The 144,179-nt window shown below is 41.4% G+C and overlaps 4 protein-coding genes, 1 long non-coding RNA gene and 4 pseudogenes across 12 annotated transcripts in view; 5 read left to right on the top strand and 4 right to left on the bottom strand.

The window, feature by feature from the left end:
* Positions 1-18,092, bottom strand: part of OSBP (oxysterol binding protein) — a 47,840-nt gene extending 29,748 nt beyond the window's left edge. Inside the window, exons 1-7 of the mRNA XM_032283322.1 lie at positions 17,265-18,092; positions 12,385-12,593; positions 10,454-10,704; positions 3,387-3,585; positions 3,031-3,133; positions 2,604-2,658; positions 2,278-2,409 (exon numbers count right to left, since the gene is read on the bottom strand). Coding sequence (XP_032139213.1) covers positions 2,278-2,409; positions 2,604-2,658; positions 3,031-3,133; positions 3,387-3,585; positions 10,454-10,704; positions 12,385-12,593; positions 17,265-17,617 — 1,302 coding nt within the window. The 5' untranslated portion in view covers positions 17,618-18,092. The remainder of the gene's footprint in view (positions 1-2,277; positions 2,410-2,603; positions 2,659-3,030; positions 3,134-3,386; positions 3,586-10,453; positions 10,705-12,384; positions 12,594-17,264) is intronic.
* Positions 17,957-19,302, top strand: LOC116554995. Its single transcript, XR_004270339.1, has 2 exons — positions 17,957-18,432; positions 18,533-19,302. It is a non-coding gene; the product is annotated as an uncharacterized LOC116554995 (long non-coding RNA).
* A 25,644-nt stretch (positions 19,303-44,946) lies between these two features.
* Positions 44,947-78,326, bottom strand: PATL1 (PAT1 homolog 1, processing body mRNA decay factor). Its single transcript, XM_032283321.1, has 19 exons — positions 78,164-78,326; positions 76,145-76,256; positions 68,384-68,601; positions 68,001-68,081; positions 66,713-66,907; positions 65,680-65,781; positions 65,149-65,238; positions 64,719-64,936; positions 63,186-63,275; positions 61,750-61,930; positions 60,520-60,643; positions 59,816-59,913; positions 59,043-59,102; positions 57,410-57,558; positions 55,721-55,880; positions 50,858-51,013; positions 47,524-47,615; positions 47,282-47,431; positions 44,947-46,642 (listed from the first exon to the last, which is right to left on the bottom strand). The coding sequence occupies exons 1-19, from the start codon at positions 78,176-78,178 to the stop codon at positions 46,621-46,623; spliced, it is 2,313 nt and encodes a 770-aa protein (XP_032139212.1). The 5' UTR covers positions 78,179-78,326; the 3' UTR covers positions 44,947-46,620.
* A 13,107-nt stretch (positions 78,327-91,433) lies between these two features.
* On the top strand, positions 91,434-93,377 carry LOC116554385 (annotated as a pseudogene).
* A 5,892-nt stretch (positions 93,378-99,269) lies between these two features.
* On the bottom strand, positions 99,270-100,383 carry LOC116554991 (olfactory receptor 10V1). Its single transcript, XM_032283320.1, has one exon. The coding sequence runs from the start codon at positions 100,342-100,344 to the stop codon at positions 99,415-99,417; it is 930 nt and encodes a 309-aa protein (XP_032139211.1). The 5' UTR covers positions 100,345-100,383; the 3' UTR covers positions 99,270-99,414.
* Positions 100,384-113,336: 12,953 nt separating this feature from the next.
* Positions 113,337-114,912, top strand: LOC116554990 (annotated as a pseudogene). Its single transcript, XR_004270338.1, has 2 exons — positions 113,337-113,942; positions 114,001-114,912. The product of XR_004270338.1 is annotated as a ribosome biogenesis protein NOP53-like (transcript).
* A 4,052-nt stretch (positions 114,913-118,964) lies between these two features.
* On the bottom strand, positions 118,965-119,874 carry LOC116554989 (annotated as a pseudogene). Its single transcript, XR_004270337.1, has one exon. The product of XR_004270337.1 is annotated as a non-histone chromosomal protein HMG-17 pseudogene (transcript).
* A 13,180-nt stretch (positions 119,875-133,054) lies between these two features.
* LOC116554526 lies at positions 133,055-133,839 on the top strand (annotated as a pseudogene).
* A 5,966-nt stretch (positions 133,840-139,805) lies between these two features.
* STX3 (syntaxin 3) overlaps positions 139,806-144,179 on the top strand; it is a 50,181-nt gene continuing 45,807 nt past the window's right edge. For 2 of the 6 annotated variants that reach the window (XM_032283311.1, XM_032283313.1), the window contains exon 1: positions 139,806-140,027. In XM_032283311.1, the coding sequence (XP_032139202.1) occupies positions 139,821-140,027 (207 nt within the window). In that variant the 5' untranslated portion in view covers positions 139,806-139,820. Of the gene's footprint in view, positions 140,028-140,089; positions 141,120-144,179 lie in introns of those variants that run through there. The other 4 variants (XM_032283312.1, XM_032283310.1, XM_032283315.1 and 1 more) reach the window with 4 other exon arrangements.

The following is a 144,179-nucleotide window of genomic DNA, read 5'->3' as shown; positions in this document are numbered from 1 at the left end:
AAAGACCATCAAGACATAGTCCCTGATCACAAGAACATAGTCTATGAAGAAACCACACACTGGATCACAGCTTCAAGGGGGTAGGGAGAATGCTTTCTGTATTTCTGTATGCTAAGTAGCTGGCTGTGGACAAAACCTGTAGCGACTTGCCCATCCCCACTATCCACTCTTCCCTTCTTCTACAGCTGACAGAACTCGTAATTTTTCACAAGATCATGCCATCCAGAACAGAAGTCTTCATTTCTAGCCTTTTTTCCAGCTAGCTGTGGCCATATAGCTAAGTTTTAGCCACACAGATTTAAGTGATAGTGATCTATACCACTTCCAGGAAGCATCTTTTTGGTTTTGTATTTTTTTTTTTTTTTTTTTTTTTTTGAGACAGAGTGTAGCTCTGTCACCCACTCCCAGGCTGGAGTGCAGTGGTGCCTTCTCAGCTCACTGCAACCTCTGCCTCCTGAGTTGAAGCGATTCTCCTGCGTCACCCTCCCAAGCACATGGAACTACAGGCGTGCAAAACACCATGCCCAGTTAATTTTTGTATTTTTAGTAGAGACAGGGTTTCACCATTTTTCCCAGGCTCGTCTTGAACTCCTGACCTCAAGTTATCCCCTGCCTCTGCCTCCCAAAGTGCTAGGATTACAAGCATGATCCACTGCACCCAGCCAGGAAGCACCCTTAAAAGGTAGAGCCCTTCCTCTTTTTCCATTTTCCAACTGGCTGGAATGAGGCTCTGATGACTCAAGCTGGGGCAACCACTTTGGACTGGTGGACTGAGGCCACAGGCAGCAGAGCACCAGGACAGAAAGAAGCCTGGTCCTGACACCACAGAGTATGGTACTATCCCTGCACCACCTACTTCTGGGCTTGAACATAATAATGAATTAAGCCAACATTTGTTTAAGGCAGAGGTTGACAGCTTTTTCTGCAAAGGGCTGGATAGTAAATATTTAGGCTTTGAGGGCCATATGGTCTCTGTCACAACCACTCAACACTGCTGCTGTAGGATGAAAGCAGCCGCAGATGATATGTAAGTGAAAGAGTATCGCCACTGTTCCTATAAAACTTCATGGATGTTAACATTTGAATTTCATCTAATTTTCACATCACAAACTATTATGCTTCTTAGATGGTAGCCAGAGTCGGCCTGAGGGCCTTAGTGTGTGGATCCCTGGCTTAAACTAACATGTTTTGAATTTGATTTTTATTTTTGCCCTCCCTACCCCAGAGCTGGCCCCATGAATTTGTTTCTTTAATAAATTAAACCTATTATCTTCTATACCTAACTGAAAACTAGTGCAACACCAGCCAAACAGTGGCACCCAGAAAATGCCTGTGAAATGAACAAGCAGTGATACACACTGTCCATGCCCAGACATAAACAGTGGAACTTGTTGGTACACAAAGGAGAGACATTTCATCCTGACAGGATACACTGGAAGAAGTTTGTTGAAAAAGACACATGATAGCTACATCCTGAAGAAAAGGGTATTAGCCATAGCAGAAAAAAAGTGGCACGCATTGACAGGGAACTGACGAAAGTCCAGGCAGTAAGAGCAGTGTGTACAAATGTCCTGAAGAAAAAGACAGGATGCCTGAAGGTAATCCTTATACTAGAACTCAGGATGTGTACAGGTGTAGCCTTGCCCATGGGGAGGAAGTATCAAGCCCTCTAAGGAATCTGGACTATGCTCAAAGCAGTGAAGATCCAGTAAAGGATTTTAAGCTGAGGACTGACATGTCTACATTTGCCATTTTTCAAAGATTACTTTCACAACAGTGTGGACAGATTGGAGGAAGACATGACTCGGGGTGGAGAGGTCAGCCCAAACACCATCTTTGCCATAGAGATGGTCCTCATCTTTCGGTTTGAATGAACGGTTTTTGCTTCTGTGATCCCTAAGCCTTTGTCTGTGTAGTATTTTCTATAACACTGTCACAGAAAATAATGTTTTCTACCTGTTTTCATGTCTGTCTCTTTTAAACTACATGCTTCTTGAAAACAAAAACTATGATGTATTTATCATCCCAGTGCATCTAGCATAGGATTTGCTCACAGATAACTGTTACTGAATATGTACATCTGATTCTAGGTGATCTGGGAGTGTATCAGATCCAGAGCCAAAATTAAAGCAGCTACATTTAAGGAACATTTTATGACTATAAAGGTAAAAAAGACACAAAATGCCACACAAGTGGGTGGGGCTGTCATATCAGCACTTGTCCCACTGAGGCTTGAGAGGAACTTCTGGCAGCAGCCCCAGTATGCAAGAACCTTACCGGCATGGGGATCTTAGAGAGTTCTTTTCCAATGCAGTTCTTCATGATGCTCCATAAATTGAGGCTATAGTTTGGCTTGTATGGTATTCTGGTTCTCTTTTCCTTTTTGGTCTCCTCCAGCTGATGCTTGTACTGAAAGCAAAAACAAAGCCATTCAACCACCCACAAAGAACAGAAAACCTGGTATTTATAACCTTCCCTTCCCCCGTGCTAAAAAAAGAAAAAAAAAATCAGTTTCTCTTAGCACTTCACAAAAAAAAAAAAAAAAATCCTTGGGAATCATAACCCACGTCCCTCACCTCTGATAACTCCCATATAAGAGTTACCTGTTCATCAAGGCTAATGTCACTGCTGGCTCCGCTGATATTGCTGCCAGTACGTCTGTACGGATGAGAAACACAGGAGAATTAGAACAAACGCCAGAACTAGAGTTTGGTTCTGGACATTTCTTTACAAAGCAGAATGCCAAGTACATTGTATAAACTTATTGATGGGTGATCAAATGACCATGTTTAGAATATGAATGAATTTAAATATTCTGGAGAATTTGTTCATGTAAAAAAGCTGACACTTGTTCACTTACTTAAGAAAAAGGGCCCATTCTACAAACAGATCTTGAGATAAAAAAGAAAAAAAAAAAAGGAGAAAAGGGCCCAGATTGAGTACTGACAATAATAATACTCTCACTGAAATGTTTCTAACCTTTTGATGGCCAGGTATGTTTATTTTCTTCAATAATCAAGGATAACTTACTTGTGGCCCAAATTTTCAGGCATGGTGATGATCTCAGGTGCATCAAAAAATTCATTCTCATCATCTTCATCACTCATGTCTCCTTTGCCAGAGCAGCACTGATCTACAAGAAGAAAAGCCCCATTTGTTGGCTTTGGTTATCTTTACCAAATGTCTAATATAGCAAGTTCTTTTAAATACTAACCATAAACACAGCAAAAACTGGCAAAAAAGCAGTGGAAATCTGGAATAAATCAATGGTTCCAATTCCATTTCACACGAGTCACTGACTGTGGAGAGTTTCAAGTTCTTCTATCAACTGCAGAAAACCATTTGGCTCACCTCAAACCAGGCTACCTGAGAACTAGGCATCTTACCTTTACCAGAACCCACGCTGCCAGGAGTGTTTGCCGGCAGCACCGTGGCTCCTCGGAAGGCCCTTTCCAGGTGATTATGCTGCTTCGCCAGCTGCTCAAGGGTCTCTTCCAGTCGGATACGCTGGTCTCTTTCATACTGTAGTGACTTTTGCCATTTTTTACTATGGGTCTGGGCTAACATGAGGAAATCTCTGCAGGCCTGTATGGAGAAAGCGTTGACTGTGTCACCTCAACTAGTCAGAGTTTCCCCTCAGGTTTCTGCAAGCCCATTGAGTAACTTTATTCTGGGAACTTTTAATCAGCCAATTAAAATGAAAGATTTTCCCTTTTATACCAAGGTATCAGGGACAGCTAGCTCCATGCTGAAATCAAGGTCAAACCCAGAGAAAAAGTAAACATGGTTGTCATGGTTCTTTTAAACCTTCCTGGTCATGAGAACCAAACAAATGCCAAGTGAGCAGTAAACCTAGACAAAGTATTTGTGGCAATATCAAAAAGAGCAGGTAAGTGAACTTCACCAAAGAAAGAGAACTGCTGACTGAAGGAAGGAGGAGAACACACACAGGGTAACTGCTTTCAACAAATTCTTGTCTAAACTGAGAACAGAGTATCTACACTGAAGTAGACCAAGTATGGGGAAACTTATTTTGTTTTTATTTTGGTCACTAAGAGAAACAACTGACCTTAAAAATTAGAAGCCTTCAGTGTGCAGGAAGAAGGGTTAAAAAGAAAACAATTAGAAGCCTACTTGAAAAATCAAAGAAGGGATTTAGAGAAAAATTACGAATATGATTATATCAAGTCCCTCCACTGGCTCCCCACTAACATTAGGATCAAATACTAACTACTGGTTATGAACATATAGGACCCTTCACAATACAACCAACACCTGCTTTGTATTCTCCTCGTCAGGCAGGTGTACTTAGCACTGTACCCATCTACCCATCCCTGCCCCATCCCCCCTGGCAGCTGGGACTACAGGTATATACCACCATGCCTGGCTAATTTTTGTATTTTTTGTAGAGATGGTGTTTTGCCATGTTACCCAGGCTGGCAACAAACTCATGGACTCAAGTGATCCACCTGCCTCGGCCTACCAAAGTGTTGAGATTATAGGCATGAGCCACTGTGCCCGGCCCTGGACACAGAGTTCTTTCAGGCCTGCCTACCTCAGCATATGCTATTGACTCTACCTAGAATGCCCATCCCTATCCTGTTTCTAAGAAAGGGGAAATCTTTCTTTAAGATCTATGGCAAATGTTACTACTTTGTCTGTGACACCTCCCCATCAGTCTCATAAGCAGCCAGTCTCTTCTCTACATTTCCATTGCACTTTGCACAAACTTCCATTTTTCACATGCACAGCAGTATCGTGACTGATTTTCTATCTCTCCAGATGGATCACATGCATTTTAAAAACACATTTTACAGCTTATTCATATATAGATCTCCAGCTCCAAATTTAGTTGCTCTGTACATAACAGGAACCTGATAAAGTTTGCTTAATAAATAAATAAAGGAAGGAAGCAAGCAATGTAAGCTTAAAAGTATATTTCCTGTTATAAAGAAGCTAAAAAGTAAACAGTGTCTAAAAAGTAAAAAGTATCTACTCCTGTGGTTTCAACCATTGCCTATAGGCTAATGGCTACTCAATCAGTAATTCTAGCCCAGCACTCAATGAGATTCAGAATAGAATATCCACCTTCCTATTCGATGGCTCAAAATAAGTTCAAAATTAATGAATCCTAAAGTGAACTCATCACTTTCTGTTTGTTTGTTTGTTTTTAGACATGGTCTTGCTCTGTCACCAAGGCTGGAGTGCAGTGGCATGATCATGGCTCACTGCAGCCTCAACCTCCCAAGTTCAAGTGATCCTCCTACCTAAGCCTCCCATGTAGCTGGGACTACAGGCATGAGCCATGATGCCCAGCTAATTTTTGTAGTTTCTGCAGAAATGGGATTTTGCCACGTTGCTCAGGCTAGTCTTTCAACTCCCAGGCTCAAGTGATCCACACCAGGGATGACAGGTATAAGGCACCACACCCAGCCTCATCACTTTCCTGTGCTTTTCCCTTTGATGTTCCCCAACCCGTTTCAGGGCCCTCCCAGTTGTCCAAGCCAGAAAATTAAGAGGCATCCTTCTCTTACTTTTGCTTCCTTCCTCACATCCAGTTATCAAGTCCTATTGATTGTTAACAATATTAAAAAGAAATAGGTACATGTCTTTCCATCCTTTCATCCTCAGAAACAGTAGAGTACACACTCTGGAGCTGGACTGGTGGAGCTCAAATCACTGATCCATCCCACTATCTAGCTGTACAAATATAGACAGGTTATTTAATCTCTCTGTGCCTCATCTTCCTTTTCCATAAGCAATTATAATAATAGAATAACTACCTCAAAGAGTTGTTGTTTTACATATATGCACTTAGAACCATATTAGGCTCACACTAAACATTAAATAAGGTGTTAGTTATTATAATTATAAGCTGGGCATAGTAGTTCACGTATGTAATCCTAACACTTTGGAAGACCAAGACAGGAGTGCCTAAGGCCAAGAGTTTGAGACCAGCTTGACCAACATACAAGACCCCATCTCTGTATAAAAATTAAAAACAAAAAAATAGCCTGAATAAAGTGGCTCACGCCTTTAATCCCAGCACTTTGGGAGGCTGAGGTAGGCAGATCACCTTAGGTCAGGTGTTCAAGACCAGCCTGGACAACACAGTGAAACCCTGACTCTACTAAAAATACAAAAATTAGCCAGGCATAGTGGTGCACGCCTATAGTCCCAGCTACTTGGAGGATGAGGCAGGAGAATCGCTTGAACCCAGGAGGCACAGGGTACAGTGAGCTGAGATTGCTCACTGTACTCTAGCCTGGGCGACAGAGCGAGACTCTGTCTCAAAAATAAAAATAATAATAATAAAAAAAAAAGTTGAGTGTGGTGGCACATGCCTGTAATCCCAGCTACTCAGGAGGCTGAGCAGGAGAACTGCTTGAACCTGGGAAACAGGCGTTGCAGTGAGCTGAGACTGCGCCACTGCATACCAGCCTGGGCAACAGAGCGAGACTCCATCTTAAAAAAAGGGGTGGGGGGGCTGGGTGTGGTGGCTCAAATCTGTAATCTCAGCACTCTGGGAGGCTGAGGCAGGTGGATCATGAGGTCACGAGTTCAAGACCAGCTTGGCCAAGATGGTGAAACTCCATCTCTACTAAAAATACAAAAATTAGCTGGGTGTGGTGGCACGTGCATGTAATCCCAGCTACTTGGGAGGATGAGGCAGGAGAATTGCTTGCACCCGGGAGGTAGAGGCTGCAGTGAGCTGAGATCCCCCACTGCACTCCAGCCTGGATGACAAAGCAAGACTCCATCTCAGAAAAAAAGAAAAGACAAAAATTATGACTGCATCAAAATTGGTCTCATCTTCTAATCTACTACTACTAAGCCTATTTAGTATGATCTGAACCCACTCCTCTATCCCACAATTAACTCCTCCCAAGCCTCATGCTAGCTATATCCCAGCTCGACTAACAGTCAATTACCAGCAGCTCCCAGACTTTAGGGAGAAGGATGGATCTGAATATGCCACACCACTACCTGAATCAAAGTTTCTCCCTCATTCCCTTTTATTATTATTTTTTAAATATTTATTTATTTATTTATTTTTGAGACAAGAGTCTCACTTTGTTGCCCAGGCTATAGAGTACAATGGCATGATCTTGGTTCACTGTAACCTCCGCCTCCTGGGTTCAAGGGATTCTTGTGCCTCAGTCACCATGTCTGGCTGATTTTTGTATTTCTTTTAGTAGAGATGGGGTTTCACCATGTTGGCCAGGCTGGTCTTGAACTCCTGACCTCAGGTGATCCACCTGACTTGGCCTCACAAAGTGCTGGGATTACAGGTGTGAGCCACTGGGCCTGGCCTCATTCCCTTTTAGTAATACTCACTATAATTAAAATTTGCCAGAGACAATCATATGTCAGGCACTTTGCTAAGCACTTTACATCAATTATCTGACAAAAGCCTTTCAACAAGCCTTTGAAGTATCTACTACTATCATTACCATTTACAGATAAGGAATTGAGGTCACAGAGGATGCAGGTTGCCCCAAGTTATACAGATAGGTCATGGAGGCTGTTGGACAGGATGCAGATTGCCCCAAGTTATATAGACAGGTCGCGGAGGCAGCTGGACTCCAGGCCCCAAGCTCTAGCTTGCCTTTCTTCACAGGAAGACTCTCACTGCTCCTTCAGAATTTAGTTGAGGAAATTAGAGAAATGTCCTACTCTGAGCCAAATACTTCCAATGTGCTACACCACAGTGGCCTGTGCTCATTTCTATCAAGTCACTTAATGTAGTCAATAATGATCCCTTTAATTCTCCACCCCTCACTAAATAGCGATCTCCCTAAGGACAGGGGCCATATCTGTCTTCAGGGATATCCACTAGCACAGTTCCTAGAACACAGCTCATGTTCAACAGATGGCAGATGAATATCCTAAAAGTGTCAAATTTACTTCCCTGGTTACATTCTCTTTGATAGTTAGAAAAGCTGTATCCTAAGCAGTCAAGAAACTGAAGCGGCCACAAAAAAAGAACAATATCACATCCTTTGCAGCAACATGAATGTAGCTGGAGGCCAATATCCTAAGTGAATTAATGCAGACACAGAAAAAAAATGTGTTTTCGCTTATAAGTGGGAGCTAAATATTGGGTACACACCAATGCAAAGACAGAAATAATAAACACCGAGGATTCCAAGAGTGGGGAGGAAGAGCACCAAAGGCTGAAAAACTACTTTGGGTACTACATTCACTACTTGGGCAATGGGATCATTAGAAGCCAAACCTCAGCATCACACAATATACTCATGCAATAAACGTGCACACGTGCCCCTTGAATCAAAAATTAAATTAATTTTTAAAAAATTGAGAGAAATATATTCTTCCCTTGATATAACTTTGCCCATTCAGAGCTGTGATGCTCTAGCATGTTAATTTTTAACATGCGTATTATACTTAAGGCCTTGCTAGTATCATCTGATGGGTATAAAGGAAACAACACAGGGATAAAAACAGTATTTTAAGCAACAACTGGCTAGGAAAAGGGCATAGGCAGTGCAGCAAGAGAGTAAAGAATGAAAACAGGACTCACCTCTGACTTCCAAGAGATCATTCCCTTTAACACAAACTCTGGACACTTAGAACTTAGGGAAGAATTTCCCCAAGGAACAAAGATGAGTACATTTTCAAGAGAAAAATTGAAACTAAAGTTTTACTTTTATAAAGGGGTGTTTTACTTGGCAAAATTTTTATATCAGAGTAGAAAAAAAATTATGAAGTGGGGTGTTCACCTGATTTGCATAAAAGGTGGCATTCACTCTCAGGAGACCATTGTGCTGATTTGTTTTAAAACATATACGTATTTACAGGCCAGTTATGGTGGCTCACACCTGTAATCCCAGCACCTTGGGAGGCGAAGGCAGCCAGATCATGAGGTCAGGAGATTGAGATCATCCTGGCTAACGCAGTGAAATCCTGTCTCTACTAAAAATACAAAAAATTAGTTGGGCGTAATGGCAAGCGTCTATAGTCCCAGCCACTCGGGAGGCTGAGGCAAGAGAATTGCTTGAACCCGGGAGGCAGAAACTGCAGTGAGCCAAGATCGCAACACAGTACTCCAGCCTGGGTGACAGAGCACGACTTCATCTCAAGAAGAAAAAAAAAAAGTATACTTATTTTCTATTTAATTGACTGTATGGCTTATGAGGTTTTCCTGATCACAAGGGGACTGGAAAACCAGGCACACAGTTGCTAGGAACACATGACCAGACATCAGAAAAGCAAGCATTAATACTGATTGGCTGACTGGTCTGTCCCAGGAGATAATCTTCCTCCAGTCCCTAAGTGGAGAATATAATTTTTCTTTTTACTTTCTGTGAATCAGAGCACTGAACAAAGTGTTAAACACATTAGAAAAATGATGACGTTAAAATAAAGGTTATCAAAACTTTCTATTAAGTAAGAAAGGGGTTAAATGAGAAAAACAATATTTTCCCGTGGTCATGGGAAAACATCTTTGACGTTTAGAGGTGACATGACCTACACTATTTCAAAGCAGAAGACATGTCTTACTATAGCACCCTAAACAAAACAAAATCTGGCACTAGAGAGGTAATTTCATCCCATTTAATTAGGAAAAAAAAAACTTCTCACAGAGTATTCTTCACAGTTATGAAATGCCTTTGAGTGTTTTTATGCAAAAGGTAACTAAACCTGCCAGGCAAGAATCATTTACCAGTAGATGAAAAGCAGCACTATATAAACCATGTATTCATTTCATACCTATCAATACATCAGTAATGCCATGGGTGCTCTGTTTACTCAGAGTCTTGCACCCAAGCAGCTAAAATATTCTGCAAACCAACAACGGCCACCCAAGTTAGGAGTCATAAGGAGGCTGAAGTGTTGCCACTCTTTTTAAAGAAAGGTGCCCAAAGTTGAATATTTTGTCTTATCAGCAAAATCATCCTTGAATTCAAGGACTATAGATGGAAATAACTAGTATTATAAGGTTCTTACTAGTACCTGATCTAGCCTCCACTTAACCACCCTTTATGCCTGAATGCATTAGTAAAGGGATGACTCCAACATAAAGCTCAAATAACATGAGAGTAGAAGGGACTCAGGGAGGTCTTTTAGTTCCAACAGATGAAGTGAGACAAAAATAAATAAATAAAATCACAACCGAGAGAAATTAAGGGACTTGGCTAATATTGATTAGCTGTCCTGGTAGTTACAGAATAGTTGGTGCAGGAACCTTGGACTCCAGATTCCAGCTGAAGCAAAGACCTCCTGATCACTTGAGCAGAGCATGAAAGTCATTCAATCTGTGCAGCCTGTTCTATTTCATGCAGTAAACAATGTAACTTAAAGCCCTTGAGCAGTGAAGCAGGCCTTAATGTTCTGTGCTTTACCAATGACAACTTTTAGGCATTTGGGGAGAATTACATTTCAAAGAAGGAATGAATCAAAAAGCAACACAGACACCATCTGCACTCACATTGATCATGGCATTGGATGTTATCCTAAAGAGTGTGGCTCGTTCGTTGACTTGTTTGATCTTTTCATTGCTCTCAGCAGGCAACTTCAGGGACTCCAGCTCACTGAGTGAACGCTGCAGAGCTGTGCCGTGCTTAGCTATCAAGTCATTGCACGTGCTCAAGTCCTCTACTTTGCTGGAGAGGGTACGAAGGGTATTCTGCAGCTCAGTCTTGTCAGTTTGTGAGACAGACTCTTCATCTCCTGACTCATCTGTAGGAATGGAAAGAAATGTTATATGATTCCAGCACCAGGAGTGAGATTTGGAACCCTACCTACACTGTCCAGAAACAAACCAACACTTCTCATGCTGTGTGCATTCTGACTGACTGAAAACTTGCCATTACCAGATGGTTTCTCTACAGTGTGGTCCACAGATCACCTGTACAACAAACACCTCAGGTGCTTCTTAAAGGGGCAGAGTCTTTAGGCCCACCCGTAAATATTTTTATTAAACTGGTGTGAGGCAAATCCCAGGAACTTGCCTTTCTAGTAAGCTGCCCAGGTAACTGAAACACACTGAAGTTTGAAAACTACTGACTACAGGACAGGATGGAAAAGCTGAAAGGCTCTTGGAATTGGTAATTAATTACTGAGCTCTTTAACTCTGGCCTGAGGATTCCTATCTAGTCCAAGCCAACTATTATTGCAAATCCACTGTCATCTGATAGGTGACTGATGGGATCTGTACTAAATGAGTTGAGAATCACAGTCTTTGTAGACAAAGTCCACATCACAAAAAAGTCCATTAATTTGTCTTCTGACGGACAGCATAGAAACTTCATGACTAAAGCCACCATGAAAACAATGCAAAAACTTACTTCAAACAGCTCTCCAATAATAAGTCAAGTAGAGAAGCTATGTTGTACATCTCACTATCATTTCTGTACTCAACACTTTGTAACTGCAAAGTGCTTTCCTAGCAGCGTCACTTCCTTTGGAGGAGCTAACATCAGCACTAAAATCAAAGCAAGAAAGAAAAAAAAAAAAAGAGGGAGAAAAGACCTGTGCTTTCTGCTAGACAGACAGACAGGGCCAAAGTCAAAATATAACTTACTACCAAAAAATTTACAAAGCAGTAAATTCTTCTTTCCCTGCTTAATGGACATTAAATACAGTACAGGAAATGGCAGGGGATAAGATAACAGACAAAGTCAGCAGGTGACCATCTCAGTCAGTTCTAGGTAAACAAGCTCAGTATGATTAAACTATCAACATATCAGGGGAAAATCCTACCATTTTCCTTGAAGCATAATAAAAACATAACTTGATTGCTTTTTTTAGTTAATTAGTACAGCAAAATGAAGATTTTTCATAGAAAATATCACATACACAGTTTTTAGCAGTCTACTAAAACTGTTTCAACTTAACTGAGAGTTAAGTAGGAAGATATCAGGAGAAAAAAGTATGAATAGATCCAAATTGTGAGATGTAATACTCCTAAGACTGACCCAGCAATAAAACAATTATGTCTCAAAATTTTAAGAGAGTCGATTGGCCTTAAAGGCAAAAGAACAACTGTTATGCCTCTAGTACAGAATTTTTCAACCTTGGCCAAATAATTATTTGTTTTGGCAGCTGTTGGGTATATTATATGAGGTTCAGCAGCATCCCAGGCCTCTACTCTCTAGATGCCATAGCACCTTCCTCCCTTCAGCTGTGACAGCCAAAAATGTCTCCAGACATTGCCAAATGTCCACTGGGGAGGCAGAATCAACCCCGGTTGAGAACCATCACTCCAGCAGAAAGACTGCATGATGACGAGACACTTGAGACATCTAGGAAATAGGTGATAATCAAATGACACAGCATAATGATGACAAAAAAAAAAAAATGTGTGCATAAAAGGGGTAAACAGAAAGGTCCCCAGGCATGGCGCTCTTTGCTCCTGACCTGATTCTGCCAGCATCTTCACAGCTTTGGCCTTGGCCAGTTCCAGGGCTGTCACCCAGCGCTGCCGCTCAACTTCTGAGCTAGCTTTCAGATGGTAGGTCTGAGCGCCCCCATTGGAAATGATGAAGTTGCAGGAGTCCTCTACGGTGATGTTGGCTGTGGCAAGGTTGATGGTACCACGGCAGGTATGTCTCATTTCTGCCTTTGATCTACAATAACAAAACAAAGACAAGTTAAACAGAAAGTTGATGGATGGTTTGTCCTTTATCACATTCCATTTCTTTTCATAACTCTGATCTCCCTGAAAATATAATAGTCTGAGGAATCAGCAAGTTCTAGTCCCTCAAACAGCTCCCTAAAATTCAAGAAACAATCAGTAGAGATTTCCTTTCAGAGCCTGTAAGTGCTGTTTCTGAGTCTTTTTTTTTTTTTTTTTTTTTTTTTTTTGCTTTGTTGTGCCTCTTACCATATGCTTTTTAGAAATAGGCTTTATAGGCCAGGCGCGGTGGTTCACGCCTGTAATCCCAGCACTTTGGGAGGCCAAGGTGGGCAGATCACCTGAGGTCAGGAGTTCCAGATCAGCCTGGCTAAAATGGTGAAACACCATTTCTACTAAAAATACAAAAAATTAACCGGGCACAGTGGCATGTGCCTGAAAGCCCAGCTACTTGGGAGGCTGAGGCAGGAGAATTGCTGGAACCCAGGAGACAGAGAGCCAAGATCATGCCATTGTACTCCAGCTTGGGCAACAAGAGTGAAGCTCTGTCTCAAAAAAAAAAAAAAAAAAAAGAAATAGGCTTTACTGAGGTATAACTACATGCAATGTTAATTCAGCAATTTTAAGCGTACAACTGAATTAGTTTTTACAAATATACCCAACTGTGTAACCACTACCACAATCCAGATGTAGAACATTTCTATCATCTCAGTAAGTTGCCTCATGCCCTTTGGCAGTCAGGAATTATCTTTTACTTAGCAAGTTATAAATTGCCCTATAACCTTGTACAACAGTCTCATTTCCTAAGAATAGCTCCATTTTATACATGCCAAGCCGTCTCGCTATAACTCAGCCCAAATGAGAACTGTTATATCATGCTTAGAATTATATTTCAGAAGTGTAAAGGAGCACATTTAAATGTTTCGAGTATGAAATATTGGCTATGGTTCAAACGATATGAAATAAGAATAGCAAGCTTTCTGGGGAGGTACAAAAGAATCACCAAGTGTTTTAATCTTTCAGGAATACGTTCATTCCTAACGTCCACCAAACTCTACTGGTGGGAACTCCTAAGCTGTCTATTAATAGCTAGGAAAGATTCAGCAGATCTGTTCTCAGAGGACTGGGTGTAAAAATTTTCCCGATCTCTAGTGACTGACAGTTCTATTAATAGACTAACTTTTGAACTTTACAGCATTACTTGGTGACAACAAGCTATAAGATACTTCACATAAAATACCAAGCTTCATATAAAATATCAAGATTCTAGCACTGTTGAGTGCCTAGCACAAACTGTGTCATTTCCCTACCACCCACTGGTTATGCCCAGGAACCTGCATGTTGAGACTGCAGTTTTCCCTGTCCAAATTGGAACACAGAGATCAAAGTCCTTTGCCAACTGCCACCGTACAAAGCAGAGCCATTTCCCTTTCAGTGGAGTCAAGCAGCCAACACACCTGGCACATCCAGAATTCCTGCATGCCAGAAATGGCACACACCCCATAAGATTTGGTATGTTTGAAAAAGTCTGTTTACTGCACTTAGGAAGACAGGTTTGCTGTTATTCAATTTCTCACATGAACTGTTCTTCCTTCCTCAAATGCACACATGAGTAGTATGAGAAGGCCAGAGGGGTCTCAATGGACTGGGCCATTTTCTATCTCCTGCACCTGCCACAATGTAACATGAGTGCCTGTTTTCTCTGTTCTTACCTCCCCACCCCCAAGCTTCAGTTACATTATGAATAATGCAGGCTGAATTACAGATGCACAGCTGACAGGCCTGCTCACCCATGTTTTCTACTCCAGGGGTACTACTTGGACCTTCTTCCACATTCCTCCTTACTGGAGCTTTTCACAAACCACTTCTCAGGAATCTCTTCTGCCTGGGTCATCATTGTAAACTAAGGAAGTTTCTCAAATTTCAAAAGGTCTGTAAGCAGTTTAAAAAATATCAAGGAACTCTGGGAGTAAGACAGGCTTGATCTCCGAGCTCTTGGGTTTGGGCAGATACACCTGTGATTATAAATGATTAGTGTAGAAGCTGGAAAGACATGAATCTCAGGGTACAAGATAGGCTCTTCAGGCACTACAATATTAGGTGGTATTTTCTGGCCAGAAAGTTTTTCCCTTAAAAGGCTAGCTGAAATAGTAATTCAATCTCTAGAATCTAGCCAGGAAAACCAATACTATGGCCTGTCACAATGTTTCTGGAAGAGCTATGATTCTATGTAAGATTTTAAGTAACGGGACATCTAAGTAGCTGGGTCGGTAAGGAAGCACAGGATAGGTAAAAAGAAGGAAGTGGTTTGCCAAGGCCTATTAGGATATCTCATCAGAGGATGGGTCTAGGAAGTACACAATCCCACTTAAAAGGAAAACAGTATTTTGGAAACAGCATACATAAGAAACTGCAGGTTTTAGAGCTACGAAAAGCTGGAGGAATGACAACTTCTCTAAATAGTTGTTTACACAGAAGATGAAAAGCAAAAGAACCCTGCAGGAAAAAATAAACTGCCAGTATACTTGATAGGAAGTATTTCAGTGCAATTTTGAGGGTAGCACACAGATTGATAACTCTCTGGATCCTGCTGCTTGGTTTGTTGTGGGTGGGACCAACCTAAGTTGTTTAGGGCAGGCCTATCGCATATTTCCCAATATGTAGTTGGTATGTTTTGGAAGGAGTTTTATCTCTAGTCAGACAGGTACCACCAGCTCTTGTAAGGGAGAAGTTAAAAGGGATAACAAATACTTGAAGACAACATATAAGTTATTAGTGTCTAAGATCACTACTGGTCAACACTAGTACTGATCAAAGAATCAATTGGCCTGGAAAGTGGATCTGGTAAGAACTTGGATGAGAAATGACCACATATGAAGGCCATGAAATGATACACAATTTTTGAAAATGCAAAATCAGTATTGACTTGAGACCCAAGTCAGGATATAAATCAATTAAACATTAAAATGATGGTGAATAATAACGGGAGAACACAAACTTGAATGAGAGAAAAATCTGGGGAAATTAAAATTTTAGATTTGTAATTTAAGTTTAAATTGATAGTCCTGGATAAGTAGTTTAAAAGGGTTATAATTAAAATCAGCTCTGAATACAGTAACGCAAATGAAATACACAATTATTCACAACTGTTGATTAAGCAGTGAGGCATTTTCCACTGTAAGAGGACAGGTGAGAATGTGTTCCTGCCAACAACCTCCAACTTCCACCTTCAATTTCCCCTCAAAATTCTCTAAGAGCCAACACAGTGGAGTTGATGGAAAGAAGACTTGTTTAGCCTAACTCTCCGGGTAGCAGAATGATTCCTGGCAAAGGAAAAGAAATATAGAGTGAGCTACTCCTCAGCATCAGTGTTTTTTTGGTCTCAAAGAGGATGCTCTTCAGAAAAAAAATATTTCAATTGGAATATCATTAGGCAAAATATCCCTTAAGGAAGACTTTTATACTTTTTGTATAAAATACACACAGTGAGCATGATCCATAAAATTACTTGCTATTGATAAGCAATTATCTCTGTAACCGACTGATTCATTTAACACTAACCTGAGTTTTAGGTTAGATTGGTGTGAACAGAAGTAATTTCAAATCCCAACTCCTCCAAAACCTTGAGAAAGTTGCCCATGCTAAGTCTGCTTTCCTCATCAGTAAGATGGGAATATTTCCCAACTCTTAGGGTTGTTGCTGGGAATCAACAAAATACTGTAATGAAATACTGTATATAAAACACCCAGACACATTGTCCAGCCCTCAGGAAACGTTTACCCCCATCCCCAAATCACCTATCTTTAACTCCTCTATCCTTTTTAGCCCAAAAGCATGCTATGTGATGGCCAGGTTACGAGTCACCATAAATACATATTAAACAGTCAAAAATAAACCTTGTTGAACAGAAGTAATCATACCAAAGACATGGATCCTTCTTTTAATAAAAGTTAATCCTAACTATCCGAAAATCACAGAAATATTGGACAAAACACTTAATCATTTCCACGGGAGGAGGTGAGACAAGAATAAAAGTAGCACTGGGGTGCACATCTCCATTCTGGGCTGTCCGGAGGCGAGGGCGTAGGCAAAGTCTTGGAAGAGACAAGGCAGAAAGGGGACAGAACACCAAAGCCAACGTGTGTGATGCCATTGTGTCTGAATGTGAAGGGAGCAAGGACGGGCACATCAAGAGCTACGAATAACCTTGAGTTTTGGAGACTGGGCACTGACAGGTACAACTTGGGACTTCCACTGTAAGTTCCTAGGGAGGAGTGTCTCGGGTTTGCTCTGCTTGTATGTGTTCCCTTAGTGCCTACACCAGTACCTTGCTTACAGAATTAATAATTGCACCCGTGTGCTGGTGGAAATACAATGGAAGAACAGACGCTCTCCAAACAAATGCTGATTGGAAAGGCCGGGAGCAAGGGGAAGATATGGCACCAAGGGTAGGTAACGCGAGAGGAGGGGAGGGCGGGTGTGCGTCCAGGGGCTTTTCACTTTCGTGACAGTGGGCTCCGGCCCCAGGGTCAATCTGCACATATGACGAAAAGGGGCCTGGGGCGACCCTGGCTGCGGTGCCAGCTGGCGGGAATGACGGCACCGGGACTGTCGGCAGCGATGGTGGAGGCAAGGTGAGCGACGGCGCCCCGGAAGCAGTTACCTGTAGTAGCTCAGGAGCCCGTTGCTCAGCACGAACCACCGCCGCTGGTAGCCTTTGATATAATTGGTCCATTTGAAGAGCCAGCCCTCTCGAGCCGAGCCCGAACCCCCAGCGCCCGAGCCCCCAGTCGGCGGCGCAGGGGCCGAGCCAGCCGCCGCCACTCCCCCGGCCCCGGGGCCCGGGCCTCCCGTCGCCGCCGCGGCTACCGTCCCTGACGCGGCCCCGGAGCCTGGCCCCGCGTCTCCGCGGCCGCCGCCTGCTCCCACCACTGGGGGACCGGCGCCGCCGCCGCCAAGTGCTGCAATGGCTGCCGGGCCTGGCCCCACCACTCCTCTCAGCTCCGTCGCCGCCATGAGCCGCCGCCGCCTGGAGATACAGGACCGGAACCGCCTACGAGACCCGCCGTCGCCGCCCGGAGCGCCCCACAAGGCTAGCGCATCAGCCACCGCTGCGCAGCGTCCCCGCCCCGCCAGGCCAGCCGGGGGGAGGAGGGCTCGGCCGCCGGGAAGGAGGACGTCGATTGGTGCTGCTGAATGTCACTTGCGGAAGACCCCGCGGACATTGGCATTTCTCTCGGGCCTGTCATTCTACAGCGCCCAGTGAGAGCCTGGGGTGGGACGCGTCCGCCAGTCCCACCGTTGATTGGTTCAGATAAAAGCCAATCAGATATATGAAGAAGCTCATTGGTGCTTTCCTGAAGTTTCCAGCGCTCAGGGAGGACGGGAGAATGCGGGGTGCCCGACCAGTCTGATTACCGATTGGCTGGTGTTTCCGCCACTCATTTCAGTTTATGCTTCTGTCACTGCCACGTCACCCCCTCCCATCACTTCTCATCATCCTTTTCCGCCCTTAAGGATTGGTGGTTTACGGTATCAGCTGCTCCACCTTTTCTACCATTTACTGAACGAGTTGAGGAAAAAGGGAAGGAATCTCGTCTTCGCATCCACATTTTCTTTTTTTTATTGGTAGGCACCTATGCCACTCTCGTGGTGGAGAGGCGGGGCAATAGTTGGAGATGATTGGTTCTGAGAATTGGCTGTGAAAGCGGCATTGCTGACCAATGAGAGAGAAGTAATATGAGAGGGGCAGGCCGGGGCAACCAATGAAATCCGAGAAGACCAGCTGGGGGCGTGTTCGCTGCTTCCAGCGTTTGGGAAGCTGGTGGGAGGTGAAAGTGACTCGGCCTCTTAAAAGCTTTTTTTTTGTGTGACGTGGGTGTGATGTCGTGTTCCCTTTTCTGAATTAAGACCTTCATAGTTTCTTTTTAGGAAGAGCCTGGCAGACAGAGTAACTCTCGATAATCAGCCCCCGCCTGAGGCTCCCTTGAAGGACCCCCCCTTCGAACTCAAAGCTGGAGACCGAGATTCCAGGGGTGTCCAGAAGTAGCTTCTCCAGTCCCTTCCTGGACACGTGGTCCCCTCGTTCCCTTCCCTGGTTTGCTCTTTGTCGCTCCACACCCCTTGTGTTTTGATTCTGGAATGTCATATGCCTCTACTAATTCTGTCCCCTTCAGAATGGGGACCTGACTTATGTGTCTCTTCTAGGCCAAAACGCCCTTGGCTCTAGCATCACAGATGCCCTGTATATGCTTAACTTTGGACAGAAAATTATTTTTTTGTATCTTGAAACTGATACAGTTGTACATATTTTCAGGGATCCATCTGATATTTTGATATATGTATTCAATGTATGATGATCAAATCAGTGTAATTGAGATATCCATCATCTCAAACATTATCTTTGTGTTAGGAACATTTTCTGCTATGAGTTCTCTTGTAGCAGAAAATTGTTATTTTTGATCAACTGACTATTCACACATTTGTGAAGATTACAAATCCAGTAACTAATGTAACATTTAAATGTAAGCTATTGTTGCAAATGTAGCCCAAAGCGCTGTACTTTGGGGAATCCAGCATCTGCTACATTTTTCTAGTTTGAACAGGCAATAGAAATAGCTGTTAGATACTGTAAAAGAAATTGAATTTCTTTGGCAATATGCTTCCCAGTGTCAATAAATTAAAGTATCTTTTTTTAGAAAGTGGTTTCAAAAGAAGAGAAGTATTTATTGAATTCTGGAGAGAGAATACTCTAAAAATCTGCCATTTTTAGGGCGAGGCGCAGTGGCTGATGCCTGTAATCCCAGCACTTTGGGAGGCTGAGGCAGGCGAATCACGAAGTCAACAATTGAGACCATCCTGGCCAACATGGTGAAACCCCGTCTCTACTAAAAATACAAAAATTAGCTGGGTGTGGTGGTGCCCACTGGTAGTCCCAGCTACTCTGGAGGCTGAGGCAGGAGAATCACTTGAACCTGGGAGGCAGATGTTGCAGTGAGCCAAGATAGTGCCACTGCACTTTAGCCTGGCAACACAGTGAGACTCTGTCTCAAAAAAAATAATAATAAAATAAAAATTAAACAATCTGCCATTTTTACTATCAGGGATCATTTCTATAGCTTATTACTAGTGAATTTCTCTGACTGTATAGAGCAAAATAAAATCTGTTAGATGTAGGTTATTTGGGATTAATTTTTTTTAAAACTAAACTAGAGTTAATCCATTTAGGCTTGAGTCCTGCTTTTGCTGTTTACTGGCTCTGTGACTTTTAGAAAATTGTTTAAGCACTCCCAGTCTCAGTTTTCACTTCTGTTAAACAGGAATAAAACCTCGCAGGAATGCGGTTGTGATTAAGTGTGTTTGAATGTGTTTGATAAACTGCAAATAGCTACAAACATGTGAGTTGTGCTGCCAAACACATCTCACAGGTTACTTGCCATCACAAAGGAGAAATGTACCTTTGCAACAGGGAGATCTGGCAGTCCCCACCTTAACTCAATTATCCAGTTTAATATCAGTAACCCTTAGACAACCAGCATTTTTATGAGATTCCCAGTGTGCTGCAGCATGAAATATACAGCATTACTTAATGGTGTTTTCTTGCCAAAAATACTGAAAATGAATCCAATCAAGGCTTTGGATCTAAGCTCCAGTTTACAAGGCCTGGAGGAACCAGTTAAACAATATCCCCAAGTAGATAATCGGATAAATCAAGAACTGGAAGCATTCTGTAAGACAACTACTTTATAGAAGATAAAATATAAAGATCAAAGAAAATCAATGCCATAAAAAATGGTCAGAGGTGATTGTTCTAAATTTGAAAAAACTTAGACACAATCAAATGCTTGACTGGATTCTGGTTCTAGAAAAGAAGCCTTTTAGACATTTTTGAGACAATTGGGGAAATTTAAAAATGGACTGGTATTAGATGTTAGTTATTACATTTGTTCATTGTAATAATGGTATGCTGTATGGGGGAAACATCTTTACAACTTGGAGAAACATAGGAATGAAGAGTTATGATATCTGCAACTCTCTTTAAAATGGTTCAGCAAAAAAGAAAGAGACCAATCTGAGCAACATAGGTAAACCTCTGTCTCTACCAAAAACAAAACAACAAAATTAGCTGGGCATGGTGGCATGAACCTGTAGTCCCAGGTACTTAGGAGACTGAGGTGGGAGGATTGATTGAGCCCAGGAGGTTGAGGCTGCAGTGAGCTGTGATCGCGCCACTGTACTCCGGCCTGGGTGACAGAGGGAGGCCCAATCTCACACACACACACAGCACCAAGGAAAGATACATACTTTGAAATGCAAACACATACATCTATCTGTCTGTCTGTCTGTCTACCCTCCAACCTACCTACCTATCAAGCAAACATGCCATGGCAAAATATTAATTGTTAAATCTATGTGGTAAGTGTATAGGTGTTTACTATTATTTTTAATTTTATTGTATTTTTTTCCCATTTATTTTATTGCACTTTCGGTTTTGGGGTACATGTGAAGAACATGCAAGATTGTTGCATAGGTAAACATGTGGCAGTGTGATTTGCTGCCTTCCTCCCCATCACCTACATCTGGCATCTCTCCCCTTGCTGTCTCTCCCCAGCTCCCCAACCCCCACCATCCCTCCCCTATTTCCCCCCAACTGACCCCAGTGTGTAGTGCTCCCTCCCTGTGTCCATGTGTTCTCATTGTTCAACACCCGCCTATGAGTGAGAACATGCGGTGTTTGATCTTCTGCTCTTCTGTCAGTTTGCTGAGAATGATGGTTTCCAGGTTCATCCATGTCCCTACAAAGGACACAAACTCATCGTTTTTGATGGCTGCATGATATTCCATGGTGTATATGTGCCACATTTTCCCTATCCAGTCTATTGTCGATGGGCATTTGGGTTGGTTCCAGGTCTTTGCTATTGTAAACAGTGCTGCAATGAACATTCGTGTGCACGTGTCCTTATAGTAAAACGATTTATAATCCTTTGGATATATACCCAGTAATGGGATTGCTGGGTCAAATGGAATTTCTATTTCTAGGTCCCTGAGGAATCGCCACACTGTCTTCCACAATGGTTGAACTAATTTACACTCCCACCAACAGTGTACAAGTGTTCCTATTTCTCCACATCCTCTTCAGCATCTGTTGTCTCCAGATTTTTTAATGATCGCCATTCTAACTAGCGTGAGATGGTATCTCAATGTTGTTTTGATTTGCATTTCTCTGATGACCAGTGATGATGAGCATTTTTTCATATGTTTGTTGGCCTCATGTATGTCTTCTTTTGTAAAGTATCTGTTCGTATCCTTTGCCCACTTTTGAATGGGCTTGTTAGTTTTTTTCTTGTAAATCTGTTTTAGTTCTTTGTAAATTCTGGATAACAGCCCTTTGTCAGATGGGTAAACTGCAAAAATTTTTTCCCATTCTGTTGGTTGCTGATTCACTCTAATGACTGTTTCTTTTGCTGTGCAGAAGCTGTGGAGTTTGATTAGGTCCCATTTGTCTATTTTGGCTTTTGTTGTCAATGCTTTTGGTGTTTTGGTCATGAAGCCCTTGCCTATGCCTATGTCCTGAATGGTTTTGCCTAGATTTTCTTCTAGGGTTTTTATGGTGTTAGGTCTTATGTTTAAGTCTTTAATCCATCTGGAGTTAATTTTACTGTAAGGTGTCAGGAAGGGGTCCAGGTTCTGCTTTCTGCACATGGCTAGCCAGTTTTCCCAACACCATTTATTAAACAGGGAATCCTTTCCCCATTGCTTGTTTTTGTCTGGTTTGTCAAAGATCAGATGGTTGTAGATATGTTGTGTTGCCTCCGAGACCTCTGTTCTGTTCCATTGGTCTATATCTCTGTTTTGGTACCAGTACCATACTGTTTTGATTACTGTAGCCTTGTAGTATAGTTTGAAGTCTGGTAGTGTGATGCCTCCCGCTTTGTTCTTTTTGCTTAGAATTGACTTGGCTATGCGGGCTCTCTTTTGGTTCCATATGAAGTTTAAGGTGGTATTTTCCAGTTCTGTGAAGAAGGTCATTGGTACCTTGATGGGGATAGCATTGAATCTGTAAATTACTTTAGGCAGTATGGCCATTTTCATGATATTGATTCTTCCTAACCTTGAACATGGAATGTTTCTCCATCTGTTTGTGTCCTCTCTTATTTCGTTGAGCAGTGGCTTGTAGTTCTTCTTGAAGAGGTCCTTTACATTCCTTGTTAGTTGTATTCCTAGGTATTTTATTCTCTTTGTGGCAATTGTGAATGGAAGTTTGTTCTTGATTTGGCTCTCTTTAAGTCTGTTATTGGTGTATAGGAATGCATGTGATTTTTGCACATTGATTTTATATCCTGAGACTTTGTTGAAGTTGCTTATCAGTTTCAGGAGATTTGGGACTGAGTCGATGGGGTCTTCTAGATATACAATCATGTCATCTGCAAATAGAGACAATTTGACTTCCTCCTTTCCTATTTGAATACCCTTTATTTCTTTTTCTTGCCTGATTTCTCTGGCTAGAACTTCTAGTACTATATTGAATAGGAGTGGTGAGAGAGGGCATCCTTGTCTAGTGCCAGATTTCAAGGGGAATGCTTCCAGCTTTTGCCCATTCAGTATGATATTGGCTGTTGGTTTGTCATAAATAGCTTTTATTATTTTGAGATACGTTCCATCGATACCTAGCTTATTGAGGGTTTTTAGCATAAAGGGCTATTGAATTTTGTCGAAGGCCTTCTCTGCATCAATTGAGATAATCATGTGGTTTTTGTCTTTGGTTCTGTTTATGTGGTGAATTATGTTTATAGACTTGCGTATGTTGAACCACCCTTGCATCCCGGGGATGGAGCCTACTCAATCATGGTGGATAAGCTTTTTGATGTGCTGTTGCAATCGGCTTGTCAGTAGTTTATTGAAGATTTTTGGATCTATGTTCATCATGGATATTGGCCTGAAGTTTTCTTTTCTTGTTGAGTCTCTGCCGGGTTTGGAATCAGGATGATGTTGGTGTCATAAAATGATTTGGGAAGAAGTCCCTCTTTTTGTATTGTTTGGAATAGTTTCAGAAGGAATGGTACCAGCTCCTCTTTGTATGTCTGGTAGAATTCGGCTGTGAACCCGTCTGGACCTGGGTTTTTTTTGGGGTGGTAAGCTCTTAATTGCTGCCTCAACTTCAGACCTTGTTATGGGTCTGTTCAGCGTTTCGGCTTCTTCCTAGTTTAGGCTTGGGAGGAGGCAAGTGTCCAGGAATTTATGCATTTCTTCCAGGTTTACTAGTTTATGTGCATAGAGTTGTTTGTAATAATCTCTGATGATGGTTTGAATTTCTGTGGAATCTGTGGTGATATCCCCTTTATCATTTTTTATTGCGTCAAATTGGTTATTCTCTCTTTTCTTTTTTATTAATCTGGCTAGTGGTCTGTCTATTTTGTTGATTTTTTCAAAAAACCAGCTCCTGGGTTTATTGATTTTTTGAAGGATTTTTTGTGTCTCTATCTCCTTCAGTTCTGCTCTGATCTTAGCTATTTCTTGTCTTCTGCTAGACTTTGAGTTTTTTTGATCTTGCTTCTCTAGCTCTTTTAATTTTGACGATAGGGTGTCAATTTTTGATCTCTTCTTGCTTCTCATGTGGGCACTTATTGCTATGTATTTTCCTCTAGAGACTGCTTTAAATGTGTCCCAGAGATTATGGTATGTTGTGTCTTCATTCTCATTGGTTTCGAAGAACATCTTTATTTCTGTCTTTATTTCATTGTTTATCCAGTCAACATTCAAGAGCAAGTTGTTCAGTTTCCATGAAGCTGTGTGGTTCTGGGTTAGTTTTTGAATTCTGAGTTCTAACTTGATTGCACTGTGGTCTGAGAGACTGTTTGTTATGATTTCCATTCTTTTGCATTTGCTGAGGAGTGATTTACTCCCAATTCTGTGGTCAGTTTTAGAGTAGGTGTGATGTGGTGCTGAGAAGAATGTATGTTCTGTGGATTTGGAGTGAAGAGTTCTGTAAATGTCTATTAGGTTTGCTTGGTCCAGGTCTGAGTTCAAGTCCTGGATATCCTTGTTAATTTTCTGTCTGGTTGATCTGTCTAATATTGACAATGGGGTGTTAAAGTCTCCCACTATTATTGTGTGGGAGTCTAAGTCTCTTTGTAAGTCATTAAGAACTTGCCTTATGTATCTGGGTGCTCCTGTATTGGGTGTGTATATATTTAGGATCGTTAGCTCTTCTTGTTGCATTGATCGTTTTACCATTATGTAATGTCCCTCTTTGTCTCTTATGATCTTTGTTGCTTTAAAGTCTAATTTATCGGAGACGAGAATTGCAACTCCTGCTTTTTTTTGCTCTCCATTTGCTTGGTAAATCTTCCTCCATCCCTTTATTTTGAGCCTTTGTGTATCCTTGCATGTGAGATGGGTTTCCTGGATACAGCACACCGATGGGTTTCGGCTTTTTATCTAATTTTCCAGTCTGTGTCTTTTGATTGGGGCATTTAGTCCATTTACATTTAGGGTTAATATTGTTATGTCTGAATTTGATACTGCCATTTTGGTGCTAGCTGGCTGTTTTGGCTGTTAGTTGATGCAGATTCTTCATTGTGTTGATTCTCTTCATCATTTGGCATGTTTTTGGAGTGGCTGGTACTGGTTGTTCCTTTATATGTGTAGAGCCTCTTTCAGGAGCTCTTGTAAAGCTGGCCTGGTAGTGATGAAATCTCTGAGTACTTGCATGTTCACAAAGGATTTTATTTTTCCTTCACTTATGAAGCTTAGTTTGGCTAGATAGGAGATTCTGGGTTGAAAGTTCTTTTCTTTAAGGATGTTGAATATTGGCCCCCACTCTCTTCTGGCTTGTAGGGTTTCTGCTGAGAGATCTGCTGTGAGTCTGATGGGCTTCCCTTTATGGGTAACCCGACCTTTCTCTCTGGCTGCCCTTAGTATTTTCTCCTTCATTTCAACCCTGGTGAATCTGACGATTATGTGCCTTGGGGTTGCTCTTCTTGACGAATATCTTTGTGGTGTTCTCTGTATTTCCTGGACTTGAATGTTTGCCTGCCTTTCTAGGTTGGGGAAGTTTTTCTGGATAATATCCTGAAGAGTATTTTCCAGCTTGGATACATTCTCTTCGTCGCATTCAGGTACGCCTATCAAACGTAGATCAGGTCTTTTCACATAGTCCCACATTTCTTGGAGACTTTTTTCATTCCTTTTTGCCCTTTTTTCTGTATTCTTGCCTTTCCGTTTTATTTCATTGAGTCGATCTTCGACCTCTGATATCCTTTCTTCTGGTTGGTCAATTCGGCTGTTGATACTTGTGCATGCTTCGTGAAGTTCTCGTGTTGTGTTTTTCAGCTCCATCAATTCACTTATATTCCTTTCTATTTTGTCCATTCTTGTTAGCATTTCCTCAAGTCTTTTTTCAAGGTTCTTAGTTTCTTTGCATTGGGTTAGAACATGTTCTTTTAGTTCACAGAAGTTTCTTACTACCCACCTTCTGAAGTCTGATTCTGTCATTTCATCACACTCATTCTCCATCTAACCTTGTTCCCTTGCTGGTGAGGAGTTGTGATCCCTTGTAGCAGGAGAGGTGTTCTGGTTTCAGGTGTTTTCATCCTTTTTGCGCTGGTTTCTTCCCATCTTTATGGATTTATCCACCTGTCGTCTTTGTAGTTGCTGGCTTTCAGATTGGGTCTCTGAGTGGACGTTCTGTTTGTTGATGATGAGGTTATTTCTGTTTCTTGGTTTTCCTTCTGACAGTCTGGCCCCTCTGCTGTAGGTCTGCTGAGGTCCAGTCCAGGCCCTGCTTGCCTGGGGATCACCTGCAGCAGCCTCTGAGCTTTCACTGGGAGCTGCAATCCTGAGCTGTTCCTAAACAGCCATCTTGGATCCAATCCTCTGTATTTTTTTAAAAAAGGTTTTGAAAGACTAGTTTGAGCTACTGTTGTTACCCAACACTGCCTCCAGAATACAGACCAGAATTTTTGGCCTGGCAAATGAGGCCCATGACAATCTGATGTCACCTCTCCTTTCCAGCCCTCTCTTTTTTTTTTTTTTTTTTTTTTTTTTGAGATGGAGTCTTGTTCTGTCACCTAGGCTGGAGTACAGTGGCACAATCTCAGCTCACTGCAACCTCTGCCTCCCAAGTTCCAGTTTCAAGCGATTCTCCTGCCTCAGGCTCCGGAGTAGCTGGGATTATAGGCGTGCAACACCACGCCTGGCTAATTTTTTTATTTTTAGTAGAGTTGGGGTTTCACCATATTGGCTGGGCTGGTCTCTGGTGGCTCACGCCTGGCGTCTCTGTTTTGCATTGGTGTACTCTGTGCTCCAGTTAAATTGACCCACACATCTTTTTCCACATTCTCAAACTGATGCCTTTGTGTATGCTTTCCCTCCATTAAATGCCCAGTGAACTCCCTACACAGAATTTCCTCTGATTTTTTTGGCTAAAAGTAATGCCCCATCCTCAGGACTTGCAGAGTTTCCTGTAATGTTAATTGTCTTGCCTGATAATTATGTATGTTTCAGTCATATCTCCCCTACTAGAGGGTCAATTTCTCTAATGTATAATCTGTATGTATTTCATCCATGGTTCCCCCATCACAGCACACAACCTAGCATACTCATCTATTTAACAAATATTTATCAAGTATCTATTATATATCTTCAGGCCTGAGCCAAGTCTTGGGGACAAAGTAGTGAATATACGAATAGGCTCTGGCTCCTTGTGAAATGTAAAGAATCTTAGGGATATACACAGTATTTGTAGTGAAAAAATATACACAGTAATTATTCACATATGTACAGCAATATGGAGGACAAGAAGGCTATGAAAGAATAACAGGTGTAACCTGTCAAAGAGAGATAAACTCTGTTTAAGCTGCCCTCTAGGGACTGGGAGGAGTAAGCAAAGGAAACAAATCAGTCATTCTTTTTCTTTTTCCTTTCTTTTCTTTTTTCCTCAGTCATTTTTGTGTGAAGGCCTGAGGAGGGAAAGAGAGGCAGTACCCGAGGTGGGTCCATAAGCCACAGAGAGTGAAAATCCCAAAGGGCCATCAGACCTCAAAAGGAGTTCAACTTTTATTCTCAGTGCAACAGGAAGCAACTGAAGGAATTAGAGTAAGTGACTCCAATTCATTCTTTTCCCCTTTCTTCCTTCCTTTTCCCTCTCTTTCTTTCTTTCTCTCTCTCTCTCTTTCTTTCTTGTCTCTCCCTTCCTTCCTTCCTTTCTCTCTCCCTGTCCGTCTTTTTTTTTTTTTGGGGGCAGGACCTTGCTCTGTCATCTAGGCTAGAGTATAATGATGTAATTATAGTTCACTGCAAACTCCTAGGCTTAAGTAATCCACTTGCCTCAGCCTCCCAAATAGTTAGGGCTACAGGCATGTATCACCATGCCTAGGTAATTTTAAATTTTTGTAGAGACAGGGTCTTGCTATGTTACCCAGGCTGCTCTCAAACTCTTGGCCTCAACTGATCCTCCCACCTCAGCCTCGCAAAGTGTTGGGAGTGGAGCCACCATGCCTGGCCTCAATTCTTGTTTAAAATTATCACCGGCTGATGTGTGGAATCACAGGAGTGGAGAGGGACAGCAATGAGAAAATTCCGACCATCTTTTTTTTTAAGATGGAGTCTCACACTGTCGCCTGGGCTGGAGTACAGTGGCACCATCTCAGCTCACTGCAATCTCCACCTCCCAGGTTCAAGTGATTCTCCTGCCTCAGCCTCCTGAGTAGCTGGGATTACAGATGCCCACCATTACACCTGGCTAATTTTTTTTGTATTTTTAGTCGAGGCAGGGTTTCACTATGTTGGTCAAGCTGGTCTTGAACTCCTGACCTTATGATCTGCCCGTCTCAGCCTCCCAAAGTGTTGGGATTAGAGGGATGAGCCTCCACACCCGGCCTTCTACCATCTTTTAAAAGAAAAATATTGATGACTTGGTTGAATGTGGTGGAAACAGGGATGGAAAGAAGTGAATGTATTCCAGATATATTTGGAGATATAACCGATAGGACCAGGCACAAGACAGTGATTCAGTTGATGCTTAATATGTGAAATAATTACAACAAATTGGCATTGTATTTTTCTCATGAAGTCACTGTCCTCATCCCTATACCCAGTCAGTAACAAAGACTGGGTGATCTTTTATGCACCCTTTCTTTACTGGCCTAGATTCTTGTGCTTTCTTCTCATTTTTAAACTCATTTATTTGCTTCTAGTCTGTCTTCCAGAATTCTCCTCACAACTGCCAGAGGGATCTTTTCTTTTTTTGTGTGAGACAGGGTCTCTCTCTGTTGCCCAGGCTGAAGTGCAGTGGCACAATCTTGCTCACTGCAACCTCTGCCTTTTGGGTTCAAGTGATTTATGAGCCTCATCCTTCCAAGTAGCTGAGACCACAGCTGCATGCCACCACGCCCCACTAATGTTTGTATTTTTTGTAGAGACGGGTTTTTGCCATGTTGCCCAGGCTGGTCTCGAACTCCTAAGCTCAAGCCCACCTCACCCTCCCAAAGTGCTGGCATTAAAAGCGTGAGCTACCAAGCCCGGCCAGAATCTTAATCTGTTCTTCACCTGAGTTTCTCGCTCTGTAATCCTCAATGGCCCCACTGTGGTCTATAAGATAGCATCCTGATAGTTCACTTTGCCATCTAAGGCCCTTCCCTATCAGGTCCTAATCTTGCTTTCCCATCTCACTTTTTACTGCTCTCTTTAGTCGATACTGTTTAACCTGCCAAACTCAATATATTGGACACTTTTGCTTTCATTTTTTATTTTTTTTTTACATAGACTATTTTTTTAGAGCAGCTGTAGATTCACAGAAAAATTGAGCTGAAATTACAGAGAGTTCCATGCACAGCCTCTCCTACCATCAACATCCAGAGTGGTACAACTGTTACAATTGATGAATCTACACTGACACATCATTATCCACCCAAAGCCCATAGTTTACATTAGCATTTATTTGGCTTTGTACATTCTATGGGTTTTGACAATGTATAATGACATTTATCCAGCATTATAGTATCATACAGGTTAGTTTTATTGTCCTAAAAAACCTCTCTGCTCCACCTATTCGTTCCTCCTTTTTCCTTACCTCTTGGCAACCAGTGATCTTTCTACTGTCTCCACAGTTATGCCTTTTCCAGAATGTCATAGTGTGAATCACACACATACAGTTGTCCTTCAGTATCCACGGGTAATTGATTCCAAGATCCTCTGCAAATATCAAAATTCACAGATGGTCAAGTCTGTTATACAAAATGGTATAGTATTTGCATATAATCTATATGCATCTTCTCTTACACTTTAAATTATCTCTAGCTTACATCTAATACCCAATGCAATGTAAATGCTGTGTAAAAGTTGTTATCCTGTATTGTTTAGGGAATGACAAGAAAAAAGTCTGTACATGTTCAGTACAGACACAGCATCTCTTTTTGGTAGAATATTTTTGATTGGTTGAATTTGTGGAGGCAGAACTCACAGATATGGAGGGCTGACTGCAGTTTGAAAAGCAGCCTTTTTAAAATTGGCTTCTTTCACTTAGTGGTATGCATTTAAGTTTCCTCTATGTATTTCATTATATAGATGTACCACAGATCTTGACCTGCTTCAGATCCTGTTTTGGCTAAGTGAAGCAATCTTGGGCTGTTGACTTAACCCTCACCAGTTTCCTATGACCATACCAACAGCATCTGTTTCTCAAGGTTTGGGGGAAGGAGTAAATAAAAATGCATGAAATGTGTCTGGCATATGGTAAATAATAAATGCTGACTGTAATTACTAATTATGCAAGACTATCTTTGCAGCACAACATAACTAACCCTAAAGGGACCCACATGTCTTTCTTGAGAGTATTAGACATATCACAGAAAAACCTGGAAATACTGGGACTTTATATGAGGTACAAATGGATTCATATCATGAAGGGATACCAGTTTTTTTTTGAGTGTTAAGCACTTTCACAAATATCATTGATTTTTTTTTAATCACAATCCCACTTGTTCTACCACCCCTTTTACAGGGAGGGAAACTGAGATTCCTGAATAAAATAATTTGCAAAGGTAAAGCTGATACTCAAAAACAGATATGAATAGGGCCATAGTTTCTGATATTACTTGTGCCTTGGAATCTTATTTAAAACAAAACAAAACAAAACAAAACAAAAAACAACAAACAATTTGAAGGGCCAGGTGCAATGTCTCACACCTATAATCCCAGAATTTTGGGAGGCTGAGGTAGGCAGATCACGTGAGCTCAGCCTGGGTAACATGGCAAAACTTCGTCTCTTCCAAATATACAAAAAATTAGCCGGGTGTGGTAGCTTCCGTCTGTGGTCCCAGCTACCCAGGAGGCTAGGGGAGGCTCTCTTGAGCCGGGGAGATGGAGGCTATAGTAAGCTGAGATCGCACCACTGCACTCTAGCCTGGGTGACAGGGTGAGACCTCCTCAAAACAAACAAACAAAACAATTCAAATAGTTAAGTTAGAAGTCAACATGTACTATATTTTCTGTCATCAAAATTAAACCAAATGTCACACAAAGGCTCCTGTTTCACAGCAGATAATCATGCTTTGCAATTCACAGAGAAAATGCTGGGACCACAGGCCTGAGCCACCGTGTCCGGCCAGACACAGACTTCTTTCTCCTCCTTTGTATATTATTTCTATTATTACCTCTTGCCCTAAGATGGCTGCTAGAGCATCTAGAATTCCCTAGAATTTGTAATAACTTAAAATTCAAGGCTGGGCCCAGTGTCTCACATTTGTAATTCCAGCACTTTAGGAAACTGAGGTGGGTAGATCACCTAAGGTCAGGAGTTCAAGACCAGCCCGGCCAATGTGGTGAAATCGTGTCTCTACTAAAAATACAAAAATTAGGCCAGGCATAGTGGCTCATACCTGTAATCCCAGCACTTTGGGAGACCGAGGCAGGCGGATCACCTGAGGTCAGGAGTTTGAGACCAGCCTGGCCAACATAGTGAAACCCCATCTCTAACATAGTGAAACCCCATCTCTACTAAAAATACAAAAATTATCATCCCATCTGAATTTGATCAACTTAAAAAAAAAGGAAAAAAAAATACAAAAATTAGCCGGGTACAGTGGCAGTCACCTGTAATCCCAGCTACCCAGGAGGCTGAGGCAGGAGAATCATTTGGACCCGGGAGGCGGAGGTTGTAGTGAGCTGAGATCATACCATTGCACTCCAGCCTGGGCAACAGAGTAAGACTCCATCTCAAAAAAAAAAAAAAAAAAATTAGCCCGTCATGGTGGCACATGCCTATGGTCCCAGCTACTTGGGATGGTGAGGTGAGTGGATGACTTGAATCCGGGAAGTGGAGGTTACAGTGAGCTGAGATCACGCCACTGTACTCCAGTCTGGGAGACAAAGTGAGATCCTGTCTCAAAATAAAATAAAATTCAAAAGAATGTGTCTGATAACACTTAATGAACTCTAATTCAGGTTGAATAGCCCTTATCCAAAATGCTTGGGACCAGAATAATTTCAGATTTTTATTTTTTGGATTTGGAAATATTTCTGTTATATATACAGTGCTTACTGGTTCAGCATCCCTAATCTGAAAATTCTAAACCTGAAATGCTCCAATGAGCAATTCTTTTGAGCATTACGTCAGCACTCAAAAAGTTTCCAATTTTGGAGGATTTTGGATTTCAGGTTTTCAGATTAGAGATGCTCAACCTGTACCAAATGATTGAAAAAGTCCTTCATAATAATTGGGATTAGGTTTATCTGCAAGTTGCAGAGGCCCGATTTACATTGATTTAAACACATAATAGCTTATTTTCACACATGAAAGAAATCCCAGGGGAAGCTCAAGGTTGGAATGGTGGCTCACTGAAGTCTTCAAAGACACACTATTATTTTTTTCTTTTTTTGAGACAGGTTCTCACTCTGTGGCTCAGGCTGGAGTGCAGTGTTTCGATCTTGGCTCACTGCAGTGTCAACCTCCCAGTCTCAAGGGATCCTCCCACCTCAGTCTCATGGCTATTTATTTTTATTTTTGTATTTTTAGTAGAGATGGGTCTTGCTATGTTACCCAGGCTTGTCCTGAACTCCTGGGCTCCAGTGATCTGCCTGCTTTGGATCACTGGAGCCCAGGTGCTGGGATCCACAGGCCTGAGCCACCATGCCTGGCCAGACAGAGACTTCTTTCTCCTCCATTGTATGTTATTTCTGTTATTACGTTTTGCCTCAAGGTGACCACTAGAGCTTCAGTCATTACAACTGCATCCTAAGTGGCAAGAAGAGGGAAGGAAAGAACACAAAAGTGTAGTGCCTTCCCCTTAGGGAGCATTTTTGGAAGTCACACACAACATGTCTACTTATTCTTTTTGGGATAGAGAAGTGATGGAAAGTGATTATAATCAGGTTTTCTTTGTTTGCCACTCACTCTCTGCAATCTTGGACAAGTCAAGTCCATGCTCTCTCTCTCTTCTTTTCTTACTTCCTGCAAACACAAACCTATTACATTTTAACTTAATTAGCTCTTTAAAGAACCTATTTTCAAATAGAGTGATATTCTGGGGTATGGGGGGTTAGGATGTCAACATAAGAGTTTTGGGGGTGGACACAATTTATCCTGTAACATACACGGGATACATATGATATGTGAAAGTTAAAAAGCATAATAGTCAAATGAATACTTCTCAATCCAATACTCAACATAAGAAATACAAAATGACCAGTTTTCTACATCCTATCCCAATCCCACTCCCCTAAACACTTCCAAAACTAACTGTTGTCTTAAATCTATTTTTTTCTAACTTCCATTTTGGATTCAGAGGGCACATATGCAGGTTTGTTACAGTGTATTGTGTGATGTTGAGGTCTGGGGTATAGATGATCCTGTCACCCAGGTAGTAAGCATAATATCCAATAGTTTTTTTGTTTTGTTTTGTTTTTTTTGAGATAGAGTTTTTTTGCTCTTGTTGCCCAGTCTGGAGTGCAATGGCGCAATCTTGGCTCACCACAACCTCCACTTCCTGGGTCAAAGTGATTCTCCTGCCTCAGCCTCCTGAGTAGGTGGGATTATAGGCACCTGCCATCAAGCCCAGATAATTTTTGTATCTTTAGTAGAGATGGTATTTCACCATGTTGGACAGGCTGATCTCAAACTCCTGAACTCAGGTGATCCGCCTGCCTTGGCCTCCCAAAGTGCTGGGATTACAGGTGTGAGTCATCATGCCCAGCCAAGCATAGTATCCAGTAGTTTATCAGCCGTCTCCCCACTTTTGGAAGTCCCCAATGTCTATTGTTCCCATTTTATATCCATGTGTACGCATTGTAGCTGCCACTTATAAGCGAGAACATGGAGTATTTGGTTTTCTCTTCCTTTATTAATTCACTTAGACAATGGCCTCTAGCTGCATCCATGTTCCTGCAAAGGATATCATATCGTTCTTTTTTATGGCTGTGTAGTATTCCATGGTGTATATGTAGCACATTTTCTTTATCCAATCCGTCATTGATGGGCACCTAGGTTGATTCCATGCCTTTGCTGTTGTGAATAGTGCTGAAATGAACATATGTGTGTATGTATCTTTTTGGTAGAATGATTTATATTACTTTGGATATATATCCAGTAATGGAATTGCTGGGTCAGATAGTAATTCTGTTTCAAGTTCTTTGAGAAATCTCCAAACTGTATTCCACAGTGGCTGAACTAATTCACACTCTTACCAGCAGATATAAGCATTCCCTTTTCTCCACAGCCTCACCAGCATCTGTAATTTTTCACTTTTTTATAATAGCCATTTTGACTGGTGTGAGATACTACATTATTGTGGTTTTGATTTGCATTTCTCTGATGATTAGTGATGATGAGCATTTTTTCATGTTTGTTGGCCATTTTTCTGTCTTCTTTTGAGAAGTGTCTGTTCATGTCCTTTGCCCATTTTTAAATTGGAATGTTTGTTTTTTGCTTGCTGCGAAATCTATGTTTAAGAAAATTATTCCCTCACTTTACCTTTTAAAGTCCCAGACTTATCCTGTGGACCAGTGATACTAATATGAAGCCCTCTGATAAGTGCTCCCTTCTTTTGTCTATTTCCATCTCCATACAGCAGAGTGATTTTTTTTTTTTTTTTGGAGACAGTGTCTCACTCTTGTTGCCCAGGCTAGAGTGCAGTGACGTAATCTCAGCTCACTGCAGCCTCTGCCTCCCAGGTTCACATGATTCTCCTGCCTCAGCCCCCTGAGTAGCTGAAACTACAGGGGCCCAACACCATGCCCAGCTAATTTTTGTACTTTTAGTAGAGACGAGTTTTTACCACGCTGGCTAGGCTGGTCTTGAACTCCTGACCTCAGGTGATCCACCCACCTCGGCCTTCCAAAGTGCTGGATTACAGGCGTGATGAGCCAGCATGCACAGCAGTGATTTTTAAAAGTTATAAGTCATATGATATTTTGTGTTTTTTACTTAAAACTCTGCAACAGTGTCCCATTGCAACAAGAATAAATCCCTTCAAGACCCTGTGTGGTCATTCTCTGCCCACTCCGTTCATTCTAGCAACGTTGACTTTCTGTGGTTCCTTAAACTCATTTTCATCTCAGGGGCTTGGCTACCTTCTTTATTTTGCTTGGGATGCTCTTCCTAGACCTTTGCATATCTGTCTCTTCTCATTATTCAGATGTCTGTTTGAATGTCACCTGCTTATTGAGGTCTTCCTTGCTACTCTGTCTACAGTACAAGTACACCTTCCCCACTTGAATCACTTTGTTCTTTTCTTAGCACTTATCAATAAGTATCCCCCTCAGAATGCAAACTGTACCAGAATAGGGGTTTAGTTTGTCTTTGTCACCACTGTATCTGGAGAATGTGGGTCATACAAGAGCTTAACTGACTTATATTATCAAATTGTTTCTGATGTAGGAGTTGATGTGATAAAATGAGTGACAATGTATTTTGAAATGAGTCTTGTACACACAGGCTAATTTATTACATTGAGCTCTATTCTCTGAATGATATCTTTAAGCTCTGTTTGTTTGTTTCTTTCTTTTTTCTCTCTCTCTCTTTTTTTTTTTTTTTTTTGAGACGAGGTCTCCCTCTGTCACCCAGGCTGGAGTGCAGTAGCATGATCTTGTCTCTCTGCAATGTCTGCCTCCCAGGCTCAAGTGATTCTCCTGCCTCAGCCTCCCGAGTAGCTGGGATTACAGGTGTTGCCACTGTGCCCAGCTAATTTTTATCTTTTTAGTAGAGACGGGTTTTCACCATGTTGGCAGGCTGGTCTCAAACTCCTAATCTCAGATGATCCACACGCCTCAGCCTCCCAAAGTGCTGGAATTACAGACTGGAGCCACCGTGCCCAGCATTCTTTCCTCCTCCCTCTCCTCTGCTCCCCTTCCCTTCCTCCCTCCCTTCCTTTGTTTTCGTAACATAGGGTCTCATTTGTCAGCTGGAGTGCAGTGAAGCAATCACAGCTCCCTGCAGCCTCAATCTCCTCGGCTCAAATGATCCTCCCACCTCAGCCTCCCAAGTAGTTGGGACTACAGGCATGCATCACCATGCTTGACTAATTTTAAAAGTTTTTTTGTAGAGATGGGGGGTCTCATTATGTTGACCAGGCTGGTCTTCAACTCCTGGGCTCAAGCGATCCTCCTGCCTCAACCTCCCAAACTGCTGGGATTACAGGGGTAAGCTATTGCACCCAGCTAAACTTTGTTTTCCTCTTCTTTTTATTTTTGAGATGGGGTCTTGCTCTGTCACCCAGGCTAGAGTGCAGTGGCGCGATCTCAGCTCACTGCTGCCTCTGCCTCTCAGATTCAAATAATTCTCCTGCCCCAGTCTTCCAGGTAGCTGGGACTACAGGTGTGAGCCACCACACCTGGCTAATTTTTGTATTTTTAGTAGAGACAGGGTTTCACCATATTTTCCAGGGCAGTCTGAAACTCCTGACCTCAAGTGATCTGCCCGCCTTGGCCTCCCAAAGTTCTTGGGATTACAGGTGTGAGCCACTGCACCTGGCCAGCTTTGTTTCTTAACAGCAAAACTACTTCATGACCATGTATTTGTTGGATGCCTGCTAGGTGTTGATTCTGTGCTGGGCTTTGTAGTACAGCTGTGAATAAGACAGACCATTTCCACATTTGTGAAGCTCCCATATTAATGCAGTGAATTTATGAAAAAAACCAATCACTGTGACAATGTATCTAATGTAAAAAAAAAAAAAAAAAAAAAAAAGCATTTCAAAATACTGGGAATGAGGAAGAGTGGAAGCAAGGAGTCTTTTTCTTTTTTCCCCTCCCTAGATGATGTTTACATCAAAAAGGCCATAGAAATTCCTGACAGCTGCATCGCTGTGACTCTGATCCTTGTATATTGCAGGTGATCCTGATAATTACAACCTGAATCGCTCCCTTTTTGACATTACTGAGAGACAATGCTTAACTTGTCTACTGAAAATGAAGGCACTGAAATCCAATCAGAAGAGTTTGTAGATGCAGTGTTAAAACCTTGCAGCCTTTCAGCTGCCCCTCTGAAGCATGGGTCCAGGAATAGGAGCCATCTTGCAGCCAAGACACTAGAAATGGAGCTCAAAACTTAAGGTTTAAATCCCAGTTTTAGACCTTACCAGCTGGAAGGTCTTGCTAATCTAGTTTTGGTACTGTACAATTATAGTCGCCCATCCTATTTCAAAAGGTTATAGAGAAGACTAAATTGGAATATGAATATGTTCTTTGTACACTATAAAATAGCTATAGAAATGTGACATTGTGAGTTTACCTTTGTCACTGTTGGATGAATGACAGTGATGATGAAAAGTATTCGAAGACCGAATTCTATTAATAGGAGAACAATTAGATAAATGATGGCACAATGGCACATCGTGGAATACTATACAACTATCAAAAAAGAACAGGGGGCCCGGTACAGTGGCTCATGCCTGTAATCCCAGCACTTTGGGAGGCCAAGATGGGAGGATTGAACAAGCCCAGGAGTTTGAGACCAGCCTGGCCAACAAGCAAGACCCTGTCTCTGCAAAAAATAAAATAATTAGCTAGGCATTGTAGAGTTGTCCCAGCTATTCAGGAGGCTGAGGTGGAGGATTCCTTGAGCCCAGGAGGTTGGGGCTCTAGTGAGACATAATCACATCACTGCACTCCAGCCTGGGCAACAGAGCAAGACCCTGCCTCAAAAAAAATAATAACAATAACAGGGTAGCTCTCCATATACTAACACAGAAAGATGCCCATGATGATATATTAAGAGAGAAAAAAAGTAAAACTATAATTCTATCTATGTATGCATTTGTATGCAGACATCACTTGGAGGACGATACACTAAACTGTTAGCTGTGGTTTTACTGGGGGGTCAAATTTGAGATTCTTCTTTTTGTTAGTTATATGCAGATTTGTTTCTCATTTGTTAGATTAGTGCAATCTAAGCAATTGAAGAAATTTTATATTCCTAACTGGCAAAGAACATGTGTCACTGATTACCTAGCTCCTTGCTAGATATTTCGTGTATCTCAAGCCTGATTTTGGTTAATATTGCTTTGAAGAATGAACTTGGTTAAATTGGGGACTTGGAGAGTCATGTTGAATAATAAACAAGCTCCTCAGAACAGCCTTACATGCAACATTTGCAAAATAAGAAGCAAAGCAGAGGCTGTCATGAGACGTGCAGTCTGTTCACAACTGTGCCTCTGATGCAAGAAGAAGGTCAAAATGCTATTAGGTGATTTTAAGATACTGAATTCCCAGACTAAGACTTGTTTCCTACTAAGTTCTCAGGGGCCACAATATTAAATATACTTAAGCATAGCTGGGAAAAGTGGAAAAGTATAAGGCCCCTTCAATTTCCCTACTTCTGTTTCTCACACAATGGACTTCACTGCCCCCCAAAAGTAGTTGGCTGTCAAATTCAGAAAGTTGGCCAGGTGCAGTGGGTCATGCCTGTAATCCTAGCATTTTGGGAGGCTGAGGCAGGAGGATCACTTGAGGTCAGGAGTTTGAAACCAGCCTGGCCAATATGGTGAAACCCCATCTTTACGAAAAATGCAAAAATTAGCTGGGCATGGTGGTAGGCACCTGTAATCCCAGTTACTCGAGAGGCTGAGGCAGGAGAATTGCTTGAGCCCAGGAAGCAGAGGCTGCAGTGAGCCAAGATTGTGCCATTGCACTCCATCCTGGGCAACAAAGCAAGACTCTGTCTCAAAAAAAAATCAGAAAGCCATGTCTTGTCCCTTGTAATGGTTAGCAGGGCAACTTGGGTGATTTAACAGCCATAGTTTGGGGATTTGTTAAAGTGGTTCTTTGATCCCACACTTGGTATATCATCTTAAATGTTTACAGTGGAATAACTGATTGCATCTCAAGATGATTGCCTTGCTTTCAGATGACTTTTCCAGACTTCCAGCACATTTATCTGCTATGCAGTCAAATTCATTGGCTCTGAAGTCAAGCACAACTAGATTAGACACTTTTGCCTTGGTAGAACTTATTTTATTTATTTTTTATTTTACTTTGAGTTCCAGGATACATGTGCAGAATGTGCAGGTTTGTTACACAAGTATACATGTGCCATGATGGTTTGCTGCACCCATCATCATAGGTTTTAAGCCCTGCATGCACTAGGTATTTGTCCTAATGCTCTCCCTCCCCTTGCCCCCGACCCCCCAACAGGCCCCAGTGTGTGTTGTTCCCCTCCCTGTGTCCATGAGTTCTCACTTTTTAACTCCGACTTATAAGTGAGAACATGTGGTGTTTAGTTTTCTGTTCCTGTGTCAGTTTGCTGAGAATGATGGCTTCTAGCTTCATCCATGTCCCTGCAAAGGACAGGATCTCATTCTTATTTATGGTTGCATAGTATTCCATGGTGTAAATGTGCCACATTTTCTTTATCCAGTCTATCATTGATGGGTATTTGGGTTGGTTCCAATTCTTTGCTATTGTAAATAGTGCTGCAGTAAACATATGTGTGCAGGTGTCTTTATAGTAGAATGATTTATAATCCTTTGGGTATATACCCAGTAACGGCATTGCTGGGTCAAATGGTATTTCCGATTCTAGATTCTTGAGGAGTTGCCCCACTGTCTTTCACAATGGTTGAACTAATTTATACTCCCACCAACAGTGTAAAAGCATTCCTATTTCTCCACAGCCTCACCAGCATCTATTGTTTCCTGACTTTTTCCTTATACTTTATACAAAAATTATTTCAAGATGGATTGAAGACTTAAATGTAAAACCCCAAACCATAAAAACTCTAGAAGAAAACTAGGCAATACCACTGAGGACATAGGAATGGGCAAAGACTGCATGATTAAAACAACCAAAGTAATGGCAAAAAAAAGCCAAAACTGACAAATGGAATCTAATTAAACTAAAGAGCTTCTGCACAGCAAAAAACAAAACCAAACAAACAAACAAATAAAAACTAGCATCAGAGTGATCAGGCAACCTACAGAATGGGAGAAAATTTTTGCAATCTACCCATCTGACAAAGATCTAAGATCCAGAATCTACAAGGAACTTAAACAAATTACAAGAAAAACAAACAACCCCATCAAAAAGTGGGGTGGGTTGTTTGTTTTGAAAAGGTGCTTCTCAAAAGAAGACACTTATGTGGCCAAACAAACTTGAAAAAAAGCTAATCATCACTGGTCATCAGAGAAATGCAAATAAAAACCGCAATGAGCTACCATCTCATGCCAGTCAGAATGGTGATCATTAAAAAGTAGAACTTAGTTTTTTCACTGGAAATAGCTACTATGTTTAGCAGTTTTAAGATAATATCTGCCTTTTAAGGTTATAATACATGCTCAGTGAAGACAAATTGGGAAAATTTAAAAATCAGGAACAATCACCTATACACAAAATCTTCCACAGCTCTTTCTCTTAAAGGCAACCACTATTTGGTCATCCTTGACTTCACTCTTTACACACACACACAGACACACACACACACACACACAAAGTAAAAAAAATGTGTGTGTATATATATATATATTTTTTTTTTTTCTTTTTTGAGATGGAGTATCACTCTTGCACTGCAACCTCCACCTCCTGGGTTCAAGCTATTATCCAGCCTCAGCCTCCTGAGTAGCTGTGATTAAAGATACACATCACCACGGCCAGCTAATTTTTGTATTTTTAGTAGAGACAAAGTTTTGCCATATTGGCTAGAATGGGCTTGAACTCCTCACCTCAAGTGATCTGCCCACCTCAGTCTCCCAAAGTGCTAAGATTGCAGGCATAAGCCACCATGCCCGGCCTCCCATATATTTTTTACTCCACAGAGATTGTCATGTACATATTACAGAACCTATTTTTTACTTAACATTATATTCTATTTTCCTATATAACTAAATTCTTCAAAAATGATTTTCTTTAAAAATATTTTTCTTCTAAAAACCTAAGCAATACATTTTCTCTGTAGAAAATTTGAAAATTACTGAAAAGCCAAAAGGAAAAGAAAGTTCTCCATAATCCCATTACCTACAAATAGACACCAGTAATCTTAACTTTCCAATATTCTTTTTTCATCATATATGCATTTTTCTTAAAAATTGGATTCAAAGCATATATGTTTTTCACCATACTATATAAAATATTTTCCATGATTAAATATTCTGCCTTTTTAAATTTTTTTAGGCATGGTCTTGCTCTCTCTCCCAGGCTGGATCTCATTACAGCCTTGTACTCCTGGGCTCAGGCAATCCTCCTGCCTCGGCCTCCTGAGTAGCTGGGAGTACAGGCACATGCTACCATGCCTGGCTAAGTTTTAAATTTTTTTGCAGAGATAAAGCCTTGCAAAGTCTTCCCTCCCAAAGTGCTGGGATTACAAGCATGAGCCACTGCACCTAGTCCAATATTCTGCCTTTCTAATTATCCACAACAAATGCATCATTGTTTACTTAACCATTATTGCAATGTTGAACATTTAGATTATTTCTAATTTTTCTATTATGAGTAAAGCTGGCTGGGTGAAATGGCTCATGCCTGTAATGAATCATTTGGAAGGCCAAGGCGGGAGACTCACCTGAGCCCAGGAGTTTGAGACCAGCCTGGGTAATAGAGCAAGACCCTGTGTCTACAAAAAATAACATAATTGGCTGGGCAAGGTGACCTGTGAGGCTGAGATGGGAGAGGATTGCTTGAGGCCAGGAGTTCAAGGCTGCAGTGAGCTATGATTGCACCACTACAGTAAAACTTGGGCAACAGAGCAAGAACTGGTCTTCAAAAAATAAAAATAAGTAAAGCTGTGGTAAGTACCATTGCTTTGTTATCTTTTCTTAGATATCTAAAGCCAAAGTAATTGTTCAAAGGCTAAGAACACTTTGAAGTGCTTCACATCGTGAAAGTACTTTCCAGAATGGTGGACATTTACCCCCACCAGTGAGTGGCAGCGCCAAATTCTAACATTATTTTTAAAGTTTTTATTAATTTGGTAGGTTAAAAACATTTACTTTTTACTTCTTTGATTACCAGTGGGGGGTAGGCTTCTTAATATTATTCACTTGCATTGCATTTTATTTTGTGAACTATTATTCACAAGGCTGTCACCTATTACCCATTAGGGTTGATTACCTATGTATTATTTATCAGGATCTTCTTTTTATTACAGAAGATTACATGCATTAATGTCAGTTTTCAGCTCTGCCATATTCCTGTAAATTATTTTAGTGCATCACCTAATTTTTTTTGAAGTTAATATTGTCCTCACTAGTTACTCTGAGGTTTACAAATGACGTTTTAAGAAATTTAAAAAAAAATTGTAGCTGGGATTTTACCATGTTGCCCAGGCTAGTCTTGAACTACTGGGTTCAAGTGATTCTCCCGCCTTGACTTCCCAAAGTGTTGGGATTACAGGCATGAGCCACTGTGCCTGGTCACAAATGACTTTTTTTTTTTGAGACAGGGTTTCTCCATGTTGGTCAGGCTGGTCTCAAACTCCTGACCTCAGGTGATCCACCCACCTTGGCCTCCCAAAGTGCTGGGATTACAGACGTGAGCCACTGCATTTGGCCAACTTTTTTTTTTTTTTTTTTTTTTTGTAGACAGAGTCTCACTCTGTCACCAGGCACCAGGCTGGAATGCAGTGGCGCGATCCTGGCTCACTGCAACCTCTGCCTCCTGGGTTCAAGCAATTCTCCTGCCTCAGCCTCCAGAGTAGCTGGGACTACAGGCTTGCACCACCATGTCCAGCTAAATTTTTATATCTTTAGTAGAGATGGGGTTTCACCATGTTGGGCAGGCTGTTCTCCAACTCTTGACCTCGTGCTCCGCCCACCTCGGCCTCCCAAAGTGCTGGGATTACAGGCATGAGCCACTGTGCCTGGCCCACAAATGACTTTTTAAAAAACCTAATACCTAAATTATCTGGACTAGGGCCAGTATTAAACTATGATGGAGAACTATAGTAAAGAGCAGCAGAGAGTAAACACACCTGAGTTTTTTTTTTTGTTTTGTTTTTTGAGACGGAGTTTTGCTTTTGTTGCCCAGGCTGCAGTGCAGTGGTGCAATCTCGGCTCACTGCAATCTCTGCCTCCTGGGTTCAAGCAATTCTCCTGCCTCAGCCTCCCAAGTAGCTGGGATTACAGGCGTGCACCACCACGCCCAGCTAATTTTGTATTTTTAGTAAAGATGGTTTTCACCGTGTTGGTCAGGCTGGTCTCAAACTCCTGACCCCAGGTGATCCACCTGCCTCAGCCTCCCAAAGTACCGGGATTACAAGTGGGAGCCACTGTGCCTGGCCTCATATCTGAGTTTTTTTTCTTGGCTTTACCACTAGCCAGCTGTGGCACCTTTGGCAAGTCACTGCTCTCTGAGATTTGGCTTCCTTAAATTGTGAGGGCTGGCCCACATGATCTCTAGGGATTTCTTCACTTCTGACATTTGGAATCTAGTCTTCTGTGAAGGTAGGGGCATCCTTGGGCCAGTTTAACAAAGCAGGGCTAATAACACCTTATGTTGTTTTGTGTTAAACGGTGTGAATAAATCTTTTACTGGAAGATAATTTTATTTCCTTACAGCAATTAATATCTGTATGAGTGTCTTGCTCTGCTGTCCATTAGCTGTGTCACCTCCACAAACTACTGAACCTCAAGGAACCCATGTCCTCATGAGGAAAAAAAAAAAAAGCTTTATGTAAGTAGGTACACATCTAATGTTAAATTATCTCCTGTCTCTTTATCATTTAAAACTTTGGTGGCTTATGCCTGTAATCCAGCACTTTGAGAAGCCAAGGCAGGAGAATCCCTTGAGCCCAGGGGTTCGAGCCCAGCCTGGGCAACATACCGAGACCTCATCTTTACTAAAAGTAAAAAAAAAAATTAGCTGGGCATGATGGCACCCACCTGTAGTCCCAACTACTTGGGAGGCTGAAGTGGGAGAATTGCTTGAGTCTGGGAGGTAGAGGCTGCAGTGAGCCGTGATTGTCACTGAACTATAACCTAGGTGACAGAGAAACTCGTCTCAAAACAAACAAACAAACAAATACTTTAAGCTTAGTGCAGTGATTCACACCTGTACTCTTAGCATTTTAGGGGGTCAAGGTAGGATTATCGCTTGAGTCTGGGAGTTCGAGACCAGCCTAGCAACACAGAGAAATCCCAACTCTACAAAAAGTATAAAAATTAGCTGGGCAAGGTGTGGTAGTGTACTCCTGTGGTCCCAGTTACTTGGGAGGCTGAGGCGGATCGCTTCAGCCTGGGAGGTCGAGGCTGCAGTGAGTTGTGATTGGGCTACTGTGCCACTTCACTCCAGCCTGAGCGACAGTGACCCTGTCTTGAAAACAAAATCCTACATTTTTTTTTGCTTTTCTCTACATGTTTGCTGAATCTTTTGTCTCAAGCATTTTAGAATTAAAATGATTTCAGACTCAAGTCTGAAATAATGAAAATAAATTCACTATAAAGAATGACCAAACTTTTCTCATCTCCTTTGAAGAGATTAATTTTGAAATACAATATGCTCAGAACTAAGCAAATACTGTCCAAGAAGGCAGCTGAATGCCTCACTGAACTATGTGAGTCACTTAAAGGCGCAGATTCCTCAATGCCTAGAGATGGGCGGGATGAAGACAAACTATAGTTTATCTATTACAATGAATAATTTTTGTCTACTACAAATTATAATTTTGTCTTACTACAATTTATAATTTTGTCTTACAGTTAAAATGGGGGGAAAGGAAAACTAAAAGAATCTTAGATTTTTAAAGAAAAGTTACTATATAAAAGTAAGATACTTATCTGTCTTCTTTGCAAAAAAATTAAAAAGGTAAAAATATAGGTAATAATATCTTTAATCCCCAACATCAAGAGGTTGCCAGTCTATCTAAATATGCTAGAAACACATAAAAATCATATTCCGAAGTAACAAAGTAGAAATGCAGGCACTCGTTTTTAAGTATACAATTTGTTTTTATTTACAATACCCTATAAAAATGTAAATTTAGAAACTTTTATTTTCATTAATTAGAACCAAACAAAAAAGATAAAGTACAGTAAGGAAGAGATAATAATCAAGTATTCACTTGACTGGCTGTGAAGGGAAGGTAGGAAAGGCGTGTAGTGGAAATGGTCAGTAGATAATGCTGGAGGGAAGCTAGGTAACGTCAGGGGAACAGCTGGTGGAGTCTGGGGCTACAGCATGGGAAGAAATGGAGATGGAGAACAAGGACAGCTGGTTTTAACAGAGGATCTTACTGTTGTACAATACATGTATGTGCAAAATGTTTATTCTCTTTAAATATCATAACCTATCCCCCCCACCCCCCAACTACATTCGAAAAGGTAAGAACAGCAGAAAGTAGATCAGGAAGGCCATGTAAAATTAATTCAGATTTAATTTTCTTCAGGGCTGTAGTCACTAGGGATCAAAACCCCTTAGTCTGGTTGATTGCTGAATGAGAGAGGAGTAAGCGAGAAAGATCGTGGCAGGCTGGCCCTGCAGTTATTCAAGCCTAGGCCCCTGGCTGCCTGGGAATGGGACTTGGGTGAGATGAAGCAGCAAGGACAGCAGTTCTGCCCATGGTGTGGAGTCTAAAAAGCAAAGCAGGCCAAACTTGGCTTCCACGGTTACATTTGGAAGTTTCTATTCATGACACCAAATAAAACTGGGGAAGAAAGAAGTAAAGCATGGCTTACTGAAGTAGTCTCAGGAAGAAAGGGCAAGTGTGCAAAAAGCCACACTGCCAAAGCTGGCTACTAGTGAGGATCATCCTGGGTGACTTCAAAAGCACTTGAGGGGAAAGGCTCAAGTACACAGTAGTTGTAGCAGGAAAAAGGCATAACCATGTGCTGTTTCCATGAAGGTGGACAGAAACTAAGGAAATAAAGGTGGGAAGAAGAAAAAGGACTTCTCAGCCTAGACCTGGGCAGAAGCCAATTAAGAGTTCTGACTTTATTAAACGTGCTGCATATTCTTTATTTATGTTAAAACAAGTAAAACCCACCAAATTAATTACAAGATAGAACAGAAACAGGTTAAAACACATCAGCTGGTTTGTGTTTTTAGAGGTAATGAAACAACTTTTTTCAGTCTAAAGTTCATTCTTTAAGGACCCTCTGAAGACCACATAAATACATGTATGGGGTGTGTGTGTGTGTATCTACACGTGTGTGTCTCTTGATTTCTACTTAACTGGCTCTCCTATAGTCATATTAATAGGGGGCAATGAGAAAACAACTTCAATAGGATGAGGGAAGGAATCCTTTGGCAGGCTACAATCTACTCTGAGCTGGAGTAGTGGTGGGATAAAGGGAGAGATTATATTTGTGTGTCTAGGGCAAAGAAAATGTGAAATTGAGAAGAACTGAGTAAAAGTAGAACATGCAGAACTGTAACATAGAAGGTAAAGAAGAAACCAGCAGAAGTATCACCCAGCCAGATTTCACAGAGCAGTGGGGAAATATCTGACATTTAGAGACAACCCCTGTAAACAGGAATCACTCCCATAAGACTTTGCTTTGGGGAATAAGCTACCTTCCCTCCCTCATTAAAAACACTCCATTGGTGATGGCAGCAGTGCAGGTGACAGCCAAAAGGAGGTACAGGACACATCTGGAGATCTTCTATCGTATCCCCTGAACTAGCCTAGGGTTACAGAAGAGAGAAAGGAAAACTGTTTGTATAAAGGAGCTGAAACAGAAGGCAATCTTTCATATTACAGTTACATCTTTGTAAGACTTCTTCTAACAAAATACCTGAGATACTTCTCTACCCTCAGCATTTAGTCATCTTCTATGAAGGCCCTGTTGTACCTAGTTCAGTGTTTTATATCTAATAGATACACAAATAGTTAATAAAAAGCCAACGTCTTCACCACATTCAGTTTTATTGCCCCCCTCCACCTCAATCATAACTTCTTTTTATTTATTTATTTTTTTGAGACAAGAGTCTGGCTCTGTCACCCAAGCTGAAGTGCGGTGGCATGATCTCGGCTCACTGCCATCTCTGCCTCCTGGGTTCAAGTGATTCTCATACCTCAGCCTCTTGAATAGCTGGGATTACACATGTGCCACCACACCTGGCTAACTTTTATATTTTTTAGTAGAGATGGGGTTTCACCATGTTGTTAAGGCTGGTCTGGAACTCCTGGCCTCAAGCGATCTACCCTGCTGGGTCTCCTAAAGTGCTGGGATTACAGATGTGAGCCACCACACCAGCCTCCCAACCATAACTTCTAAAGTGCCAACTTTAGTGAGATGTGAAACTCTCCTGTTTCAAACTTACTGCAGTTTTGTCTCCAGCAAGTTCAGTTTCTGCTGGTCAACATAGCGAGAAAAGAGGGACACTAGGTTTGTAGGTATAGAGATTGGCTTGGCCAGGGCTGCTTGGGGAATCCGTAGAAGTTCTCGTGTTGCCATAAACATCACCTCCGTCCTGATAGGGAAAACCCATAATAATAATGAGAAAAAAATTAAAAAGATTACCTCAAAGAATGTAAAATAAGAGAAGAAACAGTCCACACTGACCACTGATTATTTCGTGTTGGTTCTGTAGCAGGTTCTGAACTCTGTAGGTCTTCCCCACGGCTCAGGAGGACAAGGAGCAGTGACAGGCCAAACTATGAGAGAAGACAGAGGGAATCAAACTTAAAACTGCATTGAAACCTCCTCCACCACTGTAGAGGGGATCCTGGCATCAGATAGGGAACAGCTCTAAATCAATATGACCTCACTACTGTGCTTTTCTGTGAAACCAGGCAAAGATCAGACAAGCATGAGTTGAAAAGCTACATCTCTCTCCACGCTTTATTCTGGCACAGCAGTGACCAGGCACAGCCAACAGAAATGGAAAGTCATGGTGTCCAACATGCCTCTATGTTCCCCATGCTGAGGTTAAAAGATGATTCTTCCTTGCCATGGATAATGTAGGATTTGCATTTGCTTCTATTTATGGGAACCAAAATAGGCTAAAAAGGAAAGTCAATGAAGACCAACTTTGATACAGAAATTAAAATAGGGAAAAAACAAGAAAAAAATAGTACATAAAGATATTTTGAATTAGGAAACAAGGAGTTAACTATAGAAAAATATACAGATAAGGACAACTGAAATAATCACGGTATAAAGAGAAACTTTTCATTAAAAAGCACATCTCTATCTGGAAATATAAAGTTGTAGACAGGATGTTAATAAAAATCTAAAATATAAAAGTAGAGAAAGGGTAAACATATGTATATACTGTATCTACAATTAAAATTCAGCAACATGCTTTAGAGTATGAAATATATAAAAATGGTCAGGTGTGGTGGCTCATGCCTCTAATCCCAGTACTTTGGGAGGTTAAGGCGGGTAGGTCACCTGAGGTCATGAGTTCAAAACCAGCCTGGCCATCATGGTGACATCCCACCTCTATTAAAAATACAAAATTAGCCAGGCATGGTGGTACACACCTATAATCGCCAGCTACTTGAGAGGCTGAGGCAGGAGAATTGCTTGAACCCGAAAGGCAGAGGCCGCAGTGAGCTGAGATCAGGTCATTGCACTCCAGCCTGGGCAACAAGAGTAAAACTCTGTCTCAAAAAAAAAAAAAAAAAACAAAAAACCCCACCTAATATATAAAAATATGTTTTATTTAGTGGACAGTAAAATCAAGAACTGTAGTCTTTGGGGCACAGGATAAAAATATGAACGGGGGCTGGGCATGGTGGCTCACTCCTGTAGTCCTAGCACTTTAGGAGGTGGAGGCAGGACTGCTTGAGTCCAGAAGTTTGAGACGAGCCTGAGTAACACAGTGATACCCTGTCTCTGGAAAAAATATAAAAAATAATTTAGAGGCCGTGTACAGTGACTCATGCCTATAATCCCAGCACTTTGGAAGGCTGAGGCAGGCAGATCACCTGAGGTCAGGAGTTTGAGACCAGGCTGGCCAACATGGTGAAAATCCCATCTCTGCTAAAAGTACAAAAACTAGCCAGGCATGGTGGCAGGCACCTCTAATCCCAGCTACTCAAGGGGCTGAGGCAGGAGAATTGCTTGAACTTGGGAGGCAGAGGTTGCAGTGAGCCAAGATGGTACCACTGTACTTCAGCCTGGGTGACAGAGCGAGACTGTCTCAAAAAAAAAAAAAAAAAATCAATGGGGCATGGTGGTACATGCTACTCAAGAGGCTGAGGTGGGAGGATTGCTTTGAGTCCAGAAAGTTAAGGTTGCAATAAGCTGTGAATGTGCCACTGACGCCTGGGTGACAGAGTAAGATCCTATTTCAAAAAAGAAAATACAAATAGGGACAAGAAGGTCTAGGTTAAAGATATGATCATAGCTATAAATGGATCATAAAAGGAAGACTGGCAGTACTTTGAGATTCCATCCCAAATCTCTAAGTTTACTCACAGAGGATAGATAACCTTGCTTTTCCACAAAATTTCCCTTCATGGCTGGTTGCAGTGGCTCATGCCTGTAATCCCAACATTTTGGGAGGTTGAGGGGGGTAAATTGCTTGAGCTCAGGAGTCTGAGACCAGCCTGGGCAACATGGAGAAACCCCACCTCTACAAAAAAATACACAAATTAGTTGGGTGTGGTGGCATGTGCCTATAGTCCCAGCTACTTGGGATGCTGGGGTGGGAGGATGGCTTGAGTCTAGGAGGCAGAGACTGCCGTGAGCCAAGATCCTGCCACTATACTCTGACCTGGGTGACAGAGCAGACCCTGATTTAAAAATAAAAAATATCTTTTCATGTTATTCTCAGAAAGAAAATACTACTGTCTTTAATAAAATTAAAACTAAGAAACCAAATAACAGAAAGGCACATTCCTGATTACCAATGAACCCTGTCTTCTGTCCCCAGAGGCACTGTCACCTCTTCTGCCTCTAATATACTGTCCTTTAGTGTCATGCCATTTGGCAGGTTTTCAGGTGCAAAGGAGCAAGAGGCCTTGTGACCACTTTTTCACCTCTACTGTACATAGAATGGCCCCAAATACGTAACTACTATGTACCAGGCATTACACTGAACCACTTACAACTGTTATCTCATTGAAGTACCAAGACAACTCTATGAAGTCTACATCATCACCTCCATTTTATAGACCAGGAAGCTGGTTCAGCAATGTGATATCATCTGTCCAAGGTCACAAGACTAGACAGTAGCAGGCAAAGACTAAAAATTCACGTTCCTTCTTTCTTATTATTTCCCTTAGGAATCTCTGAATCTTTAAACTGATGCAAATAAAATATGAAATGGAAGATTCTACTATTGATAGTGTTATGACAGAGACTGCTAATTGCCTACCTAATATGCCTTCCTACCCATGATCAGAACTGTTATTTTATGTGTTATGACAATGCTGTGAACTAAAAGATATTTTCCAGCCTTCCCTGCAGTTAGGTGTGGCCATGTAACAATGTCCTGGCCATTAACAGTAGGTGGAAGTTTTTGGTTAGAACTCCTGGAAAAGGCCTTAATAAGGAAGATGGGCAGCTGGTCCACACCTTTTTGCCCTCCACATCCACCCCTCCTTCCTGACGTAAAGCCGCATCTTGAATTCCACAGCCATCTTGGACCATGAGGGATAATGAACATGGAAGCCACTGCTAAGAATGGCAGAAGAGAAACAGTGAAAAAGCCTGGATCCCTGATGATTCTATGGAGCTACTATAGCAAATTTATTTCACACTAGACACATAAAATCCTATTTTGTTGCAAACGCTGTTATTTCTAGCCTCTGTTACTGGCAGCTTAATGTAACTCTTGACTGAAAGAAGCCTTTTTCACGAGTTGCTAGAGATACAGCAGCCATTATTTTAATCTATAACACAAAGACACTTCACAAAGTTCAAGGATATAAAAGGGCAAGATCACCTTGTTCTGGAGCACAGCAGTGAGGTGAGGATTGGAGGGTGCTGGTGTAGCTGCACTTTGAGGTAGGTTCATTAGCTGTTGCAAAAGGCTGGTGATAGTCACTGATGGAAGATGGTAGAGGAGGAGAGAGAAGGGACTCAGTAAGCATGGCAGCACCTACAAAAAATAAATAAAAGCATTATATTCTGGCATGTATTACTTCAGTTACCCTCCATCAGGGGCATGGATGGAGGAATGCTCACTTGTATACTCAACACTTACAGCACAAGTCTGGCAGATATGACTAGAATCTTAACAATGAATTCTAAGCTATCCACTGAGAACTTTTTCATCTCAATTTGCATTAGAAACACCATGACTTGTGTTGTTCTGAACCAAGGGTGTAAAAAAAACCACTCCCAAATACATACCAAGGGTCGTGCTAAAACATCAATATTTTAATTCATTCCATAAATATTTAAATGCTTACACGGTGCTGGGAACCATGGGCTAAGAACAAATAGCAAACAGGGCACAGAACTGCAGGGATCTAAAGTATAGCGGGGAAGACATGGGTTAATTGGCAATTTCAATATACTGTGAGAAGCACTCTAACATAGGTTAAAGGCCAAGCAGAAGATCACTTCAGGCCAGGAGTTCAAGAGTAGTCTGGACAATGTAGCAATACCTCATCTCTACAGCGAATAAAAAGATTTTGCCTGTAATCCCCAGCTACTGAGTAGGTTGAGGTGGTATGTAGGTTTGCTTGAGCCCAGGAGTTCAAGGTTACATTGAACTATGATTGCACCACTGCATTCCAGCCTGGGTGACACAGTGAGACCCACCCTGTCTCAAAAAAAGTGTTTTCAGACTTAACTGTATTTTCCTTTTTTTTAAAATAAAAGCTTAATGAGGAAGAAGGGAAATAACTGGCCAATTTTTACAGATTTTTAGGTAAGTGACGTGATCAGAAACTCAGTGTTTGGAGTTATATAGCCAGCATCTAGAGCCAGAACCCAAGGCTGTTGAATTCCAGCCTTCTAGACATTCATTTCTTTTTGTCATGTAGCTAACTGGAAAGCTGAACTACAGAACTATTAATATAAATAACTAGGTTATAACGAATCAAAGGAAATCAAGAGTGTGCTTCCAGACAATTGATGCCCATGGTATAAAGTGATGGCTGGTTTTACTTTAAATGGCACCCACAAATGGGGAAATATTTTTTGTGGTCTACTACTATAAATAAAAAAAGCTTTTATTACAGTCATTTTATTACACAAAAATACAAAAAACAGCATAATGACATTCATGTGCTCACCACCCAATTTCAACATCAACCAAACTATCAACATTTTACCAATCTTATTAAATCTATGTTCCTCCTATATCGCATCATTTCATCTTAAAATACTTCAGTTTGTATTTTTTTTTTTTTTTTGATTTCCTGAGTTGCAGTCTCACTCTGTTGCCCAGGCTGGACTGCAGTGGTGCGATCTTGGCTCACTGCAACCTCTGCCTCCTGGGTTCAAGTGATTCTCCTGCCTCAGCCTCCTGAGTAGCTGGGATTACAGATGTACACCACCACACCTGGCTAACTTTTGTATTTTTAGTAGAGACAGAGTTTCACCATATTGGTCAGGCTGGTCTTGAACTCCTGACATGGTGAGCTGCTGGCCTCGGCCTCCCAAAGTGCTGGGATTACAGGCGTGAGCCACTGCACCTGGCCTTTGGTTTATATTTGTAACGAACTCTCTCTCACAATATCATACCTAATAAACAATAATTTCTTTCATAGACCATTTCTCAGGAAATAAGTTAAAAATATCATCTAGTATCTGCTCCAAATTCAAATTCCTCCAAATGCCTTTAAAAATATCTTTTAGCAGCTGAACTTTGTATTAGAACATTATTGTGCTAATTATGATCCGAACAAGAGCCACGTATTGCATTTGCCAGGTAAGGTTTTAAAAATCTCTCTAAGTGGTCCTTCGCCACTGGCCCTTTTCTCTTGCTATTTATCTGTTAAAGAAACGGGGTCATTTGTTTGATAGTTTGAATTTGGCAAACTGCATGTCTGCAGTGTCACTTAGCAGGTTCTGATATCCTTTGTTTCCTTTCTAAACCGACAGAATAACAGGTTTATTTGATTCAGGTTCAGTGGGGTGTGGGAGGGACATCTGGGAAAACTTCATGGATAGAACTGTGTATTTTCCATTGCATTATGTCAAGAAATGCTAGGTATGGTGGGTCATGCCTGTAATCTCTGCATTTTAGGAAGCAGAGAGGGGAAGACTGCTTGAGCCCAGGAGCTTGAGACAAGCCTGGACAACATAGGGAGATTCTGTTTCCCTTTTTTTTTTAAAAGCACACAGTGCTTGGTTGTCCCACTCTTAGCGGTGTGTTAAGAGTGCATCAGTGGGTTCACGTGTTGCCAGGTGGTTTCAACCACTGTAAAGATCCCCATCCACTTTTTACCTAATGCTTTTAGCAGTCAGTAATGAGCACTGTCTAGATTGACCGCTTTTCCATTGAGGCTTATAAAAACAGTTATCTTCTATTATCTTTTCCATTGAGGTTTATAAAAACAGTTATCATTTGTTTTGTATTTATTAGCTTAAATCCTTCTACAAAGAGTAACTTTGTATTATCAACTGTCTGATTACCATGACATTTGGTTGTAATGGAAAGGCAGGATAAATGCTTTTCTTTTCCTTTATTTACCAATTTTCTGAATAATGAGTTGATGGCCGAAAGTCTTCAAAAGTGATCCATATGTTTGTTAACATTATTAACTCATTAAATATATTTGATATATTTCAATCTACTGCTGTAATTGTTCTTTCTCATGAATATTATTCTACTTTTGGCCAATATGAGCCCCTTGAAGTTGGTCTGTGCATCCTTCAGACAGAACCCTAGTAATCCATTAGCTTCCTTGCTTTCTGGCATAAGATATTCCAGGATATTGTGTACATTTCATGTTCAGACATAGAACCAGCTATTACTTCAAGAAAACGGTAGCTAGAGATGTGGTTTATTACTCCTGGAAACATACAGGTAAAAATCAGCCTCAGTATTTAGCCAAGCTTTCCTCCCTAGCAGGTAAGCTCCATGAAAGCAGGCACTTTTGTATTCTTAACTTTTAGCACCTAGAACTAGGGGCTGTATTTCTAGGAGGTAAAATGTGCCTGGCACATAGAATTATTCAGCAAATATTTGTTGAATAAATAGAGCTCTCCCAAACTTGTATCCACAGAAGAGCTCTGGTGGGATTATGAGTGAGTGCCCATTACACCGCTTATAATTTATATGCTCTAAGGTAGCTGTTACTTTTTAGTTTGGTCTTCTATTTTCTAGGACAAACCTCAAATATGGGAACTTTTCTCAAATCATTTAATCATTTTTCATTTGTGGAATCTTTTTTTATTTTTCTTTTGAGTAGCTGGGACCACAGGTGCACACCACTCTGTCCGGCTCATTTTTGTTTTTTTCTATTTTTAGTAGAGACAGGTTTTCATCATGTTGCCCAGGCTGGTCTTAAACTCTTGGCCTCAAGTGATCCACTTGCCTTGGCCTCCCAGAGTGCTGGGATTATAGGCATAAGCCACTGTGCCCAGCTAACTCTTTTAAATAAATACTTGTGCCAACCCACTTCACTCTTTCCAATGAGACCTAAACTTCTCGTTCATTTCTTCTGCAGATGCTAACATTTCAAGGATCTATGAAGAAAGAATTTCCCTTTCATGGCATACAATTTATAAGGTATTCTGGTATTCTGTGTTTTCTGGGGACTCATTACCCGGATGGTTATTACTCAACTTGTAGTCTGCAACAGGTTCACTCCCATATATTTTACTACTCTGAGTCTTGCACTAATACTCATCCTTTGTACTACTTTTATCAATTTCTTATTTTGAACTTCTTATCATCTTTCAGGTGTGCTATGACGAGGATAAGGAGAGATAAACTCTAACCAAGAATTAACTTGTATATGTGATAGCCATGTTTCAAATTCCAGCCTAGTTTAGATCATGATAACAACTATTTAAAGAGCTAGTCTCAGGCTGGCACAGTGGCTCAAGCCTGTAATGCCAGCACTTTAGGAGGCCAAGGCAAGAAGACAGGATTGCATGAGTATAGGAGTTTGAGACCAGCCTAGGCAACATGGCAAAATCCCATCTCTATAAAAAGTAAAAAAAAATTAGCCAAACGTGGTGGCACACACCTGTAGTCCCAGCTACTCGGGAGGCTGAGGTGGGAGAATCACCTGAGCCTGGGACACGGATGTTGCAGTGACCAGAGATCGTACCATTGCACTCGTACTCGTGCCTGTGTGATAGAGCAAAACTCTGTTTCAAAAAAAAAAAAAAAAAAAAAAAAAAAAAAAAGGCTAGCTCAATTGCTGTGGGATAGCATTTAACTAAATGTACAGGCCAATGTTAAGCTACTGATAACAGACCAATGAATGATACTTTATATCTAGCCAAGTAATCAACACTAGAAGTCTTCAAACTTCAGTGAGCATCAGATTCAGCTGGAGACAAAGATACAAAAGCCCAAATCCTTCTGTAAATTCTGATTTGGCAGTTGGAGTGGAGCTGAATTATCTACACATGTAATTCTGATACAGACCACAACTTCACAACTATGTCAAGTTAAGAGTTGCTTTTCTCATGTTTAGAAACATAGTCTGTTTGACCAAATATGGGATTAAAAATATAGGCCTGAAATACTAAAGGTTTTGTTTTAAATAATCAAATCACACAGCCAAAGATTAGACAACACTACAAAAGGGAAGAGGAGGGGAAACAAAGTTTGTATTCTAGAAATCTTATCACTTAGAAAGACTCAAAGGAAAGATGTCCCATCTTGCATGGTCACCTCATCTTGTGCATCCTTCTTGATAAGGAAAGGGAGGTTCCTGGCTGTTGTCATGAGAATATCAGCTGCTTGCTCTGTGGAGAGGAAAGGAAGAATACGGGCAACCATTCTCTTCCCTTTTCGGATACACATGATCTGTACAAAGTGGTCATCGCCAGGCCTGCAATGAAAGAAAAATGCCAACTTAGGTCAATTAGCAAGATCAATTAAGAATTCCTCACTGTTTCCTCTTAGATGTTACTGAATGAATATACTACATTCGTTTTCATTCTATAATAATTTGTACTATAAAACAGTTAAGAATTACTTCAAATCTCAACCAAATAAAAAGTAAATTTGCAGGTTTTACAAATGTAGAAAAATCATCATTTTACAAATTATATGCTTTAAAAAAACTTGGCCAAACTATACGCATTAATTTCCTTAACTTTTTTTTTTTGAGACAGTCTCACTGTCACCCAGGGTAGAGTGCAGTGGCGTGATCTTGGCTCACTGCAGCCTCCACCTGCGGGGTTCAAGTAATTCTCCTGCATCAGCCTCCCAAGCAGCTGGGATTATAGACACCCATCACCATGACCAGCTAATTTTTGTACTTTTGTAGAGACAGGATTTCACCATGCTGGCCAAGCTGGTCTCTGAACTCCTGACCTCCAGTGATCTGCCCACCTCAGCCTCCCAAAGTGCCCAGCCTCCTTTCTTAGCTTTTAAGTAACCACACAAACACCACATGGTTAACAGAGCAATACCTTAAAAAAAAAAAAGGCAAAGATAAAAACATTCATCAACTCAGAGTTAGTGTTACCATTTTAAACAATATTTTGTTGTGTATTACATATTTTTTCTTTCATAAAAAAATGGGCCCATAGAACTCATATTGTTTTGTACCCTGACTTTTTTCACTCAACAACTTCTTGTTTCCATATCAATAAATGCATTTCAACTACATACATTTTAATGGCTGTATAACATTCCAATCTATGGATAAACCATTTAGTCAATCAGTTCCCTGTCAGGCCAAGTCCAGACAAGGTGTGTTGAAAAACGCTTGTTCTTATGTTTGGTTTTGTATATGTCCTGGCTTAGAAGGATCAGCAATTCTCTTGAATGGGTAAAAGAAAAGACAGTTATCAGAAGTCCTAGTTCAGGATTTACAGGACATTTAACATTAGCAAGATTCTTCTGCAGATAATGGGGTAGGAAAGGGATTCCCCATTATAAGACTGAATAGTTTCAACAGGATACAAATATTCTGTGGAAATACCAGAAAGTATAAATGTTTGTATATCTGATCTTAGTAATAAAGGAAATATGTAAAGATTACAAGGTTAAAGATAATAATTGTAATCATAAATCAGGTACAATCTGTAAGCACAAAAACAAAAACCCAATAATGTTACCCATTGTATCTCTAGTGTCTAGCATTGTCCCTAGCAGATGCTGAATATGTATTTGTTGAATGAATAAATTCAGGATAAAGAGGTTTTTTTTTTTTTTTTTTTTTTTCCTCCCTGGAAAAGATCATTCATATTTTAAATGAAGTGGCATTTGAGTTAGGTTAAAAGGATAGATTCCGAGCTTATAGAGATGGTAGGGAAAGGTACCTAAAAGGCAGAAATGGTATGAAGCCCAGTTTTACAGAGGAAAGAGTCCAGTTAGTTTAATGTTTTCCTCAAACTGTACAATGCTTACCTTTCTTGTCCAGGCAATTTCCCCCTTAAGTTGTCATACATGCTACAAATTTTGTGCTTTCTCTCATCCATTAGGGCAGGTCGCTCTTCTTCTAGACTTAGGAGATAACGTCTTTCATAGTCCTCTACATCAAGGAGTAAACTGTAGGTCTAAGAAAGGAGACAAAAACAGGCCACAGCATGCTAGGTCAGAACCACAGGGTGTAAATTAAACAATTTCACGGTTTAGAACTACTAGATAAAGACAACAGAATGAAAATTATAGAAAGACGGAGATTATTTTTTTAAATGCAGAGGCTGGGCACGGTGGCTCACGCCTATAATCCCAGCACTCTGGGAGGCCAAGGCGGGTGGATCATGAGGTCAAGAGATCGAGACCATCCTGGTCAACATGGTGAAACCCCGTCTCTACTAAAAATACAAAAAAATTAGCTGGGCATGGTGGCGCATGCCTGTAGTCCCAGCTACTTGGGAGGCTGAGGCAGGAGAATTGCTTGAACCTAGGAGGTAGAGGTTGTGGTGAGCCGAGATCGCGCCATTGCACTCCAGCCTGGGTAACAAAAACGAAACTCTGTCTCAAAAAAAAAAAAAAAATGCAGAAAACCATATGAAAATTCCTAAAAAATATCAAAAAATCCTCAAATCACCATTTTTTTGTCTCTCTCTGACCTCTATTCTAGCAGGCAAAGATAGTAAAATAATTATACTTTCCATGACCAGCCTGGCCAACATGGGAAAACCCCATTTCCATTAAAAATACAAAAAATTAGCCAGGTGAGGTGGCCTGAGCCTGTAATCCCAGCTACTCGGGAGGCTGAGGCAGGAGAATCGGTTGAACCTGGGAGGCAGAGGTTGCAGTGAGCTGAGATCATGACACTGCACTCTAGCCTGGGAGACAGAGTGAGACTTCGTCTCAAAGAAAAAAGCAATCCAAAGAGAAAACTACTATCATCTCTGTCTTTACAGATAAAGAAACTGAGGACAGCATAGAATGGTTAAATAACTTACCCTAAGTTACAGACTCAGAAATGGAAAAGGCATGATTTACAGCTTGGTTCTAGAATCCATGTTTTTAACCACTATGATGTATGGCTTACAATGTGGTATTGGCATTTTACAAATCAACTATCAATATCTATTATTTTCCTCAGCACCAAAGAAGTTTGGATTCTAGAAATCTTATCACTTATAAAGACTCAAAGGAAAGATGTCCTGTCTTGCATAGTCACTTCATCTTGTGCATCCTTCTTGATAAGGAAAGCCCAGTAACCAGGGAGTGCCCAATAAATATCTGTGAACTAAATTAATCCATAGGCAGGACTATGTAGTTTTTATTCCCGTTTTACCAGGCTTAGAAAGGTGACTTGCCCAAAGACATTCAGCTATTAACTGAATAAGCTCGACAAAAACCCAGTATACTTCTAACTGCAGTGCTCTTTCCATGATGCCAACAGTTGAAGCATACCATAATCCTTTCAGAGTGATCTGGTACACAATAGTCCCTTACAGGAATATATTCATTAATTAAAACCAAAGAATACTGATTGATTGCTCACGCTTTCAGTTTTAGTGTATGCATACATCTGACAGTTCCATATTTGAAACAAACTATAGTAACAAATTCTAAAACTTACTTTCTCAATTATGACAAGGGTTTTTCTCCTCTTGTCTCGAACTTGTTTTTCTTTTGTCTCCTAAAAAAGACAAGACTCTTCAATGCAACTTCTTTACCTCTGTTAAAATAATTTACCAGGTGTGCATCTGTAGGTTCATTTGTGACAATACTTTGAGAAGATAATTGATTCTCTGAAAATTAATAATCTAAAACAATCCTATGAACAAAGATCAGAGTTGACTGAATCAACCCACAAACTATCAAATTACATTCACAGATAGGCAAAGGGTAATCTGGATAAAGAAATCATATGAAATATAACAATCTTTTTTATTTTTAAACTTTAATTTTAGGTTCAAGTGTACAAGTGCAGGTTATAGGGCACATGTTAAATAGGTAGACTCGTGTCACAGGGGTTGTATCGATTATTTCATCACTCAGGTACTAAACCTAGAATCCCATAATTATTTTTTTCTGATCCTCTTCCTGAAAATCTTAAAACACATAGGAAATGATAATTTTTTTAAACATCAAACTGCAGTAAATACACGGTGTTTGCAGCCAGAGCTACCCATTCCAAAGACTCCTGCCACCCTAATCTCTGCCTGGCTATCTTAGAAATGAAGGTGTTAATATCGCAGCATATCTCTGGAAAACCAGAATGCATGACAAGGTGGGAGGCCCCAGGTTAGACAACAAACAACTCTACCATGCCTGATTTCATTCCATGGTGACCTTAAAAGAGTGGTCACAAATCACATGTTCTTAAGCAGACAATTGTTTGACACTTACATCATCCTCACTCCGAGATGTCACAACAGCATCAATCATTTTTCGGGGATTATTCACACTAGAAACGGTAAGCTTTCCCAAAGAGCCCTCAAATTGTACTGCAAAGACAAAAAAAAAAAAGTTCCAACAAAATAAAAAGTCATCAATGCAGGCAGGCAGTGTTCAAAGATCTTTACTTTCCTCTGTCCTTTATTCATAATCTAATAATTTACAACAAAAGTCAATGTATTATTTGGGCCGGGTGTGGTGACTCACACCTGTTATCCCAGCACTTTGGGAGGCGGAGGCAGGTGGATCACTTGAGGCCAGGAGTCTGAGACCAGCCTGGCCAACATGGCAAAACCCCATCTCTACTAAAAATACAAAAATTAGCTGGATATGGTGGCACACACCTGTAATCCCAGCTACTCAGGAGGGTGACACATGAGAATCGTTTAAGCCTAGGAGGCGGAGGTTGCAGCGAGCTGAGATTGCGCCAATGCACTCCTGCCTGAGTGACAGAGTAAGAATCTTTTCTCAAAAACAGATTCAGTCCAGGCTTGAATAAAGGCTGACTTTTGTATTTATTAAGGACAACAGTACTTTTAAAATCACTTTGAAACATCTTTATACATCCTTCCACTTATACAAATATCTATATTTAATCACATCAGCAGCTTCTTAAATTGCTTTTATTATGGGCATTTTTCCTATGAGGACCTTACCTGGCTTATAGGCGTGCTCTAGTTTGGCCACCTGAGGGGTGATAAGCTTGGTGCGCTCCTTTTTAGGGCCATCACCTTGTATTTCTTCAGCAGCTGACAGTTTCTCCAGTTTTTCAAAGTAATTCTACCATGAGAAGATGATTTCAGTTTTAACACAAGCATAGAACATGACTGTTCTTTACCATTAAATAATTTATACCAGTGACAGTAACATAAGTTCAACTCCTAGAAATGTACTGATCTCTAATTTTGTTAGATTGCTACAAATTTATATAAAAAAAAAAAAAAAAAAAAAAAAAAAAGCCCAGGCTTCAAGTTAGTTAATACCAATGGAAATTTCTTCAGACTGCCAATATTCTTAATTGAAAAAACAGGCTGGGTGAGACTCAAGCATCTAATCCCAGCACTTTGGGAGGCTGAGACAAAATGATCACTTGAGGCCAGAAGTTTGAGACCAGCCCTGGCAACATGGTGACACCCTGTCTCTACAAAAAATAAAAAATTGAGCTGGGCATGGTGGCTCACACCTGTAATTCCAGTACTTTAGGAGGCCGAGGTGGGAGGATCACTTCAGCCCAGGAGTTCAAGACCAGCTCGGGCAACATGGTGAGACATCATGTCTACAAAAAACAAAAACAATAGCTGGGTGTGATGGTGCGGGCCTCCCCAGCCCTTTGGGGAGGCTGACGCGGGAGGGTCAGCACTTGAGTACAGGAGGTTGAGGCTGCAGTATGGCACTTCAACCTGGGTGACAGAGGAAGACCCTATCTAAAAACAAAAATAAAAATAAATAATTAGTGTAGTGGTACACACACATAGTCCTAACTACTCAGGAGGCTGAGGTGGAAAAACTGTTTGAGCCCATGTTGGCCAGGTTGGTCTCGAACTCCTGACCTCATGTCATCTGCCCAAATGGGCCTCCCAAACAAGAGTTTGAGGCTGCAGTGAGCTATAATTGGACCACTGCACTCCAGCCTGGCAACAGAGATCCTGTCGCAATCCCACCCCTAACCAAAAACACATACTATTGATGTCAAAAGGGATTTGAAAATATTAGTCTGAGAGCCTCTAAGTGAAAGGCATATAAGCAAGCTGTAGTGAATAGCACAAGAGACTAAGTACCTCAAAAGAAAATTTTACAAATATTTAATTGTACCAATATTTAAATGCGTATCCTTACCAGTGCAAGGGACCAAACTATTATCCACAAAACTAGCACAGAGTATTTACCTGGTAATAAAAATCATCCAGGTAGGGATCAGTGCTTTGCAGTTGCATCATCTGGATTTTAGAGACCCAATCCTTTTCCCTCTGCAACATGAGATTGGCATATGGATCCTTTCGGAGATGATCTTGATGACTGCTCCGGTGACTTCCTCTATCTCCTGCACCATTGAGATTCCGATGCTGACTGAAAAACATACACCATATTCACTCCAAGTGCGCAAATTAATTACGATTTTTAACAACAGATGAATAAAGCAGGCCACCTTTTTTTTTTTTTTTAAAAAAAAAAAAAAAAAAAAAAAAAGATTCCCTGGCCAGGCATGGTGGCTCATGCCTGTAATCCCAGCACTTTGGGGGGCCGAGTTGGGCAGATCACTTGAGGTCAGGAGTTCCAGACCAGCCTGGCCAACATGGTGAAACCCTGTCTCTACTAAAAATACAAAAATTAGCTGGGCACCTACCTGTAATCACTTGAACTCAGGAGGCAGAGGTTGCAGTGAGCCGAGATTGCACCACTACACTCCAGCCTGAGCAACAAGAGCAAGACTCCGCCTCAAAAAAAGATTCCCCTTTGCTTTTCTTAAATGGGGAATGAAAAAGAACCAAGACTTAATAGAATTTAAGAGGAAAGAGCTATACAATAAATAATCAAGAAATAAATCTAAGATCTGAGTATCTTACCATATGCTAAGATACTTTTATATAAGCCCCAGAATAACTCTGTGAGATAGGTAGTCTTCTCTTCCCTACTTAAGACAACAAACAGATGCCAAGAGAGATCAAATAACTTGTCCAAAGCCATACAGCTAGTGGTGGACTAAGGGATTTGAACACAGGCTGATTTGGCTCTGAAGTCTACATACATTTTTTTAACTCATTGAAAATCATGGAATATTTCAAATGCAGAAAAAAGCCCAGCAAATACTAAAATAAATATCCATTTACCCATCACCTAGAGCTAACAGAAAAAAATATATCTGGTCAAATTTGTTTCAAATATTTTAAAGTAATATTAAAATAACACAGTGTTACACTGATAGTCAGATTCCTGTTGTACCCTTCCAGACCCAGTTTTCAGCTTCTCTTCCTTCATAGAGAAACTACTATTATGCCCTTGGTAGGTATCCTCCATGAAATGTTTTTATAATTTTATTACTTGTGTATCTGTCTTTAAATATTATAGAGTATTATTCTGTATCCTTTTTAGTTTTACATAAATGGTACATGTAATTCTAATCCTTGCTGCTTTACTCAATATTAAGCTTTTCATATTTACACATGTGGATAATAATATATACAGGTTTATGGATATGAAGCAAACTTACTTAAAAAAAAAAAAAAAAAAACAAAAAAACACCCACAACTAAATAGCATGTTGTTATACTGTCAAAATTAAAAGCTGAATTAAGAAGCCATAAAGGAGTCGGACAAGTACTTACTTTCTATTCTGTTGCTGTCTCTGATGCAAGAGTCGACGGTGCTGTGGATGAAGGTGAGTTGTGTCTGGTCTAAACATTGGGGCCTGAGATCTAAGAAAAACATAAAAGAGATTCTCAGTTTTGTCATCCCGATGATTTGAAATTTTAAAGAATGTGTCAGTACAGGATAACTTCATACAGGTTAAGTTAAGGGACTACAGAAGTCTATTTGGCCCAGTTGCGGTGACTCACGTCTGTAATCCCAGCACTCTGACAGGCCAAGGCAGGTGGAATACTTGAGGTCAGGAGTTTGAGACCAGCCTGGCCAACATGGTGAAACCATGTCTCTACTAAAAATATAAAAATTAGCTGGGCATGGTAGCAAGCGCCTGTAGTCCCAGCTACTTGGGAGGCTGAGGCAGTAGAATCACTTGAGCCTGAGAGGCAGAGGTTTGTAGTGAGCTGAGATTGCGTGGATCACTGTACTCCAGCCTGGGAGACAGAGTGAGACTTTGTCTCAAAAAAAAAGTCTATTCTAAGGAGACCTTTTAGAAGCAAAAGATAGTCCTATTTTTACATATCTTCCACAAAGACCACATTCTAAAAGGATGTTCATGAAATCTGAGTGAATTAGCAGCAGAGCAGTAGAATTTTTTTTTCTTTTTGCTTCTGTTTAACAGAAGTCTAAGTAGATTTAATGTACTCAGCTTCAATTACGTGGGAATGTCATTAAAGATACATGTGTGATAGTTAATATTGCATGTCAACTTGGCTAGGCCTTAATACCCAGTTATTTGGTCAAACACTGTTTAGATGTTGCTGTGAGGATATTTTGTATAGATGTGTTTAACATTTACAATCAGCTTACCTTACAAAAGAGATTACCACTAATAATGTGGGTGGACCTCATCTAGTCAGCTGAAGGCCTTAAGAACAAAAACTAAAGTTTCCCAGAAGAAGGAATTCTGCCTCAAGACTAGAACACAGAAGTCCTGCTTGAGTGTCTTGACTGCTGACCTGCCATACTTATTTCAAGCTCAGGGCTGCAACTTGAGCGTTTACCTGTTTCTTGCCTGCTGGTCTGTCCTATGGATTTCGAACTTGTCAGCCTCTACAATCACATGAGCCAATTTCTTAAAATAAAACCTGCTCACATGAACATTCTTGCTCTCTTTCCTCTACTGGTTCTCGTGTTTCTCTTGAAAAATCCTGACTGCTACAATACGATATGTAATAAAACACAACTTCACTGAAGCAGGAACTGGAACCCCTGTTGTTATAAAATCAGAGGATAAAAGCAAACAACTTAGCTAGTGTGAAGATTATCTGACTTTTTGGCATCTATCTCTCGGTTCTATACCCTCTGGTAATGTGAGAAAAATGTGATTCACAAGAAAGCCGAGAGATTGTCAAACATTTACATGTTTGCTAACTTGAGGATCTGATAACATCTTAAAATTTGTCAGCAAATATCAAGAGACTTACAAAACTACACATCCACAGTCAAGAGACTTGGCTGACAATCAATAAGCAGCAGCACTGATTTTTGTATACCTTAGGTTTTGCAGGTGAGGTCCTGGACCAGGAGGGTGCTGCTGTGGAGGTGGTGTAGCAGAGGGTGGAGCACTAAAGAAGGCACGGAAGCCTGGTGCTGGGGGAAGCATCTGCCCAACTCGCCCTTGTAGCAACTTGGGATTCATGGCAGCAAGTGGACTACCAACAAATCCAGGGACTCGTGCAAACTGGCTGGGAGACATCCGTCCAGGCTGTAGCTACAAAGAGGAACAAGATTTTAGATTCAGACCATCAGCAAGTCCCCCTGCTTTTCTCTACAGAAAAGTGAATACCGTTTCTATCAATAACTTTGTTTGAAAAAGTAAAGGCAAAAATAATTGTGATTAATAGCAGAAAAAAGGGGCTATCATCTAATAAACTCTAGGAAAGTAGGCAAGTTCTTTATTGGCAGGGCTAATCACAGGCTTACCTGTGCTCCTCCAAGAAGCTGTGCTCTCTGAAGGGGGCTGAGAACAGGAGGAACACTAGGAGGAAAAGGGTGACCCAGGAGGGAAGAGTTCTAAGGTAAAAAAAAAACAAAAAAAAGAATATACTATAAAACAGGGGGTACATCAATATAATAAGGAAACTCAGCAGAAATGCAGTATAAACTTGGATATAAAACTCTCAAATTATAGAGTCAAGCTCTGGAATATAATAAAAGAAATTATAAAAACACTATGACCATGTGACATGAAAATAAAGCAGTAGAATGTGGAACTGAAACAGTAGAGAACCAGATGATCACAATGAGTTTAGATTTTTAAAGATAGGAAAAGAGCTGATGGAAGAAACAACGGTCATCTGACCTGGGGACAATTAGATCCAGAAATTTAAGTAAGGAGATTATAAAGAGGTATAATTTTGGAGATATCAGCAAATCTAAATAGTGGCAGTGATCATACAAATAGTGATCAAAAAATACATACTGCACATTTTTGTTAGGCTTACAGTGACATACCGGGACACTGCAGAGCTGGTTTGGAGACATCCTCTCACCATAGGGAGCAGGATAACGCGGTGGCATTGGGGGCCGAACATGGACAGGCTTCGGACACAGAATCTATCAGGACAAACATATATACAACTACACTCAATGAAATCAGTTTTTCTTCCACCTACACTCCCTCCCCTCAAGTACTGGTAGAGACACAGAACTCAATGCAAAGCCCTACTTCTAAGCAAATGGCTATGGCTACAGGTTCAAATACAGAACCTTAGGCCACTTTCTCTCACAAATCAAGAAAAGTGTCAGTAGCAACTGAGGAAGATTTAGCTAATTCTCCAGTTATCCCCACCCTTCCATGCTGTCTGAGGGAGGTACCAGCAGATATTCTGACTTGCAAATTCTCTCCAAGAGGATATATTTTGGTAGCACCAAGGGAGAAGGAATGATAAGAAAGCTGGAGGATTAACTAAGTCCTATCCTGAAGCCCCTGTGATATGGCCGCCATGCTCAGCACTTTTGTGATACATTGTGACTCCACCATTTCATAGGATGTTGAGCCTAACTAGGCCATACCAACACCACCCTCCCCCCATACCTTCCAAATTGGCCTTCCTTTTCAGCTGCTGGTTTCAGGTGGAGGAAAGTCTATGGAACAGGACTGCACAGGCTCTAGGGAAAGCAGGGATATCTTAAAGGTAAAAAGGGATGTGGACAATGCTGTGTGTTCCCACTCCCCCCAGCTTTCAGTTACCTCTCTGACAATGTTTTGGGCAGCCAGCAAAACACTTTAAAAAGGATATATGTGCTAAATGTGGCTAACTAACCTTTTTTCTCTCCCAATTAAAAGGCAGCAGCAATAGTATCATCAAAGGGTATCAGGGAATGTGTCTCTTATTTGTACTAATTTCTCTTCTAACTAGCTATTTTTCTTTCTAATCTAATGCCTACCCAAAATTTCCACCCTCCACCCAACATCACCAATTTTCCCAATAATTTTGCCCAGATTCCCAACATCCTGGGCTGGGTGCCTGTTAATGAGAGGTACCTGTTGGGTGAAGCTGGGTACAGCCATCTGCTTAGGTGGGGTGCCTATGGGGACAGCTCTAACAGGAGGACTCCCAATGATAGGTGAAGTTGACCGCCTTGGTAATGCACGTTCAGAAAGGTCCCGATCATCTTCTGGACCCTGGGGGGGCCTCTGAGGCAAGGCATATTCTAATACAGACACTGTAGGCATTTCCTAATTGAAGAAGTGGTAAAATAAAATAGAAATTAACTAACTTGATATGTTTTAGTAATCTCTACAGATGCCAAGAATATCTTAAGAAATTATTTTTAAATTTTTACTTTTAATTCACATATAGTAAAATTCACTTTTTGGTACATGGTTCTCTGAGTTGGTAAGTGGCTCATGCCTGAAATCCCAGTGCTTTGGGAGGCTGAGGTAGGAGGATCACTTGAAGCCAGGAGTTTGAGACTAGCCTGGGCAACATAGCAAGACTTCATCTGTACAGAAATAAGAAACTTAGCCAGGCATGATGGCATGCACCTGTAGTCTCAGCTACTCAAGAAGCCAAGGTGGGAGGATCACTTGAGCCTGGGAGTTCAAGGTTACAGAGAGCTATGATTGCACCACTGCACTCCAGCCGGGGTGACAGAGCAAGACCCAGTCTCAAAAAAAAAGAGAGAGAACAGTTGTATCATTCCAACCAAATTTCTTTGTATTGTTCCTTTGTAGTTAACCCCTTCTGCCATGCCCAACCCCTATAGTTTTGCACAGAAATGACTTTTTTTTTTTTTTTTGAGACGAAGTCTCGCTTTATCACCCAGGCTGGAGTGTAATAGTGTGATCTTGCCTCACTGCAACCTCTGCCTCCCAGATTCAAGTGATTCTCCTCCTTCCACCTCCTGAGTAGCTGGGATTATAGGCACCCACCACCACACCTGGCTAATTTCTGCATTTTTAGTTGAAACGGGGTTTTGCCCTGTTGGCCAGGCTAGTCTTGAACTCCAAACCTCAAATGATCCACTTGCCTCAGCCACCCAAAGTGCTAGGATTACAGGTATGAGCCACTGTGCCTGGCTCAGAAATGACTTTTTAAGTGATTCAAATCATAATTATACACTAACAAATTTAAATTCTAATGGCTCCCTTGCAACCTTTACCCTGGAGGCTGAAGAAAGGTATAGCTAAGTATTGGATGCAGTAGTCAACATAATTCTACCAAGTGAAAGACCTACAAACCCCTTCAAGTAAGGAAAAGATGACAACAGAAACCAACTTAAAATTTTTGGGTATTAGAAATTTTATATAAAGAGAAAGTATTTAATACCTGAGCAAGCAGCGGTCCTCGGATTCGCCTCAGAACTTCAGATCCATCCCAGATACTAGAATTCAGACTTCCTGGTTGGGGCTAACAAAAAAGGAAAACATGCATATAAAGTCTGAAATGTTGTGTACTCTTTGAGTGACTTATCTGCTGTTAGGGAGCAAGGTTCCAAAAGAGCCTCAAGCTGCTTTAGAATAAGAAATTATAGTACTCCAGAATATACATTATTCTCCAACTTTAACTGATATCATCAGGAAATATGTTATTAATTTTCTATGGCATATGTAAAATCTCTCATTAGAGTAGACAAAATAAAATGGCAAAGTTCACTACTTCACTTTAAATTTTAGTCTGCTATAGTTCTCAAATCAGAGTAACTTACTTACTTGTAAAACTGGCCTGGTCTGCACTGCCCTCATGATAGCTGGATCTTCTAGTTCATTTTCAATCACCATCTTACTGAGCCTTTCTGCCAGATTCTCCTCATGGTCACCCAACAAATCCATTTCATCTCTCTCTCCATTGCCTGTTTGTTCATTAACTGCCACTGGTAGCTTTTCTTCCAATTCAGCCAGGCGCTCATGTGCTTCCTGCCAATCATCATCTATAAAATAACACAGTTCATGGAAGAAATAGTTCACAGTGGTATAAAAAAGTTTTACACAATTCTTCTTCTTTTTTTTTAAGACAGAGCCTCACTCTGTCACCCTGGCTGCAGTGAAGTGGTGTGATCTCAGCTTATTGCCTCCTCCACCTCCTGGGTTCAAGTGATTCTTCTACCTCAGCTTCGCAAGTACCTGGGGCTATAGGTGCCTGCTACCATGCCTGGCTAATTTTTGTAATTTTAGTAGAGGTGGAGTTTCACCATGTTGGCCAGGCTGGTCTTGAACTCCTGACCTCAAATGATCCACCCACTTCGGCCTTCTAAAATGCTGGGATTATAGGCGTGAGCTACTCCGCCTAGCCTATACAATTCTTCTGCTAACCAAATGAATAACTCCAGAACATAGGTAGAAAGTAAAGTTTCCACTAAGAAGCAGGAAATAAGGTTTAAACTAAGGGACATATGAAGTGTGCTTTTTACTATTAAAAGCAAATAACATCATACCAGGAATAAAATTCAAGCATGTAGATTAATAGCTTAAAACATTTTCAATTATGTCCAAACCATATTCTGAAACTGTTTCCTAAATTGGTAATAGATATATATATATATATACACTACTACTTATTGGTTTTGAGATTCTATGTTATTTCAAGCAAAAACTTAGAGAAGTTAAAACTCATAGCATTAGCATACAACTTTCTTTTAGATTATAAGTGCCATCTTCTTTACATGCTTTTGAAATCCATTCATTCCACTCAATTAATATTTGGTAAGCATTTATTATGGGACAAGCCCTGTTTTAGATGCATGGGATATATCTATGTGCAAAAAGAGACAGAGATTCCGCCTTTGTAAAATTTTCATGCAAGTAGGAAAGAGAGAGATAGCAGACAATAGCATAGTGATTAGATATTACACTCTAAGATGAAATTGCTATAGGAATACAAAGGAAGAAAGGCAGATTGAAATTTAAATAGATGGTCAGAGGTAGGCCTCATTGAGAAGATGACATTTGAGCAAAGATTCTAAAGAGTAAGAGAGTTAGCAATTTGGGTATCTGGGAGAAGAGGGTTCCAGGCAGAGGGACAGTCAGCATAAAAGCCTTAAGGTGAGCGATTGATGGTTTTGAAAAAGGCAAGGAGGACTGTGTTTGGAATGGAATGAGGAAGGCAGGGAGAGTAGAAGAAAATGAGGTCAAAAAGTCATGTGGAGGGCGCTCATTTTGGGCTGCTATGATTGAAATGAGAAGCCAAGGGAAGTTTTCATTTGGCTTAACTTTTAAAAGAATCACTCTAGCTGCTGTGCTGAAAACAGGCTGAGCAAGAGGAAGGGGTAGTTCCTCTTTTATTTTAACTATGTCTGCTATTACTGCACACTACTATATAGTCTGTAGCACTGACACTAAGGTTGTTTTTGCATTTGGCATGTTGGCATCTTTTTTTTTTTTTTTTTTTTTAATCCCATTACAGTACAGATTACAATCTTCAGCATCCTCTATCAGCCACTCTGGAGCTAGACCTTACTTCCACTACATCTTACTCCAGTTTTCTCCAATCTTATCATTCCATTCTGCTTCCGTCATGAAAGCTATACTCACAGTTTTGCTCCTTTCAGTATCCTTTTTATTTTTTGAGACAGGGTCTCACTCTGTCGCCCAGGCTGGAGTGCAATGGCATGATCTGGCTCACTGTAGTCTCAAACTCCTGGGCTCAAGCAATCCCCCTACCTCAGCCTCCCAAGTACTGGAACTACAGGTGTGTACTATCACACCAGGCTAATTTTTGTACTTTTTGTAGAGTCAGAGTTTCCCTACGTTGCCCAAAGTGGTCTTGAACTCCTGAGCTCAAGCAATCCACCCGCAACGGCCTTCCAAACTGCTAGGATTATAGGCGGAAGCCACTGCATTGGCCTTTCTTTTCAGGTATTCAAATACTCTTCCTCCTCATTGGATCTACTCCTAAATAATCCTTTCATTTTATTCCTTCCTTTACCTCATCTAAACAACTACTTTCTAACCCACAAAAAGTATTATTTTGTATATGTTACATGGCATTCTTTTTTTAGTTACATGTTTTATATGTTTTATAAAATTCAACAGACAGGGATAACAGATAATTCCCTTTATAACCAACATAGAATCAGAGACTTTTTTTTTTTCGGCTTTCAAACAAAATACATGTTAAAAAGTTCAAACACCAAAAACACACTTTCATAGTTTTATGTGAAACCCCCCTGTAATTCCATAGCTGTGTTAAGTTTTAAACACTTGTAAGCTTTGTGAAGTTTATAAAGTTAACCTGATTCTTTTTAGTTAAGCAATATGTCTTGGACATATTTTCATGCATGCATACACAGGTATAACTACTGATATTATCTCATTCTTTTTAAAAGCTACGTAAGATTTCACTTTATTGCTAAACTATAATGTAATTTATCCCTTACTGGTAAACATTTGGATTATTTACAATTTTCCAATATGATAATTAATACTGTAATAAACATACATATCTTAACATTTTATGTGACTATTTAAATAGATGAATTTTCTTTTAGAATCAGACTATATTAACAGTTAAATTTTGCTATTTTTTACCATACGACGATGTGTCACATAACACTAGTGACCCAAAGAGTGAGGGAAGTGGGGCTTTCAAATGTTTAATTTTGGTATCATAGGACTCACTGCCTAGTTTGGGGGCACTGAGGTAGATTGAATTTATTAGTTGTGGTAAAGGGATTCCTTAAATTGTGGATCACTTTGCCATTACTGGGATAAAGTTTGTGGGCGAAAGCTATAAAAATATCCTTAGTTAAGCCTCTGGGACATGGGTTTTCTTTCTAATTATGTGGTATTTTGTTTCCCACCCAACAGCTTCCTCTTAACTTGAGTGACTAGTCAGGTAGCACTCTTCCTTTAACTGTCATCTTACAGAAAAGAATTTAAGGTAGCCATTTTATGATGATGGTCTCTGATAAGCCTACCCTGTTTGTGTTCCAAAAAATGAAAAAAATCCACTTTAAATGAAAATTACAGTATTAATCTAAATGACTAGTCATCTGAAAGAAAATATTTAAATAATAATGTAATTAAAAACCAACTGTGACATTCATATTTCTGTCATCCTTGGTAAGGAATAGTAAGCTGAGACAGGATAAATTGTTTTTTGCAATTTTACCAACTTAGCAATGACATAAGAATGGGAATCTATCATCTGGAATTGAGGGATGTGTAAAAACATTTATTTCCCAAATTTAAGTTCATTTGTTAGTGGATTGGTTCTAATGCAGTAGAGCTCTAATTTGCATGCTTTTCCATCACTACTTCATACGGTCATGCTTGCTAACTTTACCAAATCCTATCAAATATGGATAATCTATCTCTCCTTAATTTTAAAAATATTGGTTAAGTAGCCATATTCTATGAGAATAGATCTGTGGTGAATTGATTGTTACATTTTCAAACATGTAAGTAAAGGAATCTATGCCATAAAATACCATCATCATGAAAATTATCTAAAGTAGTATCTCAGAGATCTTATGCCCTTACTATGAAAGAATATTTCACCCTGTATCTTTTTCAAATGACTGAAAAATATAGTTACTTAGATATGCCAATACTTGACCTGAGTCCATTACTGGTCAAAATGACAAAAGGTGGGCAAAAGAATAACGGAGAAATGATGGGAAAGAGATTATCTTTAATAAGGAACTAACCTATACCCTGATGTGGGTTACTGAATTCCTGGTTGCTTCTATAAACTTAAACTTGTAATAACAACACCTGAAGCCTGTCTCAGGGATAGTTTTGAAAGAAAACAAAATAAACAGGAAGTAGAAGTGACTTAATTTAAGACAATCCCAATCTCTAAAGACTATAGTAGCTATCAATAAAAGGGAGGTAGAAAGAAGGGTGATTCCTTCCAAGTGGAGGCAGGAGATTTCCAAAGACTCCCCAACAACTATTTTAACATAACTGGTAGTTTACAGTAATTGTATTTATAGTCACTCAACCCATCACTCTTCCTCATTTGTTAAAATGAGGATAATAATAGTACCTATCTCACAAGGTTGCTGTGAGGATTAACAATATATGTAAAACATTTAGAATGGTGCCTAGCACGTAATAAGCACCATGTAAGTGTAAGCTTTTATTTTTAGAGAATGAGTTGGGATTACTGCAACACTATTTATTGCTCTACGATGATGCAAACATTTTTTCATGCAGAAGACAGTGACTAGTTTCTTAAGGAAAGGTCACCATTTGTAGCTAGTGACCTAAAACGTCTACTGTACTAGCAGGTATTATTCAAGATGCCCACTATATGAATTAAAAATCATACAATCAAAACAAATGTCAAAGATATGACATTTCACCTCCTGATTTAAACTCTCTATACCAACTTATATCAAGCTGCAGAGGAGTATCAAAGAAGTCACAGGTTGACTTGGAAAACAATTTTCTTTTTATAGTATTTATATCAAGCAGTTATGAGGAATTAAGATCTTCGCTTTGCAATTCAAGTACATTACACTCTCAAGGGAAAGGGCTCACCTTTGGAAATCTTTTCTCCATTATAAACTTTCTTGGTGGAAGTACTTTCTAATTATCCTTTGGCCCTAAGGTACAAAGTGGGCTAATCATATGCCATTTCACTGCCTTTACTTTGTACTATTTGTTCGTTTACTGTGCAAAACTAATGGCTTTTTCAGCATGTGTGAACTTTTCTTCTTTCCCATCATATATAGTCCTGCACACTCTAACATCCTTTTAAGGCAACATTATCCCCGTCTTATGAGAAAAAATAGAAACTCAGGAAAAAAAGACTGTCCATAGCACTCTGGAAGTCAATGAGAAGGCATGACTCCCCTTTTGTCCAGGTTGAAAACTGAGAATGTGGTACTATTCTGCCTCATTTTAATAATGTCTATAAATCAATTCTGGTTAATTCATTTTAATATTGGGGAATGTGTTGAAAAAATGGTAACGAGCACATGTTGGTAGCTTCTATGGTATTCTATTTTTAAATTATTTGATAATTAATTTTTTAGAGACAAGGTCTCGCTCTGTTACCCAGGCTGGAGTGCAGTGGCACCATCATAGCTGCTGTATCCCTGAACTCGTGGGCTCAAGGGATCTTCCTGCCTCAGTCTCCTAAGTGGCACATACCACCATGCTTGGCTATTTTTCAAAAAAAATTTTGTGGCAAAAGAGTCTTATTATGTTGTCCAGGATGGTCTTGAGCTCCTGTCCTCAAGTGATCCTCCTGCCTTGGCCTCTCAAAGGGCTGGGGAGCCGTGGGCTTGAGCCACCACAAATAGCTTACTGTGTTCTACTGGTTGTCACTAAACTATCTTCCAAATATAATTTGCAATTCACATCAGTTTCCTGCTTTTTAAATTCTACTCTACATCTCTTTGCCTGTGATCTCCGTGGAGAGAATAGCATCCTGGATCATGATTACTTCTGAACAAACTCATCTCCTAACCCATGGCTATAATACAAAAGGTCTTTGATTCCCTTCCATGTGAATCTAGCTTCTACTTTCAACACTTTTCTCGCTGCTTTGAATTATGACAAAGTTTTAGTTACTGAATTTTACAAATGACTGACAATATTAAAACACCTTTATTTTTGCTAGTTTATTCAACTCAGTATAAGCTTTAATAAATTTATTAGGTCCCTGCAAAACCAGTGCCCATTATAATACTTTAAAGCCTCTTATTTGTTTTTGATACTTAACAGCTTGGGTTTACCAACTATTGCTAACTTTCCTCTTCTTCCTTATGACTTAACTTGGAGTTTTCTTGCACAGACAGAAGTGCTGCAACTTCAAAGGAATCATACATATTTATACATTTGAACATAAACACTGTTATTGCCGCTTTTAGCACCAAGTCTAAGGAAACACATCTGCATTGACTCTTACCTATTCAGTTGCTTAAAAATATAGTTTCGGCCAGGTGCAGTGGCTCATGCCTGTAATCCCAGTACCTGGGGAGGCCGAGGCAGGATCACTTGAGGTCAGGAGTTTGTGACCACTCTAGCCAACAGCGTAAAACCCCATCTCTACTAAAAATACAAAAATTAGCTAGGTGCTTGTATTCTCAGCTACTTGGGAGGCTGGGGCAGGAGAACTGCTTGAACTGAGGAGGCAGAGGCTGCAGTGAGCGGAGATCATGCTACTGCACTCCAGCTTAGGTGACACAGCAAGACTCTGTCTCCAAAAAACAATTTATGCATATATATTTTATATAAATTTAAATATAATATATATATTATATTATTATATATATTATATATCATATATATATAATTATATACTATATATATAATATATATTATAATATATATATTATATACATTAATATATAATATATATTATATATATATAATATATATAGGTATATAGTTTAAAAGTTTAAATTTTAACTTATTACTCCACTTGTTTTACACCTCTTCTAAGTAACATGTATCCTTAAACTTTATCATATAAGCTTGCTTCCTAAATTTTCAATCTTGGTATTTATAACTCTGTGGCCTGTAAGCTTAGTTTGGCTTTTTAGTGTTTAAATTTTTTTTAACTCTTAAAATATGTATCTATAGCTAGGCACAGTGGCTCAGGCCTGTAATTCCAGCACTTTGGGAGGCTGAGGCAGGCAGATCACAGGGTCAGGAGTTTGAGACCAGCCTGACTGATGTGATAAAACCCCGTCTCTACTAAAAATACAAAAATTAGCTAGGTGTGGTGGTGGGTGACTATAATATCAGCTACTTGGGAGCCTGAGGCAAAACTGCTTGAACATGAGAAGTGGAGGTTGCAGTGAGCTGAGATTGCCCCACTGCACTCCAGCCTGGGTGACAGAGCAAGACTCCATCTTGAAAAAGAAAATAAATAAATAAATAAATAAAAATATGTATCTGTATCCAGGGATGGACAAAATTTCATCTGTGCATACTTTTCTAACCTATGAGGCCTTTCTTCCACCAAAATTCTTGGTATAAAAAGCTTTGTATTTTGTTGAAGATACTGTAAGTTGCAAACTTATATATCAGTGACAGACTAAATTTTAAAACACATACGCCCACATACTAGAGTCTGAGTTTTCTACTAGTACACTAGTTTTCCTTAAGTTATATGTTATACGAATTGGAGGGAGGCAGGTAAAAGAAAAAAAAAAGTTATATGTTATACAAATAAAAATTCCTCTCATCTAGGATTAGTTTAAATCTCTCTTAAATGTTTACTTCTTTAAATATTTGAATCCCTCATAGGCGCAACCTGTAGTGATAGATCATATAGCTGGAAGGGGCAAGGCTTACAGAATACCTGATTTTATAGGTGAGGCAAAAAGAGTCCCAAAGGAGCAGGGTAGATGCTGCTTCCAGTGAAAAATGAACTATTCTAAGATGAGGAACAGAAGAGTATCTTGCCAAATTAGTGAATGAAGTTACCCCTAATAAGATAAAGCAATTCTAAAAGACAGCACTTGAAAACAGCAAGAGGCCAAGATGATATTATAAGAGAAAGATGTCACTTACCAACTGCACCTGACCCAAATGTATCATCGTTGAATTGATCAATCTCTTCATCTTCTTCTCCAAGTCCCTGAAATGCATCTTCATCTTCATCCAGAGGACAATCCTCCAAAGACTAAAAAAAGAGAAAAGACATTAGTTATTTATGAAATTCACACCCTCATTTTAAAAAGGTTCTAAAAATGTTCATCTTATTCATCTCACCTTCTCAATGAACATAATTGCTTCATTATGACTTTCTGTAAAGATGGCATTTTTTTTCTACTTCCCAATTTCCCTGACACTTGAAGATTTCATCATCTTTCTTTCACTTTCTATTTCCTATTCCTTATTGCATTTAATTCTTGCCTGCCCCTACAGCATTCCACTTCTCTAAGAATCTAACAACAGCAGTTGCTCAACGCAACCAAGAAATTAAGCACACAACTTCCCTTACATCACTGGTTGGAATAGTGATGACAACTAAGAATGAACCCTTTATTTTCTTGAATCTTTATGTATCTTTTCCAGCAAAATTCTCATCTTTCTCATTATGTTCATACCATCTTTTCAACTATTAGTCCCTTTTAAAGCTTTGTCTTCATTTTCCATCTTTCTTATCTTTCCTATAGGTCTAAACTTCAGTGATTAAATAGAAAACCAGGTCTTCAACTACAATTCAATGAACTCTGGAAAGCTGTGATACAAGTTCAAGTTCTGGCTCCATTCTTCCAATCAGTGTGAACACGGACAACTCAGAAAGTTTCTAATTAACTTGTCAAATACTTTTTAAGAACCTATTGTGTCTAAGGCTCTGTGCTAGGCTGTAAGGCTCAGTCTTTTACACTGTAATGCAGAGACAATACCAGCTATGGCAGAGAGTTGTGATGATCAAAGCAGGCAAAGATTACGGATCGAACAAAGTCAGCACATCTTAGGTGTGTTCTATTTCCACCCCCTCACTTCAATTTTACTCAACTGATTTATTCTCCCAGTTTTCCTTTCAGTTTAGTCTTGGATCATTCCTATCAAGTATGCCTGTCCTCAGTTTTCAAGAATTCAGAATCAGAATTCCATATTCTATCAGTAGGTACTTTTGTGATATACCTTGCCAGGCTACCTCTTAGCTACCCTGTTTACAAAAGACAGATGAGGTCAAAGGGTGTTATTCTCATCCCCCGAGCCTTTCCAGACTCATGCAAATCAGGCATGCAACTGCCTCCTTATCAGAGGCAACTTCCAGCAGTACTCCCTTCCAGATCACAATGATCTTCTTAACCAAATCACTGATTTTCAAAATTAAAAATTCTTAAGGATCACTTACATCACTTCTTTCAAGCTACAAATCCAGAAAGTCTACGTCCAGAGATTGGGAGTCGCTCAAGGTCATAAAGTGAGTTGGTGACAGGGTCAGTGGTGTCTGCTGCTATTGCTACATTCCTGGGACCTTCACCAAACCCACGTCTCCCAGCACTAGCCCCGAAGGAACTTCGGCAGGACACGCCCCCCTCCCAACTCGGAGCACTCTTTAGTAAACGGGCTGGGGCCCTAGTCCAAGGGCAAGCCCAGGACCCCTTGACCTGATGGTAGCCTGTGTGAATAGGGTGTGTGTCGGTGTAATTTGAGTGGGGGTGGGTGGTGGGGTGGTTCCAGGTCCAGGGCGGGAAACTCGGCTCTGGGAATTCCCGAGTGACTCTTAAGAAAAGCTCCCGGGTAGATGCAATGCTCTACCTTCCACGGCTCCTCTAGGGGTGGGGGCGGGGGTGTGGTCTGGTTGGTTACAGCACTTAACGGGCCCTCCCAACCCTAAAACGGAGGCCAACTTTCCCCATCGGCAACTAATGGGACTGTCTCGACCCCTGAAGCTAGCTTCCAGCCCTACGATTAGACCCGCGACCCCAGGCCAGTCGCGCCCCTCTAGATCCTGAGACTCCCTCAGCCCGCCCCTTGCCCCGTAAGAACTCCGGTTGGGCGCGCGGAGGGTAAGTAAGAGAAAGGGGCGCGGAAGGGAGGGAGGGGTCACTTCCGGTCGCAACAGCTCACCTCGTAGCGGAACATTCTTGGGGAGGGGGGGGCAGGGAGCGGGGAGGGGAGTAGGGGAGGGAGGGAAGAAGCGCTGACTCCTCGAGCTCCTCCGCGCGCGGGTCCTCCACCGGCTCGCGACCCCTGGCCGCCGCCGTACGTCGGAGCGTGCGTGGGGACGTGCGCAGGCGCGCCTCAGGCAGGGCGGCCACCCCGCTCTGCGCCTGGCGGCGGCGGCTGCGCGGGGACAGATTTGGCGTCCCGCTTCCTAGTCTCAGGGGCGGGAAGGAGGTCCCGTGGCGAGAGACTGCGCACGCGCTACCAGTCGTGGGCTGCCTGGCGATCAGGGCTTACAACTCCGCCCCCTCTTTCTCCTGGCCCGCCCGGCTCTCGGCTCGGAGCTGAGGGGTCGGTCACGAGTTTTCCGTCACCCACGGGGCGGAGAAAACCCTTGTGATTGTCACAGGATATGGCTCTGAAGGTTCCTGGGCTTAGCCTGGGCTGCGAGACGTGGAGATTCCCGGGCTGTTTTTCCAAAGTCCGACTCTTCGGGCAGCTCGGGGGTCTCACCGTTACGATCTGCGCCTTCAGCAGGGCAAAAAGAATGGAAAGTTGCTGGTCTTCGAAAGGGGCGGACTTCGTCGCCACTTTCAGCGGCTGAATTCGTCGCCTGCTGAATTCACAGCAGGTCAGGGCTGTGATTTATGTGGCTCAAGGTGATGATGGCGCCCATTTATTTTGAAATGCCGAATACAGGTTCCCGGAGGTTTAACTAGGGTAGTATTTTTAGGCGCTAGGCTCATGAGGCGCGAGGAGCTGCGGAGCCTTGAAGGGCACCACGGCCGTGGGTCGCGGGCCACGCAGCAGCAGGGTCTTCGGACCGGGGTGCGCCGCTGGGTGACGCCACTTCCTTAGAAAATCGAGCCCAGAAAGGAATGTGTCCTGCTTAGAAGCTTCGGCCCCCTGGTTCCTGAATTCTGTTAGATTGTTTCTTACCTCTAGCACGTTCCATGACCTTGCCCGTTTGAACTCATGGAACAGTATTTTTTCCCTTCAGACAAAACTTGCTCCACAAAAAATGAATTCTTATGGGTTTCGCAATCCGTTTCTTCTCCGGGTGTCTTAAAATGCAGCCTCGCCTCGGAATGGCATACAGTAAATTCCCTAAATGTTAGTGTGTCTGGATCATTTTGAGTAGCAGACACGTTGAATTTGTAAGGAAAAGTTCTCGGTGGGAGCTGGTGCTACTGGCTGGGAAACTTTGGGCAACTTACCTAAACCTCTCTACGCCTTAGTTCTTGTAAAATGGGTGTAATTACACCTGCCTCATGATGCTAACACAACTACTAACGATTGAAGGCCGCCGGGGACTCTGCCAGGCGCTTTATATGGATTATCTCATTGAATCCTTCCTTATGTGCTTCCCATGAGGTAGGTACTGTTATTTTCTCACTTTGTAGTTGAGGAACTTGAGGATTAGCGACATTAACTAGTGTGCCTCCAACCACCCAATAGCAAGTGGCAAAACTTGCAGCTGAGCTTTTTGTCTGATTGTTAAAAACCCAGTGTCTTAATAACTGTGTCAAAATAACAAAAGCAAATGTGGACATGGGCCAGGCCTGAACTTTAAAGAAGTGGAGCAGGCCAGGGACAAGATGTTTTATTGGTTTTCAAGCATGCGTGGAACATAAAACATCAGGTACTAAGTAACAGTAGATCTTAATAATTACCAAAGAATTGGTGCCATGTAGACCAAGGGTTAGCAGACCATGGTCCACAGCTGAATCTGGCCAGCAACCTCTTTTTGTAAGGGAAGCTTTATTGCAATACAGCCAACCTCATTTATTTACATATTGTCTTTGGTTGCTTCAATGTTACAAAGTCAGAGTTGAATCGTTATGATGGATCCCATGTGGCCTGTAAAGTATAACATATTTATTGTTTGGCCCTTTACAGGGTTTGCTGATCCCTGATCTTGCAGATCATGTTTTCTGGTCATTATGTAAGATATCAATAGTAGAAGCAGACTGGGAAAAACGTCTTATATTTTCAGATATTTCAATAAGAGAAAATAATGGAAAGCAGAAAATACTTAAAACGGAGTGATAAACGTATTAATATATCAAAACTTTTAGGACACTGCCAAAACAGTATTTATATAAGAAAATAGGGGCTGTGTGTGGTGGCTCACATGTGTAATCGCAGCACTTTGGGAGGCTGTGGTAGGTGGATTGCTTTAGCTCAGGAGTTCCAGACCAGCCTAGGCAACATGGCAAAACCGCATCTTTACAAAAAATACAAAAATTAGCTGGGCTAATTTTTTTATTAGCTGCTCTGCATTATTTCTGGTGCTGGTGGTGTGCGCCTGTACCTGTAGTCCCTGCAGCTATGCGGGAGACTGAGCACAAAAATAGGGAAGCCTGAATATAAATGAACTATAGAATAAACTCAAAGAAAGTACAAGGAAAGAAATGCTGCAGAGTAGGAATTAAAGGATCAGAAAACAAGGTGTCAAAAAAAAGAAAGAAAAAAAGAAAACAAGGTGTCATAGACAGGATCAACAAAATTGCCCATTTTCTCTTACACAACACCTGTCTGTAAGGGGGACTGAAAGTCCTTTTGAAAGAATAATATATTTTTAGGCCAGGCATGGTGGCTCACGCCTGTAATCCCAGCACTTTGGGAGGCTGAGGTGGGTGGATTACGAGGTCAGGAGTTTGAGACCAGCCTGGCTGACATAGTGAAACCCCGTCTCTACTAAAAATACAAAAATTAGCTGGGCATAGTGGCTAATGCTTGTAGTCCTAGCTACTTGGGAGGCTGAGGCAGGAAAATCACTAATCACTTGAACCCAGGAGGCGGAGGTTGTGGTAAGCTGAGATCACACCACTGAACTCCAGCCTGGGTGATAGAGCAAGACTGTGTCTTAAAAAAGAAAAAAAAAAAAAAAGGATATATATATATATACAGTTACTTAATAGACCCATTATTAAGATGGAGAAGGTACAAGTTCTTTTCACAAGTGATTCTTTAGACATAAGGTGTGATGTCTCTGGGAAGTGTCCCTTTGGTGTGTGGGAGAATGGAGGTCTTTCCTGCATGTCAAGTACATGGGAAAGGTTAATGACAGCTGAGGAAGGCCATCAGTTAGAGAAAGCCACCATACCAGCTTTCTTTGGCATTATCTGTGATTTCTGAAAGTGCTGTAAATAAGCCAGTATAGTATTTACAGACTCTATACATTGTTTCTTTTTTACTGTTTTTGTTTTTGTAGGCAGACAAGGTCTCTGTCATTTGGGCTAGAGTGCAGTGGCATGATCATAGCTCACTGAGCTTCGACCTCCTGGTCTCAAGTGATGCTCCTGTCTCAGCCTCCCAAAGTGCTGGCATTGCAGGCATGAGCCACCACACCTGGCCTGTTTCTTTTCTAATCATAAAAAAAGCACAACATAAAATTTACTTTCTTGTGAGGCTAGTATCAGATATTTTCATCAAGTAACTTAAATCTCTAAAACACCGATTCCAAACTTTAGTATACATTTAGAATTGCCAAGATGGCTTGTTAAAACATAGGCTACTGGGCCCCATCCCCAGAGTTTCAGATTCAGTAGGTGGGAAGTCAGGCCTGAGAATTTGCATTTGTAACAGGTTCCCAGATTATGCAGATGCTACTAGTTCGGTGCTACATTTTGAAATCCTGCATTGTCCATTAGTACTTGCATGGTTATACAGGGAGAAAAGAGTAGTGAGCTGTACCCAGGGTCATTTCTCATGTAGTGAAAACATGACAAACCTCCCAGAAAGTAATGGGAACCCTTAGTAAAACAGATCTTAGCGGAAAAGAATTACCCATATAATAAAAGTAACTGTTTACAGGGCAAAATTTCTGATGGACTAAACATGGCCACAAATTCTTTGACAATTCTCCCATTTAATAATTAATTGATTGGTTTTTGTTATTTATTTTTCAGAGATGGGGTCTCGCTCTAATAGGATTAGAGTAGCAGTGCTGTAGTGCAATGGTGCGATTGCAGTTCACTGCAGCCTCAAACCCCTGGGCCCAAGAGATCCTCCTACCTCGTCCTTCTGAATAGCTGGGGCTGCAGGCACACACAACTATACCTAGCTTATTTATTTTTTATTTTTGTAAAGACAGGATCTCACTATGTTGCCCAGGCTGTTCTCAAACTCCTGGCCTCAGCCTCCTGAATAACTGGGATTGCAGGTGCAAACCACCACACCCTGCTACTTCTCCCATTGAGAGGTGGGCTGTCTGTTTCCTTCTCCTTGAATCTGGACTGGACTATGACTGCTTTGACTAATGAGATATGGGAGTGGAGATGCTCTGCCACTTCTGGATCACCTTTAAGAAGATTGGCAGTCTTAAGTCCATGTAAAATACCCAGCTGCTTTGCTGAAGAGATCATATGGAAAGACCCTGAAACTACATGAAGAGGAAGGCGGGTCCAGCTGTATTTAGCTTATCTAATCATCCCAGTCAAGACACCAGGTATGTGAATGAAGCTGTCTTGGACTCTTCACACCTGCTCAGCTATCAACTGAACATTGTGACTCCATTCCATGCTATGGAGAGCAGAAGGATCACTCAGCAAAGCTGTTCCCACATTCCTGGCCCATAAAAGTATTTTACAGATACGTAGATATATATAATAAAGTGATTGTAGTTTTAAGCCACAAGGTTTATTTGTTTTGTTTGTTTGTTGTTTTTTGAGACAGGCTGCAGTGCAATGGTACAATCATGGCCCACTGCCACCTCAAACTCCTGGGCTTAAGCCATCCCCCCATCTCAGCCTCCCCAGTAACCAAGCCTGAAGGCATGTGCCACTGCATGTGGCTATATATATATGTGTACATTTCAGCCACATAGTTTTAGAGTAGTTTATTGCTCACTAATAGTGGGAACATGTCCGTTTAGAAAAATTATACAAAACTTGGAAATAAGGAAAAGGAATTGTTGTGTGCCTTGCAATGTTGTAATAAGAGCATTATCTAACAAGCCTGTGTAAAGGTCATTTAAAGTTCTACGGAGAGGTAACCTTGTTTGACTTAATGTTTATTATTAATGAGATCCCAGACTCAGTAAAGTTAGATATTAATTTGTAGAAGATTAACAAGTTGCAAATTATTTTTGTCCAGTGGAGATGATTTCATTTTGGTGGGATAATCTCAAAGGAGACAGTTTTATTGCCACATTAACCAACATTATATTTAACTTTTGAATCTTAATCCAGCATTTTTCCTCACTCTATATAGTTCATAGTTTCTTGTATCCTCCTTTGAATTAGCTTCACCACCTTGCTGTTTCTTTTTCATTAATAAGATAAATAAATATTTGACACATGCTCATAACATAATTGAAAGAGAGTTTTTTTTTAACTTTTTGAAAGTTATACTTTGACAAACTATTCAACTTTTTTTTTTTTTTGCAGAGGATTCAATTCAATACATATTTATTGAGAATGTATTAAGTAAAAGGGTGAGAAGTGATATTTATATTAATAGCCTACTGTGAAATAGCATTATGTCTTAAAAAACCTGATATATATACCTTAATTAAAAAATACTTTGTTGTTAAAAATACTAATGATCATGTGAGCCTTCAGTGATTCTTAATCTTTTCCCTGATGGAGGGTCTTTCCTTGTTGTTGATGGCTGCTTACTGGTCAAGGAAGTGGTTGCTGAAGGTTGGGGTGGCTATGGCAATTTCTTAAAATAAGACAAGGAAGTTAGCTACCTTGATTGACTTTTCCATTCATAAAAGATTTCTCTGTAGCATGCAATGCTGTTTGACAACATTTTACCCACGAAGTAGAACTTTTACAATCGGAGCAATTCTCTCAAACGCTGCTTTATCAACTAAGCTTGTGTAATTCTCTAAATCCTTTATTATTATTTGAGCAACGTTCACAGCATCTTCACCAGGAGAAGATTCTATCTTAAGGAAACTCTTTTCTCATGCATAAGAAGCACCTCCTTACCTGTTAAAAGTTTAATAATGAGATTGCAGGAATTCCATCGCATCTTCAGGCGCCACTTCTAATTCTAGTTCTCTTGGTATTTCCACCACACCTGCAGTGACTTTCTCCACTGAAGTCTTGAACCTCTCAAAGTCATCCATGATTGGAATCAACTTCTTCCAAAGTCCTGTTAATGTTTGTAGTGTAATGAAATATGTTATATATACATATAGGTTTTCATATACAGGAAACAGAATCTCTTTGACCTTCTGATAGCTGAACACGTGGAGGTTTCTGGGGGATGGCCACCTGGGGAGGGCATGGGAGCTCTATGCCCTTTCCTCTGTACCTCTCCCTATGCATGTCTTCATCTGTATCCTTCGTGATACCTTTATATTGTAATAAACTGATAAAGGTAAGTGCTTCCTTAGTTCTGCGAGCCACTCCAGCAAATTATTGAACCCAAAGAGGGGGTCATGGGAACCCAACTTGAAGCTGGTTGGTCAGAAGTTCCAGAGCTCCAGACTTGCAATTGGTGTTTTGCGGGAGGAGGGAGTAATCTTAGGAACTGAGCCCTTAAACTGTGGGAACTGACACTATTTCCAGGTAGTGTCAGAATTGAATTGGAGGATACCCAGCTGGTCTCCACTGTTTGTTGGTGTGGAAAATTCCCCACACACTTGGTCACAGAAGTATTCTGTGTTGGTTGTGGTGTGAGAGCAAAGGGAAAACACAGTTTGAGTTTTACCACAACAGTGTTGATACTTTGATCCCTTTCTATGACTCAGAATGTTCTTTTCTTGTTGAGGGGCGGGCAGGGCAGACAAGTGCAATGGCACAATCTTGACTCACTGCAACCTCCACCTCCTAGGCTCAAGCCATCCTCCCATCTCAGCCTCCTGAGTAGCTGGGGCTATAAGTGGGCACCATCATGCCTGGCTAATTTTTTTATTTTTTGTAGGGACGGGGCTTCACCATGTTGCCCGTATCCAGCCTCACAAATGTTCTTAATGGCATTTAGGATAGTGAATCCTTTCCAGTTTTTTTTTTTTTTTTCTTTTTTCCTTTAGTCATCCAGAAGCAGCTAGAAAGTTTTCAATTTCTTTTGCTCAAATCCATCAGAGGAATCATTGTCTATGGCAGCTATAGCCTTACAAAATGTATTTCTGAAATAATAAGACTTGAAAGTTGAAATTTCTCTGTGGGCTACAGAATGGATGCTGTGTTAGCAGGCATGAAAACAATATTAATCTTGTACCTCTCCATCAGAGTTCTTGGGCCACCAGCTGCATTGTCAATAAGCAGTTATATTTTGAAATAAGCCTGTTTTTTTTTGTTTTTTTTTTTTTTGTTGTTGTTGTTGAGTAGTAGGTTTCAACAGTAGGCTTAAAATATTCAGTAAATTACGCTACAAATGGATATGCTGTTGCTAGCCAAGCTTTACTGTTTAATTTATAAAGCACAGGCCAGGTAGATTTAGCATAATTCTTAAGGGGCCTAAGTTTTTTTTAGAATGACAAATAAACAATGGCTTCAACTTAAAGTCACCAGCTGCACTAGCCTGTGACAAGAGAGTCAGCCTGCCCTTTGAAGCCTTGAACCCAAGCATTGAAAGGCCTAGATGGCATCTTCTTGCAATATTTTGTCTGCATTGAAAATCTGTTGTTCGATGTAGCCACCTTCATCAGTGGTCTTAGCTAGATCTTCTGGATGACTTGCCGCAGCTTCTAAATCAGCGCTTGCTGCTTCACTTTCTACTTTTATATTATGGAGGTGGCTTCTTCAGCTCTGCTAGCTTCAAACTTTACTTCTGCAGCTTCCTCAACTCTCTCCACCTTCAATGAATTGAGAGAGTTAGCATGTCTAGATAAGGCTCTGGCATAAGGGAATGTTATGGCTGGTTTGATCTTTTATCCAGACCACTGAAACTTTCTCTGTAACAGCAATAACACAGTTTTACTTTCTTACCATTTGTGTGTTCACTGGAGTAGCATTTTTAAATCCTTTCTAGAGCTTTTCCTTTGCATTCACAACGTGGCTAACTTCTTGGCCCAAAGCCTAGTTTTTGGCCCATCTTGCTTTTGACATGCCTTCCTCGCTAAGCGTAATCATTTCTAGCTTTACAGTGAGGGATTTAAAGTGAGAGATGTGTGACTCTTTCACTTGAATACTTAAAGGTGATTGTAAGGTTATTAATTGGCCTAATTTCAATATTGTTGTATCTCAGGGAATAGGGAGGCCCAAAGAGAAGGAGGGAGATGAGGGAATAACTAGTCAGTGGAACACACACAACACTTACTAAGTTCGCCATCTTGTGAGGGTGCAGTTCCTGGTGTCCCAAAACAATTACAATAGTAACATTAAAGATTACTGATCACAGATCACTATAATAGATATAATGAAAAAGTTTGAAATATTGTGAGAGTTACCAAAATATGAGACAGAGATATGAGGTCAACACTTGCTGTTGGGAAAATGGTGCCAATAGACTTGCTCAATGTAGGGTTGCCAAAATTTTTCAATTTGTAAACAGCACAATTATCTGTGAAGCATAATAAAATGAGGTATTAGGTTGTTATTGTTTCTGTAACAAAATTATATTTCCGTAGGTTAGAAGTCTAAAATGGGTTACAGAACTACATTTCTTCCTTGAGGCTTTAGGGGAGAATTTGTTTTTTTGTTGTTTTTAGCCTCCAGAGGCTACTTGCATTCCTTGGCTTGTGGCCCCATCCTCCATTTTCAAAGCCAGCAGCATACATCTTCCAAACTCTTTCTCTCTCTGCTTTTCTTGTCATATTTTCCTCTCTCATTCTCCTACTCCCTTGTTACAAAGGTCCTGTGATAACATTGTGTGCACCTGGATAATACAGGATAATCTCCCCCATCTCAGAATTCTTAATTTAATTATACCTGCCAAATCCCTTTTACCGTGTAAAATAATATATTCACAGCTTCTGGGAATTAGGACATGGAAATATTTGGGGAGCCCATTTTTAGCCTATGGCATGTGGTATGTATAAGTCATTGGGGTATACAAATGATTTCTGGTAGTATAATGACAAAAAATTTTAAAGTTTAAGTTTGTGTTTTATGTGCTACTTAGAGATGAAAAATGAAGATTCACTAGGTGAACCATGTCCATGGTTTCTGTGTTCAGTAACTCCCAAGACAATTGGGGCTATGTTCACTAACATGCTGTTAGTTATATATTGCTGCATACAAAACTACCCTAAAATTTAGCAGTGCTATGGTTTAGCTGTGTCCCCACCCAAAATCTTATATTGAATTTTAATCCCCATAATCCCCACATGTCAAAGGAGAGGACAGCTGGAGGTAATCGAATAATGGGGGTGGTCTCCCCTATGCTGTTCTCATGATAGTGAGTTCTCACAAGATCTGATGGTTTTTATATGTTTGGTAGTTCCTCCTGCATTAATTTTCCCTCCCACCACTTTGTGAAGAAGGCGCCTTGCTTCCCCCTTAGCCTTCTGCCATGATTGTAAGTTTCCTGAGGCCTGCCCAGCCATGCAGAACAGTGAATCAATTCAACCTCTTTCCTTTATAAATTATCCAGTCTCAGGTAGTTATTTATAGCAGTGTGAAAATGGACTAATACAAGCACTTAAAAATAATTTATTATCTCACGTAGATTTTGGAGGTCAGGACTTGGCTGCAGCTTAGGGAGGTGGTTCTGGCTCAGGGTGTTTCAGGAGATTGCAGTCAGAATACTGGTGGGGGCTCCAGACACTTGAAGACTTAACTAGCATAGGAGGATCTGTCCTCAAGATGGTTCACTTACATGGCTGTTGGCAAGAGGTGTCAGTTCCTCCCTGGCTGTTCATAGGAGACCGTAGTTCCTTGCTACATTGCTTCATTAACATCTCATAGGGCTTCTTGATTGTCCTCAGGACATGGTAGCTTCTTTTAGAGTGCGTAATCTGAGGTAGAAGCTAAAGCCACAATATCTTTTATGAACCGCCTTCAGAAGTCACACATGGTCACTTCTTCCACATTCTAGAAATGTTACTAAGTACAGCCCACACTCATAGGGAGAGGAATTAGGCTCCACTATGTAAAAGGAGGAGTATCAAATAATTTGTGGACCTATTTTATAGAACCACCACAGCCTACTTGAAGACAAACAATAGACCTTTTAATCATGGCAAATTTTTCTGGACAGATAAATAGATTACAGGGTTGGAACGATGTCAGCAAGATGGTAATATAGGAGGTCACCTGCTTTTATCCCCCAACAATAAGAATCCTTCACCCATCCAGACAAAAGTCTCTTTGTGGAAGCCTCAGGATTCAGGTAGAAGGTTGTGGAAGTGTGATGGAGCCCAAGACCTAGGAGGGTGATTTTTAGAGTGCATACCCATAACCAGTTGACAGACCCATCAATCGTGCTTCCAGACTCAAGCCTGGGGAAATGGCCTCATTCCCCAGAGGGCTGGGTGATAGCCCCTGCTGGCCTTGAGGCTACCACTAAAAGCATCTGCCAGGGTGTTCAGGAAGAATTATGCACACCAGTGCCTCAGCAGGGAAGACTTCTCTGCCTGCCAACATTGGTCTTGGCAGTGGACCTGAAAGTTGCCCTGTGGCTCAGCTCCACCCCTCCTCAGCTGTGGGCCTGGTTTAATACTGCTTGCTGCTGGGAAATTGCTTCCCAAAGGGAAACTTGCCCGTATCTCATAGGAGTTACCCGTTCAGCTGAGCCTCTGCAATGGGCTTTCCAGCCTCTGTCCAACAGCAGATTCTGAGACCCAGTTTCAAGTCTGGCCCCACACCCATCTAAGCCAATGGGATGGGTTTGCTGACCTCTGTTCTACGGGGACCCCTGAGGGGGCCCAGTCTCAGCTCCAACCCTTCTTGCCACATGTGGGGATTGTCCTGCTTGTGCAGGGAACTGCTGGGAGGGGTGTCTATCCAGGCCACTGGGACAGGCTTCTGGGCTTGGGTCCCTGGCTAGCTTATCTACATAGCCTAGGTACCTTCCTTCAATCTTCCTCAGGTCCATCCTGGCTGGGGTGCTGTGTCAACCTCAAAAGCCCTTGCAAAACTTGTGGTGAATCTGGGCTTAGGGCCCCCTCTAGTGCTGAAGTGGCTGCAACACTCACAGGCTTAGGAAACACAAGTCAGCCTGCCTAGAATTTCTAGACAGGCCTATTGAAGTAAAACAGGCACAAAGAAAGCCAGACTGCAAAGACTGGAATAAATACCTAATACACAGACATCGATGCACATCTGCAAGCATCAAGAATAAGCAGGGAAATTTGACCTCACCAAACAAAATGAGATGCCAGTGACTGACCCTAAAGGGAACTTCAAGAAAACACAGAGAAACAATTCAAAAATTTATCAGAAAATTTTTTTTTTTTTTTTTTTTGAAACGGAGTTTCGCTCTTGTTGCCCAGGCTGGAGTGCAATGGCGCGATCTCGGCTCACCGCAACCTCCGCCTCCTGGGTTCAGGCAATTCTCCTGCCTCAGCCTCCTGAGTAGCTGGGATTACAGGCATGCCCCACCATGCCCAGCTGATTTTTTGTATTTTTAGTAGAGACGGGGTTTCACCATGTTGACCAGGATGGTCTCGATCTCTTGACTTCGTGATCCACCCGCCTCGGCCTCCCAAAGTGCTGGGATTACAGGCGTGAGCCACCGCGCCCGGCCTTATCAGAGAAATTTAAGAGAGATATTGCAGTTAAAAAATACATAGAAATCTAGGAGCTGAAAAATATAATGAAGAGAGTATCAATAGCAGAATTAATCAAGCAGAGGAAAGAATCTGTGAACTTGAAGGTAGGTTATTTGAAAATATACTGCCAGAGGAGAAACAAAAAAATAATAATAATGAAAAGGAATGAAAAAAGCTTATGGGATTCATAGGATAATATCAAAAGGGAAAATGTATGGGTCATTGGAGTTCAAGACGAAGTAGAGAAAGACAAAGGAGTAGAAAACTTATTTAAATAAATAATAACAGAAGACTTTCCAAACCTGGAGAAAGATACAAATATCCAGGTACAAGAAAGTCATAGGCCACCAATCAAATTTAATCCAACTAAGACCACTCTAAGACATATTATAATCGAATTGTCAAAGGTAAATGTCAAAGAGAGGATGTTGAAAGCAGCAAGAGAAAATAACAAATAACACAAAAGGGACTTTTTCAATACACTTAGCAGCAGACTTCTCAGCAGACACCTTGTAGGTCAGGAGACAGTAGGATGATATATTCAAAGTACTAAAGGAAAAAAAAAAAACCCTGTCAACCAACAATAGTGTATCTGGCAAAGCTGTCCTTCAGAAATGAAGGAAAATACTTACCCAAACAAACAAAAGTTAAGGGAGTTCATCACCACTAGGTCTGCCTTACAAACTGTTAAAGGGAATTCTTCAAGCTGAAATAAAAGGATGCCAATGAGTAACTTGAAAACATCTAAAAGTACAAAACTCACTGGCAAAAGTAAGTACATAATAAAATTCAGAATGTTCTAATAATATAACGGTGGAGGGACTACTTACATCCTTAGTATTAAGGGAAAAAGTATTAAAAATAATAAACATAAAAATTAGCTGGGCATGGTGGCACATGCCTGTAGTCCCAGCTACTCAGGAGGGAGAGGTGGCAGGATCGCTTGAGCTTGGGAGGCAGAGATTGCAGTGAGCCAAGATTGTGCCACTGCTCTATAGTCTGGGCAACAGAGTGAGACCTTGTCTCAAAACAATAATAATAATAACTACAATACTTTTTAAGGGATATGCAATATAAAATTATGTAAATTGTGACATCAGTAATCAAAGTTATCTGTTTAATATAACATAAAATTTTTTTGTAAACTTTATGGTAAGCATAAAACAAAAACCTGTGATCGATACAGTACAAATTAAAAGGAATCAAAACAGACTGCCAGGGAAAAACACTTAACGACAAAGGAAGACAGTAAGAGAGGAAGAAAGAAAAAGTATGCAACACAAACTAGAAAATGATTAACAAAATGGCAGTAGTTAAGTCCTTACCTATCAATAATTACCTGAATGTAAAGGAATTAAATTATCCAATTAAAACATATAAAGTGGCTGAATATATATATATATATATATATATATATATATAAAATGTCACAACTACATGCATAATCCTAATGTTGCACCTCAAGGAACTAGAAAAGAACAAACTAAACACAAAATGAGTAGAAGGAAAAAAAAATGAATAGAAGGAAGGATATAGTAAACATCAGAGCAGAAATGATGAAATAGAGACTAAAAAATACAAAAGATGTTTTTTGAAAAGATGAACAAAATTGACAAACCTTTAGCTAGACTAAGAAAAAGAGAAAAGATTCAAATAAAATCAGAAGTGAAAAAGGAGAAATTACACCTGATACCAGAGAATACAAAGAATTATAAGAGAATATTATCAACAACTATATGCTAATAAATTAGATAACCTAGAAAAATGGATACATTCCTCAGCACATACAGCTTACCAAGATTGAACTATAAAAAAAAAATAGAAAATCTGAATAGAACAATATGGAATAAGGAGACTGAATCAGTCGTAAAAAGTCTCCTATCAAAAACAGTCCAAGACCCGATGGCCTTACTGCTGAATTCAACCAGCATTTAAAGAAGAATTAGTAAAATTATTCTGAAACCATTTCAAAAAATTGAAGAGGAAGGAATTCTTTCAAATTCATTCTATGAAGTCAACATCACCCTGATTATGAAACCAGATGAGGACACAACGAAAAACTACAGGCCAATACCCTGATCAAAATAGATACAAAAATCCTCAACAAAATACTGGTAAACAAATCCAACACATTAAAAATAATTCATTGTGGATCCTTGCAAATGTTATCTGCTGAGATGCCTCACACAGAGACTGTCTCTCCTTTTCCTTCCTCTATGGATCTGCTTATTCAGGACAGCCCTGATTTTTCCACCAGTCCCAAAGGCAAACAATCCACTGCAGCAGAGAATTGCGCCACAAAAAAGGAAGACAAGGTCGCAGTCAAGAAATAGAAGACCAGAACTGTGTTCTCGTTTACCCAGCTTTGTGTACTCAATGATAGATTTCAGAAACAGAAATACCTTAGCCTTTAGCAGATGCAAGAACTTTCCAACAGCCTGAACCTTAGCTACAAACAGGCAAAGACCTGGTTCCAGAACCAGAGAATGAAATCCAAGAGGTGGCATTAAAACAGCTGACCAAAGAACAGCAATGGTGTGACTCAGAAGGCCTCAGCACCTGCCTACCCCAGCCTCTACTCTTCCTACCACCAGGGATGCCTGCTGGACACAACTGGGAACCTTTCAGTGTGGAGCAACCAGACCTGGAGCAATTCACCCTGGAGCAACCAGACCCGGAATATCCAGTCCTGGAGCAATCACTCCTGGAACACTCAGAATTGGTGCACCCAGTCCTGAAACAATCAGGCCTAGAACAATCCCTTCTATAACTGTGGAGAGGAATCTCTGCAATCCTGATTGCAATTCCAGCCAAATTCTGCCAGTGACTTGCAGGCTGCTTTGGAAACTGCTGGGGAAAGCCATAATGTAATACAGCAGACCACTAGGTGTATTAGTAGTCCACAAACCATGGATTTGTTCCTAAACTACTCCACGAACATGCAACCTGAAGATGTATGAAGGTGAGTGAAATTGATATTACTCAATTTCACTCTGGGCACTGGCTGAATCCTTCCTCTCCCTTCTTCCCCTCCCTCATAGGATTTTTTTTGTTTGGAAATCACATGTTCTGGTTTCCATCATGCCTATACAGTCAATTTTATGGAGGATGGGATATGGTTGGAGCCTAATCAGAGAGGTTTCTTTTTTTTTTTTTTTTTTTTTCTTATTGGATCTTCCTGGAGAAAAAACATTTTGATAACCTTGGCTGATAAGGACAACATGATAGAAGCTGTCTCTGGCTATAGATAAGTAGATCTAATGCTAGTTTGGATATGTTTAGGGTTTCGAATCTAACCTCAAGAATAAGAAATAAAAGTACAAATTGGTGTGAAAAAAATTCATTATGATCAAGTGGGATACATCCCAGGAGAGCAAGAATGGTTCAATATATACAAATCAATAAATGTAACAAAATGAACAATAAAATCCATATGGCCAATTCAACAGATGCCTGAAAAGATTTGACGGAATCCAACATCTCTTACTGATAAAAACTCTCAATAAATTAGGTATAGAAAGCATATAGCTCAACACAATAAAGACCATATTTGATAAACCCACAGCTAACATCATCCTGAATGGGGGGAGAGTTGAAAGCTTTTCCTTTAAGCTTTGGAACAAGACAAAGATGCCCACTTTCATTACTTCTATTCAACATAGTACTGGAAGTTTTAGCCAGAACAGTTTGGCATGAGAAAGAAATAAAAGTCATCCAAAGTAGGAATAAAGAAGTTAGATTTTACATGTTTGCAGAGATTTTACGTGTCTGCAGATGATGTGATCTTATACACACAAAAACCTAAAGACTCCACCAAAAAACTATTAGAACTAATAAACAAATTCAGTAAAGTTGTGGGGTACAAAATAAACATATAAAAATTAGTATTATTTCTGTATGATAATGGAAAACTCTCTGAAACAGAAATCTAGAAAACAATTATAATAATAATAGCTACACAAAATAAAATATTTAGGAATAAATTTAGCCAAAGAGGTGAAACATCTCTACAATGAAAACTATAAAACACTGATGAAAGAAATTGAAGAAGACACAAATAAATAGAAAGATATTCCATTTATTTTTATGGACTGGATGAATTAATATTGTTAACATGTCTCTACTACCTAAAGCAATCTACCAATTCGGTGTAACTCCTATCAAAATACCAATGACATTCTTAATGGAAATAGAAAAAAAATTCTAAAATTTTTATGGAACCACAAAACGCTTCAAATAACCAAATCAACCCTGAGAAGAAAGGACAAAGTTTTGAAGGCGTCATACTGCCTGACTTCAAAATATACTACAAAACTATAGTAAACAAAACAGCATGGTACTGACATAAACAGACACATAGACCAATGGAACAGAATGAGGCCCAGAAAAAAATCCACAGATTTGCAGCCAGCTGATTTCCAACAAAGGTGCCAAGAACACACCTTGGGCAAAGGATAGTCTCTTCAATAAATGGTGCTGGGAAAACTTAATATGTACATGTAGAAGTATGAAAATTGACCCTTATCTCTTAACCATATAAAAAGTCAACTCAAGATGGATTAAAGAGTTCCATGTTAGTCCTGATAATATAAAGTTATTAGAAGAAGGCCTAGGGGAAAAGCTTCATGACCTTGGTCTGGACAAGAATTTTTTTTTTTTTTTTTTTTTAAGAAAACCTCAAAAACACAGGCAACAAAAGCAAAAATAGACAAACAGGATCACAGCAAATGACAAAAGCTTCTAAATAGCAAAGGAAATACTCAAGAGTGAAGACACGACCTACAGAATGGGAGAATATATTTGCAAAGTATACATCTGATAAAGGCTTAATATCCAAAATATATAAGGAACTTAAATAACTCAACAGCAAAAAAACAATCCAATTTAAAAATGGGTAAAAGACCTGCATAGACATTTCTCAAAAGGAGACATACAAATGGCCAACAGATATATGAAAAAAAAAATGCTCAACATCACTAGTCATCAGTTAAATGCAAATCAGAACTACAGTGAGATATCACCTCACTCCTTAGAATGGCTATTATAAAAAAAAAAAGATGAAGATGTAGATAAAAAGGAAGCTTTACAAACTCATAGTGGGAATATAAATTATTATAGCCATTGTGGAAAACAGAATAGAGGTTCCTCAAAAAATTATAAATAGAACTATCATATGATCCAGCAGTTTCACTACTGGGTATATTTCTAAAGGAAATGAAATTAGTGTGTTGAGGAGACATCTGTACTCCCTTGATTATTACAGCACTATTCACAAAAGCCAAGATGTGGAATCAACCTAAGTATCTATTAGTGGATGAATGGATAAAGAGTATATGGTATATATACAAAATGAAATATTAGTCCGCCATAAAAAGAACAAAATCTAGTTATCTGTGACAAGTATGAACCTGGGGGACATTATGTTAAGGAATATAAGCCAGGCACAGAAAGACAAATAGCACATCATCTTCCTCATATGTGGACTCTAAAAAACTAATCTCATAGAAATTGAGAATTTTATTACATCATTCACCATAGAATGGCCTAGAGGCTGGGCATGGTGGCTCATGCCTATAATCTCAGCACTTTGGGAGGCCTAGGCGGGTGGATTACTTGAGGCTAGGAGTTCAAGACCAGCCTGGCCAACATAGTGAAACTCCGTCTCTACTAAAAATAAAAAATTAGTTGGGTGTGGTGGCACATGCCTATAATCCCAGTTACTTGGGACTCTGAGGCACAAGAATGACTTGAACCCAGGAAGTGGAGTTTGCAGTGAGCGGAGATTGCGCTGTGGCACTCCAGCCAGGGGGACAGAGTGAGACTCCATCTAAAAAGACAAAAACAAAAACAAAAGATCTAGAATATTATAGAGGATGTTCTGTTTTAATCTATTGTGTATTCCACACAAATTTGTACCATGCTCATATATCAGATGTACTCAAATTGTTTTTACATTAGTTAAGCTCTTTTGGGTGGACAAAATGCTATTGTTTACTTAATGCATCCAGCATAATGTCTATTTATATTGTAGATCCTCTAAATACAATCATAAAGTCTCTCCGTATTTTAATTCATCCTATATTAAAATATTAATTATCATGTTATTTCTTTGCTCTATGTCATTGTTATGTTATTCAAAATCAAAATTCATAAGCATGATGTCAATGAGATGGTGGAATAAGGGGCTTCTGACTTTGGCTTTTTCCACAGACACATTAGAGTAAACAGCTATACCAAGATCAGTTTCTTTTGAGAGAAACAAAAAAAGTAGTTGAGAGTCTCCTACACACCGAAAAACTGAAATATCAAAATGTATGGGAAAAGTTGAAATTCACTTGTGCCACAAACCTCACCCTGGGCACAATACCTTGCAATTACAAGTGAATCCTAAACTCCCAGATTCTCTCTGAGAAGTAAAGGGTCTGGAGGACATATACCATCTCAACTCTTTTCCTTCCTTCCCTTCCTTCTCTTTTCTTTTCTTTCTCAGGGTCTCTCTCTGTTGCCTAGAATGGAGTACAGTGGCACAATCTTGGCTCACTGCAGCCTCGACCTTGTGGGTTCAAGAAATCTTCCCACCTCAGCCTCCCCATCCTGAGTACAGGTGCACACCACTACATCTGGCTAATTTTTGTATTTTTTTGTGTGAAGATGGGGTTTCACCATGTTGCCCAGGCTAAAAGCACTTTCTGAGTCTTCTTTCCCTGGCTTACTACAGCAATAAAATCAAGTGTCCACCTTATCCCTGGAAGGAGTTCTTCCTCACATTTAGCACAACTTTTACAGCTCCCACCCAAAAAACTGGCTCTTATATCACCTAATTCTGGGAACTAATGGGGTTTAGCATGTGTGTATCCTTCATAGCCAGAGAAAAAGAGGTGGTTTTAAAAGAGTGTATGAGTACTTCCAGCAGCTAATCTTTCTGGCTTAATGCAGAGTGAGCAGGCAAAAACACCCAGCTTACAATTTCTCCCTAGAAAAGTCTTGACTGCACACATAATGTTGTGACTTTACCAGGCTTTTAAGACTGGGAGAGATGGTTGTTTTATTTAATGTGCAGAAACCAACATAAAGAATCAAGGAAAATGAAGAAACAGGGAAATACATTCCAAACGAAAGACCAAAACAAGTCTCCAGAAATAAAGGATATGTGATGATATATAGGTTATGTGTAAGATATATATGAAATAAAGGATTATTCAAAATAATGGTCAAAAAGGTGGTATAGGAGAGCTATGTATGAACAAAGTAAGAACTTCAACAAAGTGAAAGGACATACAACAACAACAACAACAACGACAACAAATCTAAGGGAAGCCATAGAACTGAAGACCATAATGACTGAACTGAAACTTTTAGTAGAGGGTTTCCATAGAAGACTAGGTTATGTGCAAGTAAAGATTACCAAACTCAAATACAGAGAGTTGGAAATCATCCAATCAGATAAGTAAAAAGAATTAAAAAGAGTGATGATAGCTTAAGGGACTGATGGGACATCATCAAGCAATTCAATATATGCACTATGGAAGTTCCTGAAGGACAAGTGAGAGAGAAAGGAATAGTAAGCTTATTCAAAGTAATAATGGCTAAACATTTCCCAAGCTGGGGAATAAAACAGACATTCAGATCCAGGAAGCCAGTGGACAACAAATACAACGAATCAAAAAAGGCTTACATTGAGATATATTATAATCAAATTTCCAACAGTTAAATATCACGAGAATCGTGAAAGCACTGAGAGAATAGTGACTTGTTATGTACAAAGGAATTCCATGAGACTATCAGCAGATTTTTTTAGCAAAAACCTTGCAGGACAGAAGAGTATGGGATGACATATATAATGTGAAAGAAAAAAAAAAAACCAACCACGTATACTATATCTGGCAAACATGCCTGTCAAAAATAAAACAGAAATAAAGACATCCTCAGATGATCAAAAGCTGAGGGAGTTTATCATCATATCTGCCTTACAGGAAATGCTATTGGGAATTTTTCAAGTTGAAATAAAAAGATGAAACTCACTGGCAAAGGTAAACACTGGAAAAAACAGTATATTTTACCTCTATAATGATGATGGTAAATCCCTCTTAATTCTAAATAAAAGTTAAAAGACAAAAAACTTTAAAAAAAAAGATATAACACACATTCTTCTCAAGCACACATTGAACCCTTTGCAGGACAGATTATATGTTAGGTCCCCAAACAAGCCTTAATGTATTTAAGGAGATAATTACACTACGTATCTTTTGTGACAACAATGGAATCAAACTAGAAATCAGTAACAGCAATAAAATGTGAAAATTCACAAATATGTGGAAACTAACATACTCTTGAACAAATAGTGGGTCAAATGGGAAATGAAAAGGGAATTAAATAATATATTGAGACCAGCGAAAATTAAAATACAACTTAGCAAAAAGTATCTTGAGACAATATGAAAACAAAATGTACCAAAACTTACGAGATGCAGCAAAAGCAGTAGTAGAAGGGAAGTTTATAGTGATAAACATCTATATGTTTTTCGTTAGCTGCTTTAGTTTTCTTTTTTTAATTTTTTTTTTTTTTTTTTTTTTTTAGGGCAGAGTTTTGCTCTTGTGGCCCAGGCTGGAGTGCAATGGCGCAGTCTCAGCCTTCTGCAACCTCTGCCTCCCGGGTTCAAGTGATTCTCCTGTCTCAGCCTCCTGAGTAGCTGGGATTACAGGCACCTGCTACCACACCCAGCTAATTTTTGTATTTTTAGTAGAGTTGGGTTTTCACCATGTTGGCCAGGCTGGTCTCGAACTCTTGAACTCAGGTGATCCGCCTGCCTTGGCCTCCCGATGTGTTGGGATTACAGGCGTGAGCCACCACGCTTGACCTGTTGCCCATCTTGTACCTCTTCGAATTTGGCCTCCCCTTGGACCTTGCATTTAAGAGCAGGGTCTCTGAAGATACCCCTAATGATGACAGTTTTGTCCAAGGGGATAACCACAGAGTACCTTGTGGGCATTAGGTGATTGTAGTTACAAACTTTCACAAAGACTTGACTTGATCTTTGACCTCTTGGCAATCTTCTTCTTGCCCACGGCAGCTGTCACTTTGCAGGGAAAGTGGACAGTTCTAGCCACCAGGCTTTAGGGACAACCTGAGGTGCCATCAACAATGTTCATCACAATGATGGCTTTGTGTTAGGAGTAGTGTTAGGCCAGGACCAGCACCACTTTCCCAGGTTTCATGAACTTGCCCATTTCAACAGCAACCACTCAGGCCTATTGCAGAAAGAGTTTAGTTTTCTTTTCTGTGCAATGAAGACAATGATACTTACTGTGGGTTAAGTGAGATATTCATATAAAATACCTAGCATATAGTAGCTTTCCAATAAATGTTGATTCTTCTCTCTTCATCCATGCCCAGGACAGCGTGTTGCACTATGTGATATAGCTTTGTTTTCAACAAGACAGTAGTATTCATTTCCTCTGGAGTTCCCAAAACAATGGACCACGTGTCTTAGTTTGCTGAGGACATTCTTGGCTTCTGTATGTCCTTTCAGCAAAATTATTAGTAGCATCCCATTTCACTCTTAAAAGTGTCCCAATTTAAGTAAATCATAGGATCATCCTACCTAGAACTTTCTCAGTGCTTTTCTTAGGGCATCTTTTAGTTCCTTGTTCCTCATACTATATATCAAGGGGTTTAAAATGGGAGTGATAAATGTGTAGACCACAGATACCACCCGGCCCGTCTCAGGAGAGTAGCTGGAACTAGGGGACAAGTATATAAAGCTGGTGCAGCCGTACTGCAGGAGGACCACGAAGATGTGAGAAGAGCAGGTAGAGAAGGCTCGCTGGCGCCCTTCTGCTGACCGGATCCTTAAAATGGCTACCACGATGAAGACATAGGAGGTGGAGATCAATGAGAGGGGGATGCTGAGGATGATGAAGCTGATGATATACAGAGCAGTCTTATGAACACGTGTGTCTGCACAAGCGAGGTGCATGACTGCAGGCATGTCACAGTAGAAGTGGTAGATCTCATCATTGTGGCAGAATGGCAGACGGAAGATTAAAATGGTGAGTGGCAGTGACAGCAGGAACCCCAGCACCAGGGAGCTTACCAGCAGTTCCACACACAAGGACCAGCTCATGATGAGGCTGTATCGCAGCGGGTGACAGATAGCTATAAACCGGTCATAAGCCATGACTGCCAGCAGGACACAATCAGCCCCGCCCATGAAAACAAAGAAGAACATTTGGGTGCCACATCCCGTGATGGAAATAGGAGTTTTGCCCATTGAAAGAAGATTTGCCAAGGCCAATGGGGCAATGGAAGATGTATAGAAGATTTCTAGAACTGCCAGGTTAGCCAGGAAAAAGTACATAGGGGTGTGGAGGGAATGATTGACCTGAACAACGACTGCAATTGTAGCATTTCCACTGAGGCTGGTCAGATACATCATCAAGAGGGCCACAAAAATCAGCATCTGGACCTCAGGGTCAGGTGAGAATGGACGAAAGAAAAACTGCATGTTTGCAGTTTTATTTAGTCCTTCCATGGGTAGAGTATTGGACCTAAGAGGAAAGGTGATATGAATCTCAAGCCATCTCTTGTTTCATATGATGCTTTCCCAACTTCTCCATTCAGTATTCAGGCACTTGCTGAGAAACCTCAGGGATGATGTGCATATTTTCATTTTATAGCAGATTATATAACATTATAATTTACACATTTGCCACCTCCTCATCTTTCCTCTCCTACCTCCCAAGTACCAAAGACTGCAAAAATCCTCAGTGGCAGGGACTTTGATGATCTATTTTATTTTATTTTTTGAGGTGGAATCTCGCTCTGTCACCCAGGCTGGAGTGCAGTTGCACGATCTTAACTCACAGCAACCTCTGCCTACCAGGTTCAAGTGATTCTCATGCCTCAGCCTCCCAAATAGCTGAAAATGTTGGATTATAGTATTTCTGGACTTGAGAGACATAATCACAGTCATAATTACAGGCATGCGCCACCATGCCTGGCTAATTTTTGCATTTTTAGTAGAGATGGGGTTTCACTACGTTGGTCAGGCTGGTCTCGAACTCCTGACCTCAGGTGATCCGCCAGCCTCTGCCTCCCAAAGTGCTGGGATTACAGGTGTGAGCCATTGCACCTGGCCTGATGATCTTTATTTTAATTCCAGTGCCTAGCACAGTGCCTACTATATAGGGTTTCCAAGAAGCATTTGCTAAACAAATTAATGAATAAGGCAAATTTAAAGTTCAGATTTACAAAATGTTATAAAATGGGGTATCGATTAATTGTATAAGACTAAAAATTAAAAATTTTAGGATTGTATTGGCAGATGTATGTTGTAATTTAAAGAAAATTGTGTTGCTGGCACATTATGAAATTGCATCATAAACTCTGTAATACATCTCAAAACCTAGAGATTTTATTGATTTACTTTTTTATTTATTGGATTTGTCCATACATACTGATAGTTCATCTTTCAAAGGGTCTCCCATATCTGTTGCTTTCTTCCTTTCCCATTTCCTTAATCAGCTCTCTCCACTGTTATCTTCCAACGTGGATTCTTGTGATATCTATTCTCCCATCCCCCTTCTCTTCCCCCTTCTCCTTCCCCTGCAATCCATCCTGCTATTATCATGTTGCTCATATGCTTAGGAATTTGCAGTGCCTTCCTATTGCTTGAATGTCGACCTTCACAGTCTTCTGCCTATATTCCAGTCCCTCTTGGAGCTGGCTTTTTTAGACTAATCCTGCTAGGAGCTTAAATATCCCTGTTATAGACCACATGGTCTACTCACTGGCCTCTTATTCAGATTCTCCTTCCTGCTTCATACTTCCATTCTCCTTCCAACTAGAAATACTGTTTCCTCTCTTTTGCTTAATCCAAATCCCACCCCCCAATTTTCAAATTCTAGGATATGTTGTTCTTTTATGAAATCTCCCTAGGTCACTCTCTTTCCTTTCTCTGACATTTTATGTTGCTCAGTATTATGAGTTTAGTGCTAATAAACCGTCTTTTACTGTATCTGCATGTCCTGTCCCCAATTACATTTTATGCTCCCCAAGGATGGGGGCCGAACCTCTGTCTTATGACAAATTATCATTTATTTCATGCTAAGTGGAAGGCATGGTGAAAGTGCTTTATTATGCATTTTCCCACTTAATCTATAAAACCATGTTAGTAGGGGTTTTAACAGATGAAGATACATAGGCTTAAAGAAATTTTAAATTTTTCTGAATTCACATAGCTAGAGAGTGGGAGAGCCAGGGTTTGAACAGTCTATTTGATTATAGTGCTCGTTTGCTTAACTTTAGTTTATATCCTACTTTCTCTCTCTATGCTTTATATCTCCTAAGTAGCTTTGCTATTAATTGATTACAGTTCAGAACTCTAGATGATCTACTGGAAAAAGAGCATCTAAGATCTAGGGCTGAAAATGTTGGATTATAGTATTTCCAGAGTTGAGAGATGTAATTATAATCATAATTACAATACATGTTTACTATGGCTATCTAGTAAATGCTGCCCCTGGCAATGAAGCAGAGAGAACTTTCTTTCTTTCTTTTCTAAGGAGCAGATGGAAAATGTCTGGCTAAAAACTGTGATATTTTGAGTGGAGATGGAGGGAAAGTGGTTTGATTCATTTCTTCACAAGAGAGGGAATGGGGACAAAGAGAAGGTTGAATCCTCTGTGACCCATGACTTGAAGTCCTGTGTGAAGTCCTAAGAGTTTTCACACGTGCCTGCAGTTTTAAGTGACTATTTTCTGGTGGCTCAGTGTCTAGTCCCAAAACCAGGACAGTAGCTAGGGGCTGAACCATGCCTATACAGTCAAAACAAAATGAATTACTCAATTCATTAGGACACTAGAAATAAAAAGTTCCATAGGTGCCTTCTGTTTTTGTTCTTTTCAATCTCCTTAGACTCATGAAGTCCATCCTATCTTCTGGGCATAAATCAACCTCATCTCCTCAAAGCACTAGTGTCTCAATGCAGCACAGGGTCTGCATTGGCTTTATTGTACGTATAACGAGGTTTAGAGAAGAGAAGGGAAAATCAAATCTGGAGAAATACTGTGAAATCCAGAATGCTGTATAAGAAATTCAAGCCCTAAAATATTCATTATAGTATTTGGTCTAGCCAATCTCTTAATTTCTTTTCTTTTCTTTTCTTTTTTTTCCTGAGATGGAATCTCACTCTGTCACCCAGGCTGGAGTGCAGAGGCACGATTTCTGCTCACTGCAACCTCCACCTCCTAGGCTTGAGCGGTTCTCCTGCCTCAGCCTCCTGAGTAGCTGGGATTACAGGTGTCTGCCACCACACCTAGCTAATTTTTGTATTTTTAGTAGAGGTGGGATTTCACCATGTTGGGCAGGCTGATCTTGAACTCCTGACCTCAAGTGATCCACCCGCTTTGGCCTCCCAAAGTGCTGGGATTACAGGCATGAGCCACTGCTCTTGGCCTTTCATTTCTTTATTAAAAAGTGTTCTACTCATCATATTATGGTCTTTCCTTCCACCCTACCCCAGGTAGTTCTTAAAAGAACCTCCCCTCCAAAAAAAAAAAAGAAGTATCTTCATTTTTAGGTCTATGGTAAAATTTATTGCAAAAACAAGAGATGCTTGTTATTGTTGCTGTTGCCATTGTGACAAGATGTAGATATAAGTTAGGCTCTATTTAGAAGCTATATCAACCTTAGAATAATATGAAGTGCATTTTTTTTTTTATTGCAAAGAAGACAACTAGATACGACTTTCAAGAGATGGCCCAGAATGCTTGCTATTCATTCATATAATGCTAAATGTTGAACCAAATGTTGGGCATCATGGAGGCAAATTGCAGCATGCTTTGCTGACTTCAATCTTTACATAAATCTGGACAGGTGGTGGCAGTTATTTGGATCCATGCTTGCTTTGTAAATTAGAATATGTACATTCTAGAATTTACAGGGTACAAAGCTGTGCTTTGGGAGAAAGTGAACTTCCAGGATCAATATGGCACAGCTTTTTTTAAATGGTCTATTTTAACTTGAAAAAATTTGGAGAATGATTTCATATCAAAACAAACATGGAGATGATATAGGATAGTGGGGAGATTTGCATGATTTAGGGGAATGAAAGCATACGATTTTCAAGAAATTTCTTGTGGCTGATCACAAAGTTCTTAAAAATGTAAATTGTCTCGCATGCTAATTAGAGTACTTAAGTTAAAAAGTCTTAGATGTTAATTTAGACCATAGATTGGCTAGTCCTCAATTGAAAATACAATTTCCCAAAGTCCCAACGTCTCAAATCATGACTTGGAGTAGCTCCTCCCTTATTATGCCAAAAAAAAAAAAACCAAAAAACAAAAACAAAACTAAAATACTAGCCAACTTCTAAACAAGTATGGTCCAGAGAAAAACTCCCAGCAGACAGCTAGTCTTTGGAAAAATAGTTTATTGTCTTACCATCATGCAATTAAGAACATGGCTCCACAAGTTCTTTGTCCTTCATGTAATCCCTATACAAGTTGACGAGTGGTCCCAGAAGTCACAGATGATCACAGAGTCAGAGCTCTGCCAGGTCCCCTGGGTCCATCTTTTCCAAAGAGACTGCTTAATTTATCCAAGACTGCACCAGGGGGTCAATTTTTAATTCATCATTTAAATATGCAAAGTACTCTAGGAGATCCAAAGATAAATGAAATGCCATCTACTTTATGGAGTCAAGGGACAAGACTGTCAGCCAGATTTTCCCTTATTCTGGTTTTGTTTGCCACACCTTTTTACCCCTGCCACTCCTTGTCAGTTTCTCTCAATTTAAATTTGCAGATGATATTTAATCACAGAGAGAAAAGGTAGTTTGCAGGGAACTTCAGTTTGAGTGGCTGTTTAACTAAGTCTATATAACTGCCTCTTTGGTTATACAACTAAATTTTAGGGGAATGAATATATTTTAAAAAGCATATAATTTGGGGGAAATGATGTTTCCAGGAAAGTAGGCTATGTTGAAATTAAATGATGTGTATTCAAATTTCAGTTTTGTCACTTACTAGTTTTGCAGTCTTGCTAGGTCACTTGCCCTCTCTAAGATCCCATTTGCTCAGAGTAACACCTCACTACTTTACAATGTTGTTGTGAGGTGAATGTTCATGAAATAATGTCCGTGAAAGAATCTAGTAAAATGCCTGTGTGTATTACCTACTCAATAAAGTATAGAGGTTCATTGATTCCTTTATTCATTATCTATCCTAAGATTGAAAAAAAATGTTGAATGGGTAGAACACCTGGCAGGTCTGTCTAATAATTTCTGGGAGAGATTTCATATCACATCTGACTCCACTCCTAGTCAACGATATTGCCTTATACTTCAGAATCTCTCTTTACTATTAGTAGGGTGAAGAATAACAACTCTTTAATCTACTAATAAACTAGTTATTGTTAAAAGGTACTTCATATAAATAAGGAAATGCAAACAAAAAAACAAAAAAGATAGTTTATAAAAATGTACTGACTTTAGGTATACTTTATGGCTGAATTGACCTACATGACATAGCTATTAGCACAAATTTGGACACACCTGAGAGGAAAATAAAATCTTAACTTGGGGATTTTTGATTGTGGGATGAATAGAGAAGGAAGAACAAAGTTATAACCATAATTCACAGAACAAAAGCCCAGCTCAGAGAGTAGATATTTGTGGCTTCTGAAGATACTTATATAGCTGTAGCAGAATCAGGGAAGATCTGTCGATATCTATTCAAAGAAAATGTTCCAACATCAGATGTACTCAAACAAAAGACATATTTTGCCCTTAGAAAACACTTTTTTTTTTTCTTTTTGTGAGAGAAGTTCTCTGTCCCTAAAGCTGGAGTGCAGTGGCACAAACATGACTGACTGAAGCCTCAACCTCCTGGGCTTAAGCAATCCTCCTGCCCCAGCCTCCCGAATAGGTAGAACCACAAGTGCATGCCACCATGCTTGGCTAATTTTTAAAAATTTTTAAGAGATGGTGGCCTTGCCATGTTGGCCTCTGGTCTCAAACTCCTGGGCTCAGGCAGTCCTCCTGTCTCGGCCTCCCAAAGTGCTGGGATTACAGGCGTGAGCCACTGCGCCCACCCAAAAGACATCCTTGAAAAACATTTTCTATATGTCTGATGATATTCTCACGAGTATTTCCTGGAAGAAATTCATGTAAGTATTTTTGGCAGCAGCATCTCAAAAGAAAGAGAGCCAAAACTGTATCTCTTTATTGTTAATATGTTGGATCATATGAAATTTGTTTTTGAAGGTCAACAATGGTAGCGTATTATTTGGGGGGAAAAAAGAGAAAAAACATCAATGGTAGCATATAGGCTATTTTACATGGTGCAATGTGATACTTTTGGAAGTGAACTGTGAGTATATTATATGAAACAGTCAGACATTCAACAAAGGCTATTGTACTCCTACGGCAATAATAATGACTAACATTTATTGGGTGCTGTGCACTCCAAAGGCAGCCTCAGTACTCCAAGATCTGTGCACTGTGCTAATTATTTTACAGGCATCAGTTCATTTAAAGTGGACCTTCAGTTCTGTGCAATAGGTATCTTCATTGTTTACAGTTTTTTTTTTTCAGATGAAGAAATTGAGGCTTAAGAGTTTAATGAACTTGCCCAGCTAGTAAATGGCAGAGTAGGACTTAATTCCTAGGTCGATCTGAAAGCAGGTCTGTTTCTATCATTAAAACAAACTGTAAATCACTGAGCAATGCAGTATGTGCAAGGCTGAATGACAGTTGCCTTAGAGGGACAAAATTCTTTAATTGTAATTGTCCTTTATCAACAAATTCTATCACTGTAAAGTGATGTGCCACAGGCATTCCTCAGAGCATTACAGAGGCAGTGCTCAGTACTTTAATTTATAGTCTCTCTATTTCCTTTTTGTTCCTCATTTTCTTCCTCTCTTACTACCTATTCATTTAATCAACAATGTTGATTTAAAGAAATTCCTTTTACACACATTATTAAGGCCCTGCTCTATATAAGGCATAGCTCTAGTTTTTGGGAAAAGAGAAAGAAGTGTATAAAATGAAAGACGTTAATGTTCAAAAAGCTCAAAATTGAATGAGAGAGATAGTAATCATACCTGTAATCCCAGCACTTTGGGAGGTTGAGGCTGGAGGATTGCGTGAGGCCAGGAGTTCAAGACCTGCCTGGGCAACACAGTGAGATCTCATCTCTACATAAAATTTTTAAAAATAGCTGGGTGTCGTGGCATGTGCCTGTGTGGTCTCAACTATTCTGGAAGTTGAGGCAGTGGGATCTCTTGAGCCCAGGAGGTTGAGGCTGCAGTGAGCCCTGTTTGTGTCACTGAACTGTAGCCTGGATGACAGAGCAAGACTCTGTCTCCAAAAAAGAAAATATAGGGCTGGGTGCAGTGACTCACGCCTGTAATCCCAGCACTTTGGGAGGCTAAGGCAGGCAGATCACCTGGGGTCAGGAGTTTGAGACCAGCCTGGCCAACATGATAAAACCCCATCTCTACTAAAAATACAGAAAAATTAGCTGGGCATGGTGGCACATGCTTGCAATCCCAGCTACGTGGGAGGCTGAGGCAGAATTTCTTGAACCTGGAAGTTGGAGGTTGCAATGAGCTGAGATTGTGCCACTGCACTCCAGCCTGGGTGACAGAGTGAGACTCAAAAAAAAAAAAAAGAAAATATATACATATATGTGTGTGTATATATATGGGTGTGTGTATATAAATATATATATAGAATGTATACACACACAGACACATACACGCACACATAATACAAGTCAAACTCAGGGAACCGCTGTCATAAAAGGAAAACAACCTAGGGGAACACAGACATATCTCTCTTGTTGCAATAATGCCATTGAAGAATGGCAACTAATTACAATTATTTTTAATGCATAAGGGGGCTCCTATGTGAAGGAAACTTCTAGTAATTCCTTTTATAGCAGAATAGATATTTGCTAAGTTTTCAGTATCTTTAAATTTGAAATTGAAATGATGAATTTTTTAAAAAAGTGTTGGACTCCTTGAAAGTACTCACATCTCTGCATTTCAGAACTGGTTAGTGTTGAGCTCATTTCATCTGGACTAGAGTGTGCTCCCTGGATCATTTTAAACAGACCTTTCTCTTTGCCTTTCATCAGTTTGAGGAGCATCAATTTCACAGTATGTACTCTTGAGTTTCCCTTAAGTTGTCTGGTATAAAATATCGGTTCTGAGTAGAACTTGACTTTGACTCTTTCTGTGTAAAGCTCCACACTTCGCTTCTGTTCCTAGCTTAGTAATTGACAATCTAATATTCTAAAATCTGGAGTCTGGGAGGAGATTCTGACCATTTGCTAAGCTCAAGTGGACTACAATCCATTGCAGATTTACTGGGATCCTTTGCGGACCCCAAGGGCCCGCCTCAAGGTCTTACCTGTCCTCAGAGGATCCCTGGGCTGATATGCAGACCACTGCTAGATCACATATCTCACTGATTCAGGGAACTTTGTTGAAATGCTTCTTAAACCAGACCAGAATCTTTCAGATTAACTCTTGAGTTGTATTCCATCTTGCTTCTTTCTTCTTTGTACAAGATAACATCTGGGCTTATCACATCTCTTTAGCTTGGAACTTACTTTTAAAGTTGCACTGGTATTCAGACTTGAATTATCATCACATAATGACATTCGTAACTAACCGCCTAACAAGTCATTGCTGGTCTCCTGAGATGACTGAGGTCGCTTGGAAAGCAAAAATCAACACGATTAAATGTAGTTTAAGAGTTAACATTGCATCAGGATTATTCCATAGGTACATCTCCCCTGGGGATGATCTTTTAATAACTTGTTCATGAATTCAATGATGAGGTCAGTTGGGGGAAAGAAAAATTATTGTTTTCACTTTATTTGTCTAGAATTAATTAAAAAAATTTTCCACATGCAGCATTTTTTTTTTTTTTTTGCCATATTCCACATTATTTTCTACTGTCTTTGTTTCTGGGAAATAGTGTCCTCCAAATTTTTCTTTTCTTTTTTAATTGACAGTAATTGTACCCATTCATAGGGTACGTAGTGATGCTTCAATACATATAATATATAGTGATCAGATCAGGATAATTAGCATATTGTCCTACTAATTTTAATCCTGTTTGATAGTTCTTAATTTGCTTTGCCAACTTGTATTTCCCTAACTTCTACACAAGCTGGGTCTTGGTCCCAGGTCCTGTTTTCTATTGACATATTTTTGTAGTGTTATTATTTAGTTGCTTGGCTTTAAGTATGCTGATAATCCTCTCATAGTGTATCTCCAGCCAGCATAGCCTTGCTCCTGAACTCCAAACTTGTACAGACGCTTATCTACCTGATATCTCTATTTGGGTCATGAATAAGTATCTCACATTTAACATATTTAAAATAGGACTTTTAATCCATGATCCACTTGGGTATTATCTATTGAATCATTCAGATCCTGACAGTAGTCTCTCAATAAATATTTGTTAAAAATTAGTGAATACTAATGTTTCATTAGAACATCAGGGGAGGGCTGGGTGTGGTGGTTCACATCTGTAATCCCAGCACTTTGGGAGGCTGGCGTGGGCAGATCACTTGAGGACAGGAGTTCGAGACCAGCCTGGCCAACAGCAAAACCCCATCTCTACTAAAAAATACAAAAAAATTAGCTGGGCTTGGTGGTACACGCCTGTAATCCCAGCTACTTGGGAGGCTCAGACACAAGAACAGCTTGTAGTATAGTTTGAAGTCAGGTAGCATGATGCTTCTGCACAGCAAAAGAAACTATCATCAGAGTGAACAGACGACCTATAGAACAGGAGAAAATTTTTTCAATCTATCCATTTGACAAAGGGCTAATATCCAGAATTTACGAAGAACTTAAACAAATTTACAAGAAAGAAACAAACAGCCCATCAAAAAGTGGGCCAAGGATATAAACAGACACTTCTCTAAAGAAGACATTTATGTGGTCAACAAACATATGAAAAAAAGATCACCATCACTGGTCATTAGAGAAATGCAAATCAAAACCACAATGAGATAGCATCTCATGCCAGTTAGAATGGCGAACATTAAAAAGTCAGGAAACAACAGATGCTGGAGAGGATGTGGAGAAATAGGAACGCTTTTACACTGTTGATGGGAGTGTAAATTAGTTCAGCCATTGTGGAAGACAGTGTGGTGATTCCTCAAGGATCTAGAACCAGAAATACCATTTGACCCAGCAATCCCATTACTGGGTATATACTCAAAGGATTATAAATCATTGTACTATAAAACACATGCACACATATGTTTATTGCAGCACTGTTCACAATAGCAAAGACTTGGAACCAACCCAAATGCCCATCAGTGATAGGCTGGATAAAGAAAATGTGGCACATATACACCATGGAATACTATGCAGCCATAAAAAAGGATGAGTTCATGTTTGCAGGGACATGAATGAAGCTGGAAACCATCATTCTCAGCAAAGTAACACAAGAACAGAAAACCAAACACCACATGTTCTCACTTGTAAGTGGGAGTTGAACATTGAGAACACATGAACACAGGAAGGGGAACATCACACACCAGGACCAGTTGGGGGTTGGGGGCTATGGGTGGGATAGCATTAAGAGAAATACCTAATGTAGATGACAGGTTGATTGGTGTAGCAAACCACCATGGCACATGTATACCTATGTAACAACCCTGCACATTCTGCACATGTACCCCAGGACTTAAAGTATAATTAAAACAAAAAAAGGGGGCCAGGCATGGTGGCTCACGCCTGTAATCCCAGCACTTTGGGAGGCTGAGGCGGGTGGATCATGAGGTCAAGAGATCGAGACCATCCTGGTCAACATGATGAAACCATGTCTCTACTGAAAATACAAACAATTAGCTGGGCATGGTGGCGCATGCCTGTAATCCTAGCTACTCAGGAGGCTGAGGCAGGAGAATTGCCTGAACCCAGGAGGCAGAGGTTGCGGTGAACCGAGATCGTGCCATTGCACTCCAGCCTGGGAAACAAGAGCGAAACTCTGTCTCCAAAAAAAAAGAATAGCTTGAACCTGGCAGGTGGAGGTTGTAGTGAGCCAAGATCGCACCATTGCACTTCAGCCTGGGTGACAGAGTTGAGACTCTATCTTAAGAGAGAAAAAAAGATCTGGGGAGATGATTTTTCTTCCAACATTCCTTGGAGAAATGAGAGATCATCTAGAGCTCTTCTTCATCTTCCTCTTCTTCAAAGTCTCTCATGAAATCATAGAATGAAGAGAAGTTTTAGAGGTCATTTAGTGGTTGCAACTTTGGAATTCCAAATCTCAAAGGGCCCTCAAGATTATTAAGGGTTTTTCAAGGTAATTTTAATATTTCAAAAGCCCTAGTATTAGTCATATATTTCTCTGAGATAAGGTTATACTGCACATGCATTACTTATTATTATTACTTTCTTATTTTGCTATTTAAAATAAATGATTAGGCAGGCTAATTTTCAAAGCATGGAGTTTGAGGCAATAGAGAAAAACAATGAAAAGAGCAAGTCTGTAATTAAACCTAAAAAGCTTCTTCACAGCTAAAGAAATAATCAGCAGAGTAAACAGACAACGCACAGAGTGGGTAAAAATATTTGCAAACTATGCATCTGACAAAGGACTAATATGCAGAATCTATAAAGAACTCAAATCAGCAAGGAAAAAAAACCACAAATAAGCTCATTAAAAAGTGAGCAAAGGAGATGAATAGAAATTTCTCAAAAGAAGATATGCAATCAGCCAAGAAACATACAAAAAAATGCTCAACATCACGAGTCATCAGGAAAATGCAAATTAAAACGATGATGAGACACCACCTTACTCCTGCAAGAATGGCTGTAATTAAAAAGTCAAAAAAACAATAGATATAGGTGGGGTTCAGTGGCTCACACCTGTAATCCCAGGACTTTGGGAGGCCAAGGCAGGAAAATCACTTGAACCCAGGAGTTTGGGACCAGCATGGGCAACGTCGTAGAACTCTGTCTCTGTCTCTACCAAAAATACAAAAAATTAGCTGGGTGTGATGGTGTGCAGCTGTGGTCCCAGCTACTTGAGAGCTTAGGTGGAAGAACTGCTTAAGCCCAAGAGTCAGAGGTGGCAGTGAGCCAAGATTGTGCCACAGAGCAAGACTGTCTCAAAAACAAATAAACAAACAGAAAACACCAAACCAAAAACAAAAACCCAAGAGGTGGTGGCATGGGTGTGGTGAAAAGGGAACACTTTTACACTGCTGGTGGGAATGTAAATTAGTACAACCCCTGTGGAAAACAGTATGGAGATTCCTTACAAAACTAAAAATAGATCCACCATTCATTCATGCAATCCCACTACTGGGTATCTACCCAAAGGAAAAGAAGTCATTATATGAATAAGGCACATGCACATGCATGTTTTTAGCAGTCCAATTTGCAATTGCAAAGATATGGAACCAAGCAAAATGCCAGTCGACCAACCAGTGGATAAATAAAATGTGGTATATATGCACCATGAAATATGATTCGGCCGTAAAAAGGAATGAAATAATGTCTTTTGCAACAACTCAGATGGAACTAGAGGCCATTATCATAAGTGAAGTAACTCAGGAATGGAAAACCAAATACCATATATTTTCACTTGTAAGTGGGAGCTAAACTATGAGGACTCAAAGACATACAGAGTGATACAGTGGACTTTGAAGACCTGGGGTGGGGTGGAGGTTGGGAGGGAAGTGAAGGATAAAAGACTACCTATTTGGCACAGTGCACACTGCTTGGCTGATGGGTTCACTAAAATCTCAGAATTCACTGCTAAAGAACTCATCATTTGGTTACTCATGTAACCAAAAACCACTTGTACCCCAAAACTATTTGAAATAAAAAAGAATAAATTAGAAAAAATAGCTTAAAAAAAAAAGAGCAGGTCTGAATTCAGACAGACATGGATTCCAACCTTGGCTCAGCTACTCACTGCATGTGTGTGTTTGAGTAAGTTAATAAACCCTTTAAAGCCTCGGTTTCCTCATCTGTAAGATGGGGATAATAGTGCTGTTCTTCCCTCCTAGAGTAGTTATGGGCATTGAATGAAATATACATGTATAATATATATCATCTTAGCTAATCCTTTATAGTTCTATCACTACTATAGTGCGGATCATAGGGAAAACACTGTACAATTCCTATGTTGCAGAGGATGTTGAGAGCTACTGATCCAATTCAACCTCACTTTCAACACAGCTATCCATGCCCCATGTTTTTGGATAGATAGATATAAACTACATTGGATCACTTACTATGAGGAATTAAATAGGGGGGAAGGAAAGACTAGGTGGTAGTTGTAGGTAAGATTATTTGCCCCGTATCAAAAACTTCAGGAAATTTCTGTTAGACAACTTGTAAAGAAAATAACCTTTCATCTCCCCTCCAGGGACCTTGCAACTGCTCCTTTCACCCCAACTTCACCGGCACTGAGGATCATTATTAAAAAACAACCAAAACAAGAGACAATATTAAAACTTGGCTCACTTAGGGCTAGATTCTTCCTTTGACAAGATGGTGGTGGGAGGCGGTGGCGCTGGTGGGAAGTACAGCTCGAAAAGTGATGACGATTGCGGCTTCCTGGGGCTGTGGCCTACTTTGGTGGACCGAGCACTGAGGCAGCAGTGGCGAGGCCCAAGAAATAAGTGCGGCTGGCAGCAGCTCGCTCAGGAGCCGCTGGGGCTGGAGGTTGACCAGTTCCTGGAAGATGTGCAGCTGCAGGAGGGCATGAGCGTGGCTCGTTGTCAGAGGTCCCGAATGAAAACCTCTTCTTAATGCACCCTGGCTCCCAGGAAAAAGGGCTAAGAAGAGAACCAAAGTCCAGAAGTCACTGCTTCTCAAGAAACCTCTTCGGGTTGACCTCCTCCTCGAGAACACATCCAAAGTCCCTGCCCCCTAAGATGTCCTTGCCCATCAGGGCCCCAACGCCAAGAAGCTCAGGCGGAAGGAGCCGCTCTGGGAGAAGCTGGCCAAGCAGGCCGAGCTGCCCCGGGGAGGCCCGCAGGGCCCAGGCCCAGCTCCTCAACTCTCCTGCCTCCAAGTCCAAGCCCGGGCCCCAGGACACCGTGGAGCGGCCCTTCTACGACCTCCGGGCCCCAGACAACAGCCCTGGCCAGGCCATGGTTGGCCAGGCCGTTGGTTGGCCAGGCCGTTGGTTGGCCAGGCCGTTGGTTGGCCAGGCCGTTGGTTGGCCAGGATGCGTTTTTCCTGGAGCAGACCAAGAAGAAGGGAGTGAAGCGGCCACCACGCCTGCACACTAAGCGGTCCCAGGCCCCCACCCTGGAGGTGGCGCCTGCCGGAGCCTCCTACAACCGGTCCTTTGAAGACCGCCAGACCCTGCTCTCAGCGGCCCACGAGGTGGCGTTACGGCGGCAGACGGAGGCGGGGAAGCTGGAGCGGCAGCTGGCCTTGCCCGCCACGGAGCAGGCCGCAGACAAGCTTGGGACAGACCTCGGCATCCCCAGCCCCCGGCCCCTCGCCCTGGCCCGGCTCCTCCTCACGGTTCCAGGAGCTGTGCGAGGGGCTGCTGGAGGAGTCGGACGGTGACAGGGAGCAGGGCTTGGACGAGGGGCCGGAGGCTGGGGAGGCCAAGGTCTGCCCCACGCCCGCCCGCCAGGCCGCCACAGAGAGGAAGACCGAGCAGCAGCGGCGGCGGGAGAAGGCTGCGTGCAGAGCAGGCCGCGTTGCGGGCGGCCTGGCTCCGGCACCAGGAGCTGTTCCGGCTGCGCCTGTTCAAGGCCCAGGTGGCCCTGAGGCTGGCGGAGCTGGCGCGGCGGCGGGAGGCCGAGACTGACAAGCCCCGAAGGCTGGGGCGGATCAAGTGCTAGGCATCCAGACGTGCAGCTCAGCTCAGAACTGACTGACTCGCTCAGGACTCTGAAGCCCGAAGGCAACAAACATCTTTGGAGACCGGCTCTAGAGCTTCCAGAGGAGGAATATGATCGAGCCTGGAGAGCCAAGTTCTAGCCAAAGTACAAGGTGAAGCTGATGGAGAAATGGGTGTTAAAGGAGATCCAGTTGTAGCTGTTAATCAGACGCCGGAGCCACGCCCTTCAATAAAAAGTCCCTTCTAACCCCCCCCAAAAAAACAACAAAAAAACTTGGCTCACTTAAACAAACAAAATGGTGGTTGAATGTTTTAATTTGCATTTTTTGACCCCCATCCTTCAATTTTAGCAGAATAGTGTTTTTTGTTTGTTTGTTTGTTTGTTTTTGCATGGCGCAGCTTCTCAGAGTATCCCCTGAAAAGATCAATGCAAACATCACTCCGTAGGCTGCTACCCTTGGCCAGTTGAACCAAATTGGAAAGGTCAGCCACAACATAGAGAAATGTTTGTGTGCACATGAAAAATCTACCTTGCAGCCAATTGAAACTCAATAACATTAAAAAAAAAAATTGACAGTGGTTAATGCCTGTAATCAGCACTTTGGGAGGCCAAGGTGGGCATATCCCTTGAGGTCAGGAATTTGAGACCAGCCTGGCCAACATGGCGAAACCCCATCTCTACCCCAAAATACAAAAATTAGCCAGGCATGGTGGCATGTACCTGTAGTCCCAGCTACTTAGGAGGCTGAGGTGGGAGAATCGCTTGAACCCAGGAAGCTGAGGTTGCAGTGACAGAATAAAACCCTGTCTCAAAAAAAGAAAAAAAAAATCAACAAATGCGTGGTGGGTGGGATGGGGCAGTGAAGCATGTTGATTAAGCTATTTCCTGAAGTTATACTCGCAGGAAGTTGTGCTACTTTTATTTATAAAAATGTTTTTTGAATCAGCCTGTAGTATTCGAATGTGATACCATAAGAAGAGGTTCCTTTAGTTTTTAAACCTGTGGTTGGAGTGGAGTAATACAAATTAACAAGTGTTTAAGAAAGATTAAGAGTATGATAAGTTGGGTTGTTGAAGGGATGAGCTGTACATGCATGAGGGTATGAAAACCCTCGCTAGGTGGGACACCATAATAGAAATGAAAGTCGACATAGAAAGTGAAATAAGAGCACACAACACAAAAGAAACAGGGTTGTTGAAGTTTCAAGGAAAAAAAATATAATACCGAAATTCTGGGTTTCAAGAAGAGGAAGGATAACAGCATGAGTTATTTAATTTTGCTGGGTTTCCAGTTTCCACATTTGTAAAATGGACAAAGGAAACATCTGTGCTTTCTTTCCTCTGGGTTTGATATGAGAATCATATGCTGTTTGTGGAAATCATACTATTGTTTTTTTGGGACAGAATCTTGCTGTGCCACCCAGGCTGGAGTGCAGTGGTGTGGTCTTGGCTCACTGCAACCTCTGCCTCTTGGGTTCAAGTGATTGTCTCAGCTTCCGGAGTAGCTGGGATTACAGGCATGTGCCACCACACCCAATTAATTTTTGTATTTTTAGCAGAAATGGGGTTTCACTATGTTGGCCAGGCCGATCTTGAACTCCTGACCTCGGGTGATTGCCCGCCTCAGCCTCCCGAAGTGCTGGGATTACAGGAGTGTGCCCCCGCGCCCAGCCAGAAATCTATACTTTTAAGCTGTGCATATTTTAAGCTGGGTGATGGAATAATCATAGTAATGAAGAGGCATGAGAATGATCAGCAGTTTGCTATGAAAAAAAAAGAAATGAAGACCAAGGAAAGAATAAAAACAGAAAGAAGACACTTATTGAGAACCTATTGCATGTCTGGCACTGGGCTTAGCACTCTGATACATAAAATCTCATTTAATTTTCCCTAGGACTCTGAGATGGGCGTTACACTCTTCCCATGTTTGCACAAAGAATGCTGATGTTCATAACTTCTCCAAGGTCACATGGCCAGTAGATTAAGCAGTGGGAGTGGCAGAACATTGACTGAACTCCGAAGGAAGCAATGAGGATACCTACGCAGTGATTGCATACCGTGTTTTTAACATATCTGAACCTGCTCAGGCTCAATGACACAGGAGAGTAAGTTTGCCTATGATTTCTTTCCTTGTACCAGGTCTAATGGAAGAGGAAAACCAGACGGGAGTGGTACACTTCCACTCCTTTTCAACAGACCTGGAGGTGGCTTCCTTTATAATTGCAGCCTTGATGTTGTACCTAGGAAGCCTTGTTGGAAGCTTCACCACTGGGCCCACAGTCTGGCGAGATCCCTTCCTTCTTATTCCAATGTACTTTTTTGTTGTTGTTGGCATTGACTATGTTGGAAATTGGCTACTCCACCAACATTTCTCCTGCAACACTGGCTAGCATCCTTTCCATGGGGAAGATGCTTATCTCTCTCCCTGGCTATGGAACTCAGATGCTCTTTGTCATCCTTTTGAGAGGATCTGAGTGTGTCTGGCTTGCTGTCATGGCCTATGACAGGTATATGACTATCTGTCGTCCATTCAGTTATAATCTCATAGCAAGTGGGTAGCTCTGTGGGCAGATGATTTTAGGTTCTTTAAGGCTGGGATTCCTGTTGTCACTGTTTTTGACTATTCTGATCTGACAACTTCCATTCCATGGCCCAATGAAACCTACCACTTCTTCTGTGACATGCCCACAGCAAGTGCCTTGTCTGTGCAGACACCGCATGCATGAGGCAGCTGTCTGCCTTCATTGTGGCCGCTGTCACCATCCCCTTCCTCTTTGTCTGCTTCCCCTATGGCTGCCTTGCAGCCACCATCTTGAGGATGCATTCAGCTAAGAGAAAGCACCAGGCCTTCTCCACCAGTTCCTCCCACCTCATTGTGGCTCTCCCACGTTATTGGTGTTGCATCCTCATCTGCCTTTGCCCCAGCTCTAGTTACTCATCAGAGGAGGGCTGGGAGGTATCTGCTGTTTACACCTTTTTCTCCTTGTGCAGAATCCTATGATCTATAGCATATGGAACCAAGAGGTATCATGCACTAGACGGACATGTGGCAAGAATGTCCTTGTTTGAAAAGCCAGAAATATTCCTTCTTAAAAAATATTCCCCAAACTAGAAGAACATGATCTAAGGGACAGGAAGCTCAAAGACAAAAAGGAAGAAATGGAGCATGGGGGAGCCAGTCATAATCCCAAAGACACAATCCAAAAATCTTGAAAGATCAAAATCCGAAAAAGATAATTCTGAAATAAGAATTTCAAAATTATTTAAAAGATAATTATTTACTTTTGTAACAGGAGGTTTACTTGAGAAACATAAAAGCACTACAGAATATGTTATAGGGCTCTTTACACAATAAAATAGGCAATAAGAAGATACATATTTTTGCAAGCATAAGCACTCAGGTGCACTAATGACAATCACATGAGTATGACAGTTATGAGCAGATGAACCGTATTTATAAAGAAATAGCTCGTATAACTTCAGTCACCTGAAATAGTGTAGGGACAACCTAAGTTTTTTGACGAGTTGGATCCAAAACCGCAGTGAGTCACCACTGCTCATGCAATCACTCAAAGAGCCAGATCTTGAGAAATTTTACCTTTCACAAAAGTAGATGTACAAAAAGGACATGTCATCATTTATTGAGGAAGTTTTAACACTTTTATGTTATGCACAATGCTTACACACAAAGTTAATGTTGCAATACTGCACTTTTGTGAGGTCAAATTTATACAAAATGCATACAATAAATTAGAACTCTCTAAACATCTTTACAAAATGTATACCTCCAGTATTGGAAATGATGCAAAGATAAACTACATAGCATAGGAATTGTAAAAAATAATGCTGGCAATTTAAAATTGTGAGAAAAAACTAAAAACAATAAACAAAACTAAAATGAAAGTTTGACATATGAAAATGCATATTTCAGGGGTAGATTAAGGGCAATTACACAAAGGAAGTCCATAAGAGCTTTCTAACTTTCATAACCTTTAACTACATTTTGAAGTCTTGCATTGCAATAAATAGCTACTTTTTTTTCTTTTAGAACATGGCTCTTCTTGGAGAATATGTTCGCATTCATTTTCTTTTCTTTTTTTCCAAGCCAAATTATATCCAGCTTTATTAAAGATACTTTCCATAAACAGTCATGGTATTTCAGACAGGACATGGGCAGACAATCTTTAAAAGTATAAAACAACTTTCAAACTCCCTTCTTCAACAGATTACCAAAAATCAGAAAGCCACTATAAAACCCATTGAAGTCTTCATTCAATGCTCTGAACAGGAAAAGTTTAGAGTGAAGGTTGACATTTCACATTCAGCAGGTTGTTTAACAGCTTTTCACAAGCCGACCCTGACTTTCAGGAAGTGAAATGAAAATTGTAGAATTTCTCTGAAGATCCACAATCTACAAATGGAACCACTGCTCTTTTGACAGGTGCCATCTCAGTGGCATCACTGCAAAGTCTAGATTGCCTGACACACTGGTAACCAATGACTGGGGGTCAGGTCCCAACAGATGTCTGGGCTTAAGGGAGTTAAGTCTATGCTGAAAGACGGAAAGGGAGAAGAGGACATAAAAACGAATTTGTTTTTCCATGCCACAAGGCTTTTGTGCCAAGATGGCCATGTGTGTCAAAGTCAGGGAATCCCTTCTCCTGGGAGCCAAGAGGAAGTCTTTCAAAACTAGAAGGGAAAGGTGTTTTCCCCACATCAATCCAGCTTTAGAGACATTCTATTAATGACATACGCCCTTTCCCTCCAAAACAATAATGACATGTTCTGTGTGCTAACAACATAGCTTAAGAAAATTAAAGCAAAATTCTACAGTTTTATAAAACTTGAAAAAAAAATAGTATTTCAAACTGTACAGTCACCAGAAGTAAACAGTTATAAAAAATGCACACACTTCACTTGGCATCTCCAGCACCTTCAGCTTTCTGTGCCTGGTCTGTTTTGGCATCTCTGTTTTCTGTAGGGTTATTCCCCTCCTTGCGCATCAGCTTTTCCCTTTGTTTCTTTGGATACCTTCTCTCCCTTCTTTGCAGGGACCTTTTTAGGCTTGGGCTCTGGCTTGGGAGGAGCAGGTTTAGCAGATGACCTCGCGGATCTTCTCTGTGGTTCGTCCTTCACCTTGGCTTTATCTCCCTTAGCATCCCCTTCAGCCTTTCTCTTGGGCATGGTGGCAGCACGATGGTGGCGGGACATTGGCACTAGGCATGGGATGCAGCAGGCGGCTGGCTTTGGTTGTTCTGGCGTTGTTCTCGCCTCTTGTTCACATCTCTCTGTTCGTATTCATTTTCTAGGTGGTGATGTTTTTTTGGAAATTCTTCTGTGATTCTATATACTGTATGTGGACATGAGAATTCTCTATTAAATTTTTTCATCTTCTGTGCCATCCCTCTATGTTGTTTTGGGCATGTGGAAATCCATACACTTATATGCAGACCATAAATTTGGCAGAAACAATACTTGTTGAACAGCAACATCATTGTGTGTCTTCTTATCTTACCTTGCACATAATTATTTTCAAACCAATCAGTATCTTCACTGGCTTCTTAGGGCAAATGCAACTTTAATTTATTAAAAGTTTGTAGAATGTCATCAGCTGGACGGAATGCCAATGCAGGCACATTATCCATTCATACACTGAAGTTGTCATTGCCAGATTACGTGGTCAATTCACTCATCTGAATTTTTCACCAAATGCATTGGGATGCATTTTTTAAAAAAGCTTTTTATTGGTGACATCTTGAAATTCATTTTTAGAAGTCTTGATTGTACCTAATTCTAAATATGTCAAAACTAGGGAGACTGATGGTGTAACTCTGAGTCTGAGGCTGACAGGAACCTGGGGGCTGCTAGTCAGTCCCAGGTCCAAAGGCTGCTGGCCAGGAGTTCTGATGTCTAAGGCATCTGAAGAAGAGTGTGTTCCAGATCTCAGAGAGAGGCCAGTTTGCTTCTGTTTTTTATTTGTTTGTTATCTGTGTTTTCTTAAGACAGGGTCTTGTTCTGTTGCCCAGGCTAGAGTGCAGTGGTGTGACATTGGCTCACTGCAACCTCCACCTCCTGGACTCAAGCGATCCTCCCATCTCAGCCTCTTGCACAGCCGGGACTACAGGCATGCACTAACATGCCTGACTAATTTTTCCTCTTTTTTGGGGTAGAGATAGGATTTTTTTTCCATGTTACCCATGCTGGTCTCAAACTCCTGGGCTCAAGCAATTCACCCGCCTCAGCCTCCCAAAGTACTAGGATTGCAGGCATGAATCACCACACCCAGCCTGCCTTCTGTATTTGTGGGCTCTCCAGGTCCTCAACTCATTGGATGGTACCAGCTGACATTGAGGACAGATCTTCCCTATCTGGTTCACACAGACTCACACACTAATTTCCTCTGGGAACACCCTCACAGATATAACTAAAATAACACTTTAGCATGTTTCTAGGTATCCCTTAATCCAGACAAGTTGACAACTAAAATTGAGTCCACAAAATCTGCCCTTGTCAATTTGGCACCCATATTAATCTCTTTAAGCCATAATTTCCTGATAGGAACTATAATAAGATAATAGTTCTGCCTAATGTGATACAATTGTCACACGATTGTGATTTTGGGGAATTTAAACATAAGGGATTTGAGTTTAGGAATTTTGACCTTTCAGGGTTACAACATTTGGGATTATGTATGGTGTTCAGGATTGTGATCCAAACCCCTTAATGGCTGTCTTGGCCTATGAAATGCTGATCAGCACTAATTCCTCCACTTTTTATTAGATTCCAGTGATGAATCTCTGGATTGGTTCCTACCATAAGAAAGAATTCAGGGCAAGTCCATAGAGTAAAGTGAAAGCAAGTTTGTTAAGAAGGTAAAGGAATAAAAGAATGGCAACTCTATAGGCAGAGAGCAGAATGGGCTGTTTATTGGCTATTTTTATTGTTATTTCTTGATTATATGCTAAACAAGGGGTGAATTATTTGTAATTTTTTGGGAAAGAGGTGAGCAATTCCAGGAATTGAGGGTCCCTCCTTTTTTTAGACCATCTAGGGTAACTTTCTGACATTGCCATGGCATTTGTAAACTGTCATGGCACTGGTAGTATGGCAGGCCAGGTCTCACTAGCACAGGCCTCTATTACAACTGTCCCAGCACTGGCTGAGTAGCTAGGTTAAACATTAAAAGCTGACTGAGCCAGTGACCTTATACAAAGTCTGGAATATAACAAAGAGCCCACTAAGAGTTTTGCCTAGGCTTTCCTGGGCCTTGAAGCATGACAGTCTAATGAAGGAATTCTTAACAGGATCCTTTGAGGATTAAACAAGTTTTATTGGGGATCTGAAGAAATTCCCCAGGCCTCCGCACACAAGTTTATTGGAGTCTAAAGGAACTCCCCAAACCTTTATGATTTAGCAGGAGGCAAGATAAGGGTAATCACCTCAGCACCTAGACCCATTTAGATTAAGTAAACTTACTGAGGCTCCAGACAAAGGTCTTCAGGACTCAGATCTTACTTACAGATTAAAAGAAGTTAATCACTTATGTCTTTAGATGAATGCATGCTTCCATGTAGACATATAGCTTAGAAGACATATAAATTCTGAAAAACTAATTTTGAGTTTGGTCTGGTGATAATTTCCAGGTCTTCTCCCTGTAACCAGTTACAAAAATGAACATTCTCTTCCCCCGCAGTTCATCTGCATCTCATTATTGGGCCTAGCGAAATAGCAGCCTGACCTTCAGTTTGGTCAGGGAATAGTAGGAGTGTCCTCTAGCATGCTAATGCATTATAATTAGCGTATACAGAGCAGTGAGAATTACCAGAGGTCACTTTCATCGCATCGGTATTTCAGTTTTGGTGGGATTTCGCTGGTTTATTTACCACATGCTGTTTTATCAGCAAAGTCTTTATGACCTGTAACCTGCGCTGACCTCCTATCACAGCCTGTGTCTTAGAATGCTTAACCTCCTGGGAATACAACCCAGTAGGTCTCAGCCTTATTTTACCCAGCCCCTATTCAAAATGGAGTTGCTTGATTCAAATGCCTCTGATACTACCACCTCCGCCAAACTCCTCTTCCACCTTAGGGCTTAGAATAAGGACTGGAACAGGAAGGTCAGTGAAGAAAAGAATGAATGGATGAATGGGTTGGTGGGAGCAGGTGGTAGAGTGGATGCCATCCTGTTTCCTCTTTTGAGGGCCTTCATCCCTGAAGGCATGCACATCCAATGGATTCACATATCCAACTGTCTCTTTGACCCTTCTCTTTGTCTTTAAAGGCCAGCTCAAGTTCCACTGCCCTAAGAAAATCTGTCTGGCAACTCTATCTGGTGGTTATCTTTCTCTTTTCGTTAAATCATACTTCTTTCTATAAACTGAGTTTCATATGTTTTGGTACTGCCTCTGTAATAGGCCTATGATGCCCTTTGGATCTGAAGAAATGGCTTACTTTTTCCTCCGTATTTTCTGGCACAATGCTGGGCACATAGTAAGTAAGTGCTTAGCCTTAGGGTCCAGGGCACAAACTTGAGGTCTAATGAGCTCTAATCTTTCCTTTATGTAAAATGGAGTTAATAATAATGACAGCTTTCCTACCTCAAAGGATTGGAATGATAGTCAAAGGAGATAATGGGTATGCAAAAATATAATAGGAAAGTACACAATAAGCCGTGTGTGTGTGTGTGTGTGTGTGTGTGTGTGTGTGTGTGTGTGTCTTTAAGGTCCTTAGTCACTTGCAACTGAATAGCTCTTGCTAAGTTGTTTAAATCTCGCCTTCCTATAGGTCATATCAGCCCTTCCGAAAGTAAGTAGTAGAGTCAGCTACTTCTGATGATAGTACCTTGGGTTCTGCAGTCCTTCCAGGGGAATGCCAAAACCACTATAGACAATGTGCAGGGTTGTTACGGAGACTGGTGGAGAGGCTCAAATGGAAGATTAGGAGTAGGGAAAGATACCTGGAAAGAAAGATAAGTTAAACAGAAAACAATATCATCCTTTTCTCCCCGCCCCGCCATCCCACCCTGCCACCACGAGATGGAGTCTCCCTCTGTTGCCCAAGCTGGAGTGCAGTGATGTGATCTCGACTCACTGCAACCTCTGCCTCCTGAGTTCTAGTGATTCTCCTGCCTCAACCTTCCAAGTAGTTGAGACTACAGGCGTGTGCCACCACACCTGGCCAATTTTTTTTTGTTTGTATTTTCAGTAGAGACAGGGTTTCACCATGTTGGTCAGGCTGGTCTTCGAACTCCTGACCTTGAATGATCTGCCCACCTTGGCATCCCAAAGTCTTGAGATTACAGGCATGAGCCACCGCGCCTGGCCCCTCATTCTCTTCTTGACATTGCACATGCAATGCAATAGATGATAAAAGCCACTCTATCCCGTATATGATTGTGCAATGTACAAGAAAGGGAAAAAAATGAAGAAAACAAATCTGGAAACCCAATGGCAAGAATTCTTGGGGTCCTTGGCTGGGCAACAACATTAAGAAGTGCAGAGCCAAGCAAGCATTTTATTTTATTTTATTTTTTTAGAGTTGGGGGTCTCACTTTGTTGTCTTATGGCTTACTACGTCCTTGAGCTCCTGGCCTCAAGTGATTCTGCCACTTCAGCTTCCTGAGTTTTTGGGATTACAAGCATCAGCCATAGTGCTGAGCACAAGTATTTTTAATAGTACTGATGTGGAGGAGATTTAATATTTTTTTTTATAACAGTGGCATTTGTTGAAATTCATAAATTACTTCTCTATTTTTAATCTACTCTAGTCCCAATATCCTGCCACAAAAGATTTGAAGCAGCTTAAAGGTAAGCTAATCCAAAAGTTAAAAGCACACAATCAAGAAAATTGGGGTAAAGGAAAAAATTGGTCAGGATTGTAAAAAATACAGTAGTAAAATTGCTATGCAGAAAGGCAAAGCATGTGTTCCTCTGCCATTTAGAGAGTGGCCACCTATAGGCATCTGAGCTTCCTAGTAGCCAAGAGAAAGAATAAAATGCAATTAAATTTGAGAATTTTAAAGTTCATATAATAACATACAAATATATGAAGAGATCTAACATATTTTGGGCATAACCTTAGATGTAAAAGGGTCTTCTCTCCCACAGTTTTCAAAGAAGAATATACCATACATTAAAAACACATCAACAATGATTATAATACTAGCTATCTTTTATTGGGTATTTAAGTATGTATCAGACATTGTTTTAGCTGCTTTAGTACATGTCAACTCATTTGATTCCACAAAATCTTACGGGGTAGGTACAATTAGCATTCCTATTTTACACATAAAGAACTGAGGCTCACAGAGATTAAGTAAATTTCCCAAGATTACACAGGTACTAAGTGCTGGCTCAGCCTTACTCCAGTATGTCCCTTCTATGCTGCTTTTGCTGAGGATTTTCATTGTAAAGGGATGCTGGATTTTGTCAAATGCTTTTTCTGCATCTATTGAGATAATCCTGTGATTTTTGTTTTTAATTCGGTTTATGTGATGTATCACATTTATTGATTTATGTATGTTAAATCATCCTGCATCCCTGGTATGAAACCTGCTTGATCATAGTGAATTATCATTTTGTTATGCTGTTGGTTTTGGTTCACTAGTATTTTGTTGAGGATATATTCATCAGACCTGTATTCATCAGAGATATTGGTCTATATATATATTTTTGTTATGTCCTTTCCTGGTTTTGATATTAGGATGACACTGGATTCATAGAATGCTTTAGGGGGGATTCCCTCTTTCTGTATCTTTTGGAATGGTGTCCATAGGATTGGTACCAATTTTTCTTTGAATGTCTGGTAGAATTCAGCTGTGAATCTGTCTGGTCCTGGACTTTTCTTTTGTCAGGAATTTTTTGGTTACCATTTCAATCTCACTATTTGTTATTGGTCTGATCAGAGAGTCTACATCTTCCTGGTTTAATCTGGGAAGGTTTTATATTTCCAGGAGTTTATCCATCTCCTCTAGGTTTTCTAGTTTATGCATGCAAGGGTGTTCATAGTAGCCTTGAATAATTTTTTGTATTTTTGTGGTATCAGTTGTACTATCTCCTGTTTGCTTCTAATTGTGCTTATTTAGATCTTGTCTCTTCTTTTCTTTGTTAATCTTGCTAATGGTCTATCAATTTTATTTTATTTTTTGAGACAAGTCTTGTCTTCTAGAGTCTTGTCTTCAAGCTCTAAAGTTCTTTTTTTCTCTTTCTTTCTTTTTCTCTTTCTCTTTCTTTCTCTCTTCCTCCCTTCCTTCCCTCCCTCCCTCCCTCCTTCCCTCCTTCCCTCCTTCCCTCCTTCCCTCCTTCTCTCCTTCCCTCCTTCCTTCCTTCCTTCCTTCATCCCTTCCTTGTTGAGATGGAGTCTTGCTCTGTCACCCAGGCTGGAATGCAGTGGCACGACCTTGCTCAACTCACTGCAACCCCCACCTCCTGGATTTGGGCCATTCTTCTGCCTCAGCCTCCTAAGTAGCTGAGATTGCAGGTGTGCGCCACCGTACCCAGCTAATTTTGTGTTTTTAGTAAAGATGAGTTTTCACCATGTTGGCCAGGGTGGTCTCAAACTCCTGACCTCAGGTAATCTGCCTGCCTCACCTCCCACAGCACTGGGATTTCAGATGTGAACCACCGTGCCAGCCTAAAGTTCTTTCTTCTGCTTATTCTATTCTATTGCTGAAACTTTCCAGTGCATTTTGCATTTCTCTAAGTGTGTCCTTGATTTACAGAAGTTGTGATTGTTTTTTATTTATGCTATCTATTTCACTGAAGATTTTCCTTTTATATCCTGTACCATGTTTTTGATTTCTTAAGCCATATTTCACTTTCCCCTGCTACCTCCTTGATTAGCTTAATAATTGACCTTCTGGATTCTTCTTCTGCAATTCAGAGATTTTGTCTTGATTTGGATCCATTATTGTTGAGCTGGTATGATCTTTTGGGGGTGTAAAAGAACCTTGTTTTGTCATATTACCAGAGTTGTTTTTCTGGTTCCTTCAAATTTGGGTAGACTATGTTAGGAAGACCTGGGATTCAAGGGCTGCTGTTCAGATTTTTTTGTCCCCCGGGGTGCTCCCTTGATGTGATATTTTCCCTGTTCCCCTATAAATGGGGCTTCCTGAAAGCTGATCTGTAGTGATTGTTTTTGCTCTTTTGGGACTAGCCATCCAGTGGAGCTAGCAGGCTCTGGGCTGGTACTGGGGAGTGTCTGCAGAGTCCTGTGATAGGTTCCGTCTTCAGGTCTTGCAGCGGTGGATACCAGCACCTGATCCAGTGGAGGTAGCAAGGGAGTGAAGTTGACTCTGTGAGGGTTCTTGGTTGTATTTTTGTTTGGTACACTGGTTTTGTGTTGGTTGGCCTCCAGGCGAGAGGTGGCACTATCAAGAGTGCATCAGCTGCAGTCCTATAGGGAGGATGCAAACTTGCCCTAGGGGCACCTGGTGAAGTATTCTTTCTCAGGGAAGGGCAGGGCTATAGAGCTCCCAAGAGATGATAACCTTTGTCTTCAGCTACCAGGTTGGTAGAGAAAGACCACCAGGTTGGTGTGGGGTACAGGCCTGTCTTTGGGTGGGGCTTGCTGCAGCTGCTGTAGGGGATTTTGGTTACATTTCCAGTGTAATTGTGGCTGCCTCTGCTGAGTTATACAGGTTACCAGGGAAGTGGGTGCAGGCCGGCAGTCACACACCTCACCCTGCTCCCATGTAGCCCAAAGTCCTATCCACTAGTCTCACTTCCACTGTGCTCTCCCAACAGCATCAAGTCTATTTTCAGGTGGCCAGTGACCAGGGCTGAGAACTTGCCTCAGACCAAGAGCCAACCCATTGAGAAAGCAAGCAGACTCATAGTTTTTCCGCATCTCAGGGAACCTGCAGTGGTGATCCAGTTCCTTCAAAGAGTTTCAGCTTTCCTGATATGTTTCTGTGGTAGTTTTTGGAGCAAAAGTTCATGATGTGAGACTTCACAGGCTGCTCTGTCTGTCTGAGCAGGAGCTGCAAGCTAGTCCTGCCTCCTATTCACCATCTTAATCCAGTTTTCATTTCTTTCATTACATATTCATCAGCATGATCCAATTTCATAATAGAATTACAATGAAACTTACACTTGAACACTACACAATAATTTCCTTCCTTCCTCCCTCCCTCCCTCCCTCCCTCCCTCCCTTCCTTCCTTCCTTCTTTTTGTTTTTTGGAGACAGAGTCTTGCTCTGTTGCCCAGGCTGGAGTGCAATGGCACAATCTTGGCTCACTGCAACCTCCGCTCCCCAGGTTCAAGCGATTCTCCTGCCATAGCCTCCTGAGCAGCTAGGATTACAGGTGGCTGCCACCATGCTCAGCTAATTTTTTTTTCTTTTTTTTTATTTGTATTTTTAGTAGAGGTGGAATTTCACCATGTTGGCCAGGCTGGTCTTGTACTCCTGACCTCAGGTGATCTGCCCACCTTGGCCTCCCAAAATGCTGGATTACAGGTGTGAGCCATTGTGCCAATACCCCATTTTCTAACTTAATTTGATTTACTCATTGGTCTGGGCCACTGGAGTGAATCCTAGTGGCATTCACTATGTGAAGGAAATGGTCTGAATGACTACCTAGTTTATAGAGGTAGTTATATAAAACAAACAAACAAATACACTTCTTTTTTTCTTTTAGAGATAGGGTCTCACTTTGTTGGTCAGGTTGGTCTTGAACTCCTAGCCTCAAGCAATCCTTTCACCTTGGCCTCCCAAAATGCTGGGATTACAGGCATGAGCCACCATGCACAGCCAACTTTCTTTTTTTTTAACTAAAAATGTTGGGCAGTCTGTAACTCAGCTTTAGGTGGGACCCCTCTGACACTCACAGTCTCTTTTTGCTGATCACCCATATTAGCGGAGGGAGATTAAATATAAAGTCAAAAGACTCAGTTGGAATCCCAGATCAGCCACTGACGAACTGTGCAAACTTGGAAAATTAATTTCACCTCTGTGAATTGTGGTTTTGCCATCTGCAGAGTTGAATGTTAAACACTGCCCAAGATATTAAGTCAAGTGTTATTGGATTGAAATGAAATATAAATGAAACTTTGTAAATGTCAAATTATGACACAAAGCATATGGTCAGTGTCAATGTCCTAATTGTTCCTAACTTTTCATCATACTCTCCTATGTCATCATTGTGGCTGCCATCCAGATATCCCCTCTGCAGAGGGGAGGCACAAGGCTTTTTCCATCTGCTTCTTCCATCTGGTTTAATTCTCCTTCAGCACAATGAACAAGCCTCACTTACTTGTGCCCCAGCTCCATCTTCTCTTATGAGAGGGGCAAGTTTGTGTCTACGGTTTACATAGGCATCACTCCTGTGCTAAACCCCTTGATCTGCAGCATGAGGAAGAAGAAACTCAAGCATGTTTGTTATTTTTTATTTTTTATTTTTGACAGAGTCTTGCTGTGTCATCAGGCTGGAGTGCAGTGGCACGATCTCAGCTCACTGCAACCTCTGCCTCCTTGGTTCAAGCAATTCTCCTGCCTCAGCCTCCCAAGTAGCTGGGACTACAGGCACGTGCCACCATGCCCAGCTAATTTTTGTATTTTAGTTGAGACAGGGTTTCACTATGTTGGCCAGGATGGTCTCAATCTCTTGACCTCGTGATACGCCCGCATTGGCATCCCAGAGTGCTGGAATTACAGGCGTGAGTCACCATGCCCGGCACATATCTTTTAAAAAACGAGAAATAGCAATGTTCTTGCTACTCAGAACACATTGTCTCTTTCTGAATATTGCTGATCAAGAAACTGTTTCTATCTGGAAAAGAAAATTGAATAAACCATACAGAACCATATAGAAGTTAAGGAAAAAAAGACACCTAAGTGTCAGGAATTGTTGTAAATTCTATTGACTCTCCTTTTGTTGTTGTATATTCATTTTCTGGCTGCGAAGACACAATGTCTTTTTTCATCTCTAAAATCAGCCTGCTTGTGAGGCCTGTTGAAAGGCCTATCAAGTGAGACTATGGATCTTATAGCACTATGTACTATGATCTCAGATGACTTAAGTCTGATCTCAGATGACTTGGGTCTTCTGTTGCTTCCTACAAACAAAATCCATTTGTCTTTTTTTCTGAAATACATTTACATTATTTAGGTGACTATAAGCTAAGAAGGCAAGTGTGCCAAGTTCCAGTAACCACAAGATATCAGAATTCTCAAATGTTGCTGAAAAGGAATTACTGTAAGAGGTTGTATCATCTTCCCTTCTAGAACAGAATAAATCAGCATTTCTTAAAAAGCTGGCTTAGTTTCCAGTGCCTACTTTCCTCAAATGACCGGTAAAAAAGGATTCCATGACTAAGAGGAGGAAAAGTGCACACTAACACTCTGCTTTCCTCTTGAAGACTCACACGCACTTCATCTGGGATGTCCTAGAATGAAACAGTCTTTGTAGGGTTGGAGCTTCTCAAAACATTTGATCATGAGAATGCTTTGTTTAACCACCTATGAATTTAGTTCAATGAAGACAATCTCCTGGGAATACTTTTAGAAAAATGGTTATGTAAATAACCAACAGCAAAGACTTAGGAAATGGTACTAGGTGGAATGGTCCTTTAGCTCTGAATGAAAGAAGTCTACTGTAACAGAATTCAGGCTGTAGAAATCAACTCATAAGCAATTTGTTTTGTTTTGTTTTTGATACAGGGTCGTTCCCTGTCATTCAGGCTGGAGTGCGGCGGCATGATTACAGCTCACGCAGTCTTTAACTCCTGGGCTAAACCAATCCTCCCATCTCAGCCCCCCAAGTAGCTGAGACTACAGGTGCACGTCACCATACTTGACTAAATTTTTTTGTTTTTTTAAGAGATGGAGTCTCACTATATGGAGTCTTTTTTTTTTAAGTTTTTTTAAGGGATGGAGTCTCTCTAACTCCTGGATGCAACCATTCTTCCCATCTCGGCCTCCCAAAGTGTTGGGCACCTGACCCATGAGCAAACTGAAAATGCAAATCGTTAGACTCATGTCCATCTTTGCATTACTGAACACAATCTTTTTGGATATATTTTAAGGTTTGATTGTTACCCAGGTAAGTTTGACCTAGAAACCAAAAAATTTCAAGAGAAAACAGTTAAAATCCAATGACTTAATAATTTTTTGAAGTGAGAGTCACTCCTTACTCTTAGCTTCCAGCAGTGACTCATACCTGTAATTCAAAGCAATCCAGGAGTCTGAGGCAGGAAGATGGCTTAAGCCCAGGAGTTCAAGACCAACCTGGCCAACATAGTGAGCTCCCTTCTCTAAAAGAAGTAGATAAATAGATAAGTAAATAGAAATAAAAATAAATAAAAAAGATCTTTGGGGCATAGAACATTACTGGTGTGTAAATGCTTACTCTTTTTGGAGAGGGGAGATGTAAGTGTTTGTTGAGGCCTCATTTATCAATAGCAAGCTTGACTGGGCCCCCCTTCAAGCCATAGAGACACAGCCCTTACTCGCCAACTGTATCCACTGAGGTTTGTGGTTCCATTTGGGACCCAGGTTGAAATGATGGAGTCAGCTAGAGGCTCTCAGTAAATCAATGGGGAATGTGGGAGAAAATGATGCATTGATCATAGTAATAGCCTCATAGTCACCTGGGATCCCATCACTTTCTCTTCCAAACTCCCTGGAGTCTGATTCTAGAAGGTAGGCCAGAAAATGGCTAAGGGCTGGTGCCACTTGCAAAGGAGTCAATAGATTTTTCTTCCTGAAGCTTTCATTAAAAAGTGAGTTTTCATTTGTACATTAAATTCAGCAAATAGAGAACCATTTAAGGCACATTAAATTCAGCAAATAGGCTGAGGTCAGGGGTTTGAGACCAGCCTGCCAACATAGTAAAATCCCATGTCTACTAAAATACAAAAATTAACTGGGCATGGTGGCAGGTGCCTGTAATCCCAGCTACTCGGGAGGCTGAGGCAGGAGAATCCCTGGAACCCAGGAGGCAGAGGTCGTGGTGAGCTGAGATTGCACCACTGCACTCCAGCCTGGATGATGGAGTGACTCTGTCTCAAAATAAGTAAATAAGTAAATAAATAAATAAATAAATTCAGCAAATAGAGAACCATACTTAGGGGGCATAGATAATGGAGTGAAAGAAAGGCAAAAGAAATGGAGAGAGAGGGGTGGACTGGGAGAATAAAATGTAGAACTGAAAGAAGAAAGAGAAGGTTAGTAATATTTTGTGTGGTTGGAATTAATAAAGTACTGCCAAATAGTGCCTTCTGCAGAGGAAGACAAATATCACATTTTCTCACTCACATGTAGGAGCTAAATAAGTGGATCTCATGGAGGTAGACAATAGAATGGTGGTTACCAGAGACCGAGAATGGAAGCAGGGAGGGAGGATGAAGAGAAGTTCATGAAGGCATGCAAAAATAGTTAGGTAGAATAAATTTTAGTGTTCAATAGAGTGGGGAAATTACAGTAATGATAATTTATTGTATATTTCTAAGTAGCTAGCAGAGAAGAATTGTAATGTTCCCAGCACAAAGATAAATATTTGAGGTGATGGATATTCCAATTATCCCTATTTGATCGTAACACATTGTATACAGCTATCAAAATGTCACATGTACCCCTAAAATATGTAAACCATTATATATAACATTTTAAAAAATATTGCTTTCTGTGTTATGCAGAGACTGTTTCTCTGGCTTTAGCAGAAAGGGTGTAGACTCTAAATAAATTGAATTGCAGCGGGGTGTGGTGGCTCATGCCTATAATCCCAGCACTTTGGGAGGCCGAGGCAGGTGGGTCACCTGAGGTCAGGGGTTTCAGACCAGTCTGGCCAACATGGCAAAACCATGTCTCTACTAAAAATACAAAAATTAGCTAGGTGTGGTGGTGCACGCCTGTAATCCTAGCTACTTGGGAGGCTGAGGCAGGAGAATCGCTTGAACCTGGGAGGCAGAGGTTGCAGTGAGCTGAGATTGTGCGGACTCAAAAAGGTATTTGTGTACCAATGTTCCTACCAGCATTACTCACAATAGTCAAAAAGTGAAACTAGTTCAGTGTCCACAAGCAGAAGAATGGGTAAAAAAAAAAAGGTGGCATATACATATAATGGAATATTATTCAGCCATAAAAAGAATGCAGTGTTATTTGTTTTTTGCTTTTAAGACAGGTTCTCACTTTGTCACCCAGGCTGGAGTGCAGTGGCATGATTTTGGCTCACTGCAACTCTGCCTCCTGGCTTCAAGCAATTCTCCTGCCTCAGTCTCCCGAGTACCTGGGATTACAGGGGTTCACCACCACAACCAATTTTTGTATTTTTCGTATAGATGGGATTTCACCATGTTGAGCAGGCTGGTCTTGAACTCCTGACCTCAGGTGATGCACTTGCCTCAGCCTCCAAAAATGCTGGGATTACAGGCATGAGCTACCACACCTGGCCTCCATGTACTTCTTCCTGGCAAACTTGGCAGCTCTGGAGATCTTCTACTCTCTCACCGTTGCCCCTCTGACTCTGGCCAATGTCCTGTCCATGGGGAGAAACCCTTTCCCTGCCTGGCTGTGGAGCCCAGATGCTCTTCTTCATCTTCCTGGGCTGTGCTGACTGCATCCTGCTGGCCGTCATGGCCTTTGACTGGTTCGTGGCCGTCCATCATCCTCTGTGTCACGGCCTCATCATGAGCTGGAGGTTGTGTGTCCAACTGGCCCTGGGGTGCTGCTGGTTATGCAGCTGGCTGTGCTTATCTTCCAGCTCCCTTTCTGCAGCAGCAAAGAAATCAGCATGTTCTACTTTGATGTCCTTCCTGTCATGAGACTGGCCTGTGCAGACACCCGGGTCCATAAAGCCACTCTGTTTATGGTCAGCATCCCCATTCTCACCGTCCCCTTCCTGCTCATCATTCTCTCCTATGTCTTCACTGTGTCTGCAGAGGGGAGGCACAAGGCCTTCTCCACCTGCTCCTCCCACCTGACTGTGGTTCTTCTCCAGGATGCATGTACAAGCCTGGTCTACTTGTGTCCCAACTCCAGTTACTCTCCTGAGAGGGGCCATGTAGTGTCTGTGGTTTACACCTTCATTATCCTGTGCTGAACCTCTTGATCTATAGCATGAGGAACAGAGAACTTAAGGATGCTTTGAAGAGAGCAATGACAAGGGTCCTGCTGCTCTAAACACGTGCCACTCTTCAATACGTCTGGGCAGAGACACATGGCATACTGCTGGAAAGATGAGAAGGAGGAGGACAACAGTTCATTGTGTTTTATACTGTTACTTCGTCCTAGTTATATAATGTTTGAAAAGTCATTTTCCATTTCCCAGCCTCAGGTTCTTCACCTCCAAAATAGAGATTACAATACCCGCAGGATCCAAATTCTGGGGAGGGGGAGGTACTTCTGAGGGTTAATAGACACATTAAGTGAAAATACTTTGTGACTTTTAAAGGGAGATATGGGCCGGGAGCAGTGGCTCACCCCTGTAATCTCAGCACTTTGGGAGGCCAAGGTGGGTGGATCACCTGTGGTCAGGAGTTTGAGACCAGCCTGGCCAAACTGGTGAAACCCTGTCTCTACTAAAAATACAAAAATTAATTGGGTATGCTGGTGGGTGCCTATAATCCCAGCTACTTGGGAGGATGAGGCAGGAGAATCACTTGAGCCCAGGAGGTGGAGATTGCAGTGAGTTGAGATTTTGCCATTGCACTCCAGCCTGGGGCACAGAGCGAGACTCTGTTTCAAAAAAAAAAAAGGGAGATGTGGCAGCCAATGTGGTTATTGCCCTCTTCAACATCAGGTAAATCTAAATCTGCCCTACCTTGGACTGACGTCCAGTTGTTGTTCTCGGGTTCTCAGCAGGCCCAAACAGTGCACATGTGGGCAGGCGCTAAGCCAGGAATAGGATGCAAATAAACTGGGACCACTGAGTTGGTGCTTTTTTTGAATTAATAATCTTTCATCTTAATTTCTATTCCAGGGAAAGGTGATGGGGAAAATACTGGAGTTTTGGGATTTAGGTAGCTTCTCTTTTCTTTTTTGTTTTGAGATAAGAGTCTTGCTCTGTTGTCCAGGCTGGAGTGCAGTGGTACAATCTTGGCTCACTGTACCTCCACATGCTGGGTTCAAGCATTCTCCCACCCCAGCCTCCCAAGTAGCTGGGACTACAGGTGCCACATCACCACACCTGGCTAATTTTTGTATTTTTAGTAGAGATGGGGTTTCATCATGTTGGCCAGGCTGGTCTCAAATTCCTGACCTCAGGTGATCTGCCCACCTTGACCTCCCAAAGTGCTGGAATTACAGGTGTGAGCCACCATGCCCGACCTCTTTTCTTACCTTTATACAGGCGCTCATTGGTCTCTATATTAATCCCTGGCTCTGTATCAGCCTGCCTCTGAAATGTTCTACCCATGACTGTTCATTCCCCTCCCCTGTTTCCTTTCCTTTCTCTCCCTCCTTCTCCTCCCCTCTTCTCCTCTTCATCCTTCTCATTTCTCTTTCCTTCTCTCTGTCTCTTTTACACATATCTCATATTATCCTGTTCTGTCTATCCCAGGCTAAGTGTGCATAATATGTAAAAACTGCTTTGTCAGTTGAGTCTCCCTGGGTTGGAGAGGGGGCATATTGGTTCAAATCTGGATTCAAGTAGAGCAAAGCTAATGAAGCGAAGATAAACAATGACTGGACACTGGGAGTGGAAAGGACTCATTTCCATGACTGAGTAGTCTGAGTAGAACGATGGTCATTTTCGTGATGGTCAGTCGTCTCCAGCAATGGTTATCAGTGTATCCATGGCTTATTGTGTGTGTGTGTGTTTGTGTTTTTTTTTGTAGAGTTTGGGAAGCTCATTTATTCTTTTACCCATTGACTATTTAGTGACTTATTTATTCAACAGCACTCAAAAGACAGTAAACAACTCTTTATTTAACTCTGCTATGTACTATGTCCCCACCTGTGATTGGACCAGGAAGTAGAAAAGTAAGAAGCAGCACCTGCTTTGAAGGAAGTTAAAAGTTTAGTTAAGACTCAAGAACTCACACCACAGTCACACCAAGGTCCATGTGATGTAAGACTGAAATTTCAGAGAAAGGACAGTGAAGGGAATCAAGGCGAGTCTGATGGGGGAAGGTGGTGTTTGAGCTGCATCCTGACAGGTTTCCAGCTCTCGAACTGTGCAAAGGGGAGCAGGAAGGGCATTTCTGAAGGAGGGAACCGGAAGGTGCAAGAATGAGAAATTGTCTCCCTTGGGCCCTGTTTCCTTATCTGGAAAAGTATGAAAAGTGTGCTATAAGTTTTATGTTTTTCTGAAAGAGTATCACAGGCCCAAAAGACAAAAAACATAATCCATATTCTATAGAATTGAAATTTTGCCCTCTTTGAAAGAAAAGAAACAGAAGCATCTTTTTTTGGTTTATTCATAGATACTTCCTACCCTTCCTATCTTCTACAGCAATATTCTACTGGGTCAGTATTATCTGTAGGACTCCAGCTCTTTGGATAACAGGGGTTTTGGTGAAATAAACATTATATGGTCAAATAAGTGTGATGAAGACTGTGCTGATCAAAGTGAAATTACTATTTTACCGTCGGTTTACTCAGAGCCTGTAAGATGCAAATGTGCAGTCATGATTCCTTAAGCTGAGGGATGTATTTTGCCATGTTTTCCAAACTCTTTTTCTTTGGAGGACGTCTTGAAATGGGTTGTTTTGTTGAACTTACGTCGGAAAATGCTGCATTAGCTGATGCTAATTTTGAATACCATGATTATTATTTTACCTGTGAATGAAATATTCCAGGCATTTCTCAGTTCCCCATGCTGTTTGAGAAAGCAGTGCAGTTATAATGGGTTAGCAGACTTTTTTTTCAAGTGATTGAATTAGGGAATTAACAATTCTCATATACATTAACTCACTTATCTTCACAACAATCCATGAGATGGGTACTATTATTATTATTATTATTAATTATTTATTTCTTTTAGAGTCTCTTTGTTGTCCAGGCTATAGTGCAGTGGTGCAATCTAGGCTCACTGCAACCTCCTCCTCCCAGGTTCAAGTGATTCTCCTGCCTCAGCTGCCCAAGTAGCTGGGATTATAGGCATGTGCCATCACGCCTGGCTAATTTTTGTATTTTTAGTGGAGATAGGGTTTCCCCATGTTGACCAGGCTGGTCTTGAACTCCTGGCCTCAAGTGATCCACTTGCCTGGGCCTCCCAAAGTGCTGGGATTCCAGGTGTGAGCCATCATGTCTAGCTGAGATGGGTATTATTATTATCTTTGCTTATGGATAAGGACCTTGAGGCACAGGGGCATTAAATCAATTGCCCAAGGTCACACAATCATTAGTGGTAGAACTGAGATTTGACCTGAGTAGTTTGACTCCACAGCCTGGTCAGGCAACCACTGCCTTGTGTGAGCTTGGGAAAATCATCTTATTTCTCTGTTCTTAATTTAATTCATAATAAAGTGGGGGATAATAATATCTACGCTAACTCCCTCCCTGAGTTATTGTGAGATATCAGGAAAAAACAAAGTTATAAAAGTACAGTAAAATTCAGTACGGCTATTAAAACATTCAAATGAAGATGAAGAAATACACTAGATGGCTTATTTCTTTAATTGCAAGGAGTTAAAAGCCACAATTATCCAATTGTCCTTTGCCTGTGCTTCATTATGAATATGCTCTTACTCTTTTAAGGGATATATATATTTTAAATTTTTATTTATTTATTTATTTTGAAACAGGTCCCCCTCTGTCATCCAGGCTGCCGTGCAGTGGCATGATCATAGCTCACTACAGCCTTGAAATTCTGGGTTCAAGCAATCCTGCACTTCAGCCTACTGAGTAGCTGGGGACTACATGCGTCCAGCACTATAGCTGGTTAATTTTTAAAATTTTTCTTTTGTAGAGATAGAGGTCTCACTATGTTGACCAGGCTGGTCTTGACCCCTGGGCTCAAGTGATCCACACTTCTTGGCCTCCCAAAAGATTTTTTTTTTTTTTCTTTTAAGATGGAGTCTTTCCCTCTCGTCAGGCTGGAGTGAAGTGACACAATCTCGGCTCACTGCAATCTCCGCTCCCCCACCCTCCAGGTTCAAGTGATTCTCCTGCCTCAGCCCCCCGGAGTAGTTGGAATTACAGGCACCCGCCACCACGCCCAGCAAATTTTTGTATTTTTAGTAGAAATGGGGTTTGCCATGTTGGCCAGGCTGGTCTTGACTCCTGACCTCACGTGATCCACTCGCCTCAGCCTTCCAAAGTGCTAGGATTAGAGGCGTGAACCACAGAACCCAGCTTAATTTTTGTATTTTTTTGTAGAAACGGGGTCTCACTATGTTGCCCAAGCTGACAAAGAACTTTTAAACACAGTTGAAACTGTACAACTATAGAAGGTGCCACCTTGTGAATATCTGGAAAAACTAAAAAAGTTAAAATGGCAAAAGCTCAGAAGATTATCGGGTGTCCTATGGCATGCTAGTCTTATCTAAAGCACCTTTCTGGATTATCTGATTTTTTAACGATTTGTGCCTTATAAAATCTTGCAGCTATTTTCCAACTTGGTAAGCTGTAGAAAATTCATAGGAATGCCAATAATTCTTGTCCATAGAGATATAAATGAATTTTGCCTGGTAGAAGTGCAATTGCTCTTCCACCACCCTGAGGCCAGTTCTGCATTTATTATTTATAAATTTTTATTTTTATTAAAACAAAAATTTTTTTTCATTTTTTAAATTTTAAGTTCTGGGGTACATGTGCAGATCTTGCAGGATTGTTACATAGGTATACACATGCCACGGTGGCTTGCTGCCTCCATTCCCCCGTCACCCTTCTCCTAATATTATCCTTCCCCAATCTCCCTACCCCTTGCTATCCCTCCCTTAGCACCCCACCCACAACAGACCCCAGTGTGTGATGTTCTCCTCCCTGTGTCCATGTGTTCTCATTGTTCAACACCCACTTATGAGCGAGAACATGTGGAAAACAAAATTTTTAAGACAGAGTCTTGCTCTGTTGCCCAGGCTGGAGCCCAGTGGTGCGATGTCAGTTCACTGCAATCTTCACCTCCCAGGTTCCAGAGATTCTTCTGCCTCAGCCTCAGCTGGGATTTATAGGGGTACGCTACCACACCCGGCTAATTTTTTGTATTTTTAGTAGAGATGAGGTTTCAGGATGTTGGCCAGGCTGGTCTTGAAGTCCTGACGTCAAGTGATCTGCCCGCCTCAGCCTCCCAAAGTGCTGAGACTACAGGCGTGAGCCATCAAATCAGGCCAATTGTGCGTTTATTAATGCGTTCATTTCAGCATTCCTGATTGCCTATATATGAGCGTGCTCTTTGTGTTTTCCTCTGAACAGGGTTAGCCTCTTACTGGTTTCCTCATTCATTAATGAATAAAACAAAGTCTTTGATGTATGTGCATTTTATATTTGTAGGGAAGTCATGATTTTACTCTTTTAAAAACAATTATCCTGTAACAGGAACCCTTTGAACAGAGGCTAACAGGCCACCCTTGATTCCTGCTGTAGAAAGAATTTCTTACTCCAGACCCCAATGGTCCTTTTCAGATTTCTAACGTGAAGGGTTGTTCATAGCTCTGCCTCTCTCAAAAGACTCTATTTTCCTAAAGCGCAGGGACCTAACTGTCGCCACCAACAAAAATGTTTTAAGGGCAGGGTGTGGTGGTGCACGCCTGTAAGTAATCCCAGCACTTTGAGAGGCCAAGGAGGGCGGATCGCTTGAGTTCGGAAGTTCCAGACCAGCCTGGGCAACATGGAGAAACCCCATCTCTACAAAAAATGCAAAAATCAGCCGGGTGTAGTGGCAGACGACTGTAATCCCAGCTACTTGGGAGGCTGGGAAGGGAGGATGGCTTGGGCCAGGGGGTCGAGACTGCAGAGAGCCATGATCACACCACTGCACTCAATTTGGGCAACAAAACGAAACTCTGTCTAAAAAACAGACAGACAGCAAGCAAGCAAGCAAACAAACTAACCAACCCACCCCCAAACTCCCCCAAAATATCTTAAGGTAAGGAGGTGGTAGTGTTTCTGATCGACTCGTCTTTCCTAGTATGACCACCAGGGAGCGCAAAAGCCCTCCCTGTACTAAGTGGGGGCCACCCCGCCCGCGAGGGCGGCTGGCAGAAAGCCGTGCGCGGGACGCGAGAGAGGACTAGGGCCGGGACTCGCGGGGCCGGCTCAAACAGCCCGACCGCATCTTTATGATGCGGAAGAGGTCAGCAGGGAGCACGCACCCAGATAGCAGAAGAGGGCAAGATACTGCTAGAATGACAAAGACATTTACGGCCTTTTCACCTGAAAACCCAGAGCAGATCCTATTCTTGAGAATTAAATCTTCGGCTCGCCAGACCCGTTTGTTGAGCTCCACTCTGATGAATGTGTCATTTGTTCCCAAGAAGACAAATTGGGTAGGGAAAAGAGGGGGAGGCGGGGAGAAGACAGGATAAAGGGACGATCTGCTTTTCGGAAGCGGAAGCCGCCTGGGAACCACCTGCGCACCGCGCGGGCTGCGAGGAGGGCGAGCGCTCCAGTGCAGAGCCCTGTATTTTACAGCTCTTCCTCGCTCACAGGCTTCACAGCAAACTACGAAGTGGGCATCATCTCCAATTTACAGACGCGGGAACGGGGTCCTCTTGAGAAACTGTACTTTCCCAAACGTATGCAAATTGTGAGTGCCCAGTGTCTCCACTGGCACCAACAACATGAGCTGCTTACGTTTCTCGGAGCGGTCCCCACTTCCAACAAGCAAAAGATCCACATTCTTTGACCGCCCCGAGCCGTCCTGCATCTCCAGATCTCCAGGTCTTTCCTCGTGACACCTCCTCCATCCCCCCACTTTCACTGCGAGCACCCCAGAGGCTGATTCCACTCCTCGGAATGCCTTCCCCCCGGCGGGTTATTTTTAGAATACTAGACTCACACCCAACCACATCACATTGTCTTGAGTTATTTGTTTTCGGGAGCTTGTCTCCGCCTAGCAACGGGTCTGCTAAGAACTGGATCGTAGCGCGGAGCCGGGCCAGACAGGCGCTCTTGCTCTTCCTCGGCCCTGCGGCGGGATCCGCCGGCCCAGGGGCCTCTCCCCGGACTCCACGCGTGTCTGGAGGGCTCTCGGGTTAGGGAAGTGGTGGTTGGAGACGCCCCGGGCGGCCGGGCGGTGGCGGGGCGCGGGTCCTTTAAGAAGGAACGCGGGGCGCGGCCAGGTAGGGGCGGGTCCCGGGCGGATCAGCGCTGCGCCGGCGCCTGCCCGGGAGCCGGATTTGGAGCGCGCGGCGCCGGTGGGGGCGGAGGGGCGGGGCGGTGGGGCTTCCAGTGGCCTCGGACGCTCCTCCTGGCTCGCGTCCGCCGCCCGCCGCCACCTGCGCCTCCAGCTCCTTCGCCCCGGCGGGCCTGGCCGCCGCTTCCGGCAGCTCACCTGGGCCGCGCTCACCTGGGCCGCGCTACCTGCCTGCGGGCGCCTGGGCTCCAGGATGAAGGACCGGCTGGAGCAGCTGAAGGCCGTGAGTGTCGCCGCAGGCGGGGGGCTGCGTGGGAGAGGGGCTTCCTTTTGCTCCCCAGGTCGAGGCTGGAGGGGGCCCGAGCCTGAGGCCTGCCCTCCCCAAATCCCCACCGCTTCCCGCGCCGGTTCCGCACCCTCCCCTCCCCTCCCTCACGGGGTCATGTGCCCGGTGATTCATCGCTAGGCAATGATTTTCCTGAACGCCTCTAATCCTCCCACCCCGCAAGCTGGACAGTGTCTGTCCAGAGCTGGGTCTCAAGGAGGGTGCTTGGGCCCGGCAGGGCTCACCATGAGGTCAGGGGTCCCTTCACCACCTGCCCACTGCTGCCTGGCATTACGCCCAGGACCAGCCTCCTCTCCCTTTCCAGTTTCCCTCCTGAGGGGCGCCAGGTCTGGCTACCTCTCCCCCCAGGGAGCAGCTCAGAGCTCCCTGGTGACTCTGGAGCTGTGAGGTGGTCACCTGCCGGGATGGGTCAGCTCCTCTCCAGCTGGTGGTTCGTAATTGTTATCCTCGCGTGTCGTTGTCCCCCATCCCCGACCGTATCTTTTGGAACAGCTGTGTAGACTGCCTCCCGCCCTGCTGCCCAAAAGCTGTAAAACCTTAGGCTACTTACTGAGTCTCTGTTTCCGTATCTGTCACATGGGAGTGATCATACCCTAAGAATTTGTTGGGAGGATCAGATGATACAAGGGAACTTGGTATAGAGAAGGGTTAACGCAGGGGGTTTTAAGACAGTTATTCATTGAATCATTCAATACGTAATTATTGAGTGTATTCTTTGAGGAGGTCCAGTGCTAAGCCTTGGAGATTCGGTGGCATAGGTTCTACCTTAATAAAATTAAAATATAGCCCTTGACACTCAAGAGTTTGGTCCATCTACATTGGAGCTCGTCACAACTGTAGCAGCTTAGGTCTCAGTCTAGCCACGCAGAATCGGAATCTAGTTGTTCATCAGTTTTCCCAGGTGACTCATGGGCACATAGTTTGGGAAGCACTGGACTGGACTAGAACTGGGGTTGCCTCCTGGCTCCACCGCTTACTGGCGACCCCTTAAACTCCCAGCCTAAGTTTTCTCATCTGTAAAATGGGTGGTTGTAAGGTCTAAAAGCAACAGAACATGCATAAGAACGCTTTTATGGTGCATGGCACGGGGGACTTAATAAATGGCGAATATTATGCTAGTGATTGTGAGTGCTCTTTGGAAAATGCAGAGTGTTTGATGATGTTACAAGAGTTTATCCTTTTCCTGCCTTGCTTGGATGAGACCTTCATGTCTGTTTCACCTGTTCTGGGTAACAGGGCTGCGGAGGAGACAGAGAGCTGGGGAAGTGAGAGAAGCAAAGGGACAGTTGTCTGTTGTGGGAATGGTTTCTTGCCTCAGGCTTGTTCTTAGTCATCTGAGCCTCACAGTGTCCAGGTTACTGATCGAGAAGAATTTATTGCCCCTCTTTTTATAGATGGGGCAACTGGTGCTCACAAGGTAGGAGGGATGCCCCAGGACACAGAGCCAGCTAGGGTATGACCAGGAGAGGAACCCAGGTTCCTGACACTCTCCATGGTGCTCCTTCCCTTGAAGCATGCTGACTGGGGAGACAGAAGGAAAAGAAGAGCATGGTTTTGACAATCTCTCTGTGTTGGCACACCCAACCATAAAAAAAACAAAACTGAACAGCAGACTCCTCCATTTGTTAGGAAATCCATTTCCACAGGAAGATACTCCACGGCCCCTTTTCAATAGCTCATTGTCAACCATGAGCAAAGAGTCTTAACTGAGCTTTGAGTTCCAAGAATACATTTAATTTGCCTGGGAAACCTGAGCAAGTCCCTTTGTTTCTCCTTGGTGCCTCATGGTTACCCTCTGCAAAATGGAATTAATGATGGGTTTCCTCCCTTTCCCTCTTGGGGATGTGGTGAAAGTGAGACTGGAGATGGTGGTGTTATTATGGGAGGATTGTTCTGAAATCACAGGGTGGCTGCCCTAGCGTTTTGGAGCAGATGCATGGCAGCTCGGGACAAAGGGATGTAGGTGATAGGTCACAAGACTCTGATCACTGTGTTTCTTTGTGTCACTTAACTTCTCTGCTTCTCAATTTGTCCTTTGTACAACAAGGAATTTAGTTGATCTCAGAAGCCCCTTCTGGCGTTATTATAGGTTTCTGTGAAGACTGTTAAGGTTTACGTGGATTTTGGTGTCCAATTCACCTCCTCTTACCCCCTCTTCCCAGCTGGACTCCCAGGGATCAATCTCACTGAAACAAGACATGCATCTTCTCCCTGATTTCCACTATCAATGAGAAGCATTCGTTAACCTATATGAAACAAATTTCACATCGAGCAGCCTATGCAATCTCTTTCTGTGGTGTTCATTCTAAACCCTGGGGAGGCGGGGTGGTAACTGCCGCCCAAGAGCTGGAGAGCTTTCCTGCCTGAGACTGGCTTTGCTGTGGGTAGATACAGGGAAAACATGTGGGGCTGATGGGTAGAAATGAGGAATCTGTAAGAAAGCATTTTTAGTGGACAGAGCTGCCCAAGGATGGAGTGGATGGTGTACCCTCCAGCATGGGAAGGAGGCAGGAAGGTTGTTGGGATGTTGAATGTTGTAGGAATTTGAGCATCCCTTGGAGGGGAGGTGAACCAGGAGATACAAGGCCTTCACAACCTTGAGAATGCGTGGTTTTATAAAATGATTCATTGTCTGTGAGCCTGTGGTAAGGCTTTGAAGTTTCCAGGGACTGAGACCTCAGAGTAGCCCCTGTAAAGTGGATCATCACCCTTTTCCCATAGGATCATTGTGAGAGTAAAATGAGATAATCTGTGACAGTCACCCGCCACTGTTATTGTGAGTTCCCTTGTCTTGGCCTGCTGGTAGCAATGTCCACACAGAAGCGCATCCTTTCATGAGGCCATGGTCACATACCTGACTTACCTGATGTCATTTCATCTCATCTCTTACATTTCTCTTCCTGGTAGGCTCTGTTGACAGGCTGTTTCTTCAGTGACAGAGGACAGGCTTGCCGGGAATGTGCAGTGTCTCCACCCAGCCTATCTCAGGACATGGTT

Source organism: Sapajus apella, unplaced genomic scaffold (genome assembly GCF_009761245.1).
Source record: "Sapajus apella isolate SASKATOON/1434 unplaced genomic scaffold, GSC_monkey_1.0 scaffold14, whole genome shotgun sequence".
NCBI lineage: Eukaryota > Metazoa > Chordata > Mammalia > Primates > Cebidae > Sapajus > Sapajus apella.
This window is presented reverse-complemented; position numbering and strand designations above follow the sequence as displayed.

Coding starts and splice junctions, on each gene's coding strand:
- LOC116554991 (XM_032283320.1), bottom strand. CDS start 100,344: ATGGAAGGACTAAATAAAACTGCAAACATGCAGTTTTTCTTTCGTCCA.
- PATL1 (XM_032283321.1), bottom strand. Junction 65,239..65,679: donor ACCAGCTCTGCAGTGTCCCG/GTATGTCACTGT, acceptor TTTTTACCTTAG/AACTCTTCCCTCCTGGGTCA. Junction 55,881..57,409: donor AAATTGCCTGGACAAGAAAG/GTAAGCATTGTA, acceptor CTTTCATTGCAG/GCCTGGCGATGACCACTTTG.